Source organism: Rutidosis leptorrhynchoides, chromosome 9 (genome assembly GCF_046630445.1).
Source record: "Rutidosis leptorrhynchoides isolate AG116_Rl617_1_P2 chromosome 9, CSIRO_AGI_Rlap_v1, whole genome shotgun sequence".
Lineage (NCBI taxonomy): Eukaryota > Viridiplantae > Streptophyta > Magnoliopsida > Asterales > Asteraceae > Rutidosis > Rutidosis leptorrhynchoides.
In genome coordinates, this window is record NC_092341.1 from 306,404,463 (window position 1) to 306,548,641 (window position 144,179).

The 144,179-nt window shown below is 35.0% G+C and overlaps 6 protein-coding genes across 8 annotated transcripts; 2 read left to right on the forward strand and 4 right to left on the reverse strand.

Moving 5' to 3' along the window:
* The first annotated feature begins 45,018 nt into the window (after window positions 1-45,018).
* On the forward strand, window positions 45,019-47,340 carry LOC139867480 (uncharacterized). The gene is made up of 5 exons (XM_071855846.1): window positions 45,019-45,446; window positions 45,591-45,702; window positions 46,017-46,093; window positions 46,441-46,818; window positions 47,251-47,340. Exons 1-5 carry the CDS (start codon window positions 45,228-45,230, stop codon window positions 47,338-47,340), a joined length of 876 nt encoding a protein of 291 aa, XP_071711947.1. The 5' UTR covers window positions 45,019-45,227.
* A 3,461-nt stretch (window positions 47,341-50,801) lies between these two features.
* LOC139867479 (tubulin beta-1 chain) lies at window positions 50,802-52,541 on the reverse strand. Its single transcript, XM_071855844.1, has 3 exons — window positions 52,145-52,541; window positions 51,575-51,844; window positions 50,802-51,475 (listed from the first exon to the last, which is right to left on the reverse strand). The coding sequence occupies exons 1-3, from the start codon at window positions 52,539-52,541 to the stop codon at window positions 50,802-50,804; spliced, it is 1,341 nt and encodes a 446-aa protein (XP_071711945.1).
* Window positions 52,542-54,161: 1,620 nt separating this feature from the next.
* Window positions 54,162-69,498, reverse strand: LOC139868946 (putative E3 ubiquitin-protein ligase LIN-1). Its single transcript, XM_071857280.1, has 17 exons — window positions 69,371-69,498; window positions 67,794-68,720; window positions 67,366-67,426; window positions 66,780-67,097; window positions 66,602-66,687; window positions 65,087-66,310; window positions 64,425-64,569; window positions 63,988-64,245; window positions 63,126-63,438; window positions 62,798-62,922; window positions 62,601-62,720; window positions 62,173-62,304; window positions 61,783-61,905; window positions 61,583-61,693; window positions 61,254-61,397; window positions 60,904-61,140; window positions 54,162-54,495 (listed from the first exon to the last, which is right to left on the reverse strand). Exons 1-17 carry the CDS (start codon window positions 69,496-69,498, stop codon window positions 54,478-54,480), a joined length of 4,470 nt encoding a protein of 1,489 aa, XP_071713381.1. The 3' UTR covers window positions 54,162-54,477.
* Window positions 69,499-70,891: 1,393 nt separating this feature from the next.
* On the reverse strand, window positions 70,892-71,695 carry LOC139868947 (uncharacterized). The gene has a single exon (XM_071857282.1). The coding sequence runs from the start codon at window positions 71,693-71,695 to the stop codon at window positions 70,892-70,894; it is 804 nt and encodes a 267-aa protein (XP_071713383.1).
* Window positions 71,696-82,516: 10,821 nt separating this feature from the next.
* Window positions 82,517-85,469, forward strand: LOC139868948 (uncharacterized). Its single transcript, XM_071857283.1, has 6 exons — window positions 82,517-82,878; window positions 83,453-83,501; window positions 83,585-83,636; window positions 83,745-83,908; window positions 84,577-84,690; window positions 85,058-85,469. Exons 1-6 carry the CDS (start codon window positions 82,517-82,519, stop codon window positions 85,223-85,225), a joined length of 909 nt encoding a protein of 302 aa, XP_071713384.1. The 3' UTR covers window positions 85,226-85,469.
* A 2,216-nt stretch (window positions 85,470-87,685) lies between these two features.
* On the reverse strand, window positions 87,686-90,598 carry LOC139865789 (uncharacterized). 3 transcript variants are annotated; one of them, XM_071853889.1, is made up of 5 exons: window positions 90,460-90,598; window positions 89,414-89,689; window positions 89,213-89,291; window positions 88,637-88,739; window positions 87,686-87,921 (listed from the first exon to the last, which is right to left on the reverse strand). In XM_071853889.1, exons 1-5 carry the CDS (start codon window positions 90,463-90,465, stop codon window positions 87,840-87,842), a joined length of 546 nt encoding a protein of 181 aa, XP_071709990.1. In that variant the 5' UTR covers window positions 90,466-90,598; the 3' UTR covers window positions 87,686-87,839. The 3 variants fall into 3 exon arrangements, with proteins under 3 accessions (XP_071709990.1, XP_071709989.1, XP_071709992.1); XM_071853888.1 differs by having other exon boundaries at window positions 89,213-89,297; XM_071853891.1 differs by lacking the exon at window positions 90,460-90,598 and adding an exon at window positions 89,796-89,905 and having other exon boundaries at window positions 89,213-89,297.
* Window positions 90,599-144,179: the final 53,581 nt, after the last annotated feature.

Below are 144,179 nucleotides of genomic sequence, written 5' to 3' on the forward strand. Positions count from 1 at the left end.
AGTTTGGAACCACTCTTATCTCCTTGGATAACAAGAATTTCACCAGTTTCGAGAGGAATATTAATTGTCTTATCAAAACACTGGATACCCACTTTCATCGGGGATAACCAATCCATCCCTAAGACTACATCAAAGCTTCCTAGTTCAACAGGCAATAAGTCAACCTTGAAGGTTTTATTGGCTAGAGTTAGATTACATTCCTTGTAGATCCGGTCAACTTTTATAAATTTCCCGTTGGCCATTTCTACAAGACATTTAGTGTCTAAGTTTTGAGGTTTCTCGTCAAATAAGGCAGAGAATTCAGTAGACACATAACTTCTATCAGCACCAGTATCGAATAAAACAGAAGCATAGCAGTTGTTGATAAGAAATGTACCAGTAATGATGTCATCGTCATCCCTAGCTTCTTCAGCAGTCATGACAAATGCTCTTCCCTTAGCATTACCAGTTGTTGCAGTATTGTTCTTAGGACAGTTGGTTTTGTAATGCCCCTTTTCCCCACAACCGAAACAAGTAGGCACGGTTTGATTTGTATTTGTAGTAGGCAGACCAACCTTGCAATTCTTGGCCGAGTGACCAATCTTACATTTTTTGCACACAGCAGTGCAAAACCCATAATGATGCCTATCACAGCGATTACATAGCGGCTTTGTTCCAATATAACCGCTTTTTGTAGTATCACCAACCTTCTTGTTTGAGTTTTGACCTGTACCTTGAGTAGGCTCGAACTTTCTTTTATTATCAGTAGCCTTCACTTCGGTCTGTTTTTCCTTGGCATTTCTTCTCGCAGCCATAACCAGATTTTGAGTCATCAACATCGTAGCCTCAATAGTTTCTTTACCAGCAGCTACAACATTCCCCTGAATCTGAGGAGGAAGACCGATGATATACTTTTCAATCTTCTTGCTTTTAGGAGTAACCATACTAGGGCATAGAGCAGCTAGCTCCAGAAATCGGTTGCTTTATTCTTCAACTTCAAGATTTTTCATTCTTAACTCCCAGAATTCTACTTCAAATTTCTGGACTTGATTCATGGGACAATACTTACCAGCCAGCATGGTTTTTATTGTTTCCCATGGTATGGCTAGGGCAGCAGTCCATCCAACTATAATAGCATATGCAGTCCACCAAGTTAAAGCTCCACCAGATAGATTTCCAGTAGCATACTTGACCTTGTCAGCTTCACCGCAGTTACACAAACGAAACACAGATTCCATCTTTTCGAACCAGCGATTTAGTTTAATTGGTCCTTCTGTTCCTTTATAGCTTGGTGGCTTACAATTCATAAATTCTTTATGTGAGCATGAATTCGGAGAGTTTCAGTTTCCGTTGTTGTTTTGATTATTGTTGCTGCCTTGAGCGGCAACAAGGAGTTGTTGAAATTGCTCATTTGTGAGAGTAACGTTAGGAGCGTTGATGTTGTTACTTGGTTGTTGTTCTCCAGCCATTGTTCTTCAATACATAATTATAGTATTAGTTGAAGATTTATGGTGCAATAATTATAATCTGTAATTATCATCAATAATAATCACATAATCACACACATATGGCAAGATAAGTCAAGACATATAAAAACAACCACTTAACTTGTTATTAACAACGAATGGATAAATCATCCTTATTACACATAGAAGGAAATGAGAAGTATGGTAGACAATGCCTTTACATAAATGAAATAGACATAATGGACGAAACGAAAATCCTGAGGATTATCAGTTCTTCTTTGAAATGGAGGGTTTGTGTTGATCCTTTTTCCCATTCGGGTATTAATGCTTGTGGTGGCCTACTCCTCCACATATATTGCAAGTAGGAATGGTTGCATTAGCTTTGGTTGCAGAAGTTTGAGTTGTGGGAATCGTAACTCTACAATTTTTGGCTATGTGACCCACTTTCTTACATTTGGAGCACATAGCGTTACATTTCCCAAGGTGATGTTTCTCACACCTTTGGCAACAAGGAAAGGTTCCTTTATAGCGTTTGTCGGGTTCACCCTTAGAGTCTTTTTGCTCTATCTCTTCCCACTTTCTTTTAGCATCTCCTTTCCTTCTAGGTTTGTTAATTAGCTGGTTTGCCATACAAATGGATTCTTGTATGGTCCTTGGGTTTAATACGGCGACACCCCTTCAGAGTCCATCAGGTAACCCATTGATGTAGTGTTGGATCCCTAGATACTCGGGAGTAGTCATGTGAGGATTCATGAAAGAAAATTCTTGGAATTGGTTGGTGTAGTTTATGAGATCAGCATCCACCATTTCCATGTTCCCAAACTCGGATCTTTCAATAACCTTATATGTAGGGAGCTGGTAGTTCATGAAATTCTGATATGAATAAATAGTCGAAAGGTTTCGCGGTGCGCTATTGTTGCCATTGCTTTGTGCCTCAGCCAACAGTTGTTGGAATTGGGGAGATGTCAAGGTGACGTTTGGAATTGCGTTGCTTGATTTGCCGTGAACCATGTTTCTTCGAAACACAATAAGGTTAGCGTTCTAAAGAAGACGTAGGGCAAGAAGTAAAAGTATGGATAACATATAGCAAGATAATAAGGAATAGGCAATTAAAACTAAAGCAGGAAAGGCTATAGTCCTAAAGATTGCTAAGGCACCCTAGCTAACACATAAGGCACACATAAAATGCAATCCTGGTTCTCTATAACAACCTGCTCTGATACCACTCTGTCACACCCCCAAATAGGGCAAGGGGTATTTGTGACTAGTTATATCAAATTACAGTTGTATAAACAAGAACGACTCTATATGAGATGTTTTGAATAAAACATTTATTAATAAAACAGCGGAAGCATTAAAAGTTTTTACATCAAATCCAAACCGAAATAGTATTAATTTTAACATGCAAAGTAAATGTAATGAAATGAAGACTCCATGCAGCAGCATTCAATTCATCATGTAGCATTCATAGCAATCACCTTATTCGTCACCTGAGACAAAACATGCTTAAAGTGTCAACCAAAAAGGTTGAGTGAAATTCATAGGTTTATATAATATGCATTTGACCACAAGATTTAGTTTAAAGCTGATTGATACCAATTATATCAATCTAAAAAGAGTTGCTGTAGTTTGTAATATCGCTACTAGACAAAAGTTTACCCCGCGACACCTTGAACAGTCAGTGTGAAATGTCCCGTTCATATTGATTATAAACGTTCCATATTAATTGATTTCGTCGCGAGGTTTTGACCTCTATATGAGACGTTTTTCAAAGACTGCATTCATTTTTAAAACAACCATAATCTTTATTTTATCTATAAAGGTTTAAAAAGCATTACGTAGATTATCAAATAATGATAATCTAAAATATACCGTTTACACATGACCATTACATAATGGTTTACAATAAGAATATATTACATCAAAAATAAGTTTCTTGAATGCAGTTTTTTACATAATATCATACAAGCATGGACTCCAAATCTTGTCCTTATTCTAGTATGCAACAGCGGAAGCTCTTAATAATCACCTGAGAATAAACATGCTTAAAACATCAACAAAAATGTTGGTGAGTTATAGGTTTAACCTATATATTATCAAATCATAATAATAGACCACAAGATTTCATATTTCAATATACATCCCATACATAGAGATAAAAATCATTCATATGGTGAACACCTGGTAACCGACATTAACAGGATGCATATAAGAATATCCCCTATCATTCTGAAAAATCCTTCGGACATGATAAAAGCGAATTCGAAGTACTAAAGCATCCGGTACTTTGGATGGGGTTCGTTAGGCCCAATAGATCTATCTTTAGGATTCACGTCAATTAGTAGATCGGTTTACTAATTCTTAGATTACCAAGCAAAAGGGGCATATTCGGCTTCGATCATTCACCCATATAATGTAGTTATATTTACTTGTGTCTATTTCATAAAACATTTATAAAACTACATGTATTCTCATCCCAAAATATTAGATTTTAAAAGTGGGACTATAACTCACTTTTACAGATTTTTACTTCGTCGGGAAGTAAGACTTGGCCACTGGTCAATTCACGAACCTATAACAAATATGTACATATATATCAAAGTATGTTCAAAATATATTTACAACATTTTTAATACATTTTAATGTTTTAAGTGTATTAAGTCAGCTGTCCTCGTTAGTAACCTACAACTAGTTGTCCATAGTTAGATGTACAGAAAATAAATTGATATATATTATCTTGACCCAATCCACGACCCAGTGTATACACGTCTCAGGCTAGATCACAACTCAAAGTATATATATTTTTGGAATCAACCTCAACCCTGTATAGCTAACTCCAACATTACTGCATATAGAGTGTCTATGGTTGTTCCAAATAATATATATAGATAGGTCGATATGATATGTCAAAACATTTACATACGTGTCTATGGTATCCCAAGATTACATAATATATTAGAATACATGTATAATTCAATATAAGTTAGCTAGGATATCACTTGTATAGAATTGTTACAATATTTCCCGTAGCTACAACAATCAAAAAATATCCAATCTTGTTTTACCCATAACTTCATCGTTTTAAATCCGTTTTGAGTGAATCAAATTGCTATGGTTTCATATTGAACTCTATTTTATGAATCTAAACAGAAAAAGTATAGGTTTATAGTCGAAAATATAAGTTACAAGTCGTTTTTGTAAGAGGTAGTCATTTCAGTCGAAAGAACGACGTCTTGATGACCATTTTGAAAAACATACTTCCACTTTGAGTTTAACCATGATTTTTGGATATAGTTTCATGTTCATAAGAAAAATCATTTTCCAAGAAGAACAAATTTTAAATCAAAGTTTATCATAGTTTTTAATTAACTAACCCAAAACAGCCCGCGGTGTTACTACGACGGCGTATATCCGGTTTTACGGTGTTTTTCGTGTTTTTCGGTTTTAAATCATTAAGTTAGAATATCATATAGATATAGAACATGTGTTTAGTTGATTTTAAAAGTCAAGTTAGAAGGATTAACTTTTGTTTGCGAACAAGTTTAGAATTAACTAAACTATGTTCTAGTGATTACAAGTTTAAACCTTCGAATAAGGTAGTTTTATATATATGAATCGAATGATGTTATGAACATCATTACTACCTCAGTTTTTGTGGATAAACTTACTGGAAATGAGAAAAATAGATCTAGCTTCAAAGGATCCTTGGATGGCTTGAAAGTTCTTGAAGCAAAATTATGACACAAAAACAAGTTCAAGTATGATTTCCACTCGAAATAAGATTGTTAAAGTTATAGAAATTGAATCAAAGTTTGAATATGAGTATTACCTTGTATTAGAAAGATATCTTAATGTAAATAAAAAAGATTTCTTGAAGTTATATGATCACTTTACAAGATTGAAAGTAAGCTAGCAAACTTGGAAGTATTCTTGATTTTATGAAACTAGAACTTATAGAATTTATGAAGAACACTTAGAACTTGAAGATAGAACTTGAGAGAGATCAATTAGATGAAGAAAATTGAAGAATGAAAGTGTTTATATGTGTTTTTGGTCGTTGGTATATGGATTAGATATAAAGGATGTGTAATTTTGTTTACATGTAAATAAGTCATGAATGATTACTAATATTTTTGTAATTTTATGAAATATTTCTTGCTAATTACCAAATGATGGTTCCCACATGTGTTAGGTGACTCACATGGGCTGCTAAAAGCTGATCATTGGAGTGTATATACCAATAGTACATACATCTAAAAGCTGTGCATTGTACGAGTACGAATATGGGTGCATACGAGTAGAATTGTTGATGAAACTGAACGAGATGTAATTGTAAGCATTTTTGTTAAGTAGAAGTATTTTGATGAGTGTCTTGAAGTCTTTCAAAAGTGTATGAATACATATTAAAACACTACACGTATATACATTTTAACTGAGTCGTTAAGTCATCGTTAGTCGTTAGATGTAAATGTTGTTTTGAAACCTTTAGGTTGACGATCTTGTTAAATGTTGTTAACCCATTGTTTATTATATCTAAAGAGATGTTAAATTATTACATTATCATGATATTATGATATATTAATATATCTTAGTATGATATATATACAGTTAAATGTTGTTACAACGATAATCGTTACATATATGTCTCGTTTCAAAATCATTAAGTTAGTAGTCTTGTTTTTACATATGTAGTTCATTGTTAATACACTTAATGACATGTTTACTTATAATTTATCATGATTAAACATAGTGTATCAATATCTTAATATGATTCATATGTATTTAGTAAGACGTTGTTATAACGATAATCGTTATATATATCGTTTCGAGTTTCTTAATTCAATAAACTCAATTTTATGTATATAACTCATTGTTAAAATACCTAATGAGATACTTACTTATCATAATATCATGTTAACTATATATATAATCATATATATGTCATCATATAGTTTTTATAAGTTTTAATCGTTCGTGAATCACCGGTCAACTTGGGTGGTCAATTGTCTATATGAAACTTATTTCAATTAATCAAGTCTTAACAAGTTCGATTGCTTAACATGTTGGAAACACTTAATCATGTAAATAACAATTTCATTTAATATATATAAACATGGCAAAGTTCGGGTCACTACACAGTGTCAGTTGAATCATAATTATGTAACCAAGGACCATCAGTCAAATAGTTAGAGACGTCACTCTCAGTAGCGCTACTCACAATAACTAAGTTTGCATCTTATACCTCAGCAATTAACGATATTACGGTGGGGATTTGTATGACAAAGCACGACAGTACAATAACATTTTAGTACTTGTGTCTAAACGTAAAACAGTTATAAAGCAAGCATGTGTCTCACCCCAAAAGTTATAAACAGTTAAGTAAATAGTAAAAGTGGGGCTATGAAAATCACCTTAAATAGCAGTTGAAGTATTCCACGCAAGAAGGAAAGTAAAGCAAGTAAGTGATCTGGATATCAACCTAGAGGTATAACGTTTGATTAGTTAATGTCTAACTTGACATAAAGTGTGTTTATTAATATAGCAACTATATTGACAGTGACGGTTTTCGAGAAAAGTTCCTATTTCTCAAAAGTTTCTATTTTTAGAAACCTACTATTTATGGAAAGCTTCCACTTATAGTAAGCTTCTAGTTTAAGAATGTTCGGGTTATAATTCTTAACAAAGATGTTGTACAATCTCGCCCAAACTTCGTCGCTAATATGCAAGTCACTCGAATGATCTATTGTTACCGAGCGGCCCAGGATCTCTTGACCAGAATCTAAGTCTTGGCATTCGAGATCCACAAGTGTCTCATAATGGTAACAAGGATCACCCTAGGCCACAAGTAGCGGTGATGTTTGTAGTCTTTTTACGCTATCTTTAATTATAACCTATATATTCATTAATTCGATTTTAATTATAATTCCTATATATTAATTCATAAAAATACTTTTATAATCTTTAGTAACATATATTACTAATTATAACATGTTATTTATTTTAATTTTAATTGCATATAATTTATAACATTATTTACATGTTTCAGTAAAAAAAATAATAAACTGAAGTAAATAGTAAAAAGTAAAAAGTAAAAAGTAAGAAAAAAATACTTACTAGTATTATTCTTCAAAGAGAGAATGAGAGAAATTTTGGTGTGAGTTTGAATAAGAAATGAGGGGTATTTATACTTGAAAAAAATTAGGTAAAAAGAATAAAATAATTAAAAGAAAAAATATTTTAATTCTTAATGAGATTTTAATAATTAAAAGTATTAAATGTTAGGTCATGAGTCATCTACAAAATAAAATAATAAAAGTAGTAGTCCATTATAATTTTAAAATAAAAAATAATTTTTTAAAATTTTTTTTTTAAATTAATAAATATGAATTTTTGTAAAATATTAAATAATTTCAGTATTTTACATTTTTAATACATAATTATGATTTATTTCGGTATTATATATATGACAATTAAAAATTATGATTTTAATTTAATTATGATTATTACTTATGGTTTTTATTAGGTTTACTAATGTTATTACATTTTTTTTAATTGTATTTATTATATTAAAAGTAATATAAAGTTTAGATAAATTAAATTATGTCAAATTATATAAATTAATATTATATAATTTATTTAAGCGTACGTTGTTGACAAAAAATTTCTATTCGGTCAATGTTTAATTGTATATAACAACCCTTAAATAATTAATACATATAGTCAGGCAGAAAACCCTAGGGTCAATTCAGTAAATTTAGAAGTCGAAAAGTGAGGGTTGTTATAGACGCTGGATTCTATTGGCCTACAATTTTCAAAGACGCACACCTTCTTTGTAAGTCCTGTGATGCTTGTCAAAGGGCCGAAAAAATAAGTCAACGTGATGAAATGCCACAAAATGTCATTCAAGTATGTGAAGTATTTGACGTTTGGGGTATTGACTTTATGAGTCCATTTCTAAAATCTCATAATAATCTCTATATTCTCGTTGCCATTGATTATGTATCTAAATGGGCGGAAGCACAAGCTCTCCCAACTAATGATGCACGAGTTGTAGTCAACTTCTTAAAACATCTTTTTGCTAGGTTCAGAACACCGAAAGTTTTAATAAGTGATCGGGGTACTCATTTTTGTAATAATCAACTTGAGAAAGTTCTCAAAAGATATGGAGTAACTCATAAAATCTCAACCGCTTATCATCCACAAACAAGTAGACAAGTTGAAAATACCAACCGAGCATTAAAATGTATTCTAGAGAAAACCGTAGGATCAAATCCAAAGGAATGGTCCATGAAATTTGAGGATGCACTCTGGGCTTTTAGAACAGCCTACAAAACTCCAATTGGAACCACACCTTTTAAACTCATTTACGGAAAAGCATGTCACCTTCCAGTAGAAATTGAGCACAAAGCATTTTGGGCTTTGAAGACGTATAATCTTGATTTACATGAAACCGGACGTCTACGGTTAAGTCAATTAAACGAATTAGAAGAATTAAGACATGAAGCATATAAAAATTAGTTAATCTATAAGGAAAGAACGAAGAAATGGCATGATAAAAGAATCAGAAGTTCAAAAGAATTTAAAGAAGGAGACAGAGTCCTTCTTTTCAATTCACGATTCAAGCTATTTCCTGGAAAATTGAAATCAAGATGGTCTTGACCATTCATAGTCAAAAGAGTTTTCCCATACGGAACAATAGAGTTAATAAATTCAAATGGGATTGAATTTAAAGTTAATGGTCACAGAGTTAAACATTACATACATGGTCCAATGGAAGTTGACAATGAAGTCAATCATAATTTCACCACTCAAGAAAACTCTCAGAATGAAAACATAAATATGTTATCAACAACATATGAAAAACCAAAATTGGAAGACGGGGAAGCTTCAAATTGGAGTGATGAAGAAGAATTCCTATACAAACCTCCCATTCCAAGAAACGAAGAAAATTGTGAACAAGAAGTTCAAATAGAAGTAAAAGAACCAAGAAAAGATCACCCGAAAAAGGTTAACAAACCAACTCTACTTACTAAAGTAGGAGACCCAGGTGAATTTATCATTTCTTGCTTACTTAATGATGGTGCTATGTATAATGGACTCGCAGATTTAGGAGCAAGTGCAAATGAAATGCCTCTTTCCTTATACAAAAGACTAGGTGTGGGTAAATTAAGACCAACTAAAATAGGTGTTCAATTATTTGATCAAACCATTAAACACCCGGTTGGAATAGCCAATAATTTACTTGTTAAAGTGGGAAGTTTGACCTTTGTTGCAAACTTTATAGTTATTAATATAGAGAAAGACCTTGATATTCCTCTAATTTTAGGTCGCCCATTTTTAGCAACTACCGAAGCATTCATTGATGTAAGAGAAGGTAAAATGACACTTAGGGATGGTAACAAATCGGTTACCTTTGTGAATCGAAAGTTTAGATCTCCACCAACCAAAACTGTTGAACCCATAAAAACACCTATGTGTGGGGAAGATGAAGAAACACCTAATGATAACCCGATAACAAAGAACCCCATTATTGATACGAAATTAGATGAACCCGTTTTCAACAGTTCAACGAATAAACTTTATAAATGGATTCAAGATGCTAGGATTAAGGGGAACTTTAAGTTATGTAACCGATTAGTATCCAATTTGTCGCCTAAAGAAAAGGCAATGTTAGTTGAATTTGTGAAAGTTACAGAGGAAATCAACAATTGGCTTGAAGCAAAAGTCAGAGATATACAAGTTGTTGATAGTCCAATTGAAAACGAAGTTAATCACAATTTCGACACCACAGCTAACTAAGTGTGGAGAGAATCAAGTCTTTTTAAGGATAATATATATTTCTGTTAGAGTTAGATTTTCTGTTCTCGTGTAGTTCTCGAAAATGGAATCCGAATGGTCTTTCCCTAGCAGACCCTAAAGAACTAGTCTTCTCCCTCCATTCTGAATTTTTATTTCTTTTAGGTTTTACGAGATGAAGAATTCCTTTGATCTGAACCACGGTCTACTACTACACGCTATGATTACTAAACGTAATAATAACACTTTACCGAGTGAACTGGTATCCTTCATAAAAGGCAAAATGGACGAAGTAAGGTAAGAACTCAGGAAAGATCATCATAAGACACATTTTGGTAAAGGAAAATCAAAATCCGCAATAAAAAGAAGAGCACGACACCTTGAAAGATGTCATAAATGCGAAAAATGGTCACACGAAGGTAAATGTTCGAACAATCAAACATATTCAAATACCGAATTTGTTACTCTATGCAGAGAAGGACCGTTCATATGTTTAGAAGAAAAGTTATTGAAGAATCGAGGTTACGTTTATGTAGCTATGGAAAATCAAATCACACGACTCTCCCATGAGTCGACTAAAGCAGGTCTCTGAGAATTCTTTCTCACAGGTAAGTATGTACAGTTTTATTTTTATTTTTATTTATTGCTTTTAACCTTTTGATAATAAACGCTGAATCGTTCGCTATAAAGTATTAAATTGATATTAAATAAAATTAGGTATGCAAAACTGAAATTATTGATATCATACAAAAATTTATTACATCACTGCGAAATTTACCGTTTATTCTTAAGGTATAAATATCTTTAATCAATCAATCCAAAATATTTCAAAAATTCCCCAGGAGTAAAACTAGGTAATATAGCCGAAATTACTTTACCCAAAAAGAGGTGCGTATATTTTTGATAATATTTGATTGATTAAAGTGGGATAAAAGACCAAAAAGATTTTTAATTTTAATTTTTACCTTCTTTTTAAAATTAATATATAAATATTAAATTATTATTGTAAATTTTTAAGATCAATATATTTAGGTTTTTAAATATTTTAAAAATTAATATTTTCAATATAAGTTTGTAAAATTAATGTATAAAAATATTAATAATATGAATTTTTAATTTTATGCATTTTAAATTTAAGTTTGGTGTGAATTTAAAAACAAAAATTTACTTTATGTCATTAAGTTAAAATTTTGATATTTAAAATTCGTCATGAGTTGAAGACTAGCTCGTTGAACCGAAATTGCTTTACCCAAGGGCGGGACGAGAACTTTTATTATCATTATTTTTAATCTTATAGATCTAAAGTATGCCAAAAACATTTAAAAAAACCCAAAAATCTTTGCTTTTAAAACAACGCTTAAAAATGATAAATTTTAAAATTTTGTCGAGAGACGAACTAGGACAACGATCCGAAACGCCCTCATTCTTAAAAGAAACAAAATTTTAAAAGTAATTAATATTTGTTTTAAAAGTTAAAGGTTTTTATAAAAAAAAAAAGATCAGGGATCCCATGCGACCGCATAGGATTTACCCTGTAACCTCATGCGATCGCATGAGGCTAGAAATCTGGACAGAATGATAAAACCCAGCGACTGCCTCTGTTCCCATCACAATACACACACATTTACACGAACACACACACAAATCACCCTAAAATCATCATTTTTCAACCAAAATTCACCAAATTTCTCACAATAATCAGCTATAATCATATCTTTTCTCAGATGGGGAAGCAGAAAGGTAAAAATTTTACCCCTAAACTCATAAATTTCCTAATTTTTGTGATAATTTTAATTAATTGCAATAATTTGATTTAGTTAATTTCTAGTGTAATTAGAGTTAAATTGTTAGTATATTATGCATGTATAACCTACATTGATGCTATTTGTCATGATTTGAAGCCTTAAACTTCAAAATTTTTAGAAATCTAGGGTTTGTGTTCTTGAGCAATTTGGGGCTTTTTGATATAAACAGGTTATGGCCGATTTTTGTCATAAATTATTGCTAAATTAAGTAGTGTAACATGTTTAGGTAGCTAAATGATCCAAACTTTGATCCTAAACATGATTTTTGAGAATTAAAGTAGACTTTTTAAGTATAAAATTCATGAACTTGATTAATTTGATATATATATGCCATTTGAAACTTGTTTAATTGCTAGTAATGATTATTTTGACATGTTATTTGAGTTGAATACTTATGAACTTTGTAAACATTTTCATATATGCTTATTTGAAAAAGTGTAGAATTGATAAAAATATGAAAATGAGTATAAGTTTAATATGGATTAAACATGTTATTGTAATTATTTTAATTTGTTATTTTGCTAACACTAATGCATATTTGGATGCACAAATTTTTTGTTTAATGTGTTTTGCAGAGAAATACAGATACGGATGGTGCATCATCGTCTAGGCAACTTGATCCGAAACCACAGCCAGAGATGCAATATCATGAACCGGAACACCAACCTGAACAACAACAACATTATGATCAACATGTACCATACTATGAACCGGAGCCACAATTTTTTATTGCCTACGTAGTATTACCCGTTCACCATATAATAGAACACCCAAGAATTCATGAAGAACAGTTGCATCCCAATTTAAGGATTGATAGAAGTTGGAGAGATTACCCGACGTACCAAAGTAACAAATTTAAGCTTTGGACCAAAAATGTAGAAGTACCAAGGGTAATAGATTGGGAGCCTTTGGAAAGGGTCCACCTAGCTAACCCAGTTAGGCAGCATCTAATCCAAAGGTATGACAGCTCTTTTTTTACTGATTGAGAACGTTTATTTACCACTCGTAGGCCTGTATATAAAGAGTGGTGTGTTGAGCTAATGAGTAATATAACTTTTAATAAAGATGTAGATAGGTTAGACGATAAGAGTTTTCTTAGATTTTTACTTGGCCGTAGGATGTACAGGATGTCCATGCTGGACATGGCCAGGGCTTTACAGATTTACACTCCGGCTGAATTACTATCACCTGATTGTACAAATTTGATTTATCATGGTGAGCGGGTAGATAGAAATTTTGACGCTAACGCCATCTGGAGGCGTATGTCAAATTTTAATGTGTTTACGCGGGGAGGAAGACACTCCTATTTAGATATTAATAAAGTCGAGCTTCGTATAATACATAGATTCTTAGCAAACTCGATTACACAAAGAGGTAACAATAAGGAGAAAATGACCCTACACGATTTATTTTACCTTTAGTGCATTTGAAACACTAGAAGCTTTGTTAATATCCCCTACTGTGTTGATTTTTATCTGTCCAAAATGGTGGAAGGAATACAGGAAGGGGGAATAATAGGAGGAGGTATTTTTGTTACTCTCATTGGAGAGTATTTAGGTGTAGATAGGGATCAAGGGGGTCCGATGATGTTATGTAGGGAACAGGACGATACTTTAGGTTTGTAAGTCTATCAAGGTGCAAAGGTATTGACTAGGAGACGCAATCAGGCAGTACAATATCAGAGCCGCCATCCACAGGTAGAGAGGGGTTCGGATGAGGAAATGGAGGAAGCGGATGACATTAGGGATGTCATTAGGGATAGTGCTACTGACGTTTTCCAGCGTATAGATGAGGTAGAAATGACTAATGAGGATAGGCATCGTCGGTATGAGCAGTGGCAAGCCGCGAATGAGTATGAGACTTCCAGGCGACGCCAACACGATAGCTGGAAAGTTCATCAGCACCAAATCATGAGCCAGCTATCATATCAGGTACCAAATAACTACATCCCGACTCGGCCTGCTTACTATCCACCGCATCAGCCTGACATGCGAGCACCCTTTGACCTGTACGACCCAAATCAAGCATACCAGAACACCTATCACCAACCATGGAACCCAAACGATGATATGAACTGGAACCCCTATCCAAATCAATAGTGTTCCATTGGTGATGTCTTCTCTTTTATTATTTTTATTTATGCTAAACATTTAACATTTTGATACTTTAATGTAATGTTTAATATTTTTATTATTTTGTACTAATATTTTATTTTTGTAATTTAAAAGTGGGATATTAAGTCCTATTTCAAATTACCATGCATGTTTATATTTGTATTGTATGTATTTTATCTCATGTACACAACAGGGTAAAACAGCACATTTTCAAAGACTGGCATTAAGTTCAGCAAAAGCTATTAATTTTGAAGACAAAACGAAAAACAAGTGTGATGTAACAACAGACGAAATGAACAAATGATGTGCACCATTTATCATTCAACACAAACAACAATATGTTTGAAAACTTTGGTAAAATTTAATCATTTTTCTACGCTAATCACCCTCAATAATTTAAATTGTTACTGATTTCTTGCAAATGAGGGCATTGCAAGATCTTAAGTATGGGAAGGGGTTAAAATTCTTTCGGATTTTAAACACTTGGTTACCATTAAAAATGCTAGTAACGCAGTAGTTCTATTAGAATCTAGTGCTCTCTGATAATAAAGAATAGCCATACTCTTATATACTGACTACTCAATTCTAGTAAAAAAATTTAAAATTTGTTTTTTTCAAATAAATGAATTCAAAATCATGTTTATACATATTTATGAACGATAAAACTATGTGTTAATACCGAAATTATTGTTACCTCGGAAAGGACATAAATTGAGAAACAACCCAAAAATGCTTTAATTCATTTAAAATGGAATAGAGGAGAATAAAAAGGCAAAGAAAGAAAAATAAAAGCCAAGTGTGGGAAAAATTTACCAAGTTATTTAGAACATATATCACATATTTTTGTACAGATAATTGAAGATAAATTTGTTTTGGACGATTTTAATCAAGTTTTACCCAGTTTATTTTAATAGAATTTAAAAGGAAGTAAAGTCTTCTGAGAAAAAGACACGAGCTTCTTGATTTAGGTCAGAAAGTTGTCATCCAGACCAGTTGTAGAGTCTACGAAAAACCTTGAAAAGTTTTCTCGAAAATCAGCTGGAAATTCACGGACCTCAGTATCAAACAGGGTCGCCAAGTGGTCAGACTTATCCTAACCATGAGAGGATCTGTCTCGTACAATGGGGGCACCGTGCAAATTAGCTTATAAGACTAATGAATCAGATCTCCAGAAAGGATAATCTCCTTAAAGATCAAAAATCAGCTTTTAAGCCTGATATTACTCAATCCTTGATATTGACCTTAAAGATTGAGAATTACAAACTCATGGAATTCGATGATATCCAAACTCGAGCTTGAACGAGAAAATATTTTGATCAAATTACAAACCAATTTATTTTCTGAAACCCTATTTTCAATGCGTTCATTACCATTGAACGTAAAATCCTAGAAATTCATCTGGAATTCATTAGGTCACCTGAACCAAATTGGGTGTCAACCGTAAGAACGGTGGTTACATAGCATGGTCGAAGACAGGACCTTGTGCCAGACCAAAAAACTATAGGGTGATCTTTACTATTACTCCTACAAAGGATAGTAATTGCATCCGACACGATATAGACCATAATCAAAAGCATGTCACGGGACATTGCCTTAACAGTTGCTTGTTCAACGCTTTCCTTTACAATCGGACGGTAGTTTACCGAAAGGTAATATACGGAGCAAGTAAACTGGACGTGTTGCTTTCCCAATACAAGGTTAGCAAGTGGGTGACACAAAACCATAAGTTTTGAGCTAAAATTTTCAAATCTGAAACCCACCAAACCCACAAAAATATTTTGCAAACACCGGTGAAGGGTTATTCCGGAAAACTTATCTAGGGTAAAAGCTAGATTGAATTTTCAAAAGATCAAATGTTTTCATAAAGATCCAATTTCCTAAAGGATCTAAATTTTCATAGTCATGTGGGACTGTAAATCACATCGTTACTATCATTGTTTATACCGCCGTATAGAAATCACTAATGTACAAAGTGTGAAGAATAAAGAAGTGATTCTAGTAAAGTTTTATTCAAGTGTTATATTGATTGAGGACAAGCAACGCTCAAGGGTGGGAATATTTGATAATGCTAAAAACTAACATATATTTCATAGCATTATCCCTCAAGAAAGACAAGCTTTTAGTTGCAATTGTTCTATTTACAAGTGATATTCGTTTAAATATTAAAAGGTGAAGACAAAAGACAGATTCGACGAATTAAAGACACAAACGACCAAAAAGCTAAAAAGTACAAAGTACAATCAAAGTGGTTCAAATTATTGATGAGAAACGTCTAAAAGTTACAAGAGTACGAGCCGTGAAACGCAAAGTACAAGATATTAAATTTTACGCAAGGACGTTCGAAAATCTGGAACCGGGACATGAACCAACTATCAACGCGCGATGCAACGGAGCTAAAATTACAAGTCAACAATGCACAAGAATATAATATAATATATAATTAATTATATAAAATTTTATATATTATATTGTATATTAAATAAATAAGCGCAGCCCACGTTTTGGAATCATTTGTGACCAGGAAAAGGTGGCCATGCAATCGCATGGCCAGGAAGGCTTAAAATCATGCGATCGCATGAGAGCCTGTAGCTGGCCAAGTCATATAAATTGCAACGTTTTCTGCCAAATTATGTACATCTTTTTCTATCTATTACTCTCTCAATATATATTTATATATATTTATAATTTTAATTTAAGATTAATAATAATAAGGTTATGGTAGCGAATGTTGTAAGTTTGTAAGTCGAAATTCTGTCCGTGTAACACTACGCGATTAATACTCATTGTAAGTTATGTTCAAACTTTTTAAATTAATGTCTCGTAGGTAAGTTATTATTATGCTTATTTAAATCGAAGTAATCGTGATGTTGGGCTAAATATTAAGATTGGGTAATTGGGCTTTGTACCATAATTAGGGTTTGGACAAAAGAACGACACTTGTGGAAATTAGACTATGGGCTATTAATGGGTTTTATATTAACTAAACGATACCTCGTTAATTTAATATTAAAGGTTACAATTCGACGTATCTATAAATAACCACATACGCTTAATCAGGTACGGTGGGCGGGATATCTATAAATACCAATAATTGTTCATTTTACTGGACACGGGGATGGATTAATAGTCAATGGACTTGCTGAAACAGGGGTGGATTACATTCAAGGGTAATTGGTGTAATTGTTAACAAAGTATTAAAACCTTGGACTACACGCAGTTGATAACCTGGTGTATTCATTAAACAAAGTATTAAGACCTTGTTACAGTTCGAATCCCCAATTAGTTGGAATATTTGACTTCGGATATAAGGTTAATTTGACGAAGATCCTCGCACTTTATAATTATGACTGATGGACTATTACGGACAAAACCGTATGGACATATCGAATAATCCAGGACAAAAGACAATTAACACATGGTAATAAATTAAAATCAACACATCGAACATCATGATTACGGAAGTTTAAATAAGCATAATTCCTTTATTTTATATCTCATCGCACTTTTATTTACTGTCATTTTATTTATTGCACTTTTAGTTATCGTACTTTCAATTATCATCATTTACTTTACGCCTTAAATTAGGTCATTTGTATATTTAATATTTTACATTAGGTTTTAATTGTGACTAAAGTTTTAAAATCGACAAACCGGTAATTAAATGGTAAAATCCCCTTTTATAATAATATTACTTTATATATATATATATATATATATATATATATATATATATACATATATATATATATATACATATATATATACATATATATATATATATATTTATACAAATATAGTTTAAAATAAATATAGCGTTAAACTTGGCTAGCTCCCTGCGGAACGAACCGGACTTACTAAAAACTACACTACTCTACGATTAGGTACACTGCCTATAAGTGTTGTAGCAAGGTTTAGGTATATCCACTCTATAAATAAATAAATAACTTGTGTAAAATTGTATCGTATTTAATAGTATAACTATTTCGTATACACCTCGCATAACATCACTTACCATACCAAGCTCTTGGAGCTTGTTTCAAGCCATAAAGAGCTTTCTTCAACCGGCATACATATTCTAGAAAATGATTTGAAGTGAACCCAATAGGTTGTTGCATGAACACCTCACAACCAAGCTCCCCATATAGAAAAGCATTCTTCACATCAAGTTGGCACAACTTCCACCCTTTGTAAGCCGCTAGTGAGATTATTGTTCTCACCGTCACCATTTTAGCCACGGGGCTAAAAGTTTCTTCATAATCAAGCCCATAACTTTGACAAAAGCCACAAGCCACCAAACGAGCCTTGAACCTATTAATGGTTCCATTCGAGTTCTTCTTCAAACGGTACACCCATTTGCAAGTAACTGGATTACATCCTTCCGGTTTCTTGACGAGTTCCCAAGTTTCATTTTTATCCAATGCATCTATTTCTTCTTGCATTGCATTTCTCCAATCCGGAGAATCTCTAGCTTCTTTATAACATGTTTGTTCTTCGGTTAGACCACCTGAAAAGAAACAAGTTGTGACCGTGTTCACCTCAAAGTCACTTAGATGCCTTGGTTGTCTCTTTTCTCTTGTTGACCTTCTAACTTGAGTTGGTGTTTCTTCACTGGGTGCCTCTTCTTGAGTTTGAGAAACACCTTCATTCTCACTTTCTTCTTGATTTTCAAAACTAGGAAACATGAACTTGTAATCTCTATTTTCTTCATCACTTTTGCTTGATTCAGAAAATTGAGAAGACACTTCATCAAATACCACATATCTTGAAGTGGCATACTTCTTTGTTTCTAGATCCATGCACCTCTAACCTTTCCTGTGAGAATCATAACCAACAAAAATACACTTTCGAGCTTTTGGGTCAAGTTTGGTTCGATTAGCTTTTGGAACATGAACATAACAAATAGAACCAAACACCCTAAAATAGCTTACATTAGGTTTTTAACCATAAGCTAGCTCAAAAGATGATTTTTGTGTACCTGGCCAAGATGGTAACCGATTTGTCACATGACAATCACATTGAAGTGCTTCCGTCCATAACTCCCTAGGCAACCCTTTGTCATGTAACCATGATCAGCATATAGAAACGAGGTAAGCAATCTTTCTTTCCAAAACACCATTTTGTTGTGGTGTATCCGGACAAGTTATTTGGCGAGAAATACCATTTGTTTTAAAATAAGTAAAGAAATCATTTGACATGAATTCTCCACCATTATCACTCCTAAGAGCTTTTATCTTTCTCCCAAATTTGGATTCGACCGCTTCTTTGAACTTTATGAACTTTGATAAGGCTTCACTCTTCTCCTTTAAAAACTTCACCCAAGTGTAACGAGAATAGTCATCAATTAGCACCATGATATAGCAATGACCGCTATAGCTTGGTGTTCTTGTTGGCCCCATCAAATCCGTATGAATCAAGTCAAGCAAACCTTGTTTTCGGTTTGTTGACTTCTTATATTGAAGCTGGTGCGACTTTTCATATTTACATCCTTGGCATATCACCTCTTTACGAACATTCTTAGGTTGAGGAATTCTATCAACTAGTTTATGTGAGAATATCTTTTGCAACATTTGATATCCCACATGGCTTAGTCTTGCATGCCAAATAGCTCCGTTGTCGATTTGGCTTGTTTTCTTCACATAAGCTTCACCTGCGGACAACACAAACAAAGAACCTTTCTTTTCTCCCGTGAAAAGAATATCACCCACAATCTCCTTGACATTCTCAAGGACTTTCACATCCGTTGAACCAAAAAGAACATACTTCCCGGATTCGGTAATTTGAGGTACCAAAACTAAGTTCTTGGTCAATTTAGGAACAAGAAAACATCTTTCAAAGTAAATGTTTCATTATTAACATCAATAATAGCATTACCTTCCTTTTTCACCAGATGAGTTGAGTTGTCGGCCTTTATTACAACTCGATTTTGATTGTGATCTCTAATGTCATGAAGAAGAGTTCCATCACCGGTCACATGATGAGAACAACCCGAATCAACAATCCATTGATTCTTCTTGACAACCGTATCAACAGTAAAACATTGCTCCCATTTGACTTCATCACCATCGTTGCTTGAACAAGCCACGTTTGCTTTTGTTACTTTAGAACGACAATATTTCTTGATGTGACCAACCTTCCCACACTTGTAATATGTAGGAGGTTTCTTCTCATAGGGTGTGTTTGGACGAAAGTAGCTGGAGCTGGAGCTTATAGCTGGAGCTTATGAGCAGGAGCTGGAGCTTATTTTTGAAGCTGGTAGCTGGAGCTTATTATTTTTTTTAAATGTTTGGTAAACTAGGTGGAGCTTATTTTTTAGTTCATAAGCTCTACTTTTTTTTCATAAGCTACTACAAGTAGCTTATTTTTTCAGAGCTTATGATTTTCATAAGCTCTACTTTTTTTGTCTACCAAACAAAGCTTATGACTAGAAGCTTATTAAAATCATAAGCTCAAGCTCTCATAAGCTTCCATAAGCTTCAATAAGCTACGCGCCAAACACACCCATAGTTACCTTTGTAACTAGTTTGATCTTCTTCTTTTTCTTTGCTTGAAGAACCTTTCTTGTGATTCTTTCCCTTTGAAATCAAAACTGCGTCATTTTCAAATCCTTTAGCCATTTGCTTGGCCAAAGCTTCTTGATTCGAGAGTAAATTCTCCAATTCTTCAACCGAAGGTTGAGTAGCCCACCCTTGAATAGAGGTTATGAACGGGACATACTCTTTCTTCAAACCGCGAATTAGATATCTTCGCAAATGAGCTTCACTAATTTTCTCTTTGTCATCAATCTCTGAAATTTCAGAACATAGATTTTTGACCCGTAAGAAATATTCGGAAACACTCATACCTTCTTGTCTTGAGATTGCTAACTCGTTTTCCAAGAATTGCAACCTTGCTATGTTTTTCTTAGAAAAGAGTTTCTCAAGAGTATCCCATACTTCTTTTGGAGAAGTAATATCACGAACGTGTTCAATGAACTCTTTGCTAATTGAAGTTCTCAATGCAAAGAGAGCCTTTCCACATCGTACCTTCCATTTTCTTCTTGACTCTACATTCTCTAGAGTTTCTATGGGAATTATGGCTTCACCTCCGGACACAAGTTCTCATAGATCATGACCTTGAAGAAAAGCGTCCATACACATCTTCCAATACTTGTAGTTATTGCCTACAAGTTTCTCCATTCCATTGACCATACCACCATTGTTTACATTTGAGACTTCCATTTTTGATTAGCGAGAAACTAGTCTAGACTTTGAGTAATTGCACACAAAGTTTAACTTAGAACTAAACTTATAACCAAGTTTATAACCAAACTCTTGATACCATAAAATTACTAGATATCTTGCTAGTAATGAGAAGTGCTGTAAACAATTATGAAACAATAAGAATGAAAACTGATTTGTGTAATGGATTGTCTCACGTTGAATCAAAATGGTTACAACTTACATGCTTAAATATTAAATAAAGCAAAGACATAATCATAAACACACCTAATAAAGTCATCAATCATTGATGAGTTACACCTAATACACATATGGAATAAAGTCATAAAACATGGACAAAAAGTTGCCCACCATAAAGCAACTTAACACACTAGGCACATCTCCAAAATGATTAAAGTTTGCATTAATTTTAACAAAAGAATGTTAAACATTTTGTAAGAATTAGAAGGGAGTTAGAATAGTTCTTAATTTTTCTTTTGAAAACTTCTTCGATTCCTTTGTTACAAACTTGACCTTGATATAGTGACTTTAATTGTGCTTGTTAAACAAACAAGTAAATAAATCAAAGCGTAAGGAATGAGATGACAAACACAAAGATTTATATTGATTAGATAGGATGTTAAATAATCCTCCTTGATCCGCTCCTCAATTTACCAATCAAGAGTTATCTTTACTAAAATTCTCCACACGGGGTGAGAGCAGAATACATGAATTTGTTTCTCAACAACCCACACTAGTACGAATTGTTCAGTCCTGTTGAAAGAGTCACCATAAATGCTAGAGTTCTTATCACAAGAAAAAATCTATTATCTTGATCACCCTAAGATAATAAGACACACAAATGAACTCACAAAGTTAAAGTTTTCAATATATGATGATTACAACAATTTTGTTCTGTGAATGCAAGAGGTGTATCTTCTTGAACTCCAAGTGCTTTCTTAAATAAGCAAGAGATATAAAGCTCACAACTTTTTGTGGTCAAAGCACGGATCTTCCGTGGGATCGGCCGTGCTACCATGCTGCAAGATTTATAGCCGTTTCAGCATCTTTTAACTCTGAGATTTTGGACGTTTTCCAACTTAGATCACCTACAAAAACTTGTTAATCGTTAAGGTACGTTTGACTTGAAGGTTATGTTTGAATTCATCTTAATTAAAACTAGGGATGACAATGGATCGAATATGGATTGGCATATCTATATCCATTTAGCTTGTTTATCCATATCCATATTCATATCCAATTTTATTTTAGTTCATCCATCCATATCTATATCCACTAGATTCAGCTGGTTAATGAATATCCAGTGAATAATAAAAAGTGTTATAAAATCAAAGACTAAGACATTTTCCAAAGATAGGATATGTAAAAAAAATACTTAATGAAATTTCTTAAGTGTACATAAAAACGCTAATCCATAAAATGTCTTAAAATACCATTCATAGTCAAACATAAAATGGAAATTGTGTTAATTGAAAAACATGCTTCTAAGAAGTCATTAATTAAATAAAGTCAAACACAACGTTCACGGTCAAACAACGGTTTCGATCGTGGGTTAGCCGTGTGTTGTCAGACATAGATTTGGAGTTTCAGTATGTATACTCAAGGTACATCTTACGGTCAAACCATGAGTTGGTCGTGATAGTCTTATTTGGCAACCGACTTTCCATTTTGACTCGTTTTAATACGTTTAAAGGTTTGGTCATTTGCTAGAGAGAATGTTGGTTTGTGAAATTATGTTATTTACCATACTTAGGCGTACATGGATCTATTGTTATCATCAGAACAAGGGTATTTAAGAGTTTGAATATTAGTGTGGTTTTATCAACTAACATTATCCCCTTTTTTATGATGACAAAAATGTGTATGTATATGTATGTGTAACACCCCGTTTTTCGTAGCGTGAATGTTCCGAGAGGTGTTTAAATGATGAAGTATATTATTTTACTAATAATATAATGTTTGAGGTGTCGGGTGTTGGAAACGTGGAGAATGGAGCGTGTAAAAAGAGGTTATGCGCACTTTCACCAATTTGGTCATAACTTCCTCATACGTATTCGGATTGAGGCGAATTAAAAGCCCATACGACCGTAATTTGAGCTTGGACGTTTTTAATTTCTAGTGTTGAGCTGAAAGGCTGTAGGAGCGCTGATTTTGGGCTAGGAGCGCCGCTTTTAGTCCTGATTGGGTGCTGTTTGTAATTTTGAAGAGTTAAATGAGGGGCAAATTGGTCCTTTCACTTGGGATGGGTTTTAAGCCACAAAATGGCAGATTGGAGCTCATTTCAACCTTATCCTCACCCACATAATCCTCTCATCTTTCTAGAGTGAGAAAGCTCCATTTTTAGAGAGATAAAGCTTGGATTGAAGAAGAAGGAGGTGAAATCTCTTCAAGGTGCAAGTGTTAAAGTTGTTCATCTCGTTCCTAGCTACATTTTGGTGGTGGTGGTAAGTTCTAAATCCGAATTTTATTTGGTAATTTGATATTCAAGTTAGGGTTTTGAACTTAAATTGATGAAAAACCCATTTGGATCACGAAGTGGGTTTATTGTGGCTAGTTGTTATTATTATTGACCATTGTTGGTGGGTTTTGGGTTGGAAGACTAATTGTCCATGTTTAGGGCTTTGAATTAGGTATAATCACTAGGATTAGTGATTATGTTGTTATTGGAACCCAAATGGGTGTTGTTGAAAACTTGATTAGGAAGGGGTCAAAATGGTTTTTGTGTGAATTATGCTGGTAAATGTTTTGAAAGATCAAACATGGTGTTTATTGTGGTATTGGAACATAATCAATAGTTGATTGTGATTATTGGTGGGTTGGGTGAAATTTGACTTAGTCAAAGTGAAGTATGTGCAAATGGGTCGAAATTTCACTTGTGGTGTAAATTGGATTGTAAGCTAGAGTGGTTAGCTTAATTGCGTGTAAATTTCTTAGGTGATTTACGTTTGGTTGATTGGAAGCTCAAGCGGGATTAGCTTTTCAAGTAATCGAGGTGAGTGAAATATTTATACGTGTATGTATATAATTTGGTTGCTTGCGTGCAACGTGGCAAGTGATATCCGTTAGGGTTCACTTTTCGTGGGCCACAATTGGGTTGGGAAATATAGTGAGTGATATCCGTATAGATAGCTCTTCGTTGGCTATTTTGGGTTTGCGTTATGTGGCGAGTGATATTCGGAGGGACTAACTCTTTGTTGGCCACAATTAGGGTTGAGACATGTGGTGAATGGTTAACGTTTGACCTACCGCTCTTCGTCGGCCACATGTGTGTTGGGGTAAGTGGTGAGTGTTATCCGTTAGAATTCTGTAACATCCTCAATCGGGCCTAGCTGTAAGATTACTAAATTGCCCTTAAGTTGGTGTTGTGATATTATATGCTTTTATTTTTATTTAATGATTATTATTATTTAATGATGTGGTTAGGACCAGTTCGTGACAAGGGTCACAGAACAGGTTTGTTTATTTAATTTGGACTTCGTTTGGGTTACCAAATGATATGCGAAAGATATCAGATAACTGATAAATACCCGTGTGTTACACAGTATGGGAAATTAAACCCATTTAGATGACTAGTGTTGTCTCTCTCTTGCATTTTTCTAGAACCATCTCAAACACCTCGTTCTTCTCCTTCACCTACACCAAAAACCCTAATCCTTAATTCTTGTTTTAGAGCTCAAATCGTTTATATTATTGTGTTCCTTGTGATTCACTGATTCTTTTAAGGTAAGAATCATAATATTTCATGCTTTAATCTTTGAGAAAATTGGGTTTTTGTCTAAAGTTTTTACAAAGTGAGTAATTTGGGTCAAAGTGGTTAGATTTGATGTTGTTTAAGTCCAAATCTTGTGGGTTTATGTTTCTACATGCTTAGTGTCTTTGATTTGGTCAGTTTTGAGGTCGTAATCGAGCTCTAGAGCAAGAATTGATCGATTTTGGGTGAAACCCGTCACTTTGTCTTCAGCTTCTGCAGATAAACACAGTCGGCCGAGTGTCTCGAGACACTCGACCGACCGACTAGACCATCGACCGAGCGTGTAAGACCCACAGCCGAGTGTGTCTGTGAGAGACCATCGACCGAGTGACTAGACACTCGGCCGAGTGACTAGACACTCGGCCGAGTGAGTGTTCTGACAGTCGACCAAGTGTCTTTGGTAGTGAAATATTTTACCAAGTGTTGATTTTTAGCCGTTATGCTGCCCGTTTGTATTATGATGTCCAGGATGTAAATTTTGAAAGTGCATAAGTGTTAAGCAAAAAATTTTAGCGGACACTTTTTCTGACAAAAATTTATGTATTGTGTTATTTGATGATAATGGACAGTAACTAACTTGATTTGCCTTATGCTCAGGTGATAAAGATAAGGAAGCTGCTCAGTAGTAGATTATCTGAGCTGGTTGCTGGTAATGGGTGAGTGGGACTAACTGAAGAATATAGTATATAGAAGCATGTTATATTATGATTGTCATGCTTGTCAGATATACTTATTGTTGTGGTTAGTTAGTACTTTGTGATGACTGCATGTTAGTTTATGCATGTCTGCTGGAGTCCAGTGCGTTCCTATTGTGTGGTAGCCTCGGTAGGAGAGATCAACCTGCGGGTTGGGTTCCTCTGTGGTAGCTGAAATGTCCCGTTCTTATTGATTAAAAACGTTCCATATTAATTGATTTCGTTGCGAGGTTTTGACCTCTATATGAGACGTTTTTCAAAGACTGCATTCATTTTAAAACAAACCATAACCTTTATTTCATCAATAAAGGTTTAAAAAGCTTTACGTAGATTATCAAATAATGATAACCTAAAATATCCTGTTTACACACGACCATTACATAATGGTTTACAATACAAATATGTTACAACAAAATAAGTTTCTTGAATGCAGTTTTTACACAGTATCATACAAGCATGGACTCTAAATCTCGTCCTTATTTAAGTATGCGACAGCGGAAGCTCTTAATAATCACCTGAGAATAAACATGCTTAAAACGTCAACAAAAATGTTGGTGAGTTATAGGTTTAACCTATATATATCAAATCGTAACAATAGACCACAAGATTTCATATTTCAATACACATCCCATACATAGAGATAAAAATCATTCATATGGTGAACACCTGGTAACCGACATTAACAAGATGCATATATAAGAATATCCCCATCATTCCGGGACACCCTTCGGATATGATATAAATTTCGAAGTACTAAAGCATCCGGTACTTTGGATGGGGCTTGTTGGGCCCAATAGATCTATCTTTAGGATTCGCGTCAATTAGGGTGTCTGTTCCCTAATTCTTAGATTACCAGACTTAATAAAAAGGGGCATATTCGATTTCGATAATTCAACCATAGAATGTAGTTTCACGTACTTGTGTCTATTTTGTAAATCATTTATAAAACCTGCATGTATTCTCATCCCAAAAATATTAGATTTTAAAAGTGGGACTATAACTCACTTTCACAGATTTTTACTTCGTCGGGAAGTAAGACTTGGCCACTGGTTGATTCACGAACCTATAACAATATATACATATATATCAAAGTATGTTCAAAATATATTTACAACACTTTTAATATATTTTGATGTTTTAAGTTTATTAAGTCAGCTGTCCTCGTTAGTAACCTACAACTAGTTGTCCACAGTTAGATATACAGAAATAAATAGATAAATATTATCTTGAATCAATCCACGACCCAGTGTATACGTATCTCAGTATTGATCACAACTCAAACTATACATATTTTGGAATCAACCTCAACCCTGTATAGCTAACTCCAACATTCACATATAGAGTGTCTATGGTTGTTCCGAAATATATATAGATGTGTCGACATGATAGGTCGAAACATTGTATACGTGTCTATGGTATCTCAAGATTATATAATATACAATACAAGTTGATTAAGTTATGGTTGGAATAGATTTGTTACCAATTTTTACGTAGCTAAAATGAGAAAAATTATCCAATCTTGTTTTACCCATAACTTCTTCATTTTAAATCCGTTTTGAGTGAATCAAATTGCTATGGTTTCATATTGAACTCTATTTTATGAATCTAAACAGAAAAGTATAGGTTTATAGTCGGAAAAATAAGTTACAAGTCGTTTTTGTAAAGGTAGTCATTTCAGTCGAAAGAACGACGTCTAGATGACCATTTTAGAAAACATACTTCCACTTTGAGTTTAACCATAATTTTTGGATATAGTTTCATGTTCATAATAAAAATCATTTTCTCAGAATAACAACTTTTAAATCAAAGTTTATCATAGTTTTTAATTAACTAACCCAAAACAGCCCGCGGTGTTACTACGACGGCGTAAATCCGGTTTTACGGTGTTTTTCGTGTTTCCAGGTTTTAAATCATTAAGTTAGCATATCATATAGATATAGAACATGTGTTTAGTTAATTTTAAAATTCAAGTTATAAGGATTAACTTTTGTTTGCGAACAAGTTTAGAATTAACTAAACTATGTTCTAGTGATTACGAGTTTAAACCTTCGAATAAGATAGTTTTATATATATGAATCGAATGATGTTATGAACATCATTACTACCTCAAGTTTAGTAGGTAAACCTACTGGAAGTGACAAGAAATGATCTAGCTTCAAAGGATCTTGGATGGCTTGAAAGTTCTTGAAGTAAGATCATGACACAAAAACAAGTTCAAGTAAGATTTTTACTCAAATTAAGATAGTTTATAGTTATAGAAATTGAATCAAAGTTTGAATATGAATATTACCTTGAATAAGAAAGATAACCTACTGTATATAACAAAGGTTTCTTGATCTTAGATGATTACTTGGAATGGATTAGAAAGCTTGGAAGTAAATTAGTAAACTTGAAGGGATTTTTGAAGTGTTCTTGAAGTGTTCTTCCTATGATGATTATAGCTTGATTCTTGAAGTGATTTTTGATGAAGATGATGATTAACTACTGGAAAAATACGTTCATAATAGTGTGTGTGTGTTGAGAGAGAATTAGAAAGAGAATTGGAAGTGAAATGGAGTGAATGATGAGTGGTAATTGGTGAGTGGTGAGTGGGGTTAAAAGGAGTTCTAGTTAGTTGACTAGCTCATGGTAGAAGTTAAAATTGATTAGTCATACATGACATAATCAAGAGTGGAATCCCATGCTAGTTCCTATTGGTATATACCCATAGTAAGTACGTTTTGAAGCTGTGTATAATACAGGTAAGAATACGACTAGAATTCTTGATGAAAGAAAAGAATGGGAAAGTAACTGTAACCATTTTCGTTAAGTATGAGTATTTTGATATATGTATTGAAGTCTTCCAAAAGTATTTTAATACATCTAAATACACTACATGTATATACATTTTAACTGAGTCGTTAAGTCATCGTTAGTCGTTACATGTAAGTGTTGTTTTGAAACCTTTAAGTTAACGATCTCAATTAATGTTGTTAACCCATTGTTTATTATATCTAATGAGATGTTAAATTATTATATTATCATGATATTATGATATATTAATATATCTTAATATGATATATATACATTTAAATGTCGTTACAACGATAATCGTTACATATATGTCTCGTTTCGAAATCCTTAAGTTAGTAGTTTTGTTTATATGTATATAACTCATTGTTAATATACTTATGGAGATACTTACTTATCATAATCTCATGTTAACCATATGTATATCCATATATATCGTCATGTCGTTTTTACAAGTTTTAACGTTCGTGAATCGCCGGTCAACTTGGGTGGTCAATTGTCTATATGAAACATATTTCAATTAATCAAGTCTTAACAAGTTTGATTGCTTAACATGTTGGAAACATTTAATCATGTAAATATCAATCTCAATTAATATATATAAACATGGAAAAGTTCGGGTCACTACAGTAGCCTAGACAACCGTGGTGTATATATGTGTGAATGACGCGTCCGTCGTGTGTGGATTATGTATATACATACGGTGGTGGAGGAACTTCTGGTAAGCCCCAGTCCGATCAGCTGGTGGTTAATGGTTTAGCCGAGCCGCCAGAGTCTCTGTAGACTGCACTTAGGTGATGTTTGTATGTTAGACTATGTGACATGATTAGTATAACACTTATATATGCTATGACATGTAGTTAGTCGTACTCACTTAGCTTCGTGCTAATTCCCCCAATCTCCTTCCTGCAGGTTATTAGCTTTTGTAGATATCGTGTTTTGGGGAGCAGAAGGACATGGTGATGTTATGTTTGACAATGAAGAAACTCTGATGTTGTCTTGCTTTGTTTGAACAATAATCTTTTGTAAACTTGTATTTTGTAATGACACGTGACACTGGTTGTATTAACATAGTTAATGTTATTTTTTAATAAAATAATAAATCCTTCCGCCACGTTTAAAAAAAAAAATTAGCGTTGTCTCAAATTCGCTCTTCGTTGGCCACTTATCGGAGGATGGTAAGTGTTTACCTTGCGGTTTCTCTTTTCGTCGGCCATCCTTGTGAATGAGGTAAGTGTTAACGGTTCGATTGCACTTTTCATCGGCCTCTTGGCACGTAGTGGTGAGTGGTTAATGTATTGACCTACCGCTCTTCATCGGCCACGTACGCGTTGCGATGTGTTGGTAAGTGTTAACGTTTCGGTTACACTTTTTGTCGGCCACCATCGAGTCGAATGTCGACATTGTGTATATTGGGTTGTGTGAGTTTTTTTAGCTTTGTACGTTTGATTATGCGATTATTGTGATTTGCTAATGTTATGCGTTGTTTGTGTAGGTGTATGCAAGTGATTGAATTATGTATGTATGCGTATAAGTATTGCATTCACTAAGCAATTAGCTTACCCTCTCGTTGACTTTAATTTATAGGTTCGCAAGGTGGAGGCTTGGGTAAGTGCGGGAGGTAGTGAATCGGCTTTTGGATGTTTGGAAGACTTTGCTTTTGAATTTCATAGGTTTGGGTAGTGTAATCCCAATCACCATGCTCTAGTTTGTGTCAAAAACCTAAGGGTTGAGTCGTTAATCGGAATTTGTGGATTCTAATTGACTTCGAGTCAAAACTAGTGTAACAGGTCGTTTTGTTACAAACTAATGAATCGTTATGGTTATGGGGTACTTAAATTGTGAACGAGTGTATTTTTAGTCATATTGAACTTGTATTTTGTAGTGACCCGAACTTTTCCATGTTTATATATATTAATTGAGATTGATATTTACATGATTAAATGTTTCCAACATGTTAAGCAATCAAACTTGTTAAGACTTGATTAATTGAAATATGTTTCATATAGACAATTGACCACCCAAGTTAACCGGTGATTCACGAACGTTAAAACTTGTAAAAACTATATGATGACATATATATGGATATATATATAGTTAACATGATACTATGATAAGTAAACATATCATTAAGTATATTAACAATGAACTACATATGTAAAAATAAGACTACTAACTTAATGATTTTTAAACGAGTCATATATGTAACGATTATCGTTGTAAAGACATTTAATGTATATATATCATATTAAGAGATATTCATACATGATAATATCATGATAATATAATAATTTAAAATCTCATTTGATATTATAAACGTTGGGTTAACAACATTTAACAAGATCGTTAACCTAAAGGTTTCAAAACAACACTTACATGTAACGACTAACGATGACTTAACGACTCAGTTAAAATGTATATACATGTAGTGTTTTAATATGTATTTATACACTTTTGAAAGACTTCAATACACTTATCAAAATACTTCTACTTAACAAAAATGCTTACAATTACATCCTCGTTCAGTTTCATCAACAATTCTACTCGTATGCACCCGTATTCGTACTCGTACAATACACAGCTTTTAGATGTATGTACTATTGGTATATACACTCTAATGATCAGCTCTTAGCAGCCCATGTGAGTCACCTAACACATGTGGGAACCATCATTTGGCAACTAGCATGAAATATCTCATAAAATTACAAAAATATGAGTAATCATTCATGACTTATTTACATGAAAACAAAATTACATATCCTTTATATCTAATCCATACACCAACGACCAAAAACACCTACAAATACTTTCATTCTTCAATTTTATTCATCTAATTGATCTCTCTCAAGTTCTATCTTCAAGTTCTAAGTGTTCTTCATATATTCTACAAGTTCTAGTTACATAAAATCAAGAATACTTTCAAGTTTGCTAGCTCACTTCCAATCTTGTAAGGTGATCATCCAACCTCAAGAAATCTTTGTTTCTTATAGTAGGTTATCATTCTAATGCAAGGTAATAATCATATTCAAACTTTGGTTCAATTTCTATAACTATAACAATCTTATTTCAAGTGATGATCTTACTTGAACTTGTTTTCGTGTCATGATTCTGCTTCAAGAACTTCGAGCCATCCAAGGATCCGTTGAAGCTAGATCCATTTTTCTCTTTTCCAGTAGGTTTATCCAAGGAACTTAAGGTAGTAATGATGTTCATAACATCATTCGATTCATATATATAAAGCTATCTTATTCGAAGGTTTAAACTTGTAATCACTAGAACATAGTTTAGTTAATTCTAAACTTGTTCGCAAACAAAAGTTAATCCTTCTAACTTGACTTTTAAAATCAACTAAACACATGTTCTATATCTATATGATATGCTAACTTAATGATTTAAAACCTGGAAATACGAAAAACACCGTAAAACCGGATTTACGCCGTCGTAGTAACACCGCGGGCTGTTTTGGGTTAGTTAATTAAAAACTATGATAAACTTTGATTTAAAAGTTGTTATTCTGAGAAAATGATTTTTATTATGAACATGAAACTATATCCAAAAATTATGGTTAAACTCAAAGTGGATGTATGTTTTCTAAAATGGTCATCTAGACGTCGTTCTTTCGACTGAAATGACTACCTTTACAAAAACGACTTGTAACTTATTTTTCCGACTATAAACCTATACTTTTTCTGTTTAGATTCATAAAATAGAGTTCAATATGAAACCATAGCAATTTGATTCACTCAAAACGGATTTAAAATGAAGAAGTTATGGGTAAAACAAGATTGGATAATTTTTCTCATTTTAGCTACGTGAAAATTGGTAACAAATCTATTCCAACCATAACTTAATCAACTTGTATTGTATATTATGTAATCTTGAGATACCATAGACACGTATACAATGTTTCGACCTATCATGTCGACACATCTATATATATTTCGGAACAACCATAGACACTCTATATGTGAATGTTGGAGTTAGCTATACAGGGTTGATGTTGATTCCAAAATATGTATAGTTTGAGTTGTGATCAATACTGAGATACGTATACACTGGGTCGTGGATTGATTCAAGATAATATTTATCGATTTATTTCTGTACATCTAACTGTGGATAACTAGTTGTAGGTTACTAACGAGGACAGCTGACTTAATAAACTTAAAACATCAAAATATATTAAAAGTGTTGTAAATATATTTTGAACATACTTTGATATATATGTATATATTGTTATAGGTTCGTGAATCAACCGGTGGCCAAGTCTTACTTCCCGACGAAGTAAAAATCTGTGAAAGTGAGTTATAGTCCCACTTTTAAAATCTAATATTTTTGGGATGAGAATACATGCAGGTTTTATAAATGATTTACAAAATAGACACAAGTACGTGAAACTACATTCCATGGTTGAATTATCGAAATCGAATATGCCCCTTTTTATTAAGTCTGGTAATCTAAGAATTAGGGAACAGACACCCTAATTGACGCGAATCCTAAAGATAGATCTATTGGGCCCAACAAGCCCCATCCAAAGTACCGGATGCTTTAGTACTTCGAAATTTATATCATATCCGAAGGGTGTCCCGGAATGATGGGGATATTCTTATATATGCATCTTGTTAATGTCGGTTACCAGGTGTTCACCATATGAATGATTTTTATATCTATGTATGGGATGTGTATTGAAATATGAAATCTTGTGGTCTATTATTATGATTTGATATATATAGGTTAAACCTATAACTCACCAACATTTTTGTTGACGTTTTAAGCATGTTTATTCTCAGGTGATTATTAAGTGCTTCCGCTGTCGCATACTTAAATAAGGACGAGATTTGGAGTCCATGCTTGTATGATATTGTGAAAAAAAAAAACTGCATTCAAGAAACTTATTTTGTTGTAACATATTTGTATTGTAAACCATTATGTAATGGTCGTGTGTAAACATGATATTTTAGATTATCATTATTTGATAATCTAAGTAAAGCTTTTTAAACCTTTATTGATGAAATAAAGGTTATGGTTTGTTTTAAAATGAATGCAGTCTTTGAAAAATGTCTCATATAGAGGTCAAAACCTCGCAACGAAATCAATTAATATGGAACGTTTTTAATCAATAAGAACGGGACATTTCAGTTGGTATCTTAGCGTTGGTCTTAGAGAACCAGAAAATTTGCATTAGTGTGTCTTATCGAGTTTGTTAGGATGCATTAGTGAGTCTGGACTTCGACCGTGTTTTCTTTAAAAATGATTGCTTAACATTTTTGTTAGAAACTATATATTATTAACATGTATATATTATGTGATATATTAATCTCTTAACATGTTTGATATTGTGTGATAGATGTCTACCTCTAGCACAAATCCCATTGACTCACCTAATAATAATGAAGAGTCAAATGTAAATTGGAATGATTCATGGACTGATTCACAAGTTCCCGAAGAGGAACCGGAAGAAGAGTCGGAACCGGAAGAATAATCGGAACCGGAAGAAGAATCGGAACCGGATGAAGAAATAGAACCGGTGGGGGAAATAATAAAACGGTTAAGTAAAAGAAAATCCTCAACCAACCGACCAAGGTTAATTATGGTCAATGGTGTTTCCGCCAAGGAAGCAAAATATTGGGAGGATTACCAATTCTCCGATGAATCGGATTCCGACGAGAATTTCGATGATGTTATAGAAATTACCCCAACTGAATTTAAAAAGGCAAAAGAAAATAATAAGGGAAAGGGCATAAAAATAGAGAAATCTAATTCCAACCCAGATGAACTTTATATGTATCGTCAACCCCCGAAGTCCTTAAGTTGTAACAATGACCCGGGAACCTCTAAACCACCAGGTTTTTCTAAACCAATGTGGATAACGACAGCTCGAATTAGGGGAACATCATATATCCCTAGAAACTTGGCAAAACGAACCAAAACCGAAGAAGAAGAAACAAGCGAGTCGGAATAAGATAGTTGTATTCGTGTGGTGTAATATAAGTAATATAGTGTGCTTATGCTTTATGATATATGTAAAAATTGCTTGTATTAATAAGTATTTTTTTATGAATCTAACTCTTGTCTATTTTACAGTATAAAAACACAAAATGGATAGACAACCCAATATTTTAAGAGACCTACCCGGAGACATGATTGATGAAATCTTGTCTAGAGTCGGTCAGAATTCTTCGGCACAACTATTTAAGGCGAGATCAGTTTGTAAGACATTCGAAGAACGTTCCAAGAATGCCTTGGTTTATAAAAGGCTTTCGTTCGAAAGATGGGGGATATCACATTGGGAAATCCATAAGTTACGATGTGTTTACTTTGACGCATATATTGCGGGGAACCCAAATGCTATTTTACGCAATGGGTTAAGAAATTATTTTGACTCAATATATCCGAATATTGGACTTCGTGATTTAGAAAAAGCGGCTAACATGCAACATAAAGAAGCATGTTATGCTTACGGATTAGTAATGTTCGCTTCTCACCAAAGTGAGAACAAGAACATCGGGCTACAACTATTAAACAAAACGTTCCCACAAGTGACGGAGTCGGTAATTGGGGTAAGAAATGAGGTTTTTAGATTGTTACGGGACTGTTGGACATTACGTAACCCTCGTCCCTTTGACGACGTTACAACACACTGTCTTATCAACGGCCATAACGGTTATGTTCCACAAGACCAAGGATGGGAAGTAATCCTAGTAAAACCAGAATGCATGACTTGTTTCTGGACGTATGAATTACGTGTCTTTATTGCCTTTGCTGAACGACTTGTGTACTAGCTAGAATTATCTTCACAACCATCTTATATCAAATTTATTGTGTGCTATATTTCATGCTATATGTAAAATAAGCGGTATTGTAAGTTTGTAAAATATTGTGTAAAAGTTTGAACGCGAAATATTATTATAATCAGTTTTTCATATAGAATTGTAGTAGTTAAATTGTATATTAGCTACTAAGTATGAACTTAACGGGTAGGTACTACCCGAATTTAAACTTATAAAACGCTAATATGAAGAAAAAGCTTTTATAAATGAGTTCATATTATGCTACGAAATACTATTAACTACTCTTAATATTCTGTATGATTAACTTGTTCCATTTGACTATTTTGAAGGAAATGGCACCGACTGCTCGACACACCGTGAATATGAATGAAGAGGAATTCCGTACTTTTCTAGCTTCAAATATAGCCGCAGTACAGGCTGCGCTACATACCAACAATAACCTTGGATCTAGCAGTACAGGAAATCGTGTAGGATGCACCTACAAAGAATTCACTGCCTGCAAACCTTTGGAATTTGATGGAATCGAAGGACCGATCGGATTGAAACGGTGGACCGAGAAGGTCGAATCGGTGTTTGCCATAAGTAAGTGTACTGAAGAGGACAAAGTGAAGTACGCTACGCATACCTTCACAGGTTCTGCGTTAACATGGTGGAATACCTATCTAGAGCAAGTGGGACAAGATGAAGCATACGCACTACCGTGGTCAGCATTCAAGCACTTGATGAACGAGAAGTACCGTCCCAGAACCGAGGTCAATAAGCTCAAGACAGAACTTAGAGGGTTACAAACCCAAGGATTTGATATTACCACGTACGAAAGACGATTCACAGAATTGTGCCTATTGTGTCCGGGAGCATTCGAAGATGAGGAAGAGAAGATCGACGCGTTTATGAAAGGATTACCGGAAAAAATCCAAGAAGATATAAGTTCACACGAGCCCGCCTCCATACAACAGGCATGTAGAATGGCTCACAAACTAGTGAACCAGATTGAAGAAAGAATTAAAGAACAGACTGCTGAAGAGGCCAATGTGAAGCAAGTCAAAAGAAAGTGGGAGGAAAACGGTGATAAGAATCACCAATACAACAACAACAACAACAACAGCAATTACAACAATAATCGCAACAATTATCCCAACAATCGCAACTACAACAAACGGCCCAACAACAACAACAACAACAACAACAACAACAACAACAACAACAACAACAACAGCAACAGCAGCAACTACAACAATCATCCCAACAACAATAATAACCGCAACAAAAACAACAATCAGAAGCAGCTATGCCAAAAGTGTGAAAAGTATCACTCGGGGTTCTGCACCAAATTTTGCAACAAGTGTAAAAGAAATGGTCATAGCGCGGTGAAGTGTGAGGTCTACGGACCAGGGGTTAATAAAACGAAAGGAACAAATGGTGTCGGAACGAGTAATGGCGGAGGAAGTAGTGTCGGAGCAAGTTATGCCAATGTAGTTTGTTATAAATGTGGAAAATCGGGCCACATTATTAGAAATTGCCCGAACCAGGAGAACACGAATGGACAAGGCCGCGGAAGAGTTTTCAATATTAATGCGGCAGAGGCACAGGAAGACCCAGAGCTTGTTACGGGTACGTTTCTTATTGATAATAAATCTGCTTACGTTTTATTTGATTCGGGTGCGGATAGAAGCTATATGAGTAGAGATTTTTGTGCTAAATTAAGTTGTCCATTGACGCCTTTGGATAGTAAATTTTTACTCGAATTAGCAGATGGTAAATTAATTTCAGCAGATAATATATGTCGGAATCGAGAAATTAAACTGGTTAGCGAAACATTTAAAATTGATTTGATACCAGTAGAGTTAGGGAGTTTTGATGTGATAATCGGTATGGACTGGTTGAAAGAAGTGAAAGCAGAGATCGTTTGTTACAAAAATGCAATTCGCATTATACGAGAAAAAGGAAAACCCTTAATGGTGTACGGAGAAAAGGGCAACACGAAGCTACATCTTATTAGTAATTTGAAGGCACAAAAACTAATAAGAAAAGGTTGCTATGCTGTTCTAGCACACGTCGAGAAAGTACAAACTGAAGAAAAGAGCATCAATGATGTTCTCGTCGTAAAAGAATTTCCCGATGTATTTCTGAAAGAATTACCAGGATTACCCCCATATCGATCCGTTGAATTTCAAATAGATCTTGTACCAGGAGCTGCACCAATAGCTCGTGCTCCTTACAGACTCGCACCCAGCGAGATGAAAGAACTGCAAAGCCAATTACAAGAACTTTTAGAGCGTGGTTTCATTCGACCAAGCACATCACCGTGGGGAGCTCCTGTTTTGTTTGTCAAGAAGAAAGATGGTACATTCAGGTTGTGTATCGACTACCGAGAGTTGAACAAACTTACCATCAAGAACCGCTACCCACTACCGCGAATCGATGACTTATTTGATCAACTACAAGGCTCGTCTGTTTATTCAAAGATTGACTTACGTTCCGGGTATCATCAAATGCGGGTGAAAGAAGATGATATTCCAAAGACTGCTTTCAGAACACGTTACGGTCATTACGAGTTTATGGTCATGCCGTTTGGTTTAACTAATGCACCAGTTGTGTTCACGGACCTTATGAACAGAGTGTGTGGACCATACCTTGATAAGTTTGTCATTGTTTTCATTGATGACATACTTATTTACTCAAAGAATGACCAAGAACACGGTGAACATTTGAGAAAGGTGTTAGAAGTATTGAGGAAGGAAGAATTGTACGCTAAGTTTTCAAAGTGTGCATTTTGGTTGGAAGAAGTTCAATTCCTCGGTCACATAGTGAACAAAGAAGGTATTAAGGTGGATCCGGCAAAGATAGAAACTGTTGAAAAGTGGGAAACCCCGAAAACTCCGAAACACATACGCCAGTTTTTAGGACTAGCTGGTTACTACAGAAGGTTCATCCAAGACTTTTCCAGAATAGCAAAACCCTTGACTGCATTAACGCATAAAGGGAAGAAATTTAAATGGAAGGATGAACAAGAGAAAGCGTTTCAGTTATTGAAGAAAAAGCTAACTACGGCACCTATATTGTCACTGCCTGAAGGGAATGATGATTTTGTGATTTATTGTGACGCATCAAAGCAAGGTCTCGGTTGTGTATTAATGCAACGAACGAAGGTGATTGCTTATGCGTCTAGACAATTGAAGATTCACGAGCAAAATTATACGACGCATGATTTGGAATTAGGCGCGGTTGTTTTTGCATTAAAGACTTGGAGGCACTACTTATATGGGGTCAAAAGTATTATATATACCGACCACAAAAGTCTTCAACACATATTTAATCAGAAACAACTGAATATGAGGCAGCGTAGGTGGATTGAATTGTTGAATGATTATGACTTTGAGATTCGTTACCACCCGGGGAAGGCAAATGTGGTAGCCGATGCCTTGAGCAGGAAGGACAGAGAACCCATTCGAGTAAAATCTATGAATATAATGATTCATAATAACCTTACTACTCAAATAAAGGAGGCACAACAAGGAGTTTTAAAAGAAGGAAATTTAAAGGATGAAATACCCAAAGGATCGGAGAAGCATCTTAATATTCGGGAAGACGGAACCCGGTATAGGGCTGAAAGGATTTGGGTACCAAAATTTGGAGATATGAGAGAAATGGTACTTAGAGAAGCTCATAAAACCAGATACTCAATACATCCTGGAACGGGGAAGATGTACAAGGATCTCAAGAAACATTTTTGGTGGCCGGGTATGAAAGCCGATGTTGATAAATACGTAGGAGAATGTTTGACGTGTTCTAAGGTCAAAGCTGAGCATCAGAAACCATCAGGTCTACTTCAACAACCCGAAATCCCGGAATAGAAATGGGAAAACATTACCATGGATTTCATCACTAAATTGCCAAGGACTGCAAGTGGTTTTGATACTATTTGGGTAATAGTTGATCGTCTCACCAAATCAGCACACTTCCTGCCAATAAGAGAAGATGACAAGATGGAGAAGTTAGCACGACTGTATTTGAAGGAAGTCGTCTCCAGACATGGAATACCAATCTCTATTATCTCTGATAGGGATGGTAGATTTATTTCAAGATTCTGGCAGACATTACAGCAAGCATTAGGAAGTCGTCTAGACATGAGTACTACCTATCATCCACAAACTGATGGGCAGAGCGAAAGGACGATACAAACGCTTGAAGACATGCTACGAGCATGTGTTATTGATTTCGGAAACAGTTGGGATCGACATCTACCGTTAGCAGAATTTTCCTACAACAACAGCTACCATTCAAGCATTGAGATGGCGCCGTTTGAAGCACTTTATGGTAGAAAGTGCAGGTCTCCGATTTGTTGGAGTGAAGTGGGGGATAGACAGATTACGGGTCCGGAGATTATACAAGAAACTACCGAGAAGATCATCCAAATTCAACAACGGTTGAAAACCGCCCAAAGTCGACAAAAGAGCTACGCTGACATTAAAAGAAAAGATATAGAATTTGAAATTGGAGAGATGGTCATGCTTAAAGTTGCACCTTGGAAAGGCGTTGTTCGATTTGGTAAACTAGGGAAATTAAATCCAAGGTATATTGGACCATTCAAGATTATTGATCGTGTCGGACCAGTAGCTTACCGACTTGAGTTACCTCAACAACTCGCGGCTGTACATAACACTTTCCACGTCTCGAATTTGAAGAAATGTTTTGCTAAAGAAGATCTCACTATTCCGTTAGATGAAATCCAAATCAACGAAAAACTTCAATTCATCGAAGAACCCGTCGAAATAATGGATCGTGAGGTTAAAAGACTTAAGCAAAACAAGATACCAATTGTTAAGGTTCGATGGAATGCTCATAGAGGACCCGAGTTCACCTGGGAGCGTGAAGATCAGATGAAGAAGAAATACCCGCATCTATTTCCAGAAGATTCGTCAACAGCTTCAACAGCTTAAAATTTCGGGACGAAATTTATTTAACGGGTAGGTACTGTAGTGACCCGAACTTTTCCATGTTTATATATATTAATTGAGATTGATATTTACATGATTAAATGTTTCCAACATGTTAAGCAATCAAACTTGTTAAGACTTGATTAATTGAAATATGTTTCATATAGACAATTGACCACCCAAGTTGACCGGTGATTCACGAACGTTAAAACTTGTAAAAACTATATGATGACATATATATGGATATATATATATAGTTAACATGATACTATGATAAGTAAACATATCATTAAGTATATTAACAATGAACTACATATGTAAAAATAAGACTACTAACTTAATGATTTTTAAACGAGTCATATATGTAACGATTATCGTTGTAAAGACATTTAATGTATATATATCATATTAAGAGATATTCATACATGATAATATCATGATAAGATAATAATTTAAAATCTCATTTGATATTATAAACGTTGGGTTAACAACATTTAACAAGATCGTTAACCTAAAGGTTTCAAAACAACACTTATATGTAACGACTAACGATGACTTAACGACTCAGTTAAAATGTATATACATGTAGTGTTTTAATATGTATTTATACACTTTTGAAAGACTTCAATACACTTATAAAAATACTTCTACTTAACAAAAATGCTTACAATTACATCCTCGTTCAGTTTCATCAACAATTCTACTCGTATGCACCCGTATTCGTACTCGTACAATACACAGCTTTTAGATGTATGTACTATTGGTATATACACTCCAATGATCAGCTCTTAGCAGCCCATGTGAGTCACCTAACACATGTGGGAACCATCATTTGGCAACTAGCATGAAATATCTCATAAAATTACAAAAATATGAGTAATCATTCATGACTTATTTACATGAAAACAAAATTACATATCCTTTATATCTAATCCATACACCAACGACCAAAAACACCTACAAACACTTTCATTCTTCAATTTTCTTCATCTAATTGATCTCTCTCAAGTTCTATCTTCAAGTTCTAAGTGTTCTTCATATATTCTACAAGTTCTAGTTACATAAAATCAAGAATACTTTCAAGTTTGCTAGCTCACTTCCAATCTTGTAAGGTGATCATCCAACCTCAAGAAATCTTTATTTTTTACAGTAGGTTATCATTCTAATACAACGTAATAATCATATTCAAACTTTGGTTCAATTTCTATAACTATAACAATCTTATTTCAAGTGATGATCTTACTTGAACTTGTTTTCGTGTCATGATTCTGCTTCAAGAACTTCGAGCCATCCAAGGATCCGTTGAAGCTAGATCCATTTTTCTCTTTTCCAGTAGGTTTATCCAAGGAACTTAAGGTAGTAATGATGTTCATAACATCATTCGATTCATATATATAAAGCTATCTTATTCGAAGGTTTAAACTTGTAATCACTAGAACATAGTTTAGTTAATTCTAAACTTGTTCGCAAACAAAAGTTAATCCTTCTAACTTGACTTTTAAAATCAACTAAACACATGTTCTATATCTAAATGATATGCTAACTTAATGATTTAAAACCTGGAAACACGAAAAACACCGTAAAACGTGATTTACGCCGTCGTAGTAACACCGCGGGCTGTTTTGGGTTAGTTAATTAAAAACTATGATAAACTTTGATTTAAAAGTTGTTATTCTGAGAAAATGATTTTTATTATGAACATGAAACTATATCCAAAAATTATGGTTAAACTCAAAGTGGATGTATGTTTTCTAAAATGGTCATCTAGACGTCGTTCTTTCGACTTAAATGACTACCTTTACAAACACGACTTGTAACTTATTTTTCCGACTATAAACCTATACTTTTTCTGTTTAGATTCATAAAATAGAGTTCAATATGAAACCATAGCAATTTGATTCACTCAAAACGGATTTAAAATGAAGAAGTTATGGGTAAAACAAGATTGGATAATTTTTCTCATTTTAGCTACGTGAAAATTGGTAACAAATCTATTCCAACCATAACTTAATCAACTTGTATTGTATATTATGTAATCTTGAGATACCATAGACACGTATACAATGTTTCGACCTATCATGTCGACACATCTATATATATTTCGGAACAACCATAGACACTCTATATGTGAATGTTGGAGTTAGCTATACAGGGTTGAGGTTGATTCCAAAATATGTATAGTTTGAGTTGTGATCAATACTGAGATACGTATACAATGGGTCGTGGATTGATTCAAGATAATATTTATCGATTTATTTCTGTACATCTAACTGTGGACAACTAGTTGTAGGTTACTAACGAGGACAACTGACTTAATAAACTTAAAACATCAAAATATATTAAAAGTGTTGTAAATATATTTTGAACATACTTTGATGTATATGTATATATTGTTATAGGGTCGTGAATCAACCAGTGGCCAAGTCTTACTTCCCGACGAAGTAAAAATCTGTGAAAGTGAGTTATAGTCTCACTTTTAAAATCTAATATTTTTGGGATGAGAATACATGCAGGTTTTATAAATGATTTACAAAATAGACACAAGTACGTGAAACTACATTCTATGCTTGAATTATCGAAATCGAATATGCCCCTTTTTATTAAGTCTGGTAATCTAAGAATTAGGGAACAGACACCCTAATTGACGCGAATCCTAAAGATAGATCTATTGGGCCCAACAAGCCCCATCCAAAGTACCGGATGCTTTAGTACTTCGAAATTTATATCATATCCGAAGGGTGTCCCGGAATGATGGGGATATTCTTATATATGCATCTTGTTAATGTCGGTTACCAGGTGTTCACCATATGAATGATTTTTATATCTATGTATGGGATGTGTATTGAAATATGAAATCTTGTGGTCTATTATTATGATTTGATATATATATAGGTTAAACCTATAACTCACCAACATTTTTGCTGACGTTTTAAGCATGTTTATTCTCAGGTGATTATTAAGAGCTTCCGCTGTCGCATACTTAAATAAGGACGAGATTTGGAGTCCATGCTTGTATGATATTGTGAAGAAAAAAAACTGCATTCAAGAAACTTATTTTGTTGTAACATATTTGTATTGTAAACCATTATATAATGGTCGTGTGTAAACAGGATATTTTAGATTATCATTATTTGATAATCTACGTAAAGCTTTTTAAACCTTTATTGATGAAATAAAGGTTATGGTTTGTTTTAAAATGAATGCAGTCTTTGAAAAACGTCTCATATAGAGGTCAAAACCTCGCAACGAAATCAATTAATATGGAACGTTTTTAATCAATAAGAACGGGACATTTCATATTTGGGTCACTAAATTGTTAGACTTGGAATTGGGTTTAATGGGTTGGTTTAACTCTTATAAATTTTGAAACTGCACATATTCAGGTTCAAGAGCGCCGCTTTTGGGGGTAAAAGCGCCGCTTTTCGTCAGTGAGTTGTAGTCTTTTGGTCAGTCGACAGGAATGCCGCTTTTAGAAATAGGAGCGTCGTTCTTGTGTCACCAAAGCGCCGCACCTGTGGTTGGTGCGCCGCTCCTGTAAAAAAAAATTTAGGCGGTTTTTAATTGAACGGTTTGGAGTCGTTACAGTATGTTTGTCGAAATCCAAATGAATTCATGTAGATCGATCGGATTGAAACGCACAACCCTTCATCATACTAAATGCATTATATGATAATGAGAATGATTGTTTATCACTGGATTCGGTCACGTAAAAAGCTGTTTGGGTTGGTCCTTCGTTTGTTTCAAGTGTTAGATCCAACAAATTTGCGATTTTTTTAGGATTAGCCTCTTCGCGTGCAGCTAATTCGTTTGGTTTTCCCATGTTTGGTCCGAATCTTGAGGTTTCTTAGTTGATGATTTGTTTTGGAGTTTTGAGTAATTAGATAATTTGTGTCTATGTTTTAAGTTGTCTTTTAGTGATTCCGTTTTGTATTTGCTAGCATGCATTTTGCTAGATTATAATCCTTTTTTATTTTAAGTTAATCTATATAGTCATATAAAGCTCGAAAATGATGATGTTATCATTAAGCTAATTATCCTTTAATTTTCATATTGATGATGTCATAATTTTAATTTTCTAAAAATATTTAAAAGGCATTTATTAATAATAATAATAATAATTATTATTATTAAAAATATAAATACTCAACTTTAAGCGAACTTTATTATTATTATTATTTACTTTTAATATAATAATTATAATTATTACTGTATATTATTAATATTCAAATATGAATTTTTTTTTTACGAAATTAACTACGTTACATATGTATATGCGAAATTACATTTCTCTATATATTTGTAAAAACAACGACAAGTTTCTTAGTCAAACAGGTCATTAAAATAAATGACTATAACATTTATTTTCACTTAATACCTAAAACATATCATTAAATCGTTTCGTTTAAACAAACCCGTGATTTCACGGACCATTTTACTAGTAATAAAAACCGTAAGTATATATAATATAATAAAAAAATAAAATCAGCGATTTTTATCAAGTATGCCCAATTTATTTAATTCGGGTAATTGGGTAACGCCCCTGAATTTTGAAAATAAAATTAGGGAAAGAGAAGAAACGGAGCGTAACGTTAAAAAGGCAATTGGGAACGGGTATAAAAGGCACCTCATTCGACCGTTGGAACATTTTCTCAATTTCTATCAAACCACCATCAATTGGATACCAAAAAAAGCCCTAATTCTTCTTCCTACTGCAAATTTTCATAGCCATCTTCAATTTTCCACCATACACAACAATTCAAAAACCCTAAATTTCACCAAGACGTAAACATTATCGCGTTAATTACCCCTAAAGATTAGCAAAACAGAGACATTCGCTTGGCATTTCAACAAACAGTTGGTGTTCATTGTGAAATTGGATCGATTACAAGATGGGAAAACGGAAAAGTTCGTTAGCTGATGATAATACTGCGAAGAATCGAGAATATTCATGGCAAATGATCTTTAAAACACTAGCTAATCTGGTACAAGATCAACAACGAAAAATTGAATCTTTTGTTAGCGAAAGAAAAACCCTAGAAAAGAGAATGCAGTCAATGCATGATAGATGGGCTCTTTATGTTAAGCAATTAGAAGATCACATTGACCAGGTGTGTCCCAAGTTTCTTTGATTGTATGTTTTCAACATAATTATATCTTTATTGTTGCTATTGTTAATGAAGTTTGGCTAAATGTATAAGTTATCTTGCATTTTTAAGGAAATTTTTGATGTAAAATTTGTTGTTATTTTATAGATGACAAGAGACTCCAAAATTAAAGATATGATTTATTACGTTAAGGCTGCGAAGGCGAATTTGATTATTTCGATGGAGCAAAAGAAAGCAGTTATGCACAAGCTTAAATTTGGTAAGCTGTTCTAATCTTATTTACTGTCTTGTCAAGTTGTATGATTGATGTATTTGATTTGTTAATAACTGCTTAGATAGTTAGCAATTCAGATAATGTGTTATTTCAATTCGGCGAAATATACTTTGGTTCTTGATTTGATATAATCAGCATTGTTTTGTGTTTATTTATTAACATAGTGCATGATAGTTTTTGATAATTGATTAATGCTGGGAGTTCTTCTCAGGGACACGATTTATTTGGGTTAAATATTTATTTCTTTTTATTTGTTTTTTTTTCTTAGTGGTCTAATTTAGTTAAACTAAACATTTCAGAAGGTGTAGATGATGAACGAGTTGATCTGAAACATCTCTTTGACGAGCTGTCTCGGTCTTATTCGGCTGACCCTAAAGTAAGTTTATTCTTTTAATTTCAATACATCTATGTGTGAATCATAGTTGAACTGGGTCGCACCTATAATGGGCCTAAACAGGTAAAAAGGGAATATTTTCTTATTTCAAAAATGAAACGGGTCATGGTTGGGTAGTGTTACCCAAACTTTTAGTCCTTCCTACTTATGCTGTTTAAACAATTAGATCAACTAAAGTAACATGATTATATCATATTTGATGAACTAATTTAATCATAGATAACAAAATGATTTCATGTCAACCCAACACGTTTTGTGGTCCATTAAACGACCTGCCCATTTTGTCACCCTACCTGTGACCTTACGAAATTTTGTCATCGTTTAACAAGGATATCCAAGATCCTGCTCTAAAAGCGGAGAGGGATTTTGCATGGAATCAATTCAAAAAAACTGACAACGAGTTGCAGGAGCTTCGTAAAAGGACAAAATCTGAAGTTGAAGCTGCAAACAGTAAAGTAAATAAGCTGATTCATGACTTGGAAGAATCACAGTTATCAAACCTAGACAAGAACAAAACAATTTCAAGCTTACAAGATAACATAACTGTGTTAGAATCTGACTCAAGAAGAAAAAGTGAAGAAATTTCCCGACTCACTAAAGAACTGGAGTTGTTAAAGAGCGGGTCAAATCGTTCTATAACGCCTGCATTACGTCGGTGCATGAATGCCAGTACAAGTCATTCGAGTGACACAGATAGTTCTGAGAAGGTAACATAATTATATGAATAACTGCTGTTGTTTTAACACGTGTAGTTATGATTGAGCGGATTTGGGAGATGTTTTAGTTATAACTGGTCAAATGGGTATGATAAGAGAAAAGTTTGCTTAATTAAAATGGGTCAAATGGTTTAGATGTTACCCAAGTTAATATAGTTTCACCTGAACGTGGCTGACCCGTTAATATAGTTTTTTTGTAGTCATTTAACTTCAGTTATGTATATAAATATAGAACCTTTTGGACAATGTGTTTTGTGGTCAATCCAACTGTAGCAAACCTGTTTTGATCCGCACAAAAAACAGCTGTTTGACCCGAACATGTTCTTACCCAAATTGCCCAACTCAACAGTTACTCACCTCTTATATAAATGATTTAAATTTAAACGATGTTTATGCTTTAACTGCAACTTTATAATTGTGCAGGGAGTAAGAAGTTCCAAGAGAAAAGCTAATGAAACCGAACCACCGCGACTATTTACGTCCAATTTCAAAGTTCCAAAGTTAAAGGGATGAGCTCATATATGTAAACCTGTTTTAAGTTTCAGAATTACTCTAACTTTGATGTTGACTTTTGAAGTGTTAGAAGCTAGAAAAGGGCAAAGCTTTTGGCAATTAGTAGCATTTTGCAGAGAGATTGTTTTCGGATACATTCTCTCGAGATTATTGTTGGTTAATACTTAATATCAATATATCAACCCTTAGAAATGTCAAACTGTTGGCTGATGTGTTTTGTGTATGTAATTATCTGATTGTTTCAGAAGTAGTAATTGAATTTGTATTTGGGTGTTTTCTTATTAGTGTAATGTAACACTTGTAATGCATTCCTTGTTATGAGGAGAAATTTGTACGTAGATGGAGTATGAGGTTTTTTGCTGAAATTGTTTGAATAAAGAATGTTTGATTTGTGTACAAATGGTTAAATGAACACTTCCATTTTTTACCTAAGACGTTATCTATATGTATGAACACTTCTATTTATCTATAAGATAAATAGATAATATATCAAACTTCAATTTGTATACAGTGTCTCAGTTAAAATAGTTCAATTTGACTATATGTATGTACACAATAATAAAATTTGCTACTAATTACACTGTCACATTGAATTAATATCTATACTCACTAAAACTTTTTGTGATTGGTTTTTGTGACGACCCGGGAATTTCTGACTAAATTTAAACTTAATCTTTATATGAATTCGACACGATAAGCATAATCTGTAATATTGAATCTTAAAATGTTTGAACTAGTTTATGAAATTATCTGACCTTTGACTATTCCCGATGATTCACGAACAATTATTCGTAAATAAATATATATATATAAAGATACATATAGGAATATATAAGGTTATGATTTAATAAGGTATACTTTTAATTAATTATAATTTAATAATTAGGATAATTAAGTTACTGTTAATATATGTATATATATATATATATATATATATATATATATATATATATATATATATATATATATATATATATATATATATATATATATATATATATATATATATATATATATATATATATATATATATATATATATACATACATTATAAATCTATATATATGATTTCTATGTATAATTAAAATATTGTATTATATATAAAATGTATAAATAATAAATAAATATTTAATAAAAGTTATTGAATATGATTATTAAATATTACATAATTAATAATAAGTTTGAATATAATTATATTAATATTATTACTTTTACTTCCATTATTATTATTAATATTTCTTTAATATTAATATTTGTATCATTGATAATTCAATTTCTAAGATAATATATATATATATATATATATATATATATATATATATATATATATATATATATATATATATATTAAAATACGTAATTTGTTATATATGAATATTTATATAAAGATTGTTAATATAAATATTTCATACTTATAGGTAATGTTATTTTTAAGTATATTTTTATTTACTATTATTAATATTATATAATATCATGTATATAAAAATATACTTAAAAATAACATTACCTATAAGTATTAAATATTTATATTAACAATCTTTATATAAATATTCATATATAACAAATTACAAAATATACTTAAAAATAACATTACCTATAAGTATGAAATATTTATATTAACAATCTTTATATAAATATTCATATATAACAAATTACGTATTTTAATATATATATATATATATATATATATATATATATATATATATATATATATATATATATATATATTATCTTAGAAATTGAATTATTAATGATACAAATATTAATATTAACGAAATATTAATAATAATAATGGAAGTAAAAGTAATAATATTAATATAATTATATTCAAACTTATTATTAATTATGTAATATTTAATAACCATATTCAATAACTTTTATTAAATATTTATTTATTATTTATACATTTTATATATAATACAATATTTTAATTATACATAGAAATCATATATATAGATTTATAATATATATATATATATATATATATACATATATTAACAGTAACTTAATTATCCTAATTATTAAATTATAATTAATTAAAAGTATACCTTATTAAATCATAACCTTATATATTCCTATATGTATCTTTATATATATATATATATATTTACGAATAATTGTTCGTGAATCCGAGGCCAACCCTGCATTGTTCAGTTGTTTAATGTCGTCATATGTATTTTTACTACAAAATACATTAGGTGAGTTTCATTTGCTCCCTTTTACTCATTACATTTTTGGGCTGAGAATACATGCACTGTTTTAATAACTGTTTTACAATATTTATATGAGTGAGTTTCATTACTCCCTTTTTAAATGCTTTTGCAATATATATTTTTGGGACTGAGAATTCATGCGCTCCTTTTATAAATGTTTTACGATATAGACACAAGTAATCGAAACTACATTATATGGTTGAATGATCGAAATCGAATATGTCCCTTTTTATTAAGTCTGGTAATCTAAGAATTAGGGAACAGACACCCTAGTTGACGCGAATCCTAAAGATAGATCTATCGGGCCCAACAAGCCCCATCCAAAGTACCGGATGCTTTAGTACTTCGAAATTTATGTCATGTCCGAAGGAGGATCCCGGAATTATGGGGATATTCTTATATGCATATTGTGAATGTCGGTTACCAGGTGTTCAATCCATATGAATGATTTTTGTCTCTATGCATGGGACGTATGATTATGAGAAACGGATATATGAAATCTTGTGGTCTATTAAAATTATGAAATGATTATTTATGTTAAACTAATGAACTCACCAACCTTTTGGTTGACACTTTAAAGCATGTTTATTCTCAGGTACGAAAGAAATCTTCCGCTGTGCTTTTGCTCATCTTAGATATATTAATTGGAGTCATTCATGACATATTTCAAAAGACGTTGCATTCGAGTCATTGAATTCATCAAGAATATTATCAAGTTATTTATAGTTTAGATATATTATGAAATGGTATGCATGTCTGTCAACTTACGATGAAATGAAAGTTGTCTTTTAAAAATGAATGCAATGTTTGTAAAATGTATCATATAGAGGTCAAGTACCTCGCGATGTAACCAACTATTGTGAATCGTTTGTAATCGATGTGGACTTTGTCCGGATGGATTAGGACGTGTCCTTTCAGTTGTAACATAGAAATAGACACTTGTTTAAGCAACCCCAAGTATTAATATGTATAGTTGTAGTGAAATTTTATTTTGTTATCAATTACGAATTTATTAAGACAAAAGAAAATGAAAAAGAATAAATACGAATAACTAGGAGTAACTAATACGAGTACTACAAAATGCTTATTTAACGGTTGCATTAAGTAACAATCCAAAGTACATTAAATCCAAAACAAACATAAAATCATGTGTAGACATCAAACACAAAACAAATCAAAACATAACTCTTCTTGAATAGTAAATATTAAACCATACCACAATAGTTGTTCGAGGTAGAGTTTTATCAATCACTCTTCTTCTTCACCACCCTCTTCTTCATAATCTTGATCATCTTCCACCGTTGCATCTTGATACTGCTGATACTCGGCCACCAAATCGTTCATGTTACTTTCCGCCTCGGTGAACTCCATTTCATCCATTCCTTCACCCGTGTACCAATGCAAAAACGCCTTTCGCCTAAACATGGCCGTAAATTGTTCACTCACTCGTTTAAACATCTCTTGAATGGAGGTCGAGTTTCCAATGAACGTTGAAGACATTTTAAGCCCGGTCGGTGGGATATCACAAACGCTTGATTTAACATTATTCGGAATCCACTCAACGAAATATGATGAGTTCTTGTTTTGAACATTGATCATTTGTTCATCAACTTCTTTGGTGCTCATTTTGCCCCTGAACATGGCCGATGCTGTCAGGTATCGGCCATGTCTGGGGTCAGCAGCACACATCATGTTCTTAGCGTCCCACATTTGTTGAGTCAACTCTGGGACGCTAAGAGAGATGTATTGTTGGGACCCACGAGAAGTCAAGGGTGCGAATCCCACCATGAAGAAATGGAGACGTGGGAATGGGATTAGGTTAACGGCTAGCTTACGTAGGTCCGAGTTCAGTTGACCTGGAAACCTCAAACAACATGTTACACCACTCATGGTTACCGAGATCAAATGGTTCAGATCACCAACTGTAACATAAAAAATAATCAATCAGAAATCAAACTGTTACCCCTCTAAGCGAAAAAAGGACTAAAATATTAAGATTTAACTAAATTATGCAATCTTACAACTTGGTGTGGTGAGTTTCAAAGTCCTGAAACAAATGTCATAAAGGGCTTCGTTATCAAGTACCATACATTCGTCAGCATTTTCAACCAATTGGTGCACCGAAAGTGTTGCGTTATAGGGTTCAACGACAGTATCAGATACCTTCGGAGAAGGAAAAACAGAGAATGTGAGCATCATCCTATCGGGATACTCCTCTCGTATCTTCGAAATCAGAAGTGTCCCCATGCCTGACCCTGTACCGCCTCCAAGCGAGTGACATACCTGAAAACCTATCACCATACCCCAAAAAAAATAATAAAAAAATAATAAAAAAAGCACTTACTTTAACACTAGATCAAAATAACTATATAGTGATAACAAAATGTATCAAACTAATTAATAACCACAATTTCTTTCTTGTTTCACCGCAATAAATACATGGCCAACCATTGTAACAGACTATTACTAATTTATTTTTCTAACATGGATCATGAGCATATCATACATAAAAATGTAACATCCACATACATAAACATATATAGACAAATACATACATATAATTCAAAAGGATGGTGTAACAAAATATATACCTTGCAAAGCATCACAATTCTCAGCCTCTTTCCGAACAACATCAAGAACCGAATCAATCAACTCAGCACCTTCGGTATAATGTCCCTTGGCCCAATTATTCCCAGCACCAGACTGCCCGAAAACAAAATTATCGGGCCTAAAAATATTCCCATAAGGGCCAGATCTAATACTATCCATAGTGCCTGGTTCAAGATCCATAAGCACGGCACGTGGGACATATCGACCACCCGAAGCTTCATTGTAGTAAACGTTTATACGTTCGAGTTGAAGATCACCTGCAGAACCAGTGTATTGGCCCGTTGGATCGATACCGTGTTCATCACAAATGACCTCCCAAAACTTCGCACCGATTTGATTGCCACATTGGCCTCCTTGAATGTTTAAAATTTCTCTCATTTTTTGTTAATTTTTTTTGGGGAGTGGAATGAAAATGGAGAGGGAGATATAGAGATTATTTGAAGGGAAAATAAAGGGTCATATTAGCCGGAGGAAGTTATGGGCTAATGGTGGAGGTTATTCATGCAGTTTTCTATTTTTAACTGCCTTGTTTCTATATTTGGTCCTGCCTATTTGTTAGTGTAGTAAGTATTTTTGAATGTGTAAATGTAATTAGAAAACTGAAATCCATATTTTTTTTTTTACTAGGAATGGCAAACTTTGGAACATGAATAAGTCATTTTTCATTGGTATTCTAGGTGCAATCTTGCGTGGGCGATAAAAAAGCAGCGACCTGCGGGTATTCACGGGCAAGAGTACGGGTGAAAAATTGTTCCCGCTGACGATTCACGAACGGGTCGTGAATATGCACCATCCATCGTGGATAAAACCCGATCCACTAATTCACAATGCTTATTTAACTTACCCGTTGGTACAACATATACCTTATTACTTGTATTGAGATGATAAGTTAACATAAAATAAAGGAAAATGTTGATAACAACTCTTAGACCAATTCTAACCGAGCGTTAAAATATTTCGTGAGATGAGCTGGAATACATGTGACGGAAAGTGAAAAAAATTAAAGCAGTGTGAGACGTCGACGGAAGAAGGCGTTTATCGGGTAGGTGACAGTAGGCAAACAATCAGATTTTAGGACCCAATTTAATAAATATATACTTTTATTATTAATTTATTTTTCCCACTAAATTTTTAATTATATTTTTCCACATCACTCACCACAAATTAAACACTCAAAGTTGACACTTCCCTTTATTTAACTTTATTTCATAACCTTGCTACCTTGTCACATCACTCAAAAAGTGTAACATTTGACTAGACATCACCACTAGGGTTAGAAATGGTCTTAGGTTGTCATTAAGAATTAAATTAATGCAAAAAGTAGTTGTCATTCTAGGAGGTGGTTGACTTTTTTAATTTAAGTACATGTATGTCTTGCATATTCTAATTTTTTAATGACAACTCTAATAGTTGCCATTAGCATTTATATATAATAAAACAGACGAAAAACATTAATTTTCATGTTATTTTACATACATTTCTTAGTTTTTGTTATCGTGTTACAGGCTATTAAAAGTATACTCCCCCTGTTCCATATTAATAGTCATTATTTGACTTTGCAGATCTTTTCTTTTCAACTTTGACTTTGAACATTTATTGTATGTATTAAATATTATTCGATAAAATTTATATCCATGTTTTTACTGGTATAATGTTCATAGAGTATTATATAATAAAGAAATAATTTAAAGTTAAAGTTGAAAAAAATATTTAAGTCAAAAGTAAGACTGTTATTATGAGATGGAGGGAGTATATATCTGAAACTCACGGTCACATACATGGGCGAATGATATTACCCGGCGGGTACACGGGTCCCGACAAGTAAAAATACTGATTGACTGACGGGTTGTGCCAAATGATCGGCGCTCGTCGTTCGCGAGTTCCGTTCCTATTTTTTACTTTAGAGAAAAGTGGTAACCAAAATACATGTGAAGGGATTATAAAACTAGGGAAGATAGAGTAAATTTACAGTCACGTTAGCTATATATGACATCATCATTTCAAACGACTACAATACATAGATTATCGATTTCAAAGTTATCATCAGCCCAAAAGTTAAAAATGATCAAGCTTTGTGTTAAATTTTATACAAGTCTTCCATCTATCCAAAATGGTCTTTGAGAACGTATTAACCAGATATTACAACACTTGTAAACAGCAGATAACATAAAGGGACAAAAAACCTTCACCAATAATGAATGTTGTTCTTGAACTATAGTAATTATAACTAGCACGCCTAGATCATGTACTTGGATTCAGTTATTTAACCAAGTCCTTGTAGAATCATCTGTAGCTTCTTTCTGGTTACATATCTTCAATCTAAATCCCAAATCTGATATCAACATACAAAAATGTCATTTTGAGTATCACATGCTATAACGAATATTATCCATTATCCATATCTGTTTGTTTAACCCAAAAAAATATGTGTTTGTTTAACCAAGGTTTCCATAGGGGCGTTTGGGATTGATTATGTTGGAAGCTTCGACGAGCCCAACACACCCACTATAGAGGACCTAGACTATACTAGACTCACTACACCAACACTTTGACGTTGGTTAGCCTTTAATTGTATAAATCCTTAGTGCACAATGTACTTAGGCGACAGTGTCGACCATATATCTTTAGGCGGTATAACCGACCATGTATTACTTAGGCGGCAGAGCCGACCATATAATAAGAACAACGAAAGTGCACTAAGAACTTAAACACAAACTAAGGCTTGATCGGGAAACTTAACAAAAAAAATAACACTTATATTAAATTACAATTACAATATTACTTACAAGCTTTCTCTTCTCTACTTTCGCTAACTCACACTCTTCTTCTCTTCTTCACAACTCACTTCTTATTTCACTCTCACAACTTACTCACACCTTACACAAATGAACTACTCATCACCCATATTTATACTACCCCATGGAACATTCTAAAAACTAGATATTTCCATGGATAAATATCTAGATATTTCTATACAAATATCTATATTTTTCTTTTATAGATTTTTTTTTCTAGATTTTTCTTTTATTTTCTAATATCTAGATATTTTCTTATACATATTAATATCTAGATATTTTACATATATAGATCTACAAATTCCATATTATTTTATAATACCAAATTTGCATTGCATTTTAACACTCTCCCTCAATGCAAATTTTCTTCCGTTGATGACTTGCAGATCATTCCAAGTGCTTCTCTGAATTTTTCAAACTTTGGTTTACTTAGGCTCTTGGTGAATATATCTGCAACTTGTTCATCTGTCTTTGTTGGCACCATCTTGATCTCCCCTTCAAGGACCTTCTCGCGAACATAGTGATAGTGCATTTCTATATGTTTTGTTCTCGCATGAAAGACTGGATTTTCTGCTAGACGTATAGCTGATAAGTTATCGCAGAAAAGTTTTACTTGATAATCTGTTGATTGATGAAGATCTTCCATTAGCTGCTTCAACCAAGTAATTTCTTGTGTTGCTGATGCTGCCGATCGATATTCTGCTTCAGTGCTTGATAAGGATACAGTTGGTTGTCTCTTGCTGCACCATGATATTACTCCCGATCCAAGACTAAACATGTATCCAGTTGTTGATTGTCGTGTATCATAGTCTCCAGCGTAATCAGCATCACAATATCCAGTCACGTGACATTCTTTTGTTTTCTTGTACAAATGCCAAAGTTAATAGTGCCTTTAACATACCTTAAGATGCGTCGTACAACATCAAGGTGAGGCTTCTTCGGATTGCTCATGTATCAACTAACCACTCCAATTGCATAAGATATGTCTGGCCGGCTTAGTGTGAGATAAATAAGACTTACGACCATCTTTCGATACATGGTAACATCTTGAAGACTTTTTCCTTCATCTGCTCGTAGTTTTGTATTCGGATCCATCGGAGTTGAGATAGGTTTGCAATTAAGCATTCCGTACTTTTGTAAAAGATCTCGCGCATATTTCTGTTGTCCCAGAAATAATCCTTCTCTTTTTTGCTCTATTTCGAGTCCAAGAAAATGTTTGAGTTCTCCAAGCTCCTTCATATGAAATCTGATAGACAGATTCTCTCTTGTTCTTTGGATCTCCTCATAGTGATCTCCCGTGATGATTAAGTCATCCACATATACTAGCACTATGGCTAGTTTTCCTTGATCTTGTTTCACAAATAAACTAGAATCTGAAGGAGCAACTGTGAAACCACTTTGTACTAAGAACTCGCCAATCTTCCCGTACCAAGCTCTTGGAGCCTGCTTCAAGCCGTATAGTGCTTTCTTTAATTTGCAGACATGCTCGGGATGGATTTTGTTCTCAAAGCCTCTTGGTTGATCCATATAAATGTCTTTGTCAAGTTCTCCATGTAAGAAAGCGTTCTTGACATCCATCTGTCACAGCTTCCAAGATTTGCTAGCGGCTAAAGCTAGTAGAGCTCGAATTGTTGTGATCTTCGCCACTGGACTAAACGTTTCTTCATAATCCAGCCCATATTGTTGAGAAAAACCTCTAGCAACAAGTCGAGCTTTATACCTTTCAATGGAGCCATCTGATCGAGTCTTCACCTTGTAAACCCATTTACAAGATATTGGTTTTACATCTTTTGGCTTTGGAACTAAACTCCATGTCTGGTTTTCTTTTAGTGCATTAATTTCTTCTTCCATCGCTTTCAGCCATTCTTGACTTTGTGCTGCTTCTTCATAAGTGGAAGGCTCAATAGGTATTGATTCATCCACATGAGCAGCATTGGCATACCTCGGATTAGGTTGCCTCAGCCTTGTTGATCTCCGTAATTCTTGCACATGCTCCTCGGCATCCATTTGGCTTGGACGAACCTCTTCGGATGTAGATTGATGTACTCCAGTTTTTCATGGACTCGTTTCCTTAGAGTACGATCCATCTCCTTCTTTAATTGGATTGGATCACAACATCTCCATCCTTTTCTTGATTCATCATAACCGACAAAAATGCACCGAATTGCCTTCTTATCAAATTTGCATCGTAGATGATCTGGTACGAAGACGTAGCATACACATCCAAAAACCTTGAGATGGTTGACGGTTGGCTTGATCTTCAATAATCTTTCATATGGTGAAATATATCCTAACTTTGTTTGTGGGAGTCTGTTAATCACGTATGAAGCCGTCCTCATACATTCGGCCCAAAATCTTCCTGGTACATTCTTACCATGAAGCATACTTCAACAGGTTTCAGCAAGATGACGATTCTTACGTTCTGCCACTCCATTCTGTTGTGGAGTATTAGGGCAAGTTAATTGCCTTCTGATCTTGTGCTTCTCAAGATAGATATTGAACTCGGTTGATAAATATTCTCCTCCATTATCTGTGCGTAAGCATCGAATCTTAGTATTGAGCTCACTTTCTACCTTGTTCTTGAACTCTTTAAACTTCAGAAAAGTCTCCGACTTCTCCTTCATGAAGTAAACCCACACATATCTTGAGAAGTCATCAATGAATGTCACCATATATTTCATACCTCCAAGTGATGTTTGTTTCACTGGGCCGAAGACATCTGAGTGTATGAGCTCTAGTGGTGTCTTGGACTGATGCGCTGACTCCTTGAATGGCAATTGGTGAGCTTTGCCAAATTGACATCCAGCACATATTGTATCTGTTCGGATATCAATTTGAGGAAGCCCATTTACTATGCGTTTCACCATCATCTCCTTTAACTTATTGTATCCCACATGCCCAAGACGTTCATGCCACAGATCAGCCGTCTCATTCTTTCGAGTCTTATCCACATAAGCTGTTTCAGCAGATAATACATAGACCGATTCTATTCTTCTTCCATGCATAACTGGATTGCCAACCACCTTTACTCTCTTGAATACGAACACATCTTCTGGTCCAAAGAGCACATAATTCCCTTCTGCTGTCAATTGTGGTACTGATAGTAAATTCTTCTTTAGGCCAGGGACAAGATACACCTTCTCGAGTTGGAGCTTATGAGATCCACCTTCACTTGGAATTATTGTCTTTCCAATGTGAGAAATAGATAACCTTGAATTGTCGGCTGTCAACACGACTCTCTTTCCTTTATAATCCTCCATTTCTTGCAGCTTCGTCACATCGTTGGTCATATGATTTGAGCACCCAGAATCGATGATCCAATCATCTTTGTAGTTTATTTTTGACTTTAAAGTTGTTGTAAGAGCTTCATCATCTATGTCAGCTTCAGCAGAGAGTCCAGCTTCTGCATCCCATGTTTCTTTATTAATGGTTGCTTCGAATGTGACATCTTTCTTCTCATCTCTTGCGGCGGCTACATTTCCTTCGAAAGTTCGCCTTCTGGGGAATCTACATTCTCGAGCAAAATGACCCTTCTTGCCACAATTGAAGCATTCACTATTCTTTCTCTTATCATTTTCCCCGTATTGTTGGCGATGATCTCTTCTTCCTTGTTGAGCTCCCCCTGAAGCGTTGCCTTTTGATTTTGGGTTACCCTTCCACCCATATGTCTTACTTTCTTTCATCGCCTCTTGTCTTCGAGATGTTGCTTTCTTCTTATTGGTGAAGAGTGCATCTTCTCCGTCTTTTATGGTTACTTCATTCATCTCCTTGGCTAATGCCTCTTGATTAGCCAATAAATTCTCCAGCTCTATTAATGATGGTTGAGTAGGCCATCCTCTCACAGCGGCTATAGATCCATTATACTCGGATCTTAAGCCATGGATGATAATTCTCTTCATCCTTGCATCACTCACTTTCTCTTCAGGAGCAAGTTGAGATATCTCACGACAAATAGATTTCACCTTGGTGAAATATTGAGAAATAGATAGACTTCCTTGTTTGATACCCGCAAGCTCATTTTCCAAGAGCTGGAGGCGTGCTTCATTCTTCTTTGAAAATAATTTTTCAAAAGTTTCCCAAGCTGCCTTTGGTGTTTTCTCGTCACGGATGTGCTCCAATAGATCCTCCTCGATTGTAGTCTTCAATATAAATAAAGCCTTCCCGGCCTTGATGTTCCATTTTCTCAAGGCTTCGGCATTTTCTTTCGGTGGAGGCGTTGTGTCACTGCCAGCAACTATTTCCCATAAATCCTGTCCTTGTAGGTAGGATTCTATGCAAGTCCGCCAATAACCATAGTTGTGGTTATTGAGACTCTTGATTCCACTGCTCGTACTTGCAAGATCTGCCATCATGACGTCCAACGTCCAATAAGCTTGGTCCCAGACCAATGAGCTTTCACAGTTCCTAACTGTGCTCCGACAGAATCTCCCTTAGAGCCTTGGTGAAAACAAGTCGATGTAAACGTCCAACGTTTACCGATGAGTACCTCCACTAGCAATGGTCCCGAACGACCCGCTCTGATACCAATTGTTGGAAGCTTCGACGAGCCCAACACACCCACTATAAAGGACCTAGACTATACTAGACTCACTACACCAACACTTTGACGTTGGTTAGCCTTTAATTGTATAAATCCTTAGTGCACAATGTACTTAGGCGACAGTATCGACCATATATCTTTAGGCGGTATAACCGACCATGTATTACTTAGGCGGCAGAGCCGACCATATAACAAGAACAACAAAAGTGCACTAAGAACTTAAACACAAACTAAGGCTTGATCGGAAAACTTAACAAAAAAAAAAACACTTATATTAAATTACAATTACAATATTACTTACAAGCTTTCTCTTCTCTACTTTCGCTAACTCACACTCTTCTTCTCTTCTTCACAACTCACTTCTTATTTCACTCTCACAACTTACTCACACCTTACACAAATGAACTACTCATCACCCATATTAATACTACCCCATGGAACATTCTAAAAACTAGATATTTCCATGTATAAATATCTAGATATTTCTATAGATAAATATCTAGATATTTCTATACAAATATCTATATTTTTCTTTTCTAGATTTTTTTTTCTAGATTTTTCTTTTATTTTCTAATATCTAGATATTTTTTTATACATATTAATATCTAGATATTTTACATATATACATCTACAAATTCCATATTATTTTATAATACCAAATTTGCATTGCATTTTAACAGATTATAGATAGGGTATGTCTGGAAAAACTAGCTGGTAGCTTTTAGCTGATAGCTAGTAGCTGTTAGTTGATTATATGTATTTATGTGTTTGGCAGGGTAGCTGAAATTGTTAAAATAAAGAGTAAAATGGCAAAAATCTATGAGCTTTTTCTCAAACGCTAGTTCGATTAGCTTATAATTTTTTCTCTCCCTCAAAAAGCTTTAAACTCCCGTAACCAAACGAAACTTTTTACTTGATAGTAGTTTTTTCATAAAAGGTAGAAGCTAAGAGTTCCAAAAAGTTTTTTGCCAAACATGCCCATAAACAACGTAATTGTATTGTATTATTGATAATAAGTGTGGTTACAAGGCATTGTATATATAGAGTTTATATTTACACTCTAAATCCTCTGATATAATTATGTATACAAGATGTACTTAATTGTCTAATATTAATAATTGTTTATTTTGTGTCCAATAAAAGATTAAATCTACAAATAACCATATTAGGCAATGCATTTTTTATTCAAAATAATAACAAATGGATATTTTAATGAGTAAATGGGTCAAAAACTTGCTCTTATATGATTACCCAACTAGACTACTAGAGTCTTGTTGAAATTTTTACAGGTAAAAAGGTAAAAGGTAGAAGGCTTTCCTTGTTCCCTGAAACCTCTTGCAAGGAACTCAGGTCCCAACCACTGGGCTATCTTGTGATGGTTGTTGAAATATTTAGTGTTTCTAACCTGAATTCTGCCATCAGAAGAACCAGCAAAGAGCATTTCTCCATCATCAGCTGATGCCATTGATGTGAGTTTGGCACTCTTAATGGATGCAACTCTAGTTAATCTTTCCTTTAACCACACCTCAATAATCCCATTTTTGGTGGCTCCAAATATGAAGTCATTATTCACAGTCAATAAGTGAACGTCGAATGCTGACTGTAGAGATCCAATTACAGCTCTGCTTGATAAAGAAAATACCTAACATATCCACACAAAAAAAAATTTAAAAAATTAGTGATTAAAATATTACTTAGCCAAAGTTTGGTAACTAAGAACTTGAAAATGTGACAAAGACTTGTGCTTTTTATCACCTTTCCTGCTGTTCCATCAATCGATGTACCACCCACAAAGAGAAGATTGTCTTGAATATGTAAGGAATGTATTGATTGTTTACCCAACAATTTTCTTGTTCCTGAGTAAAATGTTGTTGACGTGTTCTTTCGCAAATCCACTTCCTGAAATGTTATATGATGAGTAGATAACTGTCACTTTATTCAATCTAATGGCTCAGAATATTTGCTTAAACCATCAATAAGACTAATCTTATAGAGGTGCAAGATAGACGGGTCGGTTAATGGGTTGCGGACCTTTGCGGTTGACATGGGTCATCTAAATTTAGGTCAAAATGGATAACACTCACCTGTATGCTAAAACCACTGCATCCACAATACAGTTTACTGCCATTCAAAGCAAGGCTCTTGATCGTTTGTTTGATGGGGACATTCTTCGTTATTCCTGACCAGCTATATATCTATATAAAATACTTAATATATACTTCAGTTTGCTATTTAATGTTTTGTTGCTTTGAATTATTAAGTTTTCTTAATCTAAATATCTAACCTTAACACCGGCACTTTGAGAGAAAAAATATGCAAAATTGGCGTCAGCTGTCAACCCTTGGACTGACTCTTTAACATCATGAACCTGAATACAATGAATTCCTTCTGGCTTGATTACCCATATCTGTTAACGAACAGATGGACAGTATTAGCGTAACTTGTATATGAAGTCTGGAACTATTCAATCAGTGACAAAATGGGCGGGTACAGATCGAAACAGGAGGCTTCAAGCATTAGGCTTTTGATGGTTTCTAACCATGTTGACCTACATCCGTTTAATGGGTGCGTTGTGGATGAACTATAATAAAATCGACAGGTCTATAGAAAGTTGGGTCGAAATCACATGTAATTATGGTAGAGAAAAGTAATATACAATGAACTAATGACATACCCGAATTGTTTTGTCCATGGAACCACTATAAAGTTTATCACTTGAAGGTGGGACATACAGGCATGTAACAGCCTTTGCATGTTCACGAACCTCCTGAATCATCCGTAACGTTTTTTTACTAGTATCCCACACCTAAATAAAGATAAATGAATTATTCACAAGCATACAATTGATTCAAGTAACAGTCTTTTTACCCGTTTATACAACGCTCAGATTATGGGTTGAAAATTTCTGATGGGGTAAAAAGTGTTTAACTTTTAAAATAAGAATTTATGGACAGTAAGTGTTACTAGTCAACTGAACCCATACCAAAAACTACCCCGTTTGAGGCAAAGACATTTTAATCTGTTACCAACCCGCCTATATTGCCACCTTTAGGCATGATAATACGAAAACTTGTAAATGAAAACGTGCTTTTAGGTCCAGACCTTAATGGTTCCATCTGAATGGCTGCTTATCATTCGACCTTTAAAATTCAACATCGATAGAACCTCCCCATTCATTGATGTATCCAACTCGAACCCTTCTGAAGAATACCACATATCTGCCTGAATTTCAGAAGAACAAAAAATATATGTTAACGTGTTACTTATTTGAATACACATATTAAAAGCTTAAAACTTACTGCATTGACAGATGGCAAATTCATCAAAGTCTTCATTATGTCATTAACAATCACCGAGCTCCGTTTAAGCTTCTTTAACGTTTTGTACATGCATTTAGCATAACCACCAAGTTCATCAAGCGCACCTGAACAGAAATATACGAGTTAGATACACGATTTGCAGAAACTTTCTTTTACACAATTGTACAAGTTCTGTCACGTTTTTTCACGCTTGAACAAGTTTACATCTTATTAAACGCCATAAGATTTACATGCTTATATATGTTGAACTATAGTCCAAGTTTAAAAGTATGCCAAAACAAAAATTAACATATATTTACACATATACCTGGATCACTAATGAAGCTTCTGAGAGCAACAGTTGCCAAAATCTTTTGTTCAAGATTCTTAGACGATTGTAGTACGTATATGAACTGGTCAAGCAAAGTTTTACGTGCAACTTCTCGAACGCCCGTGTCGGGAAAATTGTAAAGCATGTATACGAGCCACGTGGCGGTTGCAAGGCACTTTTTTGTCATATCTATGGAGTTGCTCTTAAGACATTCTTCTAAAGCAATAAATATACGGCCTTTTTCGTGATTGCAAAGTACATAAGCTATCCTTTTCTCCCAACAACTTGAAGCTTTTTCCTCTTCCTTATCCTAAAAACAAGCATAATCTTTTAAAATTTTAGGTGGAGGAAGTAAACGTACACTCAGAAAAATTAGTGTCACAAATGATTTCAAGATTTATGGTTTCTCAATTGTTCAACCCTTCGACCTGTTTGGACATTATTTATTCAACATAATCGGTATTAGCCCATTTATAAGTACTCGGTAGGGACTGTAGGATGTTGACCAAGTTTGACTTTGACCGATTTTGATTGATTTTCCGAGAGTACCCAAGTTTTGGCCGATTTTGACCGACTTTCACCAAGTTTGACTGATTTTGAAAGAGTACTCCCGAGTTGCAAAAACCGAGTACTCGGTCGGGACCGTTTAGGGAGTACTCGGTCGGGACATTAAGATGTTGACCAAGTTTGAATTTGACCGATTTTGACTGATTTTCCGAGTATATGTTTTGGCCGATTTTGACCGAAATTGACCAAGTTTGACCGATTATGACTGATTTTGACCAAGTACTTCCGAGTTGCAGAAACCGAAATTGTGAAAAATGTATATGGTATCTGTAAAAGGTACGAGAGTATGAACCATTTTATCAGTTAGTTCCTTTTCATTTGTTTCAAGGTTTTCTTTGTTCACAAAATCTTCATAAGGTTGATCAAAGCCTGCAAGCTTAAGTAACCAGGCTTCAGTAAGAGATTTCCCTGAAACACTAAGATGCCCTGAAAGAGACGACAAGGCATCAAGAGCTGTAATTTGTAAATTTGGGAAGTCTTTTTTCTGTAGTGAATCAATAAGTGTTTCGATTGCTTCCTCTCGATATATACTCATTTTCCGAGGCTCAACCTGCAAATCAGAAACCGATATGATCATGGTGGCAATTTCAACCCATACCAGAATTAACTGATTTAACCCAAACCTACGTTGACCATATGCCCAATACGTATAACATCCCACGATCCATAAGTTGTGGGATTTTTTTTAAAGAATGAATATTTTTTAAAAAGAGAAAAATTGTAGCTAACCAAGAGATCGAGTTGAAGAAGAAGGGATGCAATGACAGGTTGCTGCTCCATTGGAGCATTTTGAAGATACACAAGAAGGGTGTGCATTGTGCTAAATGCTCCTTCATCCTTTATTATTTGCAGCATTTGATTGCATAATGTTCGCCTGTAGTAGCTTCGATTAGTGATATATGTACATAAACCATTTCATGCAAAAATGTAATATGAACTCTCAAGTATAGTATCAGTTTATCAACCATCAGTACTAAAAAACCCGTTAATATGAGCATATATGATTAACCAAAGAAAAAGGAAATTCGTGTAAGTCGAATGGACAAAAGGTAAAAAATCTATCCTTTACTACTGAAAATACTATTCATACAAATATTGTCAATGGGTCTAATTACGTTGTTCAAATCTCAAATGGGTCAAATGAGTCAAACAAAATATTTAGCTAAAAGGTGAATGGTTGGAAAAGGTTTAGATTATGAAAACAAACATTGTTTATAAGAAAAGGTGAAAAAGGAAGAGATTTTGTCTGGAGATGAACCCAACCAGACCTGTTTCAACCATACGATAAAAGGACCCATTTTAACCCAAACTCATGTTGACCTGCTACCTGACCGCCCGTCTTGACACCTCTAGTTATGAGAAAAACACAAAGGATGGTATATACTATATACCTGTTCAACTGAACCAACTCCCATAGAAATTCAATGCACATGCCTCTCACATGTTCGTTTCCCGCATGAAATAGTTCAAGAACAGGGCACGAATCGATCTTACTTGCTATTACGTTCCTGCAACCTCTGTCTGCACGAATGCAGCATAATAATATATACATAACCGACTGTCGTGTATCAACTCTATCTAAGCACATAACTAATGAAGAAATCGCATTGACCGACGACATAATAGTCAACGCATTCGAACACCTGCTATTCTCATCTCCTTCGATCAAAACCTGGCCCACTAACTCTATAGCTGCATCCTTAGGATTCATCACCAACACAAAATCCTTCGAATCTTCAAATTTACTACAAATATTTTGTATCAAATAAGGTATTAAGTTAAACTCTGTCAGTTGTGAAAACGTCGGTTTCAATAAGTATATAAGAACCGCAGCCTCAAAAAGCCCGTTTTTCAGTAACGCAACCAAACATTCAAGATCCACAATTGTTAAAACCTCTCGTAAACTGTCATCTGCAATAAGTAATTCAGATAGAATATAAACCGTTGTTCTAAGAACTTCCCTACTTAAAGAAGCTGTTAATACATCGATTAATCCGTTTACGATTGTAGAAGATGATAAACACGCGTGGACCGTTGGATCACCGTTACACTCTTTCCACGTTTTCGAAATCGTAAAAACCGCGGTTTCACATTCTTTTAAATCTTCTGAATTACATAAACATGTAATAGAAGGTTGTAAACCGCTAATTATTGTTTCGACGGCAGCTTGAGATATGACACTTGTGGGTGACGTGGCGACCGTAACTTGCATAAATCTTTGCGGTTTGTAACTATTTGAATTTTGATCATTTCTTGATTGAAATTGTCTTGTAGACGGGCTTCCGTATGAACTTGTTGGGGTTTCGGGGTACGATAAGTCTTGAGAAGTATCTAAATGTTGTTCTTTCCATGAAGCGATGAGTCTTTTCAATACGTAATTTGTTTTCGGGAGTGAATTTGCGGAAAGTGGTTGTCTTGTGATGGGACATGTTGTGTTTCCTCGTTTTATCCATTCTTCGATGGCTTTTCGTTCGTATGTTTGACCCGTTTCTAGAGTAACTGGATCGTTAAAAACATGGCTGGTAATTGGGCAGACGAAATCTTTCGGTGGTCTTGATTGTGTAGATTGTGGAGAACCGAAGTTCGGGCTTCGGATGTTGTATTCTCCTTGGAAGCTGACATCATCAAATAAACTTAAATTTAGGATGACACAAATGACTTATACTCTCCGTTCGAATTCAATAGTCCAAATTTCTTTTTTAAGTTGTCCTAAATTAATAGTCCAATTCCATAAATAGATAAGAATAATGAGATAAACTTCTTTTATACCCTACTTATGCATGTAAAACAAAAATATAGGTAAAACTTTAGGGGTAAAACTGTAAAGTAAAGAAAAAGTACTGTTGTTTTTTGTCTGTGGACTATTAAATTGAGACGGAGGGAGTAGTTTTATACAAAGGAGCTACCTTTTTTCTGATGTATGTTTCTGTATACTTGCATTATTAGAACTACGTCCATGACCGATTTTCTTCGTCACACTTATCCGATGCTCCTAATCATCAAAAGTCAAAATAAGTATTTCAAAAAATAAAAATTTATACAGGTTTAGAAAACTTTTGGGGAGCCATAACTTTAAATACGTACTCTAGCTTCATTATCAGAGTCCGCTGAGCTAGTACTAAGATCGTGGTGCAAAAGTGGTGAATTAGGCAAAGATGTAGTAACTTTATAATCCATTGCTCGGGTGGTCCGTTGACTCAATGCAGGTGACTTTAGCACCTTCTCATTTCCATATTGTAATGGAGATGAAACGTTCGGGGAGGATTTAGCCGAGATTATAGGAGAAAACATCTGAGAAGAACTCGGTTGATTCTTCTCGGTTAGTGTATGTCCGTTACTCTCGGTCTTATAATCTTCGTCGCGTTCATAGTCAGATTCATCGTTTTCCTTTGGGATTCCTCCCTAAAACATAAATGATAATATAACTTATGTACACTATACAAGATAATCACTTTCGAGTATAGAGTGCAAAAAAAGATAATAAAAATAAGAAGAATTCTGACAGACTTTGGGGCTGTCGTTAACGTGCATAAAAGTATTGTACAATTCAGTAACCGCCATTATAAAGTCAATATGTAACCGGCATGTACAACCCTATTATGCACGTTAACGACAGTCCGGCTGTCGTTAGCAAAATTATAATAATAAAAAAAAATGTTTATGCTCTTACTTTAATATCCCACGTAACAGAGTCGTCTAGGTCCTCAGATGCCATGCGCTCTGCTCTTAAGCTGTTCCATTTCATATTACTAAGTTGCATTAGTTTAACAGTTTTACTTCTTTATGTGACACTTATCTCTTATCAAATTTACGTGAATGAAGTGAGTAATCATTTTCGTCAAATAATAAAAACAAATTCTTTTTTTTCGAATGGGCAAATTGCATAAGAGGGTAAAATTTGGTCTGATTATGTTTTCCAAAACCTACTATGTTTACAGTCAACAAAAAAAAAGCTCAGACTTATAAAAAAAAAAAAATTCAAATCGGATAATCTTATGAGCTAACTATCATGCAGTCAACATGGTCAAGGTTACTAACACGTCAGCTGCCATGTCATCATTTTAACCACTTTAGTAAACACTACAATGAGAAACTAACCTGGATGCATCTCTTGTACTATTTTTAGCCTTTTGAACCGGCGAAAACCCTGCACTTTTAGGCAAAATGGGACCGAATTTCACGTAATCCGGAATCTTCCGGCTCACTTCGTTTAACGGGGTCATTGGAGGCTCGGCAATCGGCATCATACGAACCACCTTATTACTAGTTTCCGCATCATGATTCACACAATCTTTAAAATAATTCGCGTAATTCCTAGTATTTTCGTCCAACGATTGCCCATACTGTTTTTCCAAATTCTGCAATTTCTCTGCTTGATCTGGCCGCATTGAAAACACCAAAGATTCATTAAAATATTGATCGAAATCGGCAGTAAACGACAAATCGGATGAATCTGGAATCATGTTCATCATAATCCTGTGCCGTTCCTCTGAATACCAACCGACAATCGAACTCATATGAGGAAGAAAAAGCGTTTTCCAAATCTCGGGAGCAAAATCAATCCTTGAAAAGAACGGGTCAATTGAAAACATTTCAAGAACATGAAGGACCGCATTTGTAACATTGTTTCTTAACTTCCATAAGTAAGCAAGATTCAAATGAGCCCAAGCAGACAAATACGAGTTAGGTACTCCAGCTGTTTTATCACTCGAATTCAACATCGCGCACACGTGTAACATTTTTTCGGCGTGATCGAGTCGTGCCATTTTAGTTTCGGTATTTGACGTATTAATGGCTTCCTCAAGAGCATCCATACCCCAATCAAGATTTGCTAAAACAGCTTGATCAGAGTACCTAACTTCTGTGTCGTTTTTACTACTTTTATCTTCTGCTGCTAATCTCTCACCACATTGTTCCTTCTGTAGGGCCCGCTGTCTATGATCAAGCAAACGGTCTTGGATGAAACCACCGACGGTGGTGATCAATGACTCAACTATATCATCTTGGTCCATTGAAAACCTATATCTTCAGCCATGATTATATATGTATATGATTAAGTTCATAATCAAATGAGAAATTGTATAAACCTTGACCAGGTTGACTGATACCACATAACCATATGAAAATCGAGTTAACCATTACATGATGATTCGGACCTTTTAGATCAAAAGTACAAAAATTTAATTTCAATTTTTACCAAATAACAGTCAATTTGATCTCAAACAACTTTTCAGTTTGTATAACATACATCATACTAACTTAATTAAGACGTAATTAAGTAGTTTTTTTTTCTTTTTTCCAAACAATTACACAGAAAGCAGTATGTTATACTAATATTAGGTCACTCTACTCTACAATAATCAATCAAATATCAAGAGTCTATGAATCAAAAGTTCAAAACACACACACTGAAAACGAAGAAATAGTACTTACAGTAACGAAATTAAGGTTTCTGCAATCCGTCAGTTACGAAGTCTTAACTCAATAAACAATCGTGATTAGTAGATGAGTACTCTATCAATCAAACAATAAAAATTAATTAAAAATGGTGATATATTACAAAATAAATAATAGAAATTTATTTGATAATGATAATATTAATGAATGAAATGAGGAATATGATTGAGCTGGCCAAATTAATCAATCAGAGAGTAACGTCTTTTAGAGAGAGAGACAGGCCGGCTTCTAAACGTGCCGGCCGGCAGTTGTTAATAGCGGTGGAACAACAATATTTCTTAAAGGTCAACGATAACTTTATTTTTATTTTGTTTTTGCCATATTTGAATTTGAATGATAACGACATTTTTTTACTATTATATTATTGCTTGCCTATCTCTATTCTCTATATATAAATGAAGATGATGATGATGTTTTTGAGTAATTTATGTTGTTGTGAAACACCAACTCGTTATATTGATTGATAAGTTTTTATGTTTTTGTTTTTGATGTTTGATGCTTTTCTTTATGTAATTTTCACAACTATTTTATAAATAAATAGACAAATAGTTAAGTTTAGAAGCAAATTAAGGATAAAATTATGATTATACTTTAATAATAATAGTTGTAATAGTATAATCACTGGAGTTTGTAAAGAGTGCAAGTATACATATATAATGAGAAGTTTCATATACTCCATCCGTCCCAAATCTAATCCCAAATCTATTATTCCCAGACAGAAAACACACACTTTAAGAAAAAGTATATCTGACGCATGTACTTTTTTGTCCACTTTCTAGTTTTACCTCTTACTTTTTATTTATCTTTTTGTCTTACATGTATAAAGTAGGAGCACAAAAGAAATTTATGACATTATTATTTTCCATTTATAGAAGTGGACAATTAATTTGGGACATCCAAAAAGGAATAATGGACAATAGATATGGGACGGAGGGAGTACATTAAGTAAATTAAGCAAAATAAATTACGCAGTTGATCCCTGTGGTTTACCTAAGTTACACGGTGATCCATGTACTTCTTTTGACATGGTTGTTCAGTGTGGTTTGCAAGTATTACGTTGGTGGTCTATGTCAGTAACGGTCGTTTAAATAATCCGCTAAATCATAATATCTACGACGCATGTGAGGGGTATGTACGTCTGTTCAATTAACCCTAAAGGTAATTTCGGTATTTTATTAACTTCTTTGTAATTTAACTAAGCATTTTCATTATCTTTCACCAAATAAAAAACCTAAATATAAGTATACATCGAAATCATTTTCTCAAATTTCTCAACCTTGGTTTACTTCAAAACAAATACACAAATCAAAACAAAATACATGATTTTCTTTTGATTTGATTTAATACAAATCAAAAATATTTTCTCCAATTTCTCAACATGATTTTACGTATGTTGAAAAAAATTGTATATTAATATAGATGAGCAAGAACAATGTTAATAGCAAAAACTTTTTTTGAAAAGCAAAATATATTATTATTAATGGAATATTTAATTACAAGATCCTATACTCATCTATACAATGAAATGGAGATACATGTTGTGGGGAACTAAATTATGAGGGTAGCCGTCGGATACCATAAAGACTAGCGAGGGCATAAGAACTTGAAAAAACAAGCCGGGGTAGAGAGAGGAACAGTGACGATCAAGCGCCAACAAAGTTACTACAGACTAACCCGATTAATCGAACCCTCAGTAGAAGATATAGTATTCGAGGGCTACGCTTGAGAGTAGGAGCGTATCAACCGATGCCGACACGATGTGGGGGATCCGCCACAAAGAATGAAGGATTGATGAGCCATTGGTGCCATATGATAGGTTTCTTTTTACTCAATCTTTTGGAGATCCAGCTAAAACTTTGAGATTGAATTTCGGAGAGGATCGATGCAATGGACCAGACTTTTTTGGAGAATACTTTTGCGTTTCTATGTTTCCATAACATGTAACATGTAATCCATTTGGTTGCTTGCCATATTGAAGAGCCGAGATTATTGTGTGTGAAAGTTTGCTTATTGATGATAGCGTCATTAAGGTTTGAAATTAGTGAGTGGTCTTGGTTCCACCAATCTAGTACGTGTTTCCATATTTGGGCCGATTTTGGACAAAGAACAAGAGAATGCTCAATGGTTTCTATGTCCGATTCGCATAAAGGGCAAAGGATGGAGTCGAGATCAATACCACGTTTGTCTAATTCGAATCTAGTAGGTATCTTTTTTTGAAATGCTCGCCATATGAAAATGAAGACTTTTTGTGGTAGTAGATTGTTGCGGGGAATCGTCATGTTGAGGGTATTACCACCAAGCTTAAGGGAGTTTATCAAGTGTGCCATAGATTTGGTGGTGTAAGTGCTCGAAGGGTCGAGAGAACATTTCCAAGAGTCGGGTTTTTCGGACAATGTCACGGAGGAAATTATATTGTTTAGTTCAGTTAATTCATTGAGAACACGGCCGTATGGAGATCGTGACCAGCACCAATTACCGAGTGAAAGTCCATTATTTTGCGTGATTCTTTCAGCGACTGTTGCTTCTTTATTGGACTCGAGCATGTATAACCTGTGGAAAAGTGTGCTGAAACGTTCCGACCCAAACCAAATGTCATTCCAAAATTTAATAGAGTCACCATTTCCGAGGCATTTTGTGATGGCAGTAGAGAAGGAAGTCCCGCATTTGTTCGCAACCTTGCCAGCTTTGATGATTTCTTTCCAAACTGTGCGACCTGAAATATTCCTGCAAGAAACGTCAAATTCCAACCCCCCCTTTCCCGTATATACTTGTGATAATTTTAACCCAAAGCGCATTTTCCTCGTTTTTAAAACGCCACCACCATTTGCATAGTAGTGAGATATTTTTGCTAAATAGGGAACCCACGTTTAACCCACCGTTTTCGTAAGGAAGTAGAATTTGATCCCATTTTACCCAATTAATTTTGTTTTCAGAGGATGTCCCACCCCAAAAGAATTTGCGTCTTTTGGCCTCAAGGAGATTAAGGATGGAGGTAGGTGCATGGAAGAGAGAGAAGTAGTAGAGCGGTATACTACTTAGTATGGATTTAATGAGGGTGAGCCGACCTCCGAAAGATACGGTTTTGGCAGCCCAATCGGAAAGCCTTTTATCAAACTTTTCCACAATAGGATGCCAAGATGAAGGGTGTGATGAGGGGATACCGATAGGAAGGCCGAGATATGTGAAGGGAGTGATACCGGTAGAACAGTTAATGTAGTTTGCCATTTCTTCGGTTTCGGGAGGGGAAGTTCCGATACCGAAAAGTTTACTTTTTCGGAAATTGACTTTGAGTCCAGAGATTTTCTCGAAGCATTTAAGGAGTTTGGAAATGTTTTTGGCGTTCCTTTTACTCCATTCCCCGAAAAAGATGGTGTCGTCGGCATACTGTAGGTGGGTGACCGTGACGTTGTCATTCCCTACATTGATACCATGAATATGGCCATTAGAAAGTGCCCGTTTAGTAAGAATGTTGAGTCCTTCAGCGACGATGATAAAGAGAAAAGGTGAGATGGGATCACCTTGGCGAATGCCCCTTTCAGGGGAGAATTCCATTGTGGGAGAGCCATTAACAAGGATGGAAATGGATGAGGACGAAAGGCACGCACGAATGAGATTAATCCATTTCGGACCAAATCCCATGTAGTGCATGGTATTAAACAGAAAGTTCCATTCGATGCAGTCAAAAGCTTTTTCAAAATCAACTTTAAAAATCAGACCTTTGCATTTTTTTCGTTTAAGGTAGTCGATAATTTCGTTTGCAATAAGAACGCTGTCTAGGATGTTGCGACCTTTGAGGAAGGCTGTTTGTTCTACCCCAATGACCTTGTGGATGACTTTGGCGAGGCGATTAGAGAGGATTTTGGTTAGAATTTTATAATAACTGCCGATAAGACAAATAGGACGGTATTCGTTTAAACCGATGGGATTAGGTTTTTTGGGTATGAGGGTGAAGAAAGATGCATTGCAGCCTTTGGAGATTTCGGAGTTGGTCCAAAACCATTCAAGTGCTTTAATGAGATCGTGTTTAATAAGGTCCCAGTATTTCTTAAAGAATTTCATATTAAAGCCGTCGGGACCGGGCGCCTTAGAGCTATCACAATTGGAGAGTGCGTCCCAGATTTCTTTTTCGTTGAGTTCAGATTCGAGTATGAGATTATCCTGGGGGGAGATGTATTGAAGGTGGGGAGCATTATCGAAGGGGCAATGGTTATTAAGGTTATTGGATTTGAAGAGGTTTTTGTAGTAGAGGTATGTTTCTTGTTTTATGACGTTGGGGTCTTCGATCCAGGATCCGTTAATGGATATGCCGTGTATGTTGTTTTTACTTGTGCGTTTTTTAATGTAATTATGGAAGTATTTTGAGTTTTCATCGCCTTCGAGGGCCCATTTAATTCTTGATTTTTGTTTTAGCATGTTGGTTTTAGTTTTTTCTTTTTCGAGGTGAGAGAATTTTTCATTTAACCAATTATTTTTCTCTGTTTCGGACAAAGGTCTAGATTCAGCAATGGCTTCCCATTCGTTGATTGCATTAAGGTGATCTTGGATTTGGGAGTCGATGTTATCAAGTTGTGTACTATGTTTTTTGAGTTCCATTTTTACATTTTTGAGTTTGTTACGAAATACACAGTCAGGGCGGTTTCCAGTCGTTGGGAGTGACCATGCCCGAGTAATGACGGAATCAGCATCTTTAAGGTCGAGCCATGTGTTAAAAACGCGAATAGGTTTAGGTCCGGAGTCAGCAAAGGTATTCCTAAGGAGTATGGGGCAGTGGTCCGAGAGGTCACGGTCAAGAGTTTTGGAGGAGATGTTAGGCCACAGTTTGAGGATTTCATCGGAGACAAGGGATCTGTCTAGTTTACTAAACTTCATTCTTTTTATACAGATTCGAGTGAATTTTTTTCCGCCGAGTGGCAGATCAATGAGACCAGAATTGCTAATGAAATTGTTAAAGTTATTAGCCCAATGTTGATTAAATTCACAGTTCATGCGTTCAGAAGTATTTCTGACTTCATTAAAATCACCGAAGATGATGAATGGGAACGTGAGAGAGTTTACGAGAGAGGATAGTTCTGACCATAGTTTGATTTTCTTGGATGGGGAATGTGGGCCGTAGACGTTGATAAGAGCGATCTTTGAGTCATACCCCGCCCATGACCCGCATATAGCAAGGAAAAATTCTCCCTCGATAGCATAGTCGAAGAAGAATATATTACAATCCCATATCGTAATGATACCCCCTGAAGCACCAACCGAATCTTTTTGTACGAATTTGAAATCCGAGTTTCCCCAGAATGATTCAATGATATTATCTTGGGTTTGTTCGCATTTAGTTTCTTGTAGCCCTAGAATTGTGGGTTTCTCTTTATTACAAATACGCTGTAGCCAACTGATTTTACCCATTTGCCCAATACCCCGGATATTAAGAGAGATCGTACACATTTATAACAAAAAATTATGAACGAGGAGTAAGGAACGAGATTACCTTGAGTTCCAACGGATACCGATGCTTTGCCCGAATTCGTTTGTGTCGAGGCTAGCGTCTCTTGAGGAACCTGCTGAGGCTTTGGTGTTAATACGCCTAGAAGTGTTCTCCGAGCTGTGGGTTGGAGTTTTGCCGCGATTCGATAATTGAGAAAACCTTAATTTTTGTCCACTCCTGGCTAGGTGTTTGATATAGAGCATGTTCGATCTAGGACGAGTTTTTGGATTAGGATGAGGGGCCACAGGTGGGATATGGTTCGAGGTGTTCTTCTTAAGGATATCGTCTTTGATACCTCTTTTGAAAGGGTGATCTTTATCTTTTGGGATCAAGATGGATTTTGCACGTGCAGTGGATTTTTGTTTCGTTTTGGTTCTGGCTTTGCCAATGGAGAGTAATTCGTCTAGGTTAAATGGATCAGAGGATTGTGTAGGAGGTGGGTCAGGCATGAGGTTCACAGGCGAGATGTGCTGATGCTGTTTCGGGGAGTTATGATCGTTTGTAATTGATTCAGGGTTAGGAGTGTCTGGATAAGGTGGGTCGATAGTGCTCGGGATGGTGGGAATAACAGGGATGTGGTTTGATGGGCTATTGTTATTGGGGTGTGGGGTGTTGGGCTGAGAGGTGGATAAATTGGGCTCAATAGGATCTGATAGAGTGGGTTTAAAGCAATTAATTGGGCATGGCGTTGCCTGGGCTATGGTTGGATCAGAGTTAATTGGGTTATCAGTAGGGTAAGATGATGACTCGGGTACTGTTGAGTCACGGGTATTAATGGTATCATTAATGTCATCGTGGGTAGCGGCATATGAGGGGACAGAGACGTTAGGGCAGTTAATGTGGGGAGTTGGGGAGTTAATGTTGAAATTGCAGGTATCCATGCGTTTCGAAGGTTGGGGAGAAGGTGTATTTTCCGGTAAAATGTCACCGGACTTTAGATCAAAGTTGTTTCCAGGATGAGGTGTTTCGTGATTATGTACCGAGGGATCAAAGTGAGGAATATCATCGACTGGATCATCATCATCCATATTCGAATCCTCGTCAGAAATCGGTTCGTTAATATCTGATCCATTATCCGAATTGGATTCGTAAGGCAAGTCATCGTGATAGTTAAACATCGAGAAGTTTTGCACTTCTTTAACAAAAGTCGAGACATGCTTGGATTCGTCATGGATAATAATAGCTTGCCCGTCAATAGGTTTGAAGTCCGTAGTTTTAATGATAACCGAGCCGTGAGATAGATCTTGGTTACAGTCGTTGGTAATAGAGCAATTAAAGGTTTCGACGACCTGACCCCAATTACAAGCAATATCACGGAATGTAGACTCCAACCAACATGTGATCGGGACACCGAAAATATTAATATAAGCTAGCCGGCCAGAATTGGAGTATTCTTCCGGGTCCCAGGGGGTAATATCATCTAGCCAATTCCATAATGGGTGCCTCGGGTTATTAAGCATATCGAGGGCCGGGCGTTTATCCTCGTACACAAGCATAATATCATGGCCCCCGAGATATTTGATAGTGAAACCGTCAAGGTTTTCGCTTTGACAAATCTCGTGGAAATATTCAAGATATTCTAGGTCCTTGACTTTACCAATAACCGCGTGGCCCAAAAGATTGATAAGAGGTTCGTTGTGGTTTACCTTAATTGCAGGGATTTTGGATGTAGCAGACTGTTTATTGGTGGTTGCTTCCTTGTAACTACGATCGTCGGTGGTATTGAAAGCGTACGGTTTTGATTGCCGTGGAGTTACAGGTTTGGCGGTATGTTTATGGTTAGTTTTTGTGTTGGCATTAGGGTTATTATCCCATGCCTTGTAGACTTTGAGAAGAAAATCACCAACAACAACGAGACTTAGACGTCTTGCAAGCGAATCCTTGTGATACTCAGGCACATCTATAAACCGAACAAAACCGAATTTTTTGCCACTTTTGAGGGTTTTTTTTGGGATGTAGACTTCATGTATGTTGCCATATTGCTTAAAGATATTCCAGAAGTCAACCGAGGTCCAATTATCGGGAAAGTTATGAAACATGTACGAGGTGATACGGGTCTTATCAATGGGTTTCAATGATGGTGCCGTGTTGGTATTAGGTTTGCTTTGTTGTTTGATGAGGTTAATAGCGGCTTCCCTCTGTTTGAAGTGGTTGTATATTAGGTTAGAGGAAGAGTTTAATTTGGTAATGTTGGGTTTCGAATTGTGAGGGCTGGAGTTGTTGGAAGATTTAGATGGTGGTTTTCGATTATTTCTATCAACGGTAACCCAGATGCCCTCATTGACAGGGCGGTAATGGATGTGATTGGAGGTGGTGCCGGAGGTGTTCGACCGGCGGCCATTGGTATTAGGTGTGAATGGAGATGTGTGGAATGGATACATGGTGGAGTGTAGATCGACAATAGGAAAGGAAAACAGAAAAAAAAAACAGAACAATAAGAGAAAAAAAACAGTAAATTAGTTACCGGAATAGGTTGCCGGCGGTGAAGAAAATAGATGGGAGAGAAGAGAGCGTAGAGAGCGTTTCATTTTTTCAACTTTCATAACTTATAAAATCACTTACACCTAGACAACATAATAAAATTAGTTTCTTGACTTAATCAACACATCACCATTTACTAATTTAAATTTTGAATAGTTCATCCTCTTTACAATCCTCAATTTCATGAACCATAGCCCTAATTTTCGAATTAGGGTTTCAAGGGAATCAAAACTCTTGATTTTCACAATAATAACACTACCTTACAATATAAATTCAAGTTTTAAGGACAATTAGTTCATACCTTTAATTAGGGTTAGAAACCCCCAATTTAACACAATAGAGGTGAAGAGAAGATGAAGAAACAAAGCTTCCTATGATAGTAGCAAGTGTTATTGATGTAGATAATACTCCTAGATCAAGTTGCATGCTAGAGATTCAAGAGTTTTGAGCTTCTTCTCCAAAAATCGCCATTCTCCCTCTCACACACTTCACACATCGAATGCTGAATGGTATATGTTTGATTAATAGCAAAAACTAACACTCCCTACATGAGACTAGCCATCGCAACGTAAATCTTTCTAATTATGAACTACGTAAGCCATGATATTCAAAAACACAAGCTATATACATTAAAAAAAATAAATAAATATTAAGCAAACTTACATACGTATGACTAAAACCTAAAACTACTGCTAGTATCAAAGCGAACTTCAACTAAAACCATGGTGTTCATCGCCTGATTGAACAATGGTGTTCTGGTGACTTTTTCTTTCTCGTTTTCATGATCGAAATATCATATCCGTTCGTATTTCTGGCGATCGCTAGTTTCGAAGATCGTTTTTTCGGGCGATTGTTAGTTTCACCAATCGTATATCTGGCGATCGTATTGTAAATGAAGGTACTGTCGTTTAATAGATTCCTAATTTGATTTTGGATATGTGCTTTTTTAATATATGGTTTTCTGAGGAGGGTTAGGAGTCGCGCTGTCGGAATCTACCTACCATCATTTTCATTGACGAACCAATACAGTCCTACCGCCTCTCCGGAGGAAACCCTCACGACGAATCCATACGGACATCGCTTGTGGTAAAAACCTCTCTGGTGAGGCTCAAACGCATAGATTTCTGAAACCTCTGAGACCCATGAAATCACAAGGGAAATAATTTTGCAGCACATGAGAGTCGAACCTCTGACATCTCTTTACTAGTAAGGGTCATGTGGTTCCTATGCCTTCGCGTTTTCCAATCCTTTTCTTTTAGTGCTTCGATCCGAAGCAATAGCTTCTAGGTAGTTCAAGTTGATAAGATAGTTGTGCTCCATCTCACTCATGAACAAGTGGTTCTGGCAAGGGTGTTCTGACAGGGCCGGTGTAAGACCCGAATAATTATCTTGCTTGCTTGTGTATTAAGACATTCGAGAATGGGCTTCGTGGATTAATTATATGGAATTAAGATGCACAGGAATCTGGTTCAGCTATGTCGCGCGCCGCGCGGGGTTGGGGCGCGCCGCGCCGTTTGCTGCTGACAGACCCCTTTTCTTTTAAGTGTTTTAAATGAAGGGCAAATGGGTAATTTCACTTGAGGCCGGATTTGTGAGGCATATTAGCTACTTTGGATCAGTTTTGGATCTCATTCACATCCACTCATCATCTTCACCCATTTTTAGAGAGAGAGTAAGAGTTTAGAGAGAGATTGGAGGTTTTGGTGAGGAAGGAGCTCAAATCGTTCAAAGTCTCGGTTTTTAAAGTTGTTCTCCTCGTTCCTAGCTACGTTGTGGTGGTATTGGTAAGCTCAAACTCCGAATTTCATTGTTGATTTTGCTATTCAAAGTTAGGGTTTGAACTTGATTTGTTGATAAACCCATTTAGACTCATGAAGTGACTTTAGTGATGCTAGTAATCGGGTTTATTGTTATTGTTGGTGGATTTCGGTTTGGTGAACAAATTGGTTATGTTTAGAACTTGAAATTGGGTTTAATCACTAGGTTTAGTGATTGTGGAAGTATTGAAACCTATTTAGGGTTATTTGGTTGACTAACTTTGACTTTGGGTCAAATTAGGGTTTGGTGGTGATTATGACCCAATTGGCGATTTAACAAAGTTTATAAACTTAAAATGGATTAAGTTGAAGTGTTAAACCGAGTTAAATATGTTTTGGTGTCAAAACTTGCTAATAGCGTGATATTGACTTCTTATGGGTCAAACTAGGGTTTAAGTGTCATTTTGGGCAAGATAGGTGTTTAACACCTATGATCGGGTTTAATTGGCGTATTAAGACCATTCTCACTTGTGTTAGTGATTATTGGTTAATTTTGGGTGCGTTTTGTACTTGGAAGTGCATTTGGGTCAAATTTGCACTAAGTGTCAATTTGGGTTGATTTGTGAATCCATTCTAAGTGTATTGTTGTAATTATGATAATGGAATATGTATTTTCCATTGGCGAGTTGCAGATTATTTGGAAGCTTTCATCAAAGACTTCAAGGTGAGTGTTAATATCCTATATGCATATGTATGTGTAGGATGGGTGCGGGTCGGGTGAAGTGATTCTCGGCTATAGAGCTCACTTCACATATAGGTGGATTTGATGGACTTGTGCATAGGTCCAATTGGCACGGTTGTGCGTTTTGGTTGACTACCTTTGGCAAAGTACACATTTTGGGTGTACGTTATCACACGTGGTTGTGAGTGGAATAATTATGCGTGTACGTATATGATGTATTTATTTGTGTGTACGAATGTGGAATTGTCGCGGTGTTTAAGACACCACATTCTAGGTAACGAGTAGTATTGTCGCGGTGTTTAAGACACTACTCATAGTATGTTTGACGAGTAGTATTGTCGCGGTGTTTAAGACACTACTCATTGTTTAATTGACATGTGGTATTGTCGCGGTGTTTAAGACACCACATTGTCATGGGAGTGGAATTGTCGCGGTGTTTAAGACACCACTCATTGTATTGAATGAAGTGTGGATTCGTCGCGGTGTTTAAGACGCCACATTGTTGTAAGGGTGAGTTAGTCGCGGTGTTTAAGACATCACCCGGGGGACTAGTGATTACGCGGTGTGTAAGTAACACTAGTGGATGTTATGAACTCCAACGGACTTTCATGTACCGTTCCCTTGTGTACTTGGTTAACCATGGTTGTATGAGTTATGTATTGGCATATTTAATTATGAACTATATGCTTTTGGTATTGCTAGCTATTGTGGACTTGCGGTTATTGGTATATGCACGATATGTTGCATGATTGTCGAATTGCTAATTTGTGATTAATGTTGTGTTGTCGTGATGTAGTTAACCCTCCGGGGGTAGTTATTGGCGTTGTTCACATTGACGTTGGTGAAATTACCTTATTGATGGTATTATTAGCTTGTTGCTTAGTGATCGTATGGTATACTTAGATTAGCTTGCCTTTAGGCTTGGACGCTCCGGTATGCGGTATTTGTTTATTTATGTGGCGTGTCCATTTTATGCATATATATGTATGTAGTATATTATCATTCACTAAGCGTTAGCTTACCCTCTCGTTGTTGACTCTTTTTATAGATTGCATGCGGATTGGTGGCTCGGGTAAGCGCGAGGACTAGAAGACGTGCATAGTTGCTTTAGTGACTTACTTTTGGATCATTTAGGATTGGGTAGCGTATTCCCAATCGCCATGCTCGGCTTTGTTGTATTAAAAGTCTTTTGGTCAAATATTGTATTTCGGTACTTAAGGTGGTAAAATGGGTCGTTGTGGGACCCGCTTCGTAAACTCAATTTTATTAATTAAACGTGCTAGTTTTATATATATGAATTTATGATTAAAAGCGTTTTGGCTAAAAATGTCGGGAACTAGTCAAACATTTTCGTTAAATTGACTTCCGGGGACAGCGGGCTGTCCAGGTGGTTTGGCGCGCCGCGCACCCACCTGGCGCGCCGCGCAAATGAACTGCACCAGAAATTTTTTTTTATGTTGTGAAATTTAACGGGAATTGACGTGGTTTGGTTTGGGTTGTTACAGCCGGCCCTAGGGTAGGGCTACAGGGGCGATCGCACCCGGGCATCACATTTTAAGGGGCATCAAATCTGGAGTTCTGAGTTTTTTGAAGTGCAGTTGAGTTTTTTTTGTAAGTTCAGAGGAGAAATTTCATGGAGGAAGGGGGGAAGAAAGAAAAGTCAAAATTTGGAAAGAGAAAAAAAAATTTTGTTCCTTGATATTGTAAGTTTTTTTCATTTGTCAAATGTGTTAATTATATTAAACTTCATTATTTCGTACAACAGATATAGCGTATTGTACAATCACCTATAGATTTTGAAATTCTAGTCTAGCAATAGAGGTGCCATAATAATGTGAATTCATAAAATAAGTTTATCGATTTCTTAATATAATACTCCATAGTACTACTTAATTTTTATATTTTCTTTAATTTAATTATTTATATAAGGAACAAAAGTCCTTTTTTGAAAGTCATATTTTATTGGCATGTCACGGACAAATTTTAGTATAGTATAAAAATGAATCTTTTTAAGATGTCAATTTTTGAGAAAATGTTTAAGAATAAAAATGTAAAGTTGATTTTCTTTTTTAAAGGTAGACAATTATTTTGAAATAAAAGAAAATAAGAATTATATAAACATATTTCGGGATAGATCAAGTAATAGTCTAATAATTTAGACACATGTTACATTTTTTTTTTGGACAAGGATTGGGATCACCCGAGGGGGACTAAACCACCCGTTGCAATCATCTCTCGTTTTGACTATGCCGATGCAGCGATAATAACCCCGCCCCCATCGTAGTTTACGCATTAATTAAATCACGCATGAAAAAGAAAAAGACACTATAAAGATTTTAACTAGACTCGAAGTCATCACTTTTATCGTAGTTTATCTCTTCAAATTGTCACACTTAATTTATTTAAATAAAATTAATGTGAAAATGAGTAATATAAGTCGATTAGCTTTCGAACACTTGTTTATAAATAGAGTAGGGGGCATTATTTGATCGATTCGTCCCGGGCAACAGAACACTCAGGACCGGTCCTGCGTTCTGATCATGAACGCAGTACATTGGAATCCTGAAGACTCACACGAAAGTTCAAAAGTATGAAAAGATGATCAGTCTTATGTAAATAAATGGATCAATTTGGTCGAAGGTAACCTGATGAGTGATGAACCCAACTATCGCAGGGAAGCTTTAATTATGAGAGTAGGAGGAATGAAAGGTTGATGTATATTTGTTGAACTTATTTAATTTTGGAGCTATCAAATTGGTTAACTGACTAGAACAAGCCCGATAAGCTAAAAGGAAATAGGCAATAATTGGTCCAAATTTGGACTACATGGGCCTTCATTGGGCTTTAGTATGTAAACAGCGATTATAATCCTCTGTTCGAGTGCAGGTGGCTAGACAGACGCAAAATGGCTCAATTACTCCGGCCACTAATCCTATCACCGGCGACCAAAAAACCTCTCCGGCAATTCATAACCGCCATCATAAACACAGCACTGTCACCGTCTCTCACCGGAACTCTCACACACCGTCAATTCATTACAATAACGGTTCCGTCAATTCTTATTCACCGGAAAAACCTTCACGTATCTCGATCTCGCGGTCTCCGGCCGGCCGACGTTCCGTTACCACCGGAAACAAGTCAGAGTGATAACGAATCGGATTCTGAAAGAAAAAGCCGGAATGAGAAGAAACGTGAAGCTCGACGTGGTGTTCGTTGGGCTATGGAACTCGCTGAGTTCAATGATGTGCAAATCAAACGTATTCTCAGGTAACATTATATGTAACTATGTGTATATGTGTATTTGTTAGCTTCATATCCGATTTGTGAAAATTACATTTAAATGCAAGTGCCTCTTTAATTATGTACCAAACGAGTATAGAACCTCTTTATACGGTACGGAACCGTACCGGTACCAAACCGATTATATCGGTAGTCGGTACTTATTACATCAAGGTAAAAAATAAAACGGTACCAACCTGTTTGGTACGGTTCGGTACCGATATGGTACCACACTCATCCCTAGGAGTTTTATCGAGTAGAACTACGGAGCTTGACTTATTCAAAGCCATGTGCGTCTATGCGAGTTCAATCTGAGTCCAATTTAACTCGGAACTCGAGCCCAATCGTCTAACACAGAGTTGGATTAGACTCGTAACCAAAAACTTGAATGTACTTCTGTACACATATTTTTGTGTACATACTTATATGTGAGTGTACTTATGTAGTTATGTATGCATTTGTGTGATTGTATTATGTGATTTGTAAATTGGATCGCAAAGGTTGAACTACATGTATTGTTATTTGATGTGAAAGTGTAGTAAAGCTTGTATTTCGTTTCTAGAGCGGTTTCACTTGAACAAGAGGTGTTTGATGCTGTCATGTTGGTGAAGGTGAGTCTTGTTAATGGATATATATAAGTTTGATTTGTGGTTAGTCTCGATTATCAAATGTCCTGTGTTCTAATTTGTTACAGAGACTAGGCCGTGATGTCCGTGAGGGGAAGCGAAGGCAGTTCAGTTATATAGGTATAAATATGCATAATATATTTTTTTTGTCAACTAATATTGGCTTACTTCCTTCTTCTAATGTTGTTTGAGTGGGTTAAATTCTAATTTTGTGTGAATTATATATAGGAAGACTACTGCGTGATGTGGAACCTGAGTTGATAGATGGATTGATAAGAGCAACAAAAGATGGTGATCAACAGAAGTTTCAAGAGTTATCTGGTTCAAATAAATCAGATATCGGAGATGCCAGTGAAGAGGAAGAAGAAAGTAGCTATGAGGAGGACGATGAGGTATGAGTAATAAATCCGTTGTTGTCTCGTTTTGGTTAGGTATCACCTTTGATTTTTCATTTTGGTTTACACTAGTGGTGTCAATCTCTCCGTAATTAGTTGGTACATTGTCAATTTGGTTTATGATATATCCCTAACAAGTAATGCGTCAAATGAGCCGAATGAGTAAAACGTGCTGAAATTAACCCAAAATATATCCTCAATACATACAGACTCCTGAACTTTTGATTGCATTAGATTATTATTGATCATTTCAAGGCATCAAGTCATTACAGGAGGGTGGGATATCATATAGACATTCGTAGATAAAAATTGCTGTTTTGTGTAATCGTGTCTTTGAAAATTCATAGATGAAAAAATTCATAAAGAAAAAGCTTGTGTGCCAACCAATTATGCCTAACCTGTACTTGAACTATGTTTCAACCAGAACCAGTTTTGGCACGTTTATTAAGTCATCCATTTTCCCACCTCTAGGTTATTGACAAGTTTGGTCACTTTTTCAAAATACTGAAAAGCATAAGAAAAAGATGAAAATTGAAAAGCTTTCCATCAGTTTGTGATGAGAGTTCCAGACTCGTATAGGTATAAGGCCCTAACATGAAATGAATTATCGGGTCTGTTGTGATTTATATATAATCTTACAAGGATCTGCTTACGTTATATGCCAGGGGTATGGTAATTACGATGATATAGCAACCAGATGGTTTAATGGCTTGGTTAACAAAGATGCCACTATCACAAATGAGATATATTCTCTTAGTACTGTTGAGTTTGACCGACAAGTAAGTTCTCTCTTGTTTTGCAGATTTATATATACCGTCTGATGTTACAAATTTGCAAGCTTGATCCATAAAAGGGTACATTTGGGTTAAATTTTTTCTCTAATGGGTAAAAAAAAATTAAAAAAGTTAGCTAAAACAGAAACGGGATGAAAGGCAACAATAGTTTAGGCGATATCCCTAATTGTAACATTCTGTTGATAATATGCTTTGAATATATTTGGTGCATTGGTTTTATTAAGGTTTATAAAAATGGACTGAAAAGTGTTGGCATGCCAGCCCGACCTGACCCTTTAGGCATTATTGTAATTATCGCCCTACATGTATGTATCTTCACTCGTTTCTCTTCTTATACCATGTTTCTTTTCAGGAGTTACGTAAACTTGTCCGAAATGTCTGCTCTATGCAAGACAGTAGTGCCACATCAGAGAACGAAGCTGAAATCGACAAGAAGCTATTAAGAGCCAAAAAGTTCTTGACACGTTTTCTCATTGCCCTTGCTAAGCAGCTGCCAACTGAAGAAAATTATGCACTATAGTCTTCTAATTCTCCTTAGAAAAACGACTATCTTCTAGAGTGGTATGATATTAGCTTAATTTGTTCTCTTGATAACCTCTTTGATTAGTCTCTTACGAAACTCTCGAATACAGTATCTAAGAATAGAATGCAAATGCAGTTTAGTTTTAAATGTGCAATTTGGTGAAGTATGCCTACATGACCTGTCACGGTGTATATAGGCTTCTCAGCCCAACTAAATCCAGCTTGGTATTAGTTCTTATTCAAAGTTAGTTGATTAAAATAGAGGTGGCAAGATAAGTAGGTTGTAACTGTGAGTCAATTTTGAAATGGGTCAAAAAGGGATGGGTCGGATTGGTTGATATGCATACAGTTTTTGTGCCGTTTATTATAAGGTAATAAATATGTTAATTGTGGATTACATCAATGGATTATTACAATCTAGGATGTTGTAGACATCGAATTAAGTAGATGGGTTGAAATTGCCATTTGTAGTTAAATAAATGGAATTACATTGATATGGTATCTCGATGTGTGTCCATATTGTAGGTAAGAAGGCTCAGTTAGAAGGGAGCTTTGAAAATTACCTTCAGGTTCAACTTTAGTATGCAGTTCTAGAGAGAGATAAATTGTCTGAAGAACTCGAAAATTTAGTGTTGTCTGTTCGGTTTAACTTTAGTATCGGTTCGGTTTTCGGTTTATTCGGTTCGGTGTATTCGGTTTGAAATTTTTTTAGAGCAAAACCGAAATCGAAATTGAAACCGAACCGAAACCGAAAACCGAATTCGAAAGCGATTCGGTTTCGGTTAAAACTGGAAATTGTAGAAAAATCATAATTTAAATCAAAATTGCTATTACCATACAATATACAAAACTCAATATATGTTGTTACTCTAAACGTGTCTTGAACAAAGAAAGAATTACGAATTCGGTTTAACCGAATTCAAAATTTTCCAAACCGAACCGAAAACCGAATTACGAATTCGGTTTCGGTTATGATCGATCTGAAACGGGGTTTTAGATTCGGTTTGGTTTTTTCGCAGTTTGGTTTCGATTTGGTTTTTTCGCAGTTTGGTTTCAGCTTGGTTTTTGAATTAAACGGTTTTAAACCAAATATTGAACACCCATAGTTTGGTGGCCATTTTGTTATTCATGTCACTCACGTTGCATTGTGGTTTTTAGTTTTTACATTTGGGTTTACTTACTATTCACCTTTAGGCAAACATTTAATTTTGTTTGTTTTTGTTTTATATGGTGGATGCGTTTTCTTTTTTATAATTACTTTTTAAACATGAGTCTCTTTATCTTTTCGCTTTCAGATTTCACCATTCGCTTCTTTTTTATATTACCAGTGTTTTGTGCCTTCTAACTGGCAAAACGAGGCCATCAGCACGCTCGTCTTGTACCGTAGGCTGTTCATTTACTTAGAGCATCCACAGTACTTGAGCTTTAGAAGACTTTTTATTTCCAACGCAAGATCACACTTCTCTTGATTCTTTACAATAAAGCTTTACATTCCAATTGATTGAATTTTTGGCAAAACTCTTTTTCCTAAATAACATATGAATATTAGCCTTTAACGGGTTTTTTTTCTAAAAAAGACCCTCCCATTGAAGATGCCTTTAACGGGTCACTTGGCATGTCAGGCATGACTTGGTGAGTCAGAAAAAGTGGTGAGTGGTGACCTATGTCACTTGGGGTATGTCAGTTTTTATTTTTATAACATAAATTAATATAACATAGATTAATATAGAACAAAAAAGCTGGAACGGCTGCCTCAATTTACGTCGCATATGCGACTGACATGGGGTAAATGGAGGTGCTGGACGTGAGTGGGGAGTGGTGTCACTAAGTGACATGGTGGGGGACGGGTGAGTGACACGCTCCAACTCTTAGTGCTCTTATGGGCAATTTATCCACAACCAGCAAACATGTTAGGTGTGGGGTCACTTATCTGTGCCGATTATAAACAACCAACATTCCAAATGCCTGATAACAGTTACTGTATAGTATACTTATCCCATGTTGTGGGGTCAAAGCTTAGCTACCTATCAAAGAGCTGCATCAATCTTCAACTTTAGTAAAAGGCGAAAGAATAATTTGCTTTGTGCACAGCTGCATGCATCAATCTTCACCTAACTACTAAATTTTTTAGGCACTCCCTACACAACAATTAAGATGATTCGTACACGACCAACTTTTATCCATACACAACTTAACCTACAAGCTAACGGTTCTTCAACAAGAACCCAAGAAAAGATGCATAAAAATTCAACTTCTTACAACCACAAGTAATTACACCCTACAATTTACAGCTAGTAAGAAAAAATGAGACTTGATTGTTTCAAAGATTTTGTATCCTTACGAAGTAGGTTCAAGCTCATATGATTGAGTAATGAGACAGGGATCAAAATTTTATACTACAAGGATACTATGGAGACAACAAGATGATCGTCATTCTTAATATTTTTCTAGACGCATATCTAAAAATAGTGATTTGAAAATGAAAAACTAGTGGAGTTTAGTGAGACTTTTGAAGATATATGTACAAATATGCTTCAAAACATTCAAAGACGAGCCTAAAAACGAATCGCTAAAGTAACATTTGCCAAGAACATGAAAGACGCGTTGTAAGTTTATTCGGAATGGATAGAGGCATCAGCAATCTGTTTAACTCTCAGCGTCAAATATATTAGTATAATTGTTCCGAAACATGACCTGGAAAAGAAATAAACAGATTAGTGAACTCGTTAATGCTTTAAAATGAATATCTTAATGTGGGTCACATGTCTGAAATATTATAATCAATAACAGGTAACTAGTAACAAAATAAAAGAGTTAGCTGAAGATTTGGAGTAAGCTTTTTTCATGAAACACCCCGAATCAAATTAACGAGTATAAAAGCAAAGCGATTCAAAGCAAGCTGCTATATATAGAAGAATTTAATAACATGTTAAAGGCACAAAGCTGCAGGGTTCTCTTAGTTTAAACTAGAGGTGGCAAGATGGGTAAGTTGGGTTACGGGTCAAAATAGCTTTGGGTTGAAAACTTGAAATATATCAGTTTTTAGCAGGGGTTGAAATGGTATAGGTTGGGTTGGGTGACCCACACAGACTTTTATGCCCATTTTTATTTACTACATGATTAAGACTTTTAAGGATTGACTTTAGACATCTTGCAACCAATTTAATCTGACCGTTTCAGCTGCACTTTCTTATTTGAGCAGTTTGGGGTAAACACAATTCATATCGATAGGTTAACAAGAAGATGGGTCAAAACTGTCACCTCTCGCTTATACTGATTTCATTTGTGGTTGATTCTACATGTCTCTAGCTTAAAATGGGTCAACCCATATCGATAGGTTTACAAAGAAGTAGTTGTTAATATAACTTCCAGTCAAGGGTGTTGATAATTAGATAGGCTGTGAGCTTACAGTACTGAGAACAGCAGAGCAACTTTTCTTGAATTAAATGATCCGGTACGCTTGAATTTCCTCATTTTGGGAACCTCGAGACCTTTCTCTACTGCAGTTTTGTCTGTTCAATAAGAAAACACTATTAATCAACGTCCCAGCTTAACAATATTCTAAGTACATGCACATGGGCATTTGGGACCATTGAGTCCAGATTCCTACGTATAGGGCCCCGAATTCGTATTTTTGGGGGTTTTCTAGAAATACTAGTTTCATTATAGTTTATTCGTCAAGTACGTCACGTGAAATTGGTACTCCATGATCTTTTTTTTAACGGCAGTACCCAGGGACTTAACCACCCACGCGTTCATCTCCCGCAGTTGCATAATCCGCCCCCAACTACTGCCCAGGAGGAAACCCGGCCCAATCCGAGGACATGGGCGGTAAAAGCCCCCTCCCCACTGCCCCCGCAACGCGGTGTGCGGAAGGCACCCTTGGGTGGAATTCTGCATAAGAAGCAGGCTGAAATCTAGCGAATTATAATTCTCTAACCTAAACTAGATGCAATTGTAAATGGATTAGTGTGTGCTAAAGTACCTCGAGTAGAGAACTTGGGTAAGATAAAGCTTTGATTCATCAACAACTGCATGCATTTGCCTTCCGTTTCGTAGTTAATCTGTTTCTGCAAAATTGAATACACCATGTAGAAAGAAAAAAAAAGCTTAAAGAAAGACCCTTTATAGTGTACAAATGGGAAGAACATGTGATTTAACACAAATTCTAACTTTGTTAACTCACCGTCTGTTCTTCCCCATTCTTCAAATTACCAACAGTTTCCTTATTAATTCTAGGTATCTCAAACTTCCCCTTCTCAATATCCAACTCTTTTTCAATGCATTTCGAACATTCAGACACATTCTTCTCCACCATCATCATTTGTTCAATTAATGAAAGCTTGATTTTAAGGGGCACATAAACATCCATTGAATCTGAGGGAGCTACTGGCAATTCAGAGTGGGGTACACTATCGTCTTCAGCAGGCAAATTAACAGTAGCATTAAACGAATCACCACCCTGTAAAGATATAAGCCTATTTTTACTATTCAAAAATCATATTTTTTTCATGTTAGAGAGAACCAATTCTACAAATCAACTAACCATTGCTTATGCATAAACTAACCTCTGATTTTGTAACTGAAATGTAACTGTGTGGCTGGTTTGCTTTATCCTGATCTTACAATTTTTATTAAATAAGAACTGAAATATAAGTAACACCTATCAGCATTATACATCGCTCATGATGTTTTTACATTATCCCACTCTTGCAACTTTTTCAACTCAAGGATTAAACTAAAAAAAAGAAGACATAATAATAATGTCACATTCAAATACAGAACGGCTACAGCTGACCTAATATGGGATCCTTTCTCCAGTCACTTTCCTAATTTAATTAATACTTGTTCGTACCACCACTACTGGTCCCACAATCTTCTAAAAACCTTTCACGGCCTAAATTATCACTTTATCACAATCAATTCACCAAAACCTATCAGAATCAAAATTAAATGTGTGCAGCATTATCCTATAACAATTAACGGAAACATTAAAAATAAAGAAGATGAAATTGAGAAGATAAAACTGAAATTATAATTATTATTTCACATGAAATATATATTATATATTCGATTAAGTTAAATTGAAACACATTTTTCAAGAGCATGCAGTTTTGGATTCCGATTACGAATTATTAATTAGAAACGTAAGTAGCGTCACGTAAAATTCAAGGAATTAAAAATGTACGTAGATGATGAGAAATTGAATGTAAATTGTTGTGTAGAGTTAACCTCCATTGGAGTAGATGTTGAGTTTCTTCAAATTTGAGTCAAATGAGAGTGTGATTGATGCACATACATATATAGATTGATAGAGAGAAATAGAATGCGGTGAATGATGGAGATGAAGGTTCTGAAAAAGTGAATCGGTTGGTTGATGACGTAGGTGTGACGTGTTCAGTCTCACACATGTGGAAATCCGAGAGAGAAAGGTCCGTGAGACAACAGTAGTTTTATTTACTACTCAGTACTCAGACTACAGGCCACAACAAAGGTCCTGACTTCTGATACCATCTCTTTGTATTATAATAACAAAATAACAAAACTAAAAATATATCATTTAAAATTCAAACCACTAATCCTAGCCTTTCATTGTCATTAATAACCATAATCTAGACCATTTAAATTTTTTAATCAACATTATGATCTCATAATCACTTTGATTAGTTGTTTGATGACTAAATTACCCTTCTAATTTATATTTGTGCGGAAGAAAACTCAAAAAATAAGGGTTCTTCAAAATAAAACTCATTCACAACGTAAAGAAAACCCTAATTTTCTCTCAAAAAAACACGGCTAACATGAAAATCGAGAGGGTACAGTCGAATCACGACTTGAAAAATTCGATTGTATCCATATCAAAACACGACCACTGCAAGAAGATCTTCAAACAATAAACCTCAATTTTCATCCAGATGGATTTTTTCCATGGACGTGGATTTTTTAATTCTACATATAAGTGTTTTGTCAGAAGAAGACGTCTATTTTTGATTTTTACATATATGGGTTTTTTCTTTAAACACCGATTTTGGATTCGTAATTAGGACTATTATTGTTATTCATCAAGTGATTCTTCTTGAGAATCAGGTACGACAATGATAGGTTATTTTCATATATATATTTTTTTCTATTTGTTTGTGTTTGAAATTTAATACTCACGTTTCAATCGTAAGTGTCGTGTGTTTGGTTCACCTTCAGTTTTGATTGGGCTTAACAATTAGTGCTACATTGTTAAGTGTGCATAGACTAACTCCATTGAATCTCAAATAAGACTATTAGGTGATTATGCCTTTCATTAAGCGATATTATAAACTTGCTGCTATCTACTGATTAAAAGCTCCACAAGGTGATGGAAACAATATGCTGATGTACAGGTACCTATGCCTCTTTTAAATGTGCTCATTAATGCTTTTTACAGACGATATGGCGTGTGGGCTAATTGATCAGTTGCAATTTTTAAGTGTTTAGTTCAAAATGTAAAAATGCAAAATCTACCAAAAAGGTTTTGGCTTATCTGTTGTGCTTATCTGTTGTGTATAGTGATATCTGGATCCTTTGCTGATGTTTAGTACTAATGGTTGATAGTTTTCTTATTACATTTAAAGTTCTCTTTTTCCAATCCATCTGTTCCATCTTCACTTGAAATGGTTTTGATCGGAAAAGAGGTTTGTTGGTTTGTATTTGTATGTTTAAATAACATCTCAATTATTTGATAATTTAGTTTGTAATGATTTGAAATTCATTGTAGGGTAACAAGATTAGGACTTGGATGGAGATATGTTCTCTAATCAATCCCTTACAGTCAAGGGTATTACATGAATGGAATCGTTTTAAAATTCAAACTAAACTTTCCAACCTCAGGTAATCACATTCTATTACAGGTTATATAATATGGTTCGGTTGTAATACCCTGTTAAGGTGATGATAGTAATCGAGCTATAGCGAATTTTGATTTTGGATTAAGAAATCTGGCAAAGGATTAAAAAAGTCTAAAATTTTTCAGCTATTATTGGTGGCATTTGAGGTTACTCATAATGGTTAGTAAATCATACGGGAGTACTTAGCTATCTTTAAAACTGTTTTTGTTTTTGCAGTCTTTGAGTCACTCTCTTCTTTATGATTTTTTGAGTGAATAAGACCAAAGAGCTTTATTTTTAACTCATAGGAAGACTTCGGAAGCATCATGTATGTATGATGTTGTTAAATTGTTAGTGATATCGTAATGGGTCAAACCGGGCGATTAAAAGTGGCAAAATGGGCAGTTTGACGGGTTTAGTAATAGGTCAAACTGGTGGGGTCTATTGTTGCATACTGCTAAATTTATCTACGTGTGGGGTCTTAGGAACACCCTCCCTTTTCTAGAATCATACCATGATCAGTTAGTTAGCAAACGTAAAAGCTGTATTTTGTGATAAGTGAGTTGTTATTGACCTTTGGTTTCTTATAAATTTGGGATTGCACATAAATTCAGAAGGAAAAATCTTTGGGCCTTCTGACAAAGAATTTACTTAAGCTTTGTCTATGCACCATAGTCAGGTGAGCTCTTTAGTTACTTTTTTAGTCTCTAACTCATGTCTTACAAATTTTTTCTCTTTTAATTTAATAATCATATAGTATTCATTTTCTTAAGTCCATGTAGAACTTACCATATGGGTTGTTATATGCTAGATAAAGCCTTATATGTATTCTTTGGCAAACTATACAGACACATTGATTTTAACCCGAACATAAGGTATAACAAATTGCAATGAGTAAGATTTGAAACTCACTTGTGATTCAGTCACTACACTGAGCTATACAGTGTCGGTTAGTACCCATGAGCCTTTATCCTTCTATCACTTAAGTCAATTTCTATACGAAGTTGAAATAAAAAAGAACACTTAAAAATCAATGACTTGTGGTGATTTGGCAAAACAGAGGTAAAAAATATAGCTAATTAACTGCACGAAATTCTTACCTTGAGGTGACGAGGCAGAATTGTTAGCATCATAAGGCTGCTCGTCAGATGTAACAACCCGACTTCGTTTTATCAAAAACACGCCTAAAAAAAAATTTCTGGGACAGTACATCTGGACGGCGTCCAGTTATCTGGACGGCGTCCAGCTCTGAAGGACTGGATGGCGTCCAAGCCCTTGGGACGGCGTCCAAATGAACTAAAAGTTCCTGATCAGTTTTTCAAATTCACGCGAGCGGAAAACCCGCTTCCCGACACTTTTAAACGAAACAACTTTCACAACACATCATTTTAGTAAAACTAAGAGATTTCCACAATGAAAATAAGTTTTACAACACCGGGCCCACAATGACCCGTTTTACAAATAATGTAGCGATTTCGACCCATTTATCTCTTTAGACGGATTAGGACTCTACAACCCAACCCGATACCAAGAGCACAATCCCGGGGACTACCAAATCCCCAATCCACGTTCAATATCCAAAAGCTACCCCATCGAGCCCAAGCGCTACTCTGCATCTAGTTTAACAAACTAGCTAGCTTCAAACCACAATACCTGTAAAAAAAGTAAACAACGAGAGGGGTAAGCTAACGCTTAGTGAGTGCAATAGTTATACATATACATATATAATCTACTTACTTGCAATCACTTACACAATAGCGTATACAAGCTAGCAATTCGACAACCATGCAAACATTATGCATATACCAATATCCGCAATTCACTATGAGCTAGCAATACCAATAGCATATAGTTCACAATTAAATATGCTAATACAAAATTCATACAACCATGGTTAACCAATCGTACTAGGGAATGGTACTCGAATTTCCCATCGGTGTTCATAACAACCGTTAGTGTACAACAACATATATTGTAGTGACCCAAACTTTTTCATGTTTATATATATTAATTGAGATTGATATTTACATGACCAAATGTTTCCAACGTGTTAAGAAATCAAACTTGTTAAGACTTGATTAAATGAAATAAGTTTCATATAGACAATTGATCACCCAAGTTGACCGGCGATTCACGAACGTTACAAAATTGTAAAAACTACATGTTGTGGTATATATAGACATATATATATGGTTGACATAAGATTATGATGAGTAAGTATCTCACTAAATATATTAACAATGTGTGATATACATAAGAAATGAGATTACTAAGTTAAGAAACTTGAAATGATATATATAACGATTATCGTTATGATAACGTCTACTAAATACATATGTATCATATTAAGATATTGATACACTATATTTAACATGATAAAATGATATTTAAATATATCATTAAGTGTGTTAACAATGAACTACATATGTAAAAACAAGACTACTAACTCAAGAATTATGAAACGAGACTTATATGTAACGATTATCGTTGTAACGATATTTTAATGTATATATCATATTAAAAGATATTCATACATCATAATATCATGATAATATAATAATTTAACATCTTATTTGATATAAAAAACATTGGGTTAACAACATTAATTGAGATCGTTAACTTAAAGGTTTCAAAACAACACTTACATGTAACGACTAACGAAGACTTAACGACTCCATTAGAATGTATATACATGTTGTGTTTTAATATATATTCTTACACTTTTGAAAGACTTCAAGACACATATCAAAGTACTTCTACTTAAAAAAATTCTTACAATTACATCCTCGTTCAGTTTCATCAACAATTCTACTCGTATGCACCCGTATTCATACTCGTACAATACACAGCTTTTAGATGTATGTACTATTGGTATATACACTCCAATGATCAGCTCTTAGCAGCCCATGTGAGTTACCTAACACATGTGGGAACCATAATTTGGCAACTAGCATGAAATATCTCATAAAATTACAAAAATATTAGTAATCATTCATGACTTATTTACATGAAAACAAAATTACATATCCTTTATATCTAATCCATATACCAACGACCAAAAACACCTAAAAACACTTTAATTCTTCAATTTTATTCATCTAATTGATCTCTCTCAAGTTCCATCTTCAAGTTCTAAGTGTTCTTCATAAATTCCATAAGTATAGTTTCATAAAAATCAAGAATACTACCAAGTTTGCAAGTTTACTTCCAAGCTTTCTAATCCATTCCAAGTAATCATCTAAGATCAAGGAACCTTTATTATTTACAGTAGGTTATCTTTCTAATTCAAGGTAATATTCATATTCAAACTTTGATTCAATTTCTACAACTATAACAATCTTATTTCGAGTGAAAATCTTACTTGAACTGTTTTCGTGTCATGATTCTGCTTCAAGAACTTTCAAGCCATCCAATGATCCTTTGAAGCTAGATCCATTTTTCTCATTTCCAGTAGTTTTATCCAGAAAAATTGAGGTAGTAATGATGTTCATAACATCATTCGATTCATACATATAACGCTATCTTATTCGAAGGTTTAAACTTGTAATCACTAGAACATAGTTTAGTTAATTCTAAACTTGTTCGCAAACAAAAGTTAATCCTTCTAACTTGACTTTTAAAATCAAACTAACACATGTTCTATATCTATATGATATGCTAACTTAATGATTTAAAACCTGGAAACACGATGAACACCATAAAATCAGATATACGCCGTCGTAGTGAAACCGGGGGCTGTTTTGGTTTGGATAATTAAAAACTATGATAAACTTTGATTTAAAAGTTGTTCTACTGGGAAAATGATTTTTCATATGAACATGAAACTATATCCAAAAATATTGGTTAAACTCAAAGTGAAAGTATGTTTTTCAAAATGGTCATCAAGATGTCGTTCTTTCGACGAAAATGACTACCTCTTTAGTAATTGACATGTAACTTAAATTTCCAACTATAAACCTATACTTTTTCTATTTGGATTCTTAAATTAGAGTTCAATATGAAACCATAGCAATTTGATTCACTCAAAACGGATTTAAAATGAAGAAGTTATGGGTAAAACAAGATTGGATATTTTTGATCTTTTTAGCTACGGGAAATGTTTAACAAATCTATACAAATCATATCCTAGCTAACTTATATTGTATTATACATGTATTCTAATATATTATGTAATCTTGTGATACCATAGACACGTATGCAAATGTTTTGACATATCATATCGACCCATGTATATATATTATTTGGAACAACCATAGACACTCTATATGCAGTAATGTTAGAGTTAGCTATACAGGGTTGAGGTTGATTCCAAAAATATATATACTTTGAATTGTGATCTAGCCTGAGACATGTATTGATAATGCTAAAAACGAACATATATTTCATAGCATTATTCCTCAAGAAAGACAAGCTTTTAGTTGCAATTGTTCTATTTACAAGTGATATTCGTTTAAATAATAAAAGGTGAAGACAAAAGACAGATTCGACGAATTGAAGACGCAAACGACCAAAAAGCTCAAAAGTACAAAAGACAATCAAAAAGGTTCCAATTATTGATAAGAAACGTCTCGAAATTACAAGAGTACAAGATTCAAAACGCAAAGTACAAGATATTAAATTGTACGCAAGGACGTTCGAAAATCCGGAACCGGGACCAGAGTCAACTCTCAACGCTCGACGCAACGGACTAAAAATTACAAGTTAACTATGTATATAAATATAATATAATATATAATTAATTATATTAATTATATATATATTATATTTATAAATAAAAACCGTCGGCAGAGAAAGACTCCAAAGTGTGAGCTGGAATTTCAAACTCCGCGACTCGCGGAGTTTAAAGGCAAAATATGCCGCGAGTCGCGGAGCCCCAAAATGAAAAAATGCCTATAAAGCCAACCGAATTCTGATCGTAAAAACAATCTTTTTTCTTCCTCATTCATACGTAAAATTTATATTTATATTTATAATTTATATTTTAATTTTAATTATAATTCTAATAATAAGGGTATGTTAGCGATTATTGTAAGGGTGTAAGTCGAAATTCTGTTCGTGTAACGCTACACTATTTTTAATCATTGTAAGTTATGTTCAACCTTTTTACATTAATGTCTCGTAGCTAAGTTATTATTATGCTTATTTAAAACGAAGTAATCATGATGTTGGGCTAATTACTAAAATTGGGTAATTGGGCTTTGTACCATAATTGGGGTTTGGACAAAAGAACGACACTTGTGGAAATTAGACTATGGGCTATTAATGGGCTTTATATTTGTTTAACTAAATGATAGTTTGTTAATGTTAATATAAAGATTTACAATTGGGCTTCCCTATAAATTACCATATACACTCAATCGGACACGATGGGCGGGGTATTTATATGTACGAATAATCGTTCATTTAACCGGACACGGGAATGGATTAATAGCCACTAGAATAATTAAAACAGGGGTGAAATTACATTCAAGGGTAATTGGTGTAATTGTTAACAAAGTAGTAAAACCTTGGTTTACACGCAGTCGATAACCTGGTGTATTCATTAAACAAAGTATTAAAACCTTGTTACAATTCGAATCCCCAATTAGTTGGAACATTTAACTTCGGGTATAAGAATAATTTGATGAGGACACTCGCACTTTATATTTATGACTGATGGACTGTTATGGACAAAAACCAGACGGACATATTAAATAATCCAGGACAAAGGACAATTAACCCATGGGCATAAAACTAAAATCAACACGTCGAACATTATGATTACGGAAGTTTAAATAAGCATAATTCTTTTATTTCATATTTAATTTCCTTTATTTTATATTTAATTGCACTTCTAATTATCGCATTTTTATTTATTGTTATTTAATCGCACTTTTAATTATCGTACTTTTTAATTATCGCAAGTTTATTTTATCGCACTTTTATTATTCGCAATTTCATTATCGTTATTTACTTTAAGTTTTAATTTAAGTCTTTTATTTATTTAATATTTTACATTAGGTTTTAACTGCGACTAAAGTTTTAAAATCGACAAACCGGTCATTAAACGGTAAAAACCCCCCTTTATAATAATAATATTACTTATATATATGTTTGTATTTTTATAAAAGTAAACTAATATAGCGTTGAGCTTTGTTTAAAAAAGATTCCCTGTGGAACGAACCGGACTTACTAAAAACTACACTACTGTACGATTAGGTACACTGCCTATAAGTGTTGTAGCAAGGTTTAAGTATATCCATTCTCTAAATAAATAAATATCTTGTGTAAAATTGTATCGTATTTAATAGTTTTTCCTAGTAAAATATAAACTATTTCGTATACCTTAGCTTTGACATCAAGTATTTTTGGCGCCGCTGCCGGGGAACACTCTTAAACGCCGGAAGCGCAACGCTAATATAAAAAAAAAAGGATTTTTTGTTTACTTTTATTAAAATTCGCTTTTGTAAAAATACGTTTTAAATATTCGAAAATATAAAAAGAAAAACAAAAATATAAGTATTTTTAAGATTTTGTTAAATATTTAAGTTTTATAAGTTTCTTTATTTTTATTTTAGTTTATAAAAATATAAGTTTTATTTTAATATCTTTTATTTATTTAAAAACAGAAAACAGAAAATAAAAAAAAAAAAAATAAAGAAAAAACGCGTCGAATATTTAAACCTGTCAGCTGAATTCTGGACCCCCGCGACTCGCGGGGTTTGATGCATTAAATACCGCGACTCGCGGAGGGTACCTGACACACGAACAGAAACCCTAATCCTGCATTTATTACGGTAATTATTAATTAATTATTATTAAACCCTAATTATTATTATTATTATAATTAATTTTATTTTAACTTTTACTTTTTATTTAATTTATGTATTAATTAGTTTTATTAAATTGTAAAATTAGTAGTTTTATTAAATAAATAATATAAAAATAATATTTTTATAAAAATTGTAATTTTTACAACTTTTTGTATATTTTTATATTTTGTCCCTTTTTAATCGTTGTAGCATAACTTTTGTATTTTTAGCTCATATTTAATTTTAAACTTAGTTTTTGCTATAGTTATTTTTACTCCTAGATTTTTAGGCTTTGCCGTAGAATTCCTTAAGTGCTTTTTCTTTAGACTAAGATTTAGGTGCTTTAGAATTTTGCGACGCCTTTTTAAGTTTTAGTTTCTTTTTAAGTTATTTCCATTTGGGATTTAGTTTTTCTTGTAAGCTTTAATATTTTTAGACACCTTTTACTATGTACCAATTATCATTCCAATTAGTAATATCAATTTGCGATTATAATTTTAAGTTAGTTGTAGTAATAAGGTTAGGTTAGTCAAGTATTTTTAAGTTTTTATAAGTTTCTTTTATTTTTCCGTCACCTTTTATTTTTCAACCATTTTTTCTTTTTCGACCTTTTGCGACGAACTCTTTTTCTCTCTCATTTCTCGCTATTCTAGTTTTAGGACATAGATTTTTTCTACTTCTTATCTAAATTTTATTAAAATTACGAAAATTTATTTTAAGTGGTTAAATTAATAGACATCAAAATTTTCTGGTTCGTAGTAATAGTTGGATTTGTACGTGGACCGGGTTATTGGAGCCAAACAGTCCTCAATTATATTGAGACCAAACGAATCCTGCCCCTCTGCTGCATCTTTTGGCTATTCGAAACGTGGGCAAAATCAGAAAAGTCTATTAATTGGATAACTTATTATAATTTTTCTTTCCTTTTAAAAACTAATAGGATATTCAGTGAATGCACCGAGCAAGACGTTCATCACCTTTTGTACGTTCACCACCTGTAACTAGATCAAGACATTTAGCAAATATAACCACCGTTGATTTTTCTTTAGAATCGTCATCCAGTAGACCAAGTACTTCAGTTCAAATTTCCGATAATCCATTTTTTGAACCCGACATCACAATTGAGAATCCGGAAAATATTCAGGAACGGTTCGTAGATCCTGAACCATTAAACTTTCCTCCGGAGCCACCAATCATTCAAACAGAGATTGTTGAGGAACGAACCATTAAATCAGAATCATCTAGTGATACCGATTCAACAAATTCAATTATGGAGAATCTGGAACCTTTAAGTATGGAAGACCGAATGAGAGCTAAACGCACTAGCCAAGGTCACGCAATTACTCATCCAGACATTAATGCACCAGATTATGAAATCAAAGGACAAATTCTACACATGGTGACTAATCAATGCCAATTTAGTGGTGCGCCTAAGGAAGATCCAAATGAACATCTACGTACCTTTAATAGGATCTGCACACTATTTAAAATACGAGAAGTGGAGGATGAACAGATATATCTCATGTTATTTCCCTAGACTTTAAAGGGAGAAGCCAAAGATTGGTTGGAATCGTTACCTGAAGGGGCGATCGATACATGGGATGTTCTAGTTGACAAATTTCTTAAACTATTCTTTCCTGCATCTAAAGCCGTAAGACTTCAAGCAGAAATTGTTACGTTCACACAGAAGCCAAATGAAACTCTATATGAGGCGTGGACTAGATATGGAAAGTTGTTAAGAGGATGTCCGCAACATGGTTTAGACACCTGTCAAATAGTACAAATATTCTACCAAGGATGCGACATCACTACAAGAAAAGACATAGATATAGCAGCTGGTGGTTTTATTATGAAGAAAACCGAAACTGATGCTTACAAAATTATTGATAATGCTGCTTCCCACTCACATGAGTGGCACCAAGAAAAAGACATCATTAGATCATCTAAAGCAGCTAGAGCCGATTCTAGCCATGACTTAGATTCCATTTCCGCAAAGATAGATGCTGTAGAGAGACGAATGGAAAAGATGACTAAAGATATTCACTCAATACGAATTAGTTGTGAGCAGTGTGGAGGACCACATTTGACAAAAGATTGTCTCAGTATTGAATTAACAATGGAACAAAGAGAGAATATTTCATACATAAACCAAAGGCCTGGAAATAATTATCAGAATAATTATCAACCGCCAAGACCGATTTACAATCAAAACCAGAATTATAACCGAAATATTCCATACAACAACCAACAAGGTCCTAGCAATCAACAAGTATCCAATAATACTTACAACCAGCAAAGACCTAATTTTCAAAACAAACCACCACAACAAACCGATGATAAAAAGCCGAATTTAGAAGATATGATGACAAAGCTAGTTGAAACTCAAACACAGTTTTTCACATCTCAGAAACAAACCAATGAACAAAATGCTCAAGCATTTAGAAATCAACAAGCTTCTATTCAAAATCTGGAACAAGAAGTGAGTAACCTAGCAAGGTTAATAGGTGAAAGAAAACCGGGAAGTCTACCTAGTGATACAAATGCTAACCCCCGGAATGAAACAGCTAAAGCTATTATCACAAGAAGTGGTACAACACTTAAACCACCTGAAATACCTGTAACTTCTGATGAAGCTATTCCTACTCCACAAGAACCACAACCTGATCAAGATAAGGAAAAAGAACCGGTAGTTGAAAAGGTTAATGAAGATAACACAGTTAAGGATAAACCTTATGTTAAACCATACCAACCACCACTTCCTTACCCGAGTAAAATGAAGAAAGAGAAACTTGAAGCCGAGCAATCCAAATTCTTGGATATGTTTAAACAGATAAATGTAAATCTTCCTTTCATTGATGTGATTTCAGGAATGCCAAGATATGCTAAATTCTTGAAAGATCTAATCTCAAATAGAAAGAAAATGGAAGAACTCTCGGCTGTTACTATGAATGCTAATTGTTCAGCAGTGCTGTTGAATAAGATACCAGAAAAACTATCTGATCCAGGAAGTTTCACAATTCCATGTTTTCTGGGTAGTCTTAGTTCAATAGAAGCATTGGCAGACTTAGGTGCTAGTATAAATCTAATGCCGTATTCACTATACGCTAAACTAGACCTTGGAGAATTGAAACCAACCAGAATAAGCATACAACTAGCCGATAGATCAATAAAATATCCTAGAGGGATAATGGAGAACATGCTAGTTAAAGTTGGTACTTTAGTATTTCCAGTAGATTTTGTTGTTTTGGACATGGAAGAAGATTCTCAAGTTCCTCTCATATTAGGAAGACCATTCTTAAACACGGCTAAAGCAATGATAGACGTGTTCGGTAAGAAACTGACCCTAAGTATAGAGGATGAGAGTGTTACCTTTTCAGTTGATAGAGCAATGCAACAACCACAATCTGCAGATGATACATGTTATTATATTCAAACTATAGATGCACATGCAGAATTATTAGAAGAATTTCCAGAATTACAAGGAACAGGAGAATGTTCTTTAGGAGAAGGTAATGAACCAATTGATGAAGCTGAAATGTTAGCTACACTTATAGCTAATGGATATGAACCAACAACAGAAGAAATTCAAATGCTAAAAGAAGAAGACAGATATCGATATAAATCATCGATAGAAGAACCTCCGAAATTAGAGTTAAAGCCACTTCCAAACCATTTGGAATACGCTTATTTACATGGTGAATCTGAATTACCTGTAATAATATCGTCTTCTCTTACTGAAAATGAAAAATCACAACTCATTTCTGTGTTGAAAGCTCATAAACCAGCCATTGCATGGAAGATTCATGATATTAAAGGAATAAGTCCTTCGTATTGCACACATAAAATCCTTATGGAAGAAGGTCATAAAACGTATGTGCAACGCCAACGAAGACTAAATCCTAATATGCAAGATGTAGTTAAGAAAGAGATTATTAAACTGCTAGATGCAGGTTTGATATATCCAATTTCTGATAGTCCATGGGTAAGCCCGGTTCAATGCGTACCTAAGAAGGGTGGCATGACTGTCATTACAAATGAGAAAAATGAGCTTATTTCTACTAGGACTGTAACAGGATGGCGTGTATGTATTGATTATAGAAAATTAAATGACGCCACCAGAAAAGATCACTTTCCCTTACCTTTCATAGATCAAATGTTGGAAAGATTAGCCGGAAATAGTTACTATTGTTTTCTAGATGGATTTTCCGGATATTTTCAAATTCCAATAGCACCCGAGGACCAAGAGAAAACCACATTCACGTGCCCTTATGGTACTTTTGCTTACAAACGCATGCCATTTGGACTTTGCAACGCCCCTGCAACCTTTCAAAGATGTATGATGGCGATTTTTCACGACATGATAGAAGAATGCATGGAAGTATTCATGGATGACTTTTCAGTCTTCGGTGATACATTTAAATCATGTCTAGTTAATCTGGAATGAATGCTAATTAGATGCGAACAATCAAATCTAGTACTTAATTGGGAGAAATGCCATTTCATGGTTAAAGAAGGCATCGTTCTTGGACATAAAATTTCAAAAGAAGGAATTGAAGTGGATAGAGCTAAAGTAGATGTAATTGCTAAACTTCCACATCCCACCAATGTTAGAGGAGTTAGGAGTTTTCTAGGGCATGCCGGTTTTTACCGACGTTTCATAAAAGATTTTTCTAAAATTGCCACTCCTATGAATAAACTCCTAGAAAAGGATGCGCCATTCATCTTTTCAGATGAGTGTATCAAATCTTTTAATATTCTTAAAGAGAAACTCACTAATGCACCGATCATGATAACACCAAATTGGAATCTACCATTTGAACTAATGTGCGATGCAAGTGATTTTGCAATGGGAGCCGTTTTAGGACAAAGGATTGAAAAACGATTTCAACCTATATATTATGCTAGTAAGACGTTACAAGGAGCACAAACGAACTATACAACTACTGAAAAAGAACTCCTTGCTATTGTCTTTGCTTTTGACAAATTTCGTTCATATCTCGTTCTAGCAAAAACGGTGGTCTATACCGACCATTCTGCTCTTAGATACCTATTTTCAAAACAAGATGCTAAACCAAGATTAATCCGTTGGATCTTACTCTTACAAGAGTTTGATATTGAAATCCGAGATAAAAGAGGAGCAGAAAATCTCGCCGCTGATCATCTTTCTCGTCTTGAAAATCCCGAATTAGAAGTTCTGAATGAATCGGCCATACAAGACAACTTTCCTGATGAATATCTATTGAAGATAGATTATAAAGAAATCCCATGGTTTGCAGACTATGCAAACTACTTAGTTTGTGGATTCCTTGAAAAAGGATTATCGTACCAAAGAAGAAAGAAATTCTTCAGTGATATAAAACACTATTTTTGGGAAGATCCACATCTGTTTAAAAGTTGTCCCGATGGAATAATATGCCGATGTGTATTTGGAGATGAAGCTAGTAAAATTTTAAACCGTTGTCACACAGGACCAACAGGAGGGCATTATGGGCCTCAACTAACAGCAAGAAAAGTTTATGAAGCTGGATTCTATTGGCCTACAATTTACAAAGACGCACACCTTCTTTGCAAATCCTGTGATGCATGTCAAAGGGCCGGAAAAATAAGTCAACGTGATGAAATGCCACAAAATGTCATCCAAGTATGTGAAGTATTTGACATTTGGGGTATTGACTTTATGGGTCTATTTCCAAAATCTCATAATAATCTATATATACTCGTAGCCATTGATTATGTATCTAAATGGGCGGAATCACAAGCTCTCCTAACTAACGATGCACGAGTTGTAGTCAACTTTTTAAAACGTCTTTTTGCAAGGTTTGGAACACCGAAAGCTTTAATAAGTGATCGGGGTACTCATTTCTGTAATAATCAACTTGAGAAAGTTCTTAAAAGATATGGAGTAACTCATAAAATCTCCACCGCATATCATCCACAAACAAGTGGACAAGTTGAAAATACCAACCGAGCTTTAAAATGTATTCTAGAGAAAACCGTAGGATCAAATCCGAAGGAATGGTCCATTAAATTGGAGGATGCACTCTGGGCTTTTAGAACAGCCTACAAAACTCCAATTGGAACCACACCTTTTAGACTTGTTTATGGAAAAGCATGTCATCTTCCAGTAGAAATTGAACACAAAGCATTTTGGGCTTTGAAGACATGCAATCTTGATTTACATGAAGCTGGACGTCTACGATTAAGTCAACTAAACGAATTAGAAGAATTAAGACATGAAGCATACGAAAATTCGTTAATCTATAAAGAAAGAACGAAGAAATGGCATGATAAAAGAATCAGAAGTTCAAAAGAATTTAAAGAAGGAGACAGAGTTCTTCTTTTCAATTCACGATTCAAGCTATTTCCTGGAAAATTGAAATCAAGATGGTCTGGACCATTCATAGTCAAAAGAGTTTTCCCATACGGAACGATAGAATTGATAAATTCAAATGGGATTGAATTTAAAGTTAATGGTCACAGAGTTAAACATTACATACATGGTCCGATGGAAGTCGACAACGAAGTTAATCACAATTTCGACACCACAGCTAACTAAGTGTGGGGAGAATCAAGTCTTTAAAGGATAATATGTATTTCTGTTAGAGTTAGATTGTCTGTTTTCGTGTAGTTCTCGAAAATGGAACCCGAATGGTCTTTCCCTAGCAGACCCTAAAGAACTAGTCTTCTCCCCCCATTCTGAATTTTTATTTTTTTAGGTTTTTACAAAATGAAGACTGCCTGTGAGCTAAACCATGGTCTAATGCTACACGCTTTGATCACTAAACGTAATAATGACATACTACCGAGTGAAATAGTATCAGTAATCAGAGAAAGAATGGACGGAGTTAGAAAAAAATCCAGATGCGAAGATAATAAGTTACAATTTGGTAAAGGAAAATCAAAATCCGCAGCGAAAAGAAGAGCACGACACCTAGAACGATGTCACAAATGCGGAAAATGGTCACATGGAGGTAAATGTTCCAATAATCAAACCTATTCAAATACCGAATTTGTTACTTTATGCAGAGACGGACCGTTCATATGTTTAGAAGAAAAGATACTGAATGCTCGAGGTTACGCCTATGTAGCCATGGAAAACCAATTAAACCGACTATCTTATGAATGGGATAGATCATATAACTAAGAAATCTATTTCACAGGTATGTCTGTACAGTTTTTATTTTTATTTTTATTTTTAACCTTTTGATAATAAACGCTAATTTGTTCGCTAAAAAGTATTAAATTGGTATTGAATAAAATTAGGTTTGGCGACCGAAATTATTGATATCATTCAAAAATTTATTACATCACTGCGAAATTTAACGTTTATTCTTAAGGTATAAATATCTTTAATCAGTCAAACCAAAATATTTCAAAAATTCGTCATGAGTTAAATTAGGTCTTGGAACCGAAATAACTTTACCGAAAAGAGGGGCGCATATTTTTGATAATATTTGATTGATTAAAGTGGGATAAAAAGACAAAAAGATTTTTAAATTTATTTTTACCATGTTTTTAAAATTAATATTTAAATCTTAAATTAATATTGTAAATTTTGTAAAAACAATATATTTAAAATTGTAAATATTTGAAAAATTAATATAAGTTTGATATGAATTTATGAATTTTTAAATTAAGTTTGGTATGAATTTTTAAAATATGAATTTTTAATTTTATGCATTTCAAATTTTGAGTTTGGTGTGAATTTTTAATATTAATTTTGAATTTTATATTTAAGTTGTGTGAATTTAAAAACAAAAATTTACTTTATCTCATTAAGTTAAGAATATGATTTTTAAAATTCATCGTAAGTTGAAGACTAGGTCTTTGAACCGAAATTGCTTTACCCGAGGGAGGGACGAGAACTTTTAATATCATTATTTTTAATCTTATTGAATTAAAGTATGCCAAAAACATTGAAAAAACCCAAAAATCTTAGCTTTTAAAACAATCGCTACAAAAAGACAAATTTTAAAATTTTGTCGAAGGACGGACTAGGACATCGATCCGAAACGACCTCGTCCTAAATAACAAGGGAAACAAAATTTTAAAATTAATTACTTAATTGTTTTAATAAGTTAATGATTATAAAAAAAAAAAAAAAAAAATATACCAAACTCCGCGAGTCGCGGAGTTTGGAGGGTTAATCCCCGCGACTCGCGGGAGAGTCGGATTACAGAAAAAAAATAAAGAGCTGCAACAGCTCAGTTTCACACACCCAAAACAGAAAATAGCTGTGAAATACTCCGAAAATACCCGAGAAAAAACCCCCAAAATCACAATTTTTAACCGTTAATCACCAAATCTTTTGCTAAAATAATGTTGAGAAGGATGCTATCTAAGAATTACTCAAGAAAAACGGTAAATTTCTACACCTAAACACCATTTAATCCAAAATTTGGTGTTCTTGAGTCATTTTTTTTCCAATTTGATTTTGATGCTTTTTAGTGTAATTAGACTTAAATTGTTTATGTATTATGCTTGTATAACTTAGATTGATGCTGTTTAACATGATTAGAAGCCTTAAACTTCAAATTTTGAGTAATCTAGGGTTTGTGTTCTTGAGCAAATTTGGGGCTTTTTGATATAAACAGGTTATGGCCGATTTTTGTCATGAATTGTTGCTAAATTGAGTAGTGTAACATGTCTAGGTAGTTAAATGATCCAAACTTTGAGCCTAAACATGATTTTGAGAATTAAAGTGGACTTTTTCAAGTCTAAAATTCATGAACTTGATTTTTGAAAGATAATGCCATTTGAGACTTGTTTAATTGCTAGTAATGATTATTTTGACATGTTATTTGAGTTGAATACTTATGAACTTGGCGAACATTTTCGTATATGCTTATTTGAAAAAGTGTAGATTTGATTAAAATGTGAAAATGAGCTTAAGTTTGATATAAATTGATAATGTCATTGTAATTATTTTGATTGATGATTTTGCTGACACTAATGCATATTTGGATGCACAAAAATTGTGTTTGATGTGTTTTGCAGAATGAAAGGGGTGAATCTTCATCCCAAGCCCGCAATGCTCCTGCTGAGAATTTGGAACAACAGGAGGTGAATAACTACTACAAGCAGGATATACCTCATCCAGTCATGACCTTTTCCGATATGCACTTGGAAGAGTTGCACCCGAACCTGAGATTTGACAGACTTTGGATAGATTATCCAAAATATCAAAGGGGTTTGCATACTCTTCATTCTAAGGTTGTTGAGGTACCAAGGGTCGTAGAATGGGGACCCTTAGAAGCTGTAGAATTGGCCGGGCCAATTAGGGAATTACTTGTACAGAGGTATGGTAATTCTTCTTTTAATGACTGGGTACATTTATTCACCATACGTAGACCTGTATATAAAGTATGGTGTGAAGAATTGTTATGTAGTATAGAGTTGAATGATCGGGTAGCTAGTTTAACCGATCGTTCTTTTATTAGATTTTTGTTAGGCGGTTCGATGCGCCACATGTCTTTACTGGACATGGCTCAGGCTTTACGTATATATACGCCTGAGGAGTTAGCGTCTGCCGATTGTAGAGGATTGATACTAAACGGTAGAAAGATAGATGAAAATTTTGATACACACGGTGTGTGGAGTCAAATGACAAGCCATCACCGTTTCAAAGGGGGAAATTACTCTTATTTGGATATAGATAGAGCCGAATTAAGAGTGATACATAGGTTTTTAGCTAATTCGATTACACAAAGGGGTAAAAACAAGGAAAAGGTAAATGAACAGGATTTGTTTTACCATATGTGTATTCGAGACCCACAAAGCGCTGTAAGTATACCATATTGTGTGGGTTATTATTTATCAGCTATGGTTCGGGGGATGCGACCGCATAGCATAATAGGAGGTGGTATTTTTATTACTTTGATTGGTGAATATCTCGGTGTGGATATAAGTCGGGGGGGATTATTAGTAGAAGAACCAGAACCCCGCGATACTATAGGTTTAAATGTATACCATGGTGCGAAAGTTTTGAAAAGGCGAAATAACGCCGCAGTACGATACCATGGTAGACATCCACAGGTGGAGAGAAACCAACAACAAGGTAATGTAGGAGGGGGGAATGAGATGCAAGAAATGCATAGGTTTATAGCTTCTCAGGAATACGAAAATGCTAGACAGAGAGCATTTGAAGATTGGCAAGTTCATCAGAACCAGATCATAGCTCATTGCCAACATATAGGTAGAAACTATATTCCTACACCGAAACCCATCTTCCCTCCTTGGTCTATAGAGATGCAGCCACCGTATCCTACGTATGACCCTGCCGAAGCATTCTATAGCACCTATGGTTATGCCTGGAACCCCTATTGGTACCAATATCATCCTTAGTTTACTTATTATTATTTTTTATTTTGTAATTTGTAATTATTGATACGTTTAATACTTTTGTTAATATTGTAATCATTTTTATAATTATCTAACTTTTATTCTTAGATTTTAATAATTTTTGAATGTGGGGTAATATACCAAACTTCAAAAATATGTATATATGTTTGCAGTTTATCTTATGTACACAACAGGGTAAAACAACGCATTTTCAAAGACTGGCATTAAGTTCAGCAAAAGCAACTAATTTTGACGACAAGATGCAAAATATATGTGAAATAACAACAAGACGGAATGAACAAATGATGTGCACCATTTATCATTCAGCAAACAAACGCCAATATATTTGGAAACTTTGGTAAAAATTTAATCATTTTCACACAAATCACCCTCAATAATTTAAATTGTTACTGATTTCTTGCAAATGAGGGCATTGCAAGATCTTAAGTGTGGGAAGGGGTTAAATTCTTTCGGATTTTAAAATTTTTATCTTAAACACTTGGTTACCATTAAAAATACTAGTAAAGCAGTAGTTGTATTAGAATCTAGTGCTCTCTGATAATAAAGAACAGCCCTGGTCTTATATACTGACTACCCAATTCTAGTAAAAATTTTTCAAAATTTTCAATTAAATGAACTCAAAATCATGTTTATACATATTTATGAACGATAAAACTAGGTTTTAACACCGAAATTATTGTAACCTCGGAAAGGACATAAATTGAGAAACAAACCAAAATGTTAAAATTCATTTAAAATGGAATAGAGGACGATAAAAAGGAAAATAAAAGCCAAGTGTGGGAAAATTCTCCAAGTTATTCAAAACATATATCACATATATCTGTAACAAATAACTGAAAATACTTTTGCTTTGGACTAAACTAAACTGTTTTACCCGATGAAAGAAAAGAAGATATGGATCTACACGATGAATCAATTCCATCATTAAAAGGAAGTAAAGTCTTCCGAAAAAGACACGCGCTTCTTGATTTAGGTCATGAAGTTGTCGTCCAGACCAGCTGTAGGTTAACGAAAAATCTAGAAAAGTCATCACTAAAATCAGCAGGAAATCCACGGACCTCAGCATTAAACAGGGTCGCCAAGTGGTCAGATTTATCCTAACCATGAGAAGGATTTATCTCGTACAATGGGGGGGCACCATGCAAATTAGCTGGATAAGACTAATGAATCAGATCCCCAGAAAGGATAATCTCCTTAAAGATTAAAAATCAGCTTTTAAGACTGATATTACTCAATCCTAGAGATTGACCTTAAAGATTGAGAATTACAAACTCATGGAATTCAATGATATCTAAACTCGAGCTTGAACGAGAAAATATTTTGATCAAAATTATAAACCGATTTGTTTTCTGAAAATCCATTTTCAATGCGTTCATTACCATTGAACGTAAAATCCTAGGAATTTACCTGGAATTCATTAGGTCACCTGAACCAAATCGGGTGTCAACCGTAAGAACGGTGGTTGCGTAGCATGGTCAAAGACAGGACCTTGTGCCATACCGAAAAATTATAAGGGTGAGCTTTACTATTGCTCCTACCAAGGATAGTAATTGCGTCCGACACGTTATAGACCATAATTAAAAGCATGTCAGGGGACATTGCCTTAACAGTTGCTTGTTCAACGCTTTCCTTTACAACCGGACGGTAGTTTATCGAAAGGTAATATACGGAACAAGTAAACTGGACGTGTTGCTTTCCAAATACAAGGTTAGCAAGTGGGTGACACAAAACAGCAAGTTTTGAGCTAAAATTTTCAATTCTGAAACCCACCAAACCCACAAAAATATTTTGCAAACACCGGTAAAGGGTTATCCCGGAAAACTTATCTAGGGTAAAAACTAGATTTAATTTTTAAAAGATCAAATGTTTTCATAAAGATCCAATTTCCTTAATGGATCTAAATTTTTATAGTCATGTGGGACTGTAAACCATATCGTTACTACCATTGTTTATACCGCCGTATAGAAAATCACTGATGTACAAAGTGTGAAGAATAAAGAAGTGATTCTAGTATTTCAAAACGATATTGCTTGAGGACAAGCAACGCTCAAGTGTGGGAATATTTGATAATGCTAAAAACGAACATATATTTCATAGCATTATTCCTCAAGAAAGACAAGCTTTTAGTTGCAATTGTTCTATTTACAAGTGATATTCGTTTAAATAATAAAAGGTGAAGACAAAAGACAGATTCGACGAATTGAAGACGCAAACGACCAAAAAGCTCAAAAGTACAAAAGACAATCAAAAAGGTTCCAATTATTGATAAGAAACGTCTCGAAATTACAAGAGTACAAGATTCAAAACGCAAAGTACAAGATATTAAATTGTACGCAAGGACGTTCGAAAATCCGGAACCGGGACCAGAGTCAACTCTCAACGCTCGACGCAACGGACTAAAAATTACAAGTTAACTATGTATATAAATATAATATAATATATAATTAATTATATTAATTATATATATATTATATTTATAAATAAAAACCGTCGGCAGAGAAAGACTCCAAAGTGTGAGCTGGAATTTCAAACTCCGCGACTCGCGGAGTTTGAAGGCAAAATATGCCGCGAGTCGCGGAGCCCCAAAATGAAAAAATGCCTATAAAGCCAACCGAATTCTGATCGTAAAAACAATCTTTTTTCTTCCTCATTCATACGTAAAATTTATATTTATATTTATAATTTATATTTTAATTTTAATTATAATTCTAATTCTAATAATAAGGGTATGTTAGCGATTATTGTAAGGGTGTAAGTCGAAATTCTGTCCGTGTAACGCTACGCTATTTTTAATCATTGTAAGTTATGTTCAACCTTTTTACATTAATGTCTCGTAGCTAAGTTATTATTATGCTTATTTAAAACGAAGTAATCATGATGTTGGGCTAATTACTAAAATTGGGTAATTGGGCTTTGTACCATAATTGGGGTTTGGACAAAAGAACGACACTTGTGGAAATTAGACTATGGGCTATTAATGGGCTTTATATTTGTTTAACTAAATGATAGTTTGTTAATGTTAATATAAAGATTTACAATTGGGCGTCCCTATAAATTACCATATACACTCAATCGGACACGATGGGCGGGGTATTTATATGTACGAATAATCGTTCATTTAACCGGACACGGGAATGGATTAATAGCCACTAGAATAATTAAAACAGGGGTGAAATTACATTCAAGGGTAATTGGTGTAATTGTTAACAAAGTAGTAAAACCTTGGTTTACACGCAGTCGATAACCTGGTGTATTCATTAAACAAAGTATTAAAACCTTGTTACAATTCGAATCCCCAATTAGTTGGAACATTTAACTTCGGGTATAAGAATAATTTGATGAGGACACTCGCACTTTATATTTATGACTGATGGACTGTTATGGACAAAAACCAGACGGACATATTAAATAATCCAGGACAAAGGACAATTAACCCATGGGCATAAAACTAAAATCAACACGTCGAACATTATGATTACGGAAGTTTAAATAAGCATAATTCTTTTATTTCATATTTAATTTCCTTTTTTTTATATTTAATTGCACTTCTAATTATCGCACTTTTATTTATTGTTATTTAATAGCACTTTTAATTATCGTACTTTTTAATTATCGCAAGTTTATTTTATCGCACTTTTATTATTCGTAATTTCATTATCGTTATTTACTTTAAGTTTTAATTTAAGTCTTTTATTTATTTAATATTTTACATTAGGTTTTAACTGCGACTAAAGTTTTAAAATCGACAAACCGGTCATTAAACGGTAAAAACCCCCCTTTATAATAATAATATTACTTATATATATGTTTGTATTTTTATAAAAGTAAACTAATATAGCGTTGAGCTTTGTTTAAAAAAGATTCCCCGTGGAACGAACCGGACTTACTAAAAACTACACTACTGTACAATTAGGTACACTGCCTATAAGTGTTGTAGCAAGGTTTAAGTATATCCATTCTCTAAATAAATAAATATCTTGTGTAAAATTGTATCGTATTTAATAGTTTTTCCTAGTAAAATATAAACTATTTCGTATACCTTAGCTTTGACATCAAGTATTTTTGGCGCCGCTGCCGGGGAACACTCTTAAACGCCGGAAGCGCAACGCTAATATAAAAAAAAAAGGATTTTTTGTTTACTTTTATTAAAATTCGCTTTTGTAAAAATACGTTTTAAATATTCGAAAATATAAAAAGAAAAACAAAAATATAAGTATTTTTAAGATTTTGTTAAATATTTAAGTTTTATAAGTTTCTTTATTTTTATTTTAGTTTATAAAAATATAAGTTTTATTTTAATATCTTTTATTTATTTAAAAACAGAAAACAGAAAATATAAAAAAAAATAAAGAAAAAACGCGTCGAATATTTAAACCTGTCAGCTGAATTCTGGACCCCCGCGACTCGTGGGGTTTGATGCATTAAATACCGCGACTCGCGGAGGGTACCTGACACACGAACAGAAACCCTAATCCTGCATTTATTACGGTAATTATTAATTAATTATTATTAAACCCTAATTATTATTATTATTATAATTAATTTTATTTTAACTTTTACTTTTTATTTAATTTATGTATTTAGTATTAATTAGTTTTATTAAATTGTAAAATTAGTAGTTTTATTAAATAAATAATATAAAAATAATATTTTTATAAAAATTGTAATTTTTACAACTTTTTGTATATTTTTATATTTTGTCCCTTTTTAATCGTTGTAGCATAACTTTTGTATTTTTAGCTCATATTTAATTTTAAACTTAGTTTTTGCTATAGTTATTTTTACTCCTAGATTTTTAGGCTTTGCCGTAGAATTCCTTAAGTGCTTTTTCTTTAGACTAAGATTTAGGTGCTTTAGAATTTTGCGACGCCTTTTTAAGTTTTAGTTTCTTTTTAAGTTATTTCCATTTGGGATTTAGTTTTTCTTGTAAGCTTTAATATTTTTAGACACCTTTTACTATGTACCAATTATCATTCCAATTAGTAATATCAATTTGCGATTATAATTTTAAGTTAGTTGTAGTAATAAGGTTAGGTTAGTCAAGTATTTTTAAGTTTTTATAAGTTTCTTTTATTTTTCCGTCACCTTTTATTTTTCAACCATTTTTTCTTTTTCGACCTTTTGCGACGAACTCTTTTTCTCTCTCATTTCTCGCTATTCTAGTTTTAGGACATAGATTTTTTCTACTTCTTATCTAAATTTTCTTAAAATTACGAAAATTTATTTTAAGTGGTTAAATTAATAGACATCAAAATTTTCTGGTTCGTAGTAATAGTTGGATTTGTACGTGGACCGGGTTATTGGAGCCAAACAGTCCTCAATTATATTGAGACCAAACGAATCATGCCCCTCTGCTGCATCTTTTGGCTATTCGAAACGTGGGCAAAATCAGAAAAGTCTATTAATTGGATAACTTATTATAATTTTTCTTTCCTTTTAAAAACTAATAGGATATTCAGTGAATGCACCGAGCAAGACGTTCATCACCTTTTGTACGTTCACCACCTGTAACTAGATCAAGACATTTAGCAAATATAACCACCGTTGATTTTTCTTTAGAATCGTCATCCAGTAGACCAAGTACTTCAGTTCAAATTTCCGATAATCCATTTTTTGAACCCGACATCACAATTGAGAATCCGGAAAATATTCAGGAACGGTTCGTAGATCCTGAACCATTAAACTTTCCTCCGGAGCCACCAATCATTCAAACAGAGATTGTTGAGGAACGAACCATTAAATCAAAATCATCTAGTGATACCGATTCAACAAATTCAATTATGGAGAATCTGGAACCTTTAAGTATGGAAGACCGAATGAGAGCTAAACGCACTGGCCAAGGTCACGCAATTACTCATCCAGACATTAATGCACCAGATTATGAAATCAAAGGACAAATTCTACACATGGTGACTAATCAATGCCAATTTAGTGGTGCGCCTAAGGAAGATCCAAATGAACATCTACGTACCTTTAATAGGATCTGCACACTATTTAAAATACGAGAAGTGGAGGATGAACAGATATATCTCATGTTATTTCCCTGGACTTTAAAGGGAGAAGCCAAAGATTGGTTGGAATCGTTACCTGAAGGGGCGATCGATACATGGGATGTTTTAGTTGACAAATTTCTTAAACTATTCTAATTATCGCACTTTTATTTATTGTTATTTAATCGCACTTTTAATTATCGTACTTTTTAATTATCGCAAGTTTATTTTATCGCACTTTTATTATTCGCAATTTCATTATCGTTATTTACTTTAAGTTTTAATTTAAGTCTTTTATTTATTTAATATTTTACATTAGGTTTTAACTGCGACTAAAGTTTTAAAATCGACAAACCGGTCATTAAACGGTAAAAACCCCCCTTTATAATAATAATATTACTTATATATATGTTTGTATTTTTATAAAAGTAAACTAATATAGCTTTGAGCTTTGTTTAAAAAAGATTCCCTGTGGAACGAACCGGACTTACTAAAAACTACACTACTGTACGATTAGGTACACTGCCTATAAGTGTTGTAGCAAGGTTTAAGTATATCCATTCTCTAAATAAATAAATATCTTGTGTAAAATTGTATCGTATTTAATAGTTTTTCCTAGTAAAATATAAACTATTTCGTATACCTTAGCTTTGACATCATGTATACACTGGGTCGTGGATTGATTCAAGATAATATATATCGATTTATTTCTGTACATCTAACTGTGGACAACTAGTTGTAGGTTACTAATGAGGACAACTGACTTAATACACTCAAATCTTTAAAACATAATAAAAATGGTTGTAATTATATTTTGATCATACTTTGATATATATGTACATATTTGTATAGGTTCGTGAATCGATCCGTGGCCAAGTCTTATTTCCGAGGAAGGAAATATCTGTGAAAGTGAGTTATAGTCCCACTTTTAAAATCTAATATTTTTGGGATGAGAATACATGCAAGTTTTATAAATGATTTACAAAATAGACACAAGTACGTGAAACTACATTATATGGTTGAATTATCGAAATCGAATATGCCCCTTTTTATTAAGTCTGGTAATCTAAGAATTAGGGAACATACACCCTAATTGACGCGAATCCTAAAGATAGATCTATTGGGCCTAACAAACCCCATCCAAAGTACCTGATGCTTTAGTACTTCGAAATTTATATCATATCCGAAGGGTGTCCCGGAATGATGGGGATATTCTTATATATGCATCTTGTTAATGTCGGTTACCAGGTGTTCACCATATGAATAATTTTTATCTCTATGTATGGGATGTGTATTGAAATATGAAATCTTGTGGTCTATTGTTACGATTTGATATATATAGGTTAAACCTATAACTCACCAACATTTTTGTTGACGTTTAAAGCATGTTTATTCTCAGGTGAATACTAAGATCTTCCGCTGTTGCATACTAAAATAAGGACAAGATTTGGAGTCCATGTTTGTATGATATTGTGTAAAAACTGCTTTCAAGAAATATATGTCTATGTAATATATTTCTATTGTAAACCATTATGTAATGGTCGTGTGTAAATTGTATATTTTAGATTATCATTATTTGATAATCTACGTAATGTTTTTAAAACCTTTATTGATAAAATAAAGGTTATGGTTGTTTTAAAAATGAATGCAGTCTTTGAAAAACGTCTCATATAGAGGTCAAAACCTCGCAACGAAATCAATTAATATGGAACGTTTATAATCAATATGAATGGGACATTTCAGTTGGTATCCGAGCGTTGGTCTTAGAGAACCAGAAAATTTGCATTAGTGTGTCTTATCGAGTTTGTTAGGATGCATTAGTGAGTCTGGACTTTGACCGTGTTTTCTTTAAAAATGATTGCTTAACATTTTTGTTGGAAACTATATATTATTAACATGTAAATATTATGTGATATATTAATCTCTTAACATGTTTGATATTGTGTGATAGATGTCTACCTCTAGCAAAAATCCCATTGACTCACCTAATAATAACGAAGAGTCGAATATATATTGGCAAGATTCACAAGTTCCCGAAGAACCGGAAGAAGAGGAAATGGAACCGAAAGAAGAGGAACCGGAAGAAGAGGAACTAGAAGAAGAGGAACCGGAAGAAGAAGAGGTTCCGGAGGGGGGAATAGTAGGAACCACAGAAAACCGGTAAAATAAAAGAAAATCCTCAACCAATGGACCAAAGTTAATAATGGTCAATGGTGTTTCCTCTAAGGAAGCAAAATATTGGGAAAATTACCAATTTTCCTATGAATCGGATCCTGATGAGGATTCCGATGATGTTATAGAAATTACCCCGACCCAATTTAATGAGGCAAAAGAAAATAATAAGGAAAAAGGCATCAAAATAGAGAAATCTGATTCCGACCCCGATGAACTTTATATGTACCGTCAACACCCGTATTTTCAATATCGTGACAATAACCCGGGAACCTCTAAACCACCAGGTTTTTCTAAACCAATGTGGAAAACGAAGACTCGTATTAGAGGAACATCATATATCCCTAGAAGATTAGGAAAAAGAACCAAGTCCGAAGAAGAAGAAACCAGTGATTCAGATTAGAGGGGTGTAAGCATGCTGTGTAATAAATGTATTGTAGTGTGCTTGTACTTTTATGTTCTATGTAAAAATTGCTTGTATTGTTTGTTATTACGAATCTAATCCTTGTCTATTTTACAATATAAAAACAAAATGGACGTTAAGAGTAGACAACTGAATATTTTAGAAGACCTACCAGAGGATATGATTGGGGAAATCTTGTCTAGAGTCGGTCAGAATTCATCAGCACATTTAGTTATGGCAAAATTAACTTGTCAAACATTTGAAAGACTTTCCAGAAATGCCTTAGTTTATAAAAGGCTTTCTTTTGATAGGTGGGGTATATCACATTGGGGAGACTTTAAGTTACGCCGTGTTTTCTTTAAAGCGTTAAATAAGGGGAACCCAAATGCAATTTTATGCTACGGGTTAAGAACCTATTTTGACTCAACATATCTCAACATAGGATTTCGTGAATTAGAAAGAGCTTCTAACATGAAACATAAAGAAGCATGTTATGCTTACGGGTTAGTGATGTTCGCTTCTTACCAAAGTGAGAAAAAGAACATCGGATTGCAGCTTTTAAATAAAACTTTCCCACAAGTGACGAATTCAGTAGTTGGGGTGAGAAACAAGGTTTTTAGATTATTACGGGGCTGTTGAACATTACGAAACCCTCATCCTTTTGACGACATTACAACATGCTGCCTAGCCAATGGTCATAACGGTTATTTTCCACAAGACCAAGGATGGGAAGTCGTCTTAGTAAAACCAGAATGCATGACTTGTTTCTGGACTTATGAATTACGTGTCTTTATTTCCTTTGCTGAACAACTTGCGTATTAACTAGATTTATCTTCAAAACTGTCCTGTATCATAGTGTACTATATTTCATGTTATATGTAATATAGCGAAGTTGTAAGTTTGAAGAATATTTGTATGTGATATATTATTATAATCAGTTTTTTATATGGAATTATAGTAGTTGAATTGTATATTAGCTACTAAGTATGAACTTAACAGGTAGGTAGTACCCGAATTTAAACTTATACAACGCTAATATGAAGAAAAAGCTTTTATAAATGAGTTCATATTATGCTACGAGATACTATTGACTACTCTTAATATTCTGTATGATTAACTTGTTTCATTTGACTATTTTGAAGGAAATGGCACCGACTACTCGACACACCTTGAATATGAGCGAAGAGGAATTTCGTGCCTTTCTTGCTTCAAACATAGCTGCAGTACAGGCCGCGCTACATACCAACAATAACTCTGAATCAAGCAATACAGCTAACGGCGCAAGAAATCGTGTAGGATGCTCCCACAAGGAATTCACTGCCTGCAAACCTTCAGAATTTGATGGGATCGAAGGACCAATCGGATTGAAACAGTGGACCGAGAAATTTGAATCGGTGTTTGCCATAAGTAAGTGTGCTGAAGGAGACAAAGTGAAGTATGCTACGCATACCTTTACAGGTATTGCGTTAACATGGTGGAATACCTATCTAGAGCAAGTAGGACAAGATGCTGCTTACGCGCTACCGTGGTCAGCATTCAAGCACTTGATGAACGAGAAGTACCGTCCCAGAACCGAGGAAAATAAGCTCAAGTCAGAACTTAGAGGGTTACGAACACAGGGATTCGATATTACTTCGTACGAAAGACGATTCACAGAATTGTGCCTATTGTGTCCGAGAGCGTTCGAAGATGAGGAAGAGAAGATCGACGCGTTTGTGAAAGGGTTACCGGAGAGAATCCAAGAAGATATAAGTTCACACGAGCCTGCCTCCATACAAAAGGCATGTAGAATGGCTTACAAACTAGTGAACCAGATTGAGGGAAGAATTAAAGAACAGGCGACCGAAGAGGCCAGCGTGAAGCTAGTCAAAAGAAAGTGGGAGGAAAACGGTGATAAGAGTCACCAAAACAACAACAACTATCCAACAATCGCAACATCAATCGCAACTACAACAAACGGCACAACAACAACAACAACAACAACAACAACTACAACAATCATCCCAACAACAATAACAACCGCAACAACAACAACAATCAGAAGCAGCTATGCCAAAGATGTGAAAAGTATCACTCGGGGTTCTGCACCAAATTTTACAACAAGTGTAAAAGAAATGGTCATTGCGTGCCGAAGTGTGAGGTCTACGGACCAGGGGTTAACAGAACGAAAGGAAAAAATGGTGTCAGAACGAGTAATGGCGGAGCAAGTAGTGTTGGAGCAAGTTATGCCAATGTAGTTTGTTAGAAATGTGGAAAACCGGGCCACATTATTAGAAATTTCCCGAACTAGGAGAACACGAATGGACAAGGTCGCGGAAGAGTTTTCAATATTAATGCGGCAGAGGCACAGGAAGACCCGGAGCTTGTTACGGGTACATTTCTTATTGACAATAAATCTGCTTACGTTTTATTTGATTCGGGTGCGGATAGAAGCTATATGAGTAGAGATTTTGTGCTAAATTAAGTTGTCCATTGACGCCATTAGATAGTAAATTTTTACTCGAATTAGAAAATGGTAAATTAATTTTAGCAGATTATATATGCCGGAATCGAGAAATTAATCTGGGTAGCAAAATATTTAAGATTGATTTGATACCAGTAGAATTAGGGAGTTTTGATGTAATAGTTGGCATGGACTGGCTGAAGGAGATGAAAGCAGAGATCGTATGTTACAAAAATGCAATTCGCATTGTACGAGAAGAAGGAGAACCCTTAATGGTGTACGGAGAAAAGGGCAACACGAAGCTACATCTTATTAGTAATTTGAAGGCACAAAACTAATAAGGAAAGGTTGCTATGCTGTTCTAGCACTCGTCGAGAAAGTACAAACTGAAGAAAAGAGCATCAATGATGTTCCCGTCGCAAAAGAATTTCCCAATGTATTTCCGAAAGAATTACCGGGACTACCTCCACATCAATCTGTTGAATTTCAAATAGATCTTGTACCAGGAGCTGCACCAATAGCTCGTGCTCCTTACAGACTCGCACCCATCGAGATGAAAGAACTGCAAAGCCAACTGCAAGAACTATTAGAACTTGGTTTCATTCGACCAAGCACATCACCATGGGGAGCTCCTGTTTTGTTTGTCAAGAAGAAGGATGGTACATTTAGGTTGTGTATTGACTACAGAGAGTTGAATAAACTTACCATCAAAAACCGTTATCCACTGCCGAGAATTGACGACTTATTTGATCAACTACAAGGCTTGTCGGTTTATTCGAAAACCGATTTATGTTCTGGATATCATCAAATGCGAGTAAAGGAGGATGATATTCCAAAAACTGCTTTTAGGAAGCGTTATGGTCATTACGAGTTTATGGTTATGCCGTTTGGATTGACTAACGCACCAGCTGTGTTCATGGACCTTATGAACCGAGTGTGTGGGCCATATCTTGACAAGTTTTTCATTATTTTCATCGATGACATACTTATTTACTCAAAGAATGATCAAGAGCACGAAGAACATTTGAAAAAAGTGCTAGAAGTATTGAGGAAAGAAAAACTGTACGCTAAGTTTTCAAAGTGTGCATTTTGGTTGGAAGAAGTTCAATTCTTCGGTCACATAGTGAACAAAGAAGGTATCCAGGTGGACCCGGCAAAGATCAAAACCGTTAAAAAGTGGGAAACCCCAAAAACTCCGAAGCATATACGTCAATTTTTAGGATTGGCTGGTTACTACAGAAGATTCATCCAAGATTTCTCCAAAATAGCAAAACCCTTGACTGCATTAACGCATAAAGGGAAGAAATTTGAATGGAAGGATGAACAAGAGAAGGCGTTTCAGTTATTGAAGAAAAAGCTAACTACGGCACCTATATTGTCATTGCCTGAAGGGAATGATGATTTTGTGATTTATTGTGACGCATCAAAGCAAGGTCTCGGTTGTGTATTAATGCAACGAACGAAGGTGATTGCTTATGCGTCTAGACAATTGAAGATTCACGAGCAAAATTATACAACTCACGATTTGGAATTGGGTGTTGTTGTTTTTGCTTTAAAGACTTGGAGGCATTATTTATATGGGGTCAAAAGTATTATATATACCGACCACAAAAGTCTCCAACATATATTTAATCAGAAGCAACTGAATATGAGACAACGCAGGTGGATTGAACTGTTGAATGACTATGATTTTGAGATTCGATACCACCCGGGGAAGGCGATTGTGGTAGCCGACGCTTTGAGTAGAAAGGACAGAGAACCTATACGGGTAAAAGCTATGAATATAATTATTCGTACTAACCTTACTACTCAAATAAAGGAGGCGCAACAGGGGGTTATAAAAGAAGAAAAGTTGAAGAATGAGATACCCAAAGGATCAGAGAAACATCTTAATATTCGGGAAGACAGAACCCGATATAGGGCTGATAGAATTTGGGTACCAAGGTTTGGAGATGTGAGAGAAATGGTACTTAAAGAAGCACATAAAACTAGATATTCAATACATCCCGGAGCGGGGAAGATGTATAAAGATCTCAAGAAACACTTTTGGTGGCCGGGTATGAAAGCCGATATTGCTAAATATGCAGGAGAATGTTTGGTGTGTTCTAAGGTCAAAGCTGAACATCAGAAACCATCAGGTCTACTACAATAACCTGAAATCCCGAAATGGAAATGGGAAAACATTACCTTGGATTTCATTACTAAATTGCCAAGGACTGCAAGTGGTTATGATACTATTTGGGTAATAGTTGATCGTCTCACCAAGTCAGCACACTTCCTGCCAATGAGAGAAGATGACAAAATGGAGAAGTTGGCGCGATTGTATTTGAAGAAGGTTGTCTCCAGACATGGAATACCCGTCTCTATTATCTCTGATAGGGATGGTAGATTTGTTTCAAGGTTTTGGCAGACGTTGCAACAGACATTGGGGACTCGTCTAGACATGAGTACTGCCTATCATCCACAAACTGATGGGCAGAGCTAAAGGACGATACAAACGCTTGAAGACATGCTACGAGCATGTGTTATTGATTTCGGAAACAGTTGGGATCGACACCTACCGTTAGCAGATTTTTCCTACAACAACAGTTATCATTCTAGTATTGAGATGGCGCCGTTTGAGGCACTTTATGGTAGAAAGTGCAGGTCTCCGATTTGTTGGAATGAAGTGGGGGATAGACAGATTACGGGTCCGGAGATAATACAAGAAACTACCGAGAAAATCATCCAAATTCAACAACGATTGAAAACCGCCCAGAGTCGACAAAAGAGCTACGCGGACAGTAAAAGAAAAGATATAGAGTTTGAAATTGGAGAAATGGTCATGCTTAAGGTTTCACCTTGGAAAGGCGTTGTTCGATTTGGTAAACGGGGGAAACTAAATCCAAGGTACATTGGACCATTCAAGATTATAGATCGTGTCGGACCAGTAGCTTACCAGTTGGAGCTACCTCAACAACTCGCGGCTGTACATAACACTTTCCACGTCTCGAATTTGAAGAAATGTTTTGCTAAAGAAGATCTCACTATTCCGTTGGACGAAATCCAAATCAATGAAAAACTTCAATTCATTGAAGAACCCGTCGAAATAATGGATCGTGAGGTTAAGAGACTTAAGCAAAACAAGATACCGATTGTTAAGGTTCGATGGAACGCTCGTAGAGGACCCGAGTTCACCTGGGAGTGTGAAGATCAGATGAAGAAGAAATACCCGCATCTATTTCCAGAAGATTCGTCAACACCTTCAACAGCTTAAAATTTCGGGATGAAATTTATTTAACGGGTAGGTACTGTAGTGACCCGAACTTTTCCATGTTTATATATATTAATTGAGATTGATATTTATATGACTAAATGTTTCCAACATGTTAAGTAATCAAACTTGTTGTGACTAAATGACTAAATGTTGATATTTATATGACTAAATGACTAAATGTTGATATTTATATGACTAAATGACTAAACGACTAAATGTTGATATTTATATGACTAAATGTTTCCAACATTGATATTTATATGACTAAATGACCGGCGATTAACGAACGTTACAAAATTGTAAAAACTACATGTTGTGGTATATATAGACATATATATATGGTTGACATAAGATTATGATGAGTAATTATCTCACTAAATATATTAACAATGTGTGACATACATAAGAAATGAGATTACTAAGTTAAGAAACTCGAAATGATATATATAACGATTATCGTTATGATAACGTCTACTAAATACATATGTATCATATTAAGATATTGATACACTATATTTAACATGATAAAATGATATTTAAATATATCATTAAGTATGTTAACAATGAACTACATATGTAAAAACAAGACTACTAACTCAAGAATTACGAAACGAGACTTATATGTAACGATTATCGTTGTAACGATATTTTAATGTATATATCATATTAAAAGATATTCATACATCATAATATCATGATAATATAATAATTTAACATCTCATTTGATATAATAAATATTGGGTTAACAACATTAATTGAGATCGTTAACTTAAAGGTTTCAAAACGACACTTACATGTAACGACTAACGAAGACTTAAAGACTCCATTAGAATGTATATACATGTTGTGTTTTGATATGTATTCTTACACTTTTGAAAGACTTCAAGACACATATCAAAGTACTTCTACTTAACAAAAATGCTTACAATTACATCCTCGTTCAGTTTCATCAACAATTCTACTCGTATGCACCCGTATTCGTACTCGTACAATACATAGCTTTTAGATGTATGTACTATTGGTATATACACTCCAATGATCAGCTCTTAGTAGCCCATGTGAGTCACCTAACACATGTTGGAACCATCATTTGGCAACTAGCATGAAATATCTCATAAAATTACAAAAATATTAGTAATCATTCATGACTTATTTACATGAAAACAAAATTACATATCCTTTATATCTAATCCATATACCAATGACCAAAAACACCTACAAACACTTTCATTCTTCAATTTTTTTCATCTAATTGATCTCTCTCAAGTTCCATCTTCAAGTTCTAAGTGTTCTTCATAAATTCCATAAGTATAGTTTCATAAAAATCAAGAATACTACCAAGTTTGCAAGTTTACTTTCAAGCTTTCTAATCCATTCCAAGTAATCATATAAGATCAAGGAACCTTTGTTATTTACAGTAGGTTATCTTTATAATTCAAGGTAATATTCATATTCAAACTTTGATTCAATTTCTACAACTATAACAATCTTATTTCGAGTGAAAATCTTACTTGAACTGTTTTCGTGTCATGATTCTGCTTCAAGAACTTTCAAGCCATCCAAGGATCCTTTGAAGCTAGATCCATTTTTCTCATTTCCAGTAGTTTTATCCAGAAAACTTGAGGTAGTAATGATGTTCATAACATCATTCGATTCATACATATAACGCTATCTTATTCGAAGGTTTAAACTTGTAATCACTAGAACATAGTTTAGTTAATTCTAAACTTGTTCGCAAACAAAAGTTAATCCTTCTAACTTGACTTTTAAAATCAACTAAACACATGTTATATATCTATATTATATGCTAACTTAATGATTTAAAACCTGGAAACACCATGAACACCATAAAATCGGATATACGCCGTCGTAGTGAAACCGGGGGCTGTTTTGGTTTGGATAATTAAAAACTATGATAAACTTTGATTTAAAAGTTGTTATACTGGGAAAATGATTTTTCATATGAACATGAAACTATATCCAAAAATCTTGGTTAAACTCAAAGTAAAAGTATGTTTTTCAAAATGGTCATCAAGATGTCGTTCTTTCGACGAAAATGACTACCTCTTTAGTAATTGACATGTAACTTAAATTTCCGACTATAAACCTATACTTTTTCTGTTTGGATTCTTAAATTAGAGTTCAATATGAAACCATAGCAATTTTATTCACTCAAAACGGATTTAAAATGAATAAGTTATGGGTAAAACAAGATTGGATATTTTTGATCTTTTTAGCTATGGGAAATGTTTAACAAATCGATACAAATCATATCCTAGCTAACTTATATTGTATTATACATGTATTCTAATATATTATGTAATCTTGGGATACCATAGACACGTATGCAAATGTTTTGACATATCATATCAACCCATGTATATATATTATTTGGAACTACCATAGACACTCTATATGCAGTAATGTTGGAGTTAGCTATACAGGGTTGAGGTTGATTCCAAAAATATATATACTTTGAATTGTGATCTAGCCTGAGACATGTATACACTGGGTCGTGGATTGATTCAAGATAATATATATCGATTTATTTCTGTACATCTAACTTTGGACAACTAGTTGTAGGTTACTAACGAGGACAGCTGACTTAATACACTCAAATCTTTAAAACATAATAAAAATGGTTGTAATTATAATTTGATCATACTTTGATATATATGTACATATTTGTATAGGTTCGTGAATCGATCCATGGCCAAGTCTTATTTCCGAGGAAGGAAATATCTGTGAAAGTGAGTTATAGTCCCACTTTTAAAATCTAATATTTTTGGGATGAGAATACATGCAGGTTTTATAAATGATTTACAAAATAGACACAAGTACGTGAAACTACATTCTATGGTTGAATTATCGAAATCGAATATGCCCCTTTTATTAAGTCTGGTAATCTAAGAATTAGGGAACAGACACCCTAATTGACGCGAATGCTAAAGATAGATCTATTGGGCCTAACAAACCCCATCCAAAGTACCGAATGCTTTAGTACTTCGAAATTTATATCATATCCGAAGGGTGTCCTGGAATGATGGGGATATTCTTATATATGCATCTTGTTAATGTCGGTTACTAGGTGTTCACCATATGAATGATTTTTATCTCTATGTATGGGATGTGTATTGAAATATGAAATCTTGTGGTCTATTGTTACGATTTGATATATATAGGTTAAACATATAACTCACCAACATTTTTGTTGACGTTTAAAGCATGTTTATTCTTAGGTGAATACTAAGAGCTTCTGCTGTTGCATACTAAAATAAGGACAATATTTGGAGTCCATGTTTGTATGATATTGTGTAAAAACTGCATTCAAAAAACATATGTCGATGTAATATATTTCTATTGTAAACCATTATGTAATGGTCGTGTGTAAATAGTATATTTTAGGCTATCATTATTTGATAATCTACGTAATGTTTTTAAAACCTTTATTGATAAAATAAAGGTTATGGTTGTTTTAAAAATGAATGCAGTCTTTGAAAAACGTCTCATATAGAGGTCAAAACCTCGCAACGAAATTAATTAATATGGAATGTTTATAATCAATATGAACGGGACATTTCAGATATCACTAACCCTTGGACAACACATATCCGTTCACAATTCGTTAGAGTACAACGCATACACCACTAACTTGGACAACGCATATCCATTCATAATTCGTTAGAGTACAACGCATATACCACTAACTTGGACAACGCATATCCATTCATAATTCGTTAGAGTACAACACATATACCACTAACTTGGACAACGCATATCCATTCATTCAAATAAACGCATCATATAGGTACATGTATACTTATCCCACTCACATTGGAATGCCCGCACAAGTCATGTACAACATGATCTTCGTCCTCAAATCCGAGCAAGTAACCACCTATATCACACATAGGTACAATATACACATAAATAGCCATTCTCTAAAAGAGAACCCGACACAAACATCCCTTAACTAAGGGATTACACCTTGCTCACCAAAACCAGCCCATTTAACACCTAACGGACACAAACCAACTACCACTTCGGGTGGTAATTTAAACCCACCCAACAAAGTACAATTTAGCCTAAATCATACTTGACACCGATTAGACCAATCTAGGTCTTAACACTAAATTACTACTTAGGTAGTAATCATTTCAAACGCCATGTACACCAAAAACATAACACTTGCAATATCGACCCATATTGCTTTTGACTACCTTTGACTTATGTTAAAATATCACTTTAACCCAAAATTACTTCTCGCGAGTAATTACATCTAAAAACATCATTTAACACCTAACAAAATCGTTTAACATTCATTTAATCCAAAATTAGTGTCATCATCAATTTTGACCCAAATCAAAATTGACATAAGTCTCAAAACGCCCAAAATCACTAACGACTAGTGATTCTACTTCCAAAACACCAATTAACACTTAAATCAAGTATTTATATACTTGATTCACCAAAACTTAACTCGAATATTAGTTTGACACTAAATCAAAGTCAACACCCATTTTTGACCAACTAACATGTTCTTATGAACATCTATACACTAACACATTTATAAACTAGTGATTTACACCCAAAACCACGACCAAAATCGTCATCAAACCCTAACCCACCAATAACGGGTCAAAACCCATCTACTAACCACAACAAAACCATTTCACAACCATTAAAGGGTTTCTAACAAAATCAAGCTCAAACCCTAATTTGAATATCAAAATCAAATAATGAAAATCGGAGTTAGAACTTACCAACACTACCAAAACGTAGCCATTAACGAGATGAACAACTTTAAAACTCGGGCTCGGTCAAGATTCCTTCTTCTACTTCCCCAAAGTGAGCTTTCTCTCACTAACACTCTATCCCTCTCTCTAAAATGAATGGGAGTGTTTTGTGTGGGTGAGAATGAGCTCCAAATGAGTTCTAGATAAGTTTTGATGATCCCAAACCGACCCCAAGTGAAAAGACCAAAGTACCCATTTTAATTTGAGAAAAATACAGCTGTTGGCCCGTCAGGCCTCTTGGACGACGTCCAAAAAGGTTGGACGGCGTCCCAATGAACTGCATCTGAAATTGAAACTTGTTTTAGTCATAACTTTCAAACCGTAACTCCGTTTTCGACGAATCAAATATCGTTGGAAACGTAATGAGATTTACTATCCAATGGTAAGGTTTTAGAACATCAACTCCAACTTTATTTGGGATCCAAATATACGCTTACATACCTCGTATTTCGAATGATGTTCTAAATAACGCGTAACTGAAAAACGGGTGTTACAACTCTCCCCCACTTACATTGGATCACGTCCTCGTGATCCGCACCAACACTAGTAGTAAGCACTTCTCCCTCGAACATTTTCGCTTCCAACGCGGAGTCACACACGTATTAATCACGCCTTCAAATTCTCACTTCGTGCTCTAATGCATCATATTACAACGATATCTGGCAATCAACCCTCGAGTCAAAACAGCTGCAACCGTTTGCTCCTACGCCGAGTATCCAAACTCGTACCATACACTTCACAATCGTCTTAAAAGTAGAGTAATTCACCGACAACCATCGTCGTTGTTCCTTTCAATCCTGCGAAACACAACCAAGCGCGACATCCATAACATCTTCCGTGAATTCTAAGATCTCACCACACGCTAATAGTCACTAGCGTGCACTACCGCAAAAAGCGATATCTCATACATTCTCGTCCAGAATTTCCATTTATGAAAATAGGAAAAACACTACATATCCCTTCAAGTTCTCTCGGCTACAACTCACCACAAGCTACATCTGTAACCATATCACTCAATCAATCGATCCGCACACGACCATCCGTCATTGGATTAATCCAGGACAACAATAATACACCATGTGCTGAGCAAAACATCAACACTCGACGAAGGGTTCCTCCTCTAAACCCTACCACACAGCCACACAAGACGGCTTCCTAGTACTAGCCTGGGGACTAATCGTATACTAGAATCCCGTCAATGGAGAAATATCATCACGAAATTTCCGCAATTTGCCACACGACTCACAGAATATTTACCAACGCCGGGTGAACCTTCCTACCTAGACCGTCCGTTAAGGATGGTCTCGACATTTTAATGCAACCTACGAGTCACATCACTAGGGTACACACTCTCGCAAACAAACAACATCCGCGTGTCTCTACGGGAGACAGTCAGAAACGACACTCTCCACCTCACATTGGTACTACACGACCACCTTTCATAAGAAGAATTTCACTTCCTAAGATCCCATCATCACAATCTTCACGCATAACATTCCGGAATCATAACTCACAACCGTAATGAACAATCTCGAGTCGACATCAACAACCGTCCCTCTTCCTTGTTAGGAACTCCGAATACCTATTAAGGCTTAGCACGGTACACTCCGACACTTAGCTATATATAGAACCACTGGGGCTTCCTCATGCGGCAGTAAAATCCCCCACTTAGTATTCCACTCCACATTCTCACCGCCAAGATGTCACACATGACCATTCTCATCGTTGGTTATACACACCAAGTCACCACGAATGCACTTTAGGCTCTCAGAACCGACATGCACCTTCACTTGAGATGTCGTACACGCGACAACATCGCACCTTCATACCACAATTACAAATAATAGTCCTTTACCGTTCGCAAAGCGAACTCCACCAAAGTCTCACGTACCCTCTACGACTAGGAATGTGCCACTCTGCTTAGTCAGTCGCGCATCTTAGTCGAGATCACCTGACCTTCCTCACAATGAACCTTTAATAACAATTGCTCACTCTTATGGAGAAGAGTGACTAATCCGGCGCAACAATTATATCGACCGCGATATCAACACTTCATCATAACCTTTGGCCTAACTGACCATTAAGTCCATCACTGGCTCACCGGTCATCTTTACCCGTCCATCACTTAAGAGCAACAAGATTCGCTCATCCGTCACTTCATAAGAAGTATTTACCGCAATGCTCTTAAACTTCAACTTTCGCAATCGTCGAATCACTATCACCCATAGATCACTATTGTAATCTCCGCTGCTTCTAAGGGTATCTCACGGTCACCTTAAGCACAAAGTGATCACACCACTACCGGAGTTCAACATTACACTAGCAGGTATGAAAAGGCATCTGACGCAGTGTTGTGCAGACTCCCACCACAATCAACTGAATTTTAGAAACTCGACCCTTGGGTTCCATACACCCGTTGTCACCCATTTCTCCACAATAATGACCCGAAGTCATTCCTACCCCACAAACCTCATGGTTTATTGTCTTATCGAAAGTTCCTAGTGATCACACGCTACCCACAATTCCACAAGGCCAAAATGATATAGCCTAATGAAACCCTTCATCCAACACTAAGGAGATGCTTGGAAACACCAAGTCTTACATCCTTCCACACCTCGATAAAACCACTACTACAAGGGATATTCCATTAGGAACGTTACCCCATAATCCACAATTTACTAACACAGTCATCAATATACGGGTCCCACTCCCATGAGTTTAGTGACCCGAAGACTCCTCGATTAGCCAATTCCAAGGCGACTCCCCACAAGAATCGTAACACGATTCTCTAACCACACACTCTACCGAGTGTAACTCAAAACTACAATCATTAGACTTGCTACGTCCCATTACGGGATTCAAGTCCTTGTCACACACACATACACACTAATCGGTCATCCTAGTTACGATGGGTAACTACAACCCATGACGATCTCAATAATGCACCCACTACGTAGGATATATATATATATATATATATATATATATATATATATATATATATATATATATATATATATATATATATGTATATATATATATATATAACTCGTGAGTTGGCTCACTCACTTAACTAACCGAATCCACCGTAACAATTTCTGACTCACAACAAATCCGATGTGACAACAAGCACATCACCCGTGACCACTATATCCTACGAACCAATAAAAGATTCCTAACTCATCCAGATTTTACCCCAACCATGCCACGTTTCCTCCGCTCGGTACTCGTCATGTCATGCTTGATGTCAAGATACACTTTCGTAATAATGGTGATCGGTCACTATTACAAATGCGTACCTTACCATTTCCACATGGTCGCGCAAAGTACTTTACCCGGACTGACGCAACATTCACACAAAATAACACGCGATAACTCCTAATACCCGAATGACCAAAGTCCTTACCGTGAACTTGATCACTCAAAACCGCCATACACACGAAACTCCCCAATAGATTCATCCCTAGGATACCGCACAAAAGATACCTGTATATATACACCAATATACAATATAGTAATAAACGTACACAAGTACACCACAACAACAAGTCAACCTACAACCTAGGTGACTATCACTGAAACAACGTCCAAGTTCGCCTACTTACATTAGGCACTAGCTATCTAAGGCGCTAATTTACTCACGAAATAAGGCCCCACATAATTCCGCATTGGACAAACACAAGTCCTAGTTAGTCACCTACTCTAAGGCACTAACAAATCTCAATCCGACCCGTATTCCTACAAGTCCCGCAAATAATGCATAACCGCCAACAAGTCTAAGACTAGGCACCTATTATAAGGTCACCTAATTCCCTTAGACTATGCTCTGATACCACTTGTAACAACCCTAAAACACGCCTAAAAAAAAAAATTTCTGGGACAGTACATCTGGACGGCGTCCAGTTATCTGGACGGCGTCCAGCTCTGAAGGACTGGACGGCGTCCAATCCTTTGGGACGGCGTCCAAATGAACTAAAAGTTCCTGATCAGTTTTTCAAATTCACGTGAGCGGAAAACCCGCTTCCCGACACTTTTAAACGAAACAACTTTCACAACACATCATATTAAGTAAAACTAAGAGATTTACACAATGAAAATAAGTTTTACAACACCGGGCCCACAATGACCCGTATTACAAATAATGTAGCGATTTCGACCCATTTATCTCTTTAGACGGATTAGGACTCTACAACCCAATCCGATACCAAGAGCACAATCCCGGGGACTACCAAATCCCCAATTCACGTTCAATATCCAAAAGCTACCCCATCGAGCCCAAGCGCTACTATACATCTAGTTTAACAAACTAGCTAGCTTCAAACCACAATACCTGTAAAAAAAGTAAACAACGAGAGGGGTAAGCTAACGCTTAGTGAGTGCAATAGTTATACATATACATATATAATCTACTTACTTGCAATCACTTACACAATACCGTATACAAACTAGCAATTCGATAACCATGCAAACATTATGCATATACCAATATCCGCAATTCACTATGAGCTAGCAATACCAATAGCATATAGTTCACAATTAAATATGCTAATACAAAATTCATACAACCATGGTTAACCAATCGTACTAGGGAATGGTACTCGAATTTCCCATCGATGTTCATAACAACCGTTAGTGTACAACAACATATATCACTAACCCTTGGACAACACATATCCATTCACAATTCGTTAGAGTACAACACATATACCACTAACTTGGACAACGCATATCCATTCATAATTCGTTAGAGTACAACGCATATACCACTAACTTGGACAATGCATATCCATTCATACAAATAAACACATCATATAGGTACATGTATACTTATCCCACTCACCTTGGAATGCCCGCACAAGTCATGTACAACATGATCTTCATCCTCAAATCCGAGCAAGTAACCACCTATATCACACATAGGTACAATATACACATAAATAGCCATTCTGTAAAAGAGAACCCGGCACAAACATCCCTTAACTAAGGGATTACACCTTGCTCGCCAAAACCCGCCCATTTAACACATAATGGACACAAACCAACTACCACTTCGGGTGGTAATTTAAACCCACCCAACAAAGTACAATTTAGCCTAAATCATACTTGACACCGATTAGACCACTCTAGGTCTTAACACTAAATTACTACTTACGTAGTAATCATTTCAAACGCCATGTACACCAAAAACATAACACGTGCAATATCGACCTATATTGCTTTTGACTGCCTTTGACTTATATTAAAATATCACTTTAACCCAAAATTACTTCTCACGAGTAATTACATTCAAAAACATCATTTAACACCTAACAAAATCGTTTAACATTTATTTAATCCAAAATTAGTGTCATCATCAATTTGGACCCAAATCAAAGTCAACCCATTTGACATAAGTCTCAAAACGCCCAAAATCACTAACGACTAGTGATTCTACTTCAAAACACCAATTAACACTTAAATCAAGTATTTACATACTTGATTCACCAAAACTTAACTCGAATCTTAGTTTGACACTAAATCAAAGTCAACACCCATTTTTGACCAACTAACATGTTCTTATGAACATCTATACACTAACACATTTATAAACTAGTGATTTACACCCAAAACCATGACCACAATCGTCATCAAACCCTAACCCACCAATAACGGGTCAAAACCCATCTACTAACCACAACAAACCCATTTCACAACCATTAAAGGGTTTCTAACAAAATCAAGCTCAAACCCTAATTTGAATATCAAAATCAAATAGTGAAAATCGGAGTTAGAACTTACCAACACTACCAAAACGTAGCCGTTAACGAGATGAACAACTTTAAAACTCGGGCTCGGTCAAGATTCCTTATTCTACTTCCCCAAAGTGAGCTTTCTCTTACTAACACTCAATCTCTCTCTAAAATGAATGGGAGTGTTTTGTGTGGGTGAGAATGAGCTCCAAATGAGTTCTACATCAGTTTTGATGATCCCAAACCGACCCCAAGTGAAAAGACCAAAGTACCCCTTTTAATTTGAGAAAAATACAGCTACTGGCCCGTCAGGCCTCTTGGAAGGTGTCCAAAAAGGTTGGACGGCGTCCCAATGAACTGCGTCTGAAACTGAAACTTGTTTTGGTCATAACTTTCAAACCGTAACTCCGTTTTCGATGAATCAAATATCGTTGGAAATGTAATGAGATTTACTATCCAATGGTAAGATTTTAGAACATAAACTTCAACTTTATTTGGGATCCAAATATACGCTTACATGCCTCATATTTCGAATGACGTTCGAAATACCGCGTAACTGAAAAAACAGGCGTTACATCAGAAGCTGGATCAGCATCAGAATCCAGAGAAGGGGTGGCTGTATGAGGGGCTAAGACAACACCAGGGACTTGTTCGCCATCATTTGCACCACCTGGACAGCAAGCCTGGACAGGATCAGAGGCAGGAGCTGACCCGGCAACAGAATCAGCTAGATCAGAAGCTGTAGAGGGGGCTGTAACCGGGGCCTGATCCTCCATAGAACACCCAACAAATTTCATTTTGTTTCCAATTGGTCTCATGCATTGCTTTTTGAAGTGCAAGAAAGTTTCTTCCTTTATATCAATTGGATCCTCACTCCAAACCCCGTTGATATTGAGCCCACGGATATTGCGTTTAAAATACCTTCTATTGATAAAGGAGTGAAAGTATTTTGAGTTTTCCTCGCCTTAAAAATGAAATCTTTGAGAAACTTTTTTTATGGAAGTTACTAAAACTGGTTTAAAACTCAATAGATTACAAAGAAACGGGTCAAACTCAAACCGGTCAATTTGGATTTTGTAAAATAATTGCCTAAAAAGGGAACGGGTCAAAATCAAACGGACTGAAAATCAAGTGAAATATTTATCTAATGTGTTCTGAGACTATCTGATCATTTGTGTTTGATATGGGAACATGTCGTAGGAATGAGAAATTATGATTCGAGATATTAGATTCTTTTGATAAAGGCGTTTAAGTCTAATACCCTCCAAGGTATGTCACACAAAACTAAATCTCATTTAACAGTTCATTGAATATTATATGTTTTGCGATGAAATAGGTCATGATTTAATGGTGCTCCTTTCCCAGGGGTTCGGTTGTTACGAAGGAAAACTATTCATTTGGCTTGACATTCCTCGGGAGAAGTCTCTATGTACGTACTCATATAATTCTTTTGGCTTTTATACATATAATCTTTTAGGTACTTTCACTTACCATTTTTCTTTCTACGTTGTTCTATATGATTCATTATTTGTTTATTTGATACACCTGTTAATTTAAGTTTACTCTTAATAGATAAATGTTGTCAATTTATAATGGTATTTTGAATTGAATTTTTCACAGAATTTTACATTTTCTGGCAATATCTCATTAAGCTCCGCATATCCTTCCCAAAATTTATATCTTATTGTTTGTGTCTTAATCTCAGTTAGTCTACTTATATTTCGAATGAGCACATATCCTCATTTGTTTATTTTAAATGTAGCATATACATTATGCTAAATGCAAGTCAAATTGAATTGCAAGTGCAGATATTACTTTTGTCCCGAAAGAAAAGTGAAAGGAGAAGGAAGAAAAGTGAGTTGGATAGAACTGTTGTTCTTACAGTACGACTAAATAATGATATTTAGTATTTTAATGTATAATATTTTATCAAATTTCGATTTATATATAGTTTTATTGACATTAAATAATAAACAAGTAGGACTATTTAATACTTTGTATGATTCGCGCTTTGCAGCTCCTCTTGAACCACTTCGAATTGTCACAAGATCAAGCCGAACGAATTAAAATCCTTAAGAAGCAACTATCCAAACGGAGGACAACATTACAAATAAAGTGGACAGCTTGAAAAAGGTCTTTCAGACACATTTGTTGGAAAGTCGTTTGTTAATAAAGGCAACAATGATACTATGTCGAATTATAAAAATGACATGTTTGAGAAGATTGAAAAGTTATATACTATGCAAAACTATTTAGGTGAGGTGATTAAAATATATTTTATTTCTTCAATTCTAATGTTACATCTTATACCAACCTTGATAAATTACACTTGGTAACCACTTCTACAATTCATCAACACATTAACATATTGGAATCCTTGAATAAGGCGTGGAAACCAAACCTAAAGTTTAAGTATAAATTTTAGTGTTATTATGGGTTACAATTTTTTTTTTTTCAATATTAGTAGATCATTATTCTATTGTGACATTGCTTTCCTAATTTTTCCAGCTGCATGATGTGATTGCAGCACAACAATTCGATGGAGATATACTCAACATTATATGTGAAGTGAAACGTGAAATGGAAATAATTGAGGAGAAGTCACGTGGAAGTCAGATATAGAATTATTATTTAATGTCGAATATTTTGCTAAATGTGTGATCCACTTTTCATGATCTACGATTTATGTATTTCTGCATTCTTATTGATTCACTATGTTAGTTATGTTATTGTTTTCATTATCATTTTGACATTAGTCATGTAAAACAGTGCTAAATTATTAATACATTGTAGAGTAAGCATTTGGAAAGCACTCTGGCCATCTTGGGTAACCCAACTGGTTGTGTCGACTGTATGTTTGGGCAAAACCTAGAACGTCTTTCATTACCTCAATTTCAAGGTTAATAGGATCTTTATAATTTTGTTATAAAATAACATGTTTGAGCAACTGACAAGTTATTTGGTATGCAAAACTATTTAGATAAGATGATGTTTTTGGCAATATTAATACACCATCATTTCTAATATTGTTTTGTTTTCTAATCAAGCTAATAAATACTATATAAAATCGTATTAACAGGATAAATAAAAGTTTGATTTGACTCTTAAAAATCCCTGCGAATTCGCGGGTTTTAAGCTAGTAAATTAATAAAATAAATTCAATATTCATTTCTTATAAACTTTTAAATATGAATATGAATATGATTCAGATTGGATTATTTAAAGAGTTAAGGCTACTCAAGGGTCATATACTTTTTATTTTGTCCCGATGTAGTCCATATACCCAAAAAAATACTATTATAGTCCATAAACTTTAAAAAAATGTGTTAATATAAACCGTTAACCTGATAAATAAGGTTGATCGATTTTGTAGGTTGATCTTCGAAAAAGTATAATTTTTTTTGTTCTAATGTAAGCTTTATACAAAAAAAAAGTACTAATGTAGTTCACATACTTTCAAAAAGTGTATCGATGTAGGTAATATATTTTCAAAAATGTATCGATGTAAACAAAAGGTGACATGTTTAGCCGGTAACAGGTTACCTTTTGTTTACATCGATACACTTTTTCAAAGTTTATGGCCTATAATAGTATTTTTTTTGGTATATTGACTACATCGGGACAAAATAAAAAGTATATGGCCCTTGAGTAGTGTAAGACCCTATTTCTGTTTCAGTCCTTTTCAGTTGATTGGGACGCCATTCAGATTGGAGGACGCCATCCAGCAATGAAGGGTTGGACGCCGTCCAAGTTTTGGGATGCCGTCCAACAGAACTGACGGGCCAGCTGTGATAAATTGAGTTAATAAGGGATATTTTGGTATTTTCACTTGAGGGTCAGTTTATGAGCCACAAAACTGATCCATGGGCTATCTTATCCTCATTTCACCTCTTTTCACTCACACACTTGTATCTAGAGAGAGAGGAAGGGTTTAGAGAGAGAGAGAGAGAGCTTGATTTGGAGAAGAAGGAGTTGGATTCTCAACAAGGCTCGAGTTTTAAAGTTGTTCATCTTGCTCCTAGTTACGTTGTGGTAGTATTGGTAAGTTCAAACTCCGAATTTCAATTGTTAGATTTGATATTCGAGTAGGGTTTGAGCTTGTTTAGTTGTAAAAAACTTTTTGATGATGAAGTGGGTTTATGGTGACTAGTTATTCTTGTCACTTGGCGGGTTTTGGGTTCATTGACATTTTGGCCATGTCCAGGCCTTGATATTGGGTTTAATCACTAGGTTTAGTGATTATGGAAGTGTTGGAACCCTTTTGGGAGTATTTGGTTGACTAATTTTGAAATGGGTCAAAATTAGGGTTTGGTGTCAATTTGGGCAAGACGAGTGTTTAACACTTGTGTTCGGGTTTAATTGGTGTATTAGGACCATTCTCACTTGTGTTAGTGATTATTGGTTAGTTTGGACGCGGTTTGGTGCTTGGAAGTGCAATGGGTCAAAATTGCACTAAGTGTGAATTTGAGTTGGTTTGTAAATCCACTCTATGTGTGTTGTTTGTATTGTGATAATGAAATAGGTACTTTCCATTGGCGCATTGCAGATTATTCGGTTGCATTCATCAAGGCGACAAGGTGAGAGTTAATATCTTATGTGCATATGTATGTGTAGGATGGGTGCGCGTCGGGTGGAGTGGTTCTCGGTTATAGAGCTCACTTCCCATATAAGTGGTTTTGATGAACTTGCGTATAGGTCCAATTGGCACGATTATGCATTTTGGTTGACCACCTTTGGCGTGGTGCACACTTTGTGTGTACGTTATCACATGTGCTTGTGATGTGGATTACACAACCCCAATGGCAATGGGTTGATATTGTGTTGTGGATTGGAATACCACGATGATGTGGGTTGTGATTGGATAAGTGGATCACGTGTGGATGCGGATTCACGATGACGCGTGTAGTTCGGTCATCTTATCGGAAGTGAGTCTCGTGTAATTCGGATTCACGATGACGCGTGTAGTTCGGTCATCTTATTGAGGTAGTGATCTCGTGTGGTTGCGGATTTACTAAGGCTCGTGTAGTTCGCCCAACCTCGATGTTTGTTGTGGTATTGAAGATAGTAGTCTCGTGTGGATGCGGATTTACTAAGGCTCGTGTAGTTCGGTCAATCTTCATGTTGGTAATTGGTAGTCGGTTCTGGCATTGGGTTAAGGGGTTAACCTTGGATGTTTGTATATTGTTTATATATTGTCGTATTGTTGTGATGTAGCTAACCCTCTAGGTGTAGCTTATTGGCGTTGTTCACATCGTCGTTGGTGAACACATCGTCGTTGGTGAACTTATATTTGTTGTTATTTTAACTTGTTGCTTAGTGATCGTACGGTATGCTTAGCTTAGCTTGCCTTTATGCTTTGATGCTCCGGTATGCGTTATTTGACTACTTATGTGGCGTATCCATTTTATGCATATATATGTATGTAGTATATTCTCACTCACTAAGCATTAGCTTACCCTCTCGTTGTTTACATTTTTATAGATTTGCATGGATGCGGTGGCTCGGGTAAGCGTAGGAACTAGTGGACTTGCGTAGTTGCTTAGAAGACGTACTTTTGTATTTGATTAGGATTGAGTAGCGTATCCCCAATCACCATGCTCGGTATTCGTTTTTGTGTTAGAATTTATATGGTCGAAAACTTGTATTTTGTACGAAAGTCGTAAAATGGCCGATGCGGGCCCGGTGTCATAAAACTCAGTTTTATCGTGGAAAACTCTTAGTTTTAATTATCATAACATATTGTGAAAGTGTTTTCGTGTGAAAGTGTCGGGAAGCGAGTTTTCCGCTCACGTGTAAATGTAAAACAGATCAGAATCTTTTAGTTCATATGGATGCCGTCCAATAGGCTTGGACGCCATCCAGTCCTTCAGAACTGGACGCCGTCCAGATGTACTGTCCCGCAAATTTTTTTTAAGGCATGTTTTTGGTCGGATAACGGGTTGGGTCGTTACAAGTGGTATCAGAGCATGGTCTAAGGGATTTAGGTGACTTGAGATAGGCGCCTAGACTTAGACTTTTTGTGTGTGCTTATTTGTTGCTGGACTTGTAGGTGAACTGGTCGGAATGGGAACTTGGTTAGTGCCTTAGCGTGTAGGTGAACTAACTAGGATTGTGGCTTGTATTGTGATGTAATTCTTGCATGTGTTTATATCGCGTAGAATTTTTTGTTGTGTTGGTTTATATCATCGAGCGAGTCGGTCGTTGTACTAACAAGTTGATACGGCATGTGTGCGTAATAAGGACTTGCAAACCTTATTACGGGTGCAAATCATGTCTAACAAGTGATGTACGACGAGTGTTGAGCAAGATGGGGCGGTGTTGTGCGTGTGGTTTTATATGTTCGTGGACTAATCGTTTTTCATTCTTTAGAATGACGATACGAAACAAGATCGAGATGAATGACGAGGAGTTTAACGCTAGAGTTGCGGCCGCCGTTGCGGAGCAAATGGGTGCGTTTCGAGAAGAAATGGATAAGAAGTATTCCGAATCTCGGAGTAGTAGTGAAATGGAGCATTGTCATAAGAGCTTCATGAGGACTAAACCTCCAATGTATGATGGGAAACTGGATCCTTTGGTTAACACAATGTGGATCTCAGATGTCGAAGGGTGTTTTCGTACTATTGAATGCCCTTTCGAGAAGAGGACAAGACTCGCTACTAGTTTGTTGTGAAGTAGGGCGAAGGATTGGTTGGATGGTAAGATTGATCTTGTCGGTGGTGAACTGTTTATGGCGTTATCGTGGGACGAGTTTAAGGAGAAATTCTTCGAGGAGTTCCGGACTTCAGCCGATTTGTCGAAATTGCGTAGCGGGTTGCGAAATTTGCAACAGGGTTCTATGAATTTGAACACTCTCAAGACGACCTTTATGGTGAAGGCTCGGTTTTGCCCAGAGTATTTGGGGAATGCTCGTTTGTTGATGGAGGATTTCTATCGAACTTTGAATGATGACTTGAAGAACAAAATTAGCAGAGGTTACGCGAAATCGTTTGCGGAATTGTTCACCGTGGCTAGAGGTTTCGAGTCGTATTTGCGATCGAAGATTAGTGAACCTTCAAGTGAGAGAAGGGTTGTTTTATACACTCCAAGTAAGAGAGCTAGGGGTGCAAGTGTGAGCACGGGTGGTATACGGACGAGTATATCGGATTCTAGTGCGTCTAGGTGTTACAATTGTGGCGTGAGGGGTCACAAGTCTTAGGAATGTTCGGTGCCAAAGGGTGATGGCACGGTGTGCTTCAATTGCCAAGAGGAAGGACATCGTAAGTCGGAATGTCCCGAGTTAGCGGGGACGGGTGCGGCAAGGAGACGTTAAGGTACGTTTTGTTTTAATGAATATGTCCTTTGATTATTATTATGTACCAATGAGTTCGGGTTTGTTAAATGCCTAGTGTTGTGCATAGTATTGTTATGGGTGACGTTCCTAATGGAATTACCCAACGGTGACGTTTTGATTGATGGGTGAAGGGCGTAAGACTTGGTGCAACCAAGCATTCCTTAGTGTTGGGAAATGTTTCTACCAAGCCTCGGGAATGGGCTTTGGTGTTCGGTTGTTAAGAGCGTGTTCGATTTTGTGTTTGGGGTGGTGAACCATGAGGTTCATCGGGCGGATAAAACCCTAAAGATCGAGTGTTTAATCTCGATGTGTATGTTGGTAATGGAGTCTACGTGACGCGATGTTAGGTGCCTCTTTCATACCTACTAGTGTGGTATTCGACTCCGATGGTGTTGCGGTTACATTGTACTTAGGGTACCGGAGAGAAACCCTTAGGTATATGAGTGACTAGGTGGACATGTGACAAGCTATGGCAATCGGAGGATTGTAATAATAAAGTTTGTGTAATTTGTGGTGAACTCTTCATTCGAAGTGTTTAAGGATAGGTTAAAATCCTTTGTGTGCTCATGGATAGGGCAAGGTGTTGTGAAGTGTATATCATGGGATATCTTATCTCGATGATGTGGTTATGGAACGGAGTTCTAAGTGGGGGAGTTGTACTCTCGCACGAAGGTGTTCTAGTCTATTGATATTGGACGATGCTTGTATGGACTTGGAGCTAGTGTTGAGACCTACGTTGGTCGATTGTGGTAAGAGTACAATTTGGAATAAATTGTACTTAGAGTTTGAATTTAAATTATCACCGAGGTGGTAATGTGGTGAATCTCATTTAGAGATAATGGACGTGTTTGACGAGCAAGTGAGATCCCTCGGTTAAGGGATGTGTGTGGCGGATTCTCTTATGGAGAATTATTGGTTTGTGCCTATGTGCGATGTGGGCGGTTCTTGCTCGATTATGTTGGCGTTGTGTACGCATACGTATGATGCACGTATGTGTATGATGGATTTTACTTGGGTGGGTTAGTCGCGGTGTTAAGACACCACCTGGTGGTTAGTGTTACGCGGTGTTAAGTACACTAATGGATATTGTTTGGGATGGATGGTTAGTGTAATCCGTTAGGATTCACTATGGTGTAGCAGTGCGCGATGTTACACTACTCGTTGTGATCGAGGCCAAAAGAGCGTGTGTTGATGGTTAGTGTATTCCGTTAGGATTCACTATGGTGTAGCAGTGCGCGATGTTACACTACTCATCGTATGAGGCCAAAAGAGCGTGGGTGATTGGTGGGTTATGGTCGTGACTCGGTCCACTAACTTCACCTTGGGAGTAGTGTTATATCGGTATGGTATAACGTTATCAGGAAATGCGAGTACCGATGGGGAATGGGAGTACCATTCCTGTGTTGAGATTTGGGAGGTGGATCACGTGTGGATGCGGATTCACGGTGATGCGTGTAGTTCGGTCATCTTATTGTGGAAGTGAGTCTAGTGTAGTTCGGATTCACAATGACACGTGTGGATGCGGTCATTATATTGAGGAAGTGAGTCTCGTGTAGTTCGGATTCACAATGACTCGTGTGGATGCGGTCATTCTTTTGGGATAGTGACTCTCGTGTAGTTCAGATTCACTAAGGCGCTTGTAGTTCGGCCAATCCCGATTGTTGTGCGGTGGGGGTAGTTGAGTCGCGTGTGGTGCGGATTCACTAAGGCTCGTGTAGTTTTCGGCCAGCCTTCATGTTGTTTGTAAGACCCGAATAATTATCTTACTTACTTGTGTATTATGGTGTTCAAGGGTGTGGGTTTTATTGTATATAAATTATAATGCAAAAGAAACTGTTTCAGTAGGATCGCGCGCCGCGCGGGTTTGGGGCGCGCCGCGCCATTTGGCGCTGACAGAATCCTTTGTTTTAATTGGTTTAAATGAAGGGTATTTGGGTAATTTCACTTGGGGCCGGATTTGTGAGCCATATTAGCTGGTTTGGATCAGTTTTAGATCATTTTCACATCCATTCATCACTCCCAACTATCTAGAGAGAGAGAGAGAGAGATTCTAGAGAGAGATTTGGGGTTTTGGAGAAGAAGGAGGCCGTTTGGATCAAAAGCTCGAGTTCTAAAGTTGTTCCTCTCGTTCTTGGCTATGCGGTGATAGTATTGGTAAGCTCAAACTCTGAATTTCATCTATTTGATTTGATATTCAAGTTAGGGTTTGAGTTAGTTTGATGAAAAACCCTTTTAGATGATGAAATGGGTTTAGTGATGCTAGTAATTGGGTTTATTTTTAATTGTTGGTGGATTTTGGGTTGGTGAACTAATTGGCCATGTTTAGGACTTGAAATTGAGTTTAATCACTTAAGTTAGTGATTATGGAAGTATTGAAACCCATTTAAGGTTATTTGGTTGACTAATTGTGACTTTGGGTTAAATTAGGGTTTGGTGGTGATTATGACCCATTTGGCGATTTAATGAGGTTTATAAACTTAAAATGGATTAAGTTGAAGTATTAAACCGAGTTAAATGTGTTTTGGTGTTAAAACTTGTAAATGGTGAGATTTTGACTTAATGGGTCAAAACTAGGGTTTTAGTGTCAAAATGGGTATGACGCGTGTTTAACACTTGAGTTCGGGTTTAATTGGCGTATTAGGACCATTCTCACTTGTGTTAGTGATTATTGGTTAGTTTTGGGCACGGTTTGTGCTTGGAAGTGCATTTGGGTCGAAATTGCACTAAGTGACGAATTGGGTTGATTTGTAAATCCACTCTAAGTGTATTGTTGTAATTGTGATAATGGAATAGGTACTTTCCATTGGCGAGTTGCGGATTACT

Coding starts and splice junctions, on each gene's coding strand:
- LOC139867480 (XM_071855846.1), top strand. CDS start 45,228: ATGGGAAAACGGAAAAGTTCGTTAGCTGATGATAATACTGCGAAGAAT. Junction 45,447..45,590: donor TAGAAGATCACATTGACCAG/GTGTGTCCCAAG, acceptor GTTATTTTATAG/ATGACAAGAGACTCCAAAAT. Junction 46,094..46,440: donor CTTATTCGGCTGACCCTAAA/GTAAGTTTATTC, acceptor TCGTTTAACAAG/GATATCCAAGATCCTGCTCT.
- LOC139867479 (XM_071855844.1), bottom strand. CDS start 52,541: ATGAGAGAAATTTTAAACATTCAAGGAGGCCAATGTGGCAATCAAATC. Junction 51,845..52,144: donor GAATTGTGATGCTTTGCAAG/GTATATATTTTG, acceptor GTATGGTGATAG/GTTTTCAGGTATGTCACTCG. Junction 51,476..51,574: donor GAAACTCACCACACCAAGTT/GTAAGATTGCAT, acceptor TTTATGTTACAG/TTGGTGATCTGAACCATTTG.
- LOC139868946 (XM_071857280.1), bottom strand. CDS start 69,498: ATGTCGTTATCATTCAAATTCAAATATGGCAAAAACAAAATAAAAATA. Junction 67,098..67,365: donor CTGTTACGTGGGATATTAAA/GTAAGAGCATAA, acceptor TTTATGTTTTAG/GGAGGAATCCCAAAGGAAAA. Junction 63,439..63,987: donor AGGAACTAACTGATAAAATG/GTTCATACTCTC, acceptor GCTTGTTTTTAG/GATAAGGAAGAGGAAAAAGC.
- LOC139868947 (XM_071857282.1), bottom strand. CDS start 71,695: ATGCTCGAGTCCAATAAAGAAGCAACAGTCGCTGAAAGAATCACGCAA.
- LOC139868948 (XM_071857283.1), top strand. CDS start 82,517: ATGGCTCAATTACTCCGGCCACTAATCCTATCACCGGCGACCAAAAAA. Junction 82,879..83,452: donor CAAATCAAACGTATTCTCAG/GTAACATTATAT, acceptor TTTCGTTTCTAG/AGCGGTTTCACTTGAACAAG. Junction 83,909..84,576: donor GCTATGAGGAGGACGATGAG/GTATGAGTAATA, acceptor GTTATATGCCAG/GGGTATGGTAATTACGATGA.
- LOC139865789 (XM_071853888.1), bottom strand. Junction 89,298..89,413: donor AGAATGGGGAAGAACAGACG/GTGAGTTAACAA, acceptor TCAATTTTGCAG/AAACAGATTAACTACGAAAC. Junction 88,740..89,212: donor ACCCAAGTTCTCTACTCGAG/GTACTTTAGCAC, acceptor CTTATTGAACAG/ACAAAACTGCAGTAGAGAAA.